Source organism: Bacillus rossius, chromosome 1 (genome assembly GCF_032445375.1).
Source record: "Bacillus rossius redtenbacheri isolate Brsri chromosome 1, Brsri_v3, whole genome shotgun sequence".
Classification (NCBI taxonomy): Eukaryota; Metazoa; Arthropoda; class Insecta; order Phasmatodea; family Bacillidae; genus Bacillus; species Bacillus rossius.
The window spans coordinates 121,836,054-121,980,232 of record NC_086330.1 but is presented as its reverse complement, the minus strand read 5'-3'; the positions used below and the strand labels follow the sequence as shown (position 1 = coordinate 121,980,232).

General features: G+C 41.4%; 3 protein-coding genes and 1 long non-coding RNA gene across 7 annotated transcripts; 1 reads left to right on the top strand and 3 right to left on the bottom strand.

Annotated features, from left to right (window-relative positions):
* Window positions 1-4,574: 4,574 nt before the first annotated feature.
* On the bottom strand, window positions 4,575-43,828 carry LOC134544090 (rho guanine nucleotide exchange factor 39-like). 2 transcript variants are annotated; one of them, XM_063388449.1, is made up of 10 exons: window positions 43,667-43,828; window positions 42,240-42,376; window positions 30,981-31,111; window positions 30,446-30,667; window positions 28,406-28,592; window positions 26,609-26,772; window positions 17,186-17,455; window positions 15,122-15,250; window positions 9,809-9,955; window positions 4,575-5,330 (listed from the first exon to the last, which is right to left on the bottom strand). In XM_063388449.1, the coding sequence occupies exons 2-10, from the start codon at window positions 42,346-42,348 to the stop codon at window positions 5,037-5,039; spliced, it is 1,653 nt and encodes a 550-aa protein (XP_063244519.1). In that variant the 5' UTR covers window positions 42,349-42,376; window positions 43,667-43,828; the 3' UTR covers window positions 4,575-5,036. The 2 variants fall into 2 exon arrangements, with proteins under 2 accessions (XP_063244519.1, XP_063244520.1); XM_063388450.1 differs by lacking the exon at window positions 43,667-43,828 and adding an exon at window positions 43,310-43,627.
* Window positions 43,829-88,433: 44,605 nt separating this feature from the next.
* On the top strand, window positions 88,434-125,639 carry LOC134544043 (aurora kinase B-like). Of its 3 annotated transcripts, none has more exons than XM_063388448.1 (8): window positions 88,434-88,644; window positions 99,183-99,309; window positions 106,409-107,050; window positions 107,137-107,322; window positions 107,918-108,052; window positions 120,373-120,531; window positions 122,050-122,281; window positions 122,693-125,639. In XM_063388448.1, the coding sequence occupies exons 2-8, from the start codon at window positions 99,188-99,190 to the stop codon at window positions 122,792-122,794; spliced, it is 1,578 nt and encodes a 525-aa protein (XP_063244518.1). In that variant the 5' UTR covers window positions 88,434-88,644; window positions 99,183-99,187; the 3' UTR covers window positions 122,795-125,639. The 3 variants fall into 3 exon arrangements, with proteins under 3 accessions (XP_063244518.1, XP_063244517.1, XP_063244516.1); XM_063388447.1 differs by having other exon boundaries at window positions 88,434-88,648; XM_063388446.1 differs by having other exon boundaries at window positions 88,535-88,890.
* LOC134529442 (uncharacterized) lies at window positions 103,325-105,217 on the bottom strand. The gene is made up of 2 exons (XM_063363545.1): window positions 105,158-105,217; window positions 103,325-105,039 (listed from the first exon to the last, which is right to left on the bottom strand). Exon 2 carries the CDS (start codon window positions 104,807-104,809, stop codon window positions 103,580-103,582), a length of 1,230 nt encoding a protein of 409 aa, XP_063219615.1. The 5' UTR covers window positions 104,810-105,039; window positions 105,158-105,217; the 3' UTR covers window positions 103,325-103,579.
* Window positions 125,640-126,681: 1,042 nt separating the features above from the next.
* LOC134544079 (uncharacterized) lies at window positions 126,682-134,726 on the bottom strand. Its single transcript, XR_010077514.1, has 3 exons — window positions 134,297-134,726; window positions 128,050-128,144; window positions 126,682-127,270 (listed from the first exon to the last, which is right to left on the bottom strand). It is a non-coding gene; the product is annotated as an uncharacterized LOC134544079 (long non-coding RNA).
* Between the last annotated feature and the right edge of the window lie 9,453 nt (window positions 134,727-144,179).

Genomic DNA, 144,179 nt, shown 5'->3' with positions numbered 1-144,179 from the left:
ACATTGAAAAACCTTTTAACAGGGATTCACTGTACTTAGTGTATCTTTTTGAGCAAAGAAGTATTTCGATGACTTTAGCGACTGAGGTGTGGGGATGCCTAGAGAGCCTACGTGTAATCAACCATCTCTCTCTTTATTAGAAATTAATGTGCCTCATACTCAGAATAAAACTGGGGGTAAACAAGTCTTGCAACCACATGGGCTAAGTCACAGCCCTGTAACCAAGGGTCTCTACCAGGTCTGTGTGCCCTACCGTGTGGTGGAGCCCTTCGTCAACCATCGACGCCATTAATCCAGATGACCCTTGAAGATATTAATATACAATAAAGAATTTCTCCTGAACGTAACTTGGTAGCATTTACAAGGTGCCTCAATCATAAAATCATCACCCTTTTCACGACTCTAAAGCCAGTACCAGCGGTATCGAGGACAGGGTCCTTGACTTCTAACAACTGTGGTCACTGGTTCAAATATCTTCAACAGTCATGCACACATTTTAAAAATTAAAGTAAACTCTTGATTATCCAGTTTTTGGGTTATCTGCACTTAAATTTAGTTTCATAAGAAGTTTGTTATATTCTGAATCTATAAAAAAAACTATGCCTTGGAGAATTGGTGTATTAAATTGGTGTATTTGTGCCAGCCGGGTACAAATTTCTTTGCGTGTTAGTTTTATTAAAGGACAAGGAACTGAGAAGAAATAATGAACTCGCCACTGAGGGGTGGAAAAATTAAAGAAAAAGAAGGGGGGAGGGGAGGGGAGTGGAGTGGGTGACTGCCGCATCTCCAGCAGACGGAGAAGGACCCGCATGGCAACACAGTGCCATATTGTTTACGGCCCAATAAATGGATGTAGAGTACATAAAGATTTCACTTGTGCTCAGAATTATACTGAAAACAAATATATGGTACGACCAAAATTCGAGGGTGGCCCTTACTGTGAAATGGATTATCCAGGGTTTTACAGGATTTCAATTAGTTGAACATCGGTTAGTCCCAATTAACACAGATGATTAGGAGTTTACTGCAGTTTGTAAACAGTTTACCACTAAATCTTCTATTGTGTAGCAGAAATTAATTTTTTCTAAAATAACAAAAAATATTGATTTTGCTTTGATAAACATTTTTAGTAGGCATCTGCAAAAAGTGTCAGGTACAGTTCTACACGCTTGTCAATCATTGATGCAGGGAGGCTTGTCAACAGTACATCTGTTTCAGCTCACTTTCACCGTGTATTTAAAGCTGTGTTCGACCTAACTACCCTGAAGGTCAGCCGGTCAGTCGTCCTGAGTGGTTGGAACCTGGAGGAAGAGGAAGGGAAAAGAGAGAGAGAATACACTCTGAAGAAGACAGCAGCCTGAGTTACCTCTAATTCTGTTTCTGCCTGTCCGCGGAGGGAGAACAGCAGTCCAAAGTGATACAAGTGACACCGTCTGCAGGCAGTTAGTGTATTTTTTAAATTATGCTGTTTTCATTTCGCATGACAAACAGATAATTTCTGGTGGCTTTCAAAAATTTAGACAATTTCTCATTTATTTCCCAATTGGGGGTTGGGGGGGGGGGGGTTGGGGGGGTTGGGGGGGGGGGGGAAATTCACGGCTCATTGAAAGTTTCTCAGAACTGCTGGTTGGGTGGCCACTTTGTAGTAAGAGGAAAATGGATAATTATCAAATGATCACAGCATAAGCATTATGAAGTAGAATGAACTAACACAAATTGATACCTAGCATGTTAGCCAGGTTTTCCCCCAGAGATTTATTGGGCTAAACAAATAAGGGCAAGTCTTACAACCAATGGCATCCCACATTAACACAATTGGTTCAATTTTAAGACACTGAGTTTTAAAGATGTGAAAAAGTGGTACCACTTACAATACTGAAGACTGCCTACATTGACTGACAAACTAATTAACATTTGTAATAAGTATAGATATGCTAAGGGGGAAGAATTAACATGGTTTTTGCAAGTTTTGAGAGCACAGGGAAAACCACCACATCATTTTGCCTGTGCTGAGAGACACTGTGCCAGTAGTATTCAATTTCCTGTTTTGGTAAGGTTGGTACAGGTTCCCATAATGAATAAGAGATACACTCATCATTCAGTCTGTCCATGTCATCTGGCCCGATGACATTCGGAAACCTGTTGGCAAGCTTCTCTACTTTGTGCCATTCTTTTGATGGCTTATTGCAGGGATCAAAAAACGTAATATTTTTTTATCACATCATCCTCAAGAGGCAGGAGGTGATACAGCTCTTTAGTTTCTGTCTGATAAAATTTTCTAACATTACCAAAAAAATCTTTTTTCTGTTTGGTGGCTAAATTACAGGTTTCCAGAAAATCTCTAGTTTTGTGACCAATAAAAATTCCTTCATTTGGCTGTTGGTTTTCACGCTTGTCGTCTACTTTAGTGATACCACATTCCTGAATTATCGGAAATTTCACGTAGCTTGCAACAAATTGCCTGAGCAGCACACACATTTCAGGATAGAGTTTATGGATGTATGGTCTTTCTTGCTGGAACAAAGTGTTGAATTTGGAAAATCTTGGCAGTACAGCTCTAAGGAAGAAAAAGTAAAGTTTATCCAAATCTGAGTGTAAAGTACTGACAATGCAATAAATAAATCTGATTTGCTTTCTTTCCCATCCAAATTATCAAAATACTTGATCAGTGCAGGCCATTGTTCTAACAAGCGCTCCACACACTGTAGGAGAGCCAAACATTTTGTGAAACAAGGTCGAAGAATGTCGTGGGTCTCCATTTTCAACATTTCCTGAATATCCTTGAATTCATCTTTCCGCTTTCCTGAGGTTTTGAAGTGCACATAGACATCGTTAGATAACTGGTAACACACGTCTGGCAGCTCACTGCAGGCATGAGATGCTGCTAGGTGAGCCACGTGGCATGTGCAATGTAAGAACCATACATTGCATTGTTGTTTCACCCTGGATAGCATTGAATTGAATTCTCCAACTATCGCCTTTGCTCCATCAGCTGACATACTTAAACAATTTTTCCAGGGAATAACATCCTCATGAGGAGCTCACCAAAGCAAAGAGATTTTGTCCAGTTGCAGCACCACTCAAAGCAATTACTTTGTAAAGATGAGTTTCAACAATCTCTGATGGAAAGAACCTTGCTAACACTACAACCTGCCTAGTGACTGTAATATCAGTTGCTTCATCAATCATCAGTGTGAATAATTGTGTTTTCATAGCATAGGAAACATAATCTGCAGCTGACATACCCAAAGATTGAATAATTATCTGGCTAGTTTTAGTGTGAGAACAATGAAAGTTTCTTGCGATTTTGCTATCTGGAAACATTTGCGGGACAAATTTCGTACAATTATCACAGTTTCACAAATAAATTGTTTTCACAAACGAACTTCGCCCTTAACAGTTCCGCATCAATTATTTTGTTTGGTTTGGTTACAAAACTCGTCAAAGAACAACTCTGATCAGCAGCTTGTTGGTTTTTCGCATGAACTTGCGTATTTTTGTGCCGCCGAAGATCCTTCAAGCCGCCCTTTGTCACGTTCAGTTCCGAGTTGCAAGTCGTTTTGCAACGCCTAAGCCATTTCAATTCTTGCTCCCATTCTTTACGATAACGCTGTTTATAAAGTGACCTGTCCAGCGAAGCCTCTTATTTTTTCTCCATCACAATCAGCTTAGCCCAAAACTACTACTTAAATCATGTAAGAAGTTTGTAAACAAATGCAGTACCTAAAACATTGAAATGGCAAAGAATTCAAATGTTTACTGACGCCATGACACTTCTTAGCGTTTAACTCAACAAACAAAAAACATTTCCCCCAAAACCATAGATATTGTACTTTATGAAACGATATGTGGGAGTACATAAATGTTTTTGGTTTGTGGTTAAACGCTTGGAAGTTCCATGGTGCTACACCTAATGTGAGTGTTCCTTTACTGTTGGACGCTTGTATGGTTTGACAACTTCAAATATGTAGCTAGTTGAATGTAAATATTTACACGAATTAAATTTAAATTTGAGAATATCGGCAAAGCGTCGTAAATACCAGTGAAAGTCTATGTTTATCCGTTAGTCCATTTTAAGCTTCAAATATCCGTGAAAACGGATAAAATCCATAAAAACAGCAGGCCTGTAGTAGGTTATTTAGTAATTCAGGATCTCGCTTCCAATTGTCACTTCAGAGAAGAAAATGTGCTGATAATTACAGGTGTACCAGTGTGTATGTATGGCTTCTGTTTATTCCAAAAGGACTATGAGCACTTTACATTCCAAAGTAAAACCTCTAATTTAAGATTGAAGGAGCCAAATAAATGCAAAATAAAAGTTGGCCAGCTTGTTAGTCAACTACTTAAAATAACTAGTAATACACCACTAACGACAACCATCCTTTACAAATAAATATACTTAAACTGAAGTGCAACATATACTTGCAGGTAAACATTTTCTTTTTTAAGACACTAGGGATCAAAAGAGGAACGTGTCTTAGAACCGATGGTGTCTTATATTCTAATACATATGGTACTATGGTAAATATTATTACCAGACAGTATTAATATCACAGAATAAATACCTACTGGTATAGAGATTACTAGTTTTATTTTAAAAAATAGCAATAAATACATCGAAAATACTCAAATAATTTGCACAACACTCAAAAATGTAAAAACTAGAGTATTTGAAATAAAAATACAATAATACAAAAATGTATTAAAAACTCTGTAAATAAATTTCTCAAAATACCACAGTTTAAAATAAATCATAGTTAATTCATACAAAATGCTTGCTTACATACACCAATCAGTATCACTTTCAAATGCTCAAACTATTACAACTACAATAAAAATTTGAATTTCAGATATACTACACATTAATTCTTTAAACCACATCACAAGAAATAAAATAATAAAGATCTCTTGCATAATCATTCTAAACATAATCTGTTAAGAAAATGAAAGTTCCACAACACGCCAAGAATCACGAATGATACGGAAATAAGCAGGGACTTTGTGCGAGTATTCGACAAGGAGTTACCATTGTGCGGTCACTCGAAGTGTGGGGCGGATGGCGGACGCCTGAGAATGTGCTTACGGATGGAGCGGCTGACGCTGGAGACGGCGTACTGGAACAGCTGGTAGCCTCGTATGTGCCACGTGGCTTGTTCAGGCGTGGCGGCGGCGGTTCTAGCACTCTCCGGGGTGCCGGGGGAGCTCTCTGCCGCGACAGAGTGGCCCGACACAGCAGCGTGTCTCCTGATGCAGCGAGGTCCACTGTCCCTCACCGACCTCCTCAGAGGGTACAAGCTGTCCTGGACACTCTCCGGGGACCGACTCACATCCTGCACGAGTCAACAGACAAACCAATGTTGTGTGCATTTTGTGCACTTGTAGTGCAGCTGTGAAAATATCCAGAAAAATAAACCAATCAAAGGTGCAGTTTTAGCACATAAGTTCAGAATATTCAGAAGAAGCAAATCATTATGTAGTTAAAACTAGTCACTAAACAATCAATCAGAATTGCAACGAAAGACCAAAATCTATATATGAAAATTAATTCATGTGATAATACAAAAAAACAGTTGCTAATAAAACAAGAGATTACTTAAATGTTACAACCTATTATATAAAACCTTGTTATACCATAGTTATGAATCAATACCGACTGGCTTTGCAATACAGGAGATGTAATGCTCTACACCTTGGAGTAGTTTAATGAACTGAAGAAATTGTAATCCCCTAAAAAGGCCCTGAAAATACTTGTGTTCTGAAATAAATGCTAACAGCAGATTTAATATTTCACTGGCCAATGGTTTCAGCAACACCAACTAAATGTTCAGATACAGTAGTACCCTGTGTAAGGCTATGCAGGGCTGTGTGGCATCATTAAAATCAAATTTTGGTAGACAATTACTTTTCTGTATCCTCTAAAATAATATAGCTTACAAATTCCACACATACTTTAAGGTCGTAGAGTGGGACTGCATTAAGTAAAGAGTATCTCACACTGCATCCCAACATAATTCCAAACACAAATACCTACCTAAAAAAAATTATTCTCATGAATGTAATATTTTTGAGGTAATATACAAACAAAAACACATGTAAACTATACAAAATGTTTTAAATAGGTAAATGACGAAAAAATTGAGATTAGGATTCACAATCAAAAGGTTTTTGATCCTAGTAAAATAAATTAATTGCTGAGCATTACAAAATGATTGATAAAGCTGACACATTCACTTAATTACAGACGATAACCGATGATACAATAGTGACATCAGTGTCATCAGTAATAACAGAACCTGCTGTAAGTATGTATCATTAAGAATAGTAATATTAACTAGTGAATCCAAATTTGATTCTAAAAAAATAATAATACATAAAATTAAATAAAAATATCACAGAAACAAAGGACAAGGACTTGATTGATTGACAACACTCTAGTCTGACTCATGCTTAGATTGCAGTACAGTGTAAAAGGCGACCACTGTTGCCAGATGATACTACCTGGCTTATTAATATTAAAAAATTTAGTTCGTATACCATGTTTAATTAAAGTAAGTTTTAATACATTATTTTTTTAATTTTACTGTTTGTAATTTTTTTAAGACTACAAATTACTGTCTATTGACAGTTTTATCACAGTTGTAGTCATTCTGACAAAAAAAAATCAATACTAAACACGAATGATAATTTTATAGGAGAAACTACCGTATTTACTCATGTATAGCGCGCCCTCGTGTATAGCGCGCCCTCGTGTATAGCGCGCACCACGATTTTTGCAACAAATTCCAAAGAAAAAAAAAAGAAAATTTTTTTTCCCATAAATAAATTTTACTAACATTTTGTGGTACCATTTAAGTAATTACTTATGAAACAAATGATAATTTAAATTGATGTGTGGTGATGCGTCAGGAAAATACTTAAACTCTGCTGTGTAGACGGAAGATAATGAAGCGCTGTATCGTCACAACTGGTACGTGGACGGGTGGGAGGGAGGGAGGCAGGCAGGAACGGGACTATGACCATCAAGTAACCTTGACAGTTGACAGGACTAAACACCACCACTCCCGTCACGTAGCTTCTACATAGATATTTCAACTGATAGTTAACACATTTTTAGGGACTCGCAAAATGAAGCGTGCCACGCTACGTTGCTAAGCTGGCGCGGAGGACTGGATGACTCACTGATAGCTGCTGGGAAGAGGAAGCGAAGGAAGTGGGAGGGGGACTGGTGACAACATTTTCTCTCTCTCTCTCTCTCTTTTATTTTACTAGCTGCGCTGGCTTTCTGTAGGGGGGGGAGGTCTAAAAATAAACAAGATATGTGCGAGCTTGCGCGCGCACGTGTGTGTGTGTGTACGAGAGACCAGGTTGTGTGCGTGCGTGTGCGTGTGTGTGTGAAAGAGAGGCCTTGTTGCTTGTACGTATGTGTGGGGGCTGGCCAGAAACGTCACCCGTCACCTGGCAGTTAACGACTTCCACTCCTCTTCCCCGTACCCCCCCCCCCCCCCCACTTTTTTTTCCCGTGTATAGCGCGCATCCTTATTTTTTTCCTTTACTTGAGGGGAAAAAAGGGCGCGCTATACACGAGTATATACTTTGTAGCAGTCTGTCACTATTAATAACAAGGTATTTCATTAACATTAAAGTATATCCTATGATTGAAAGAGAAAAAAATAATAATAATAGTTTTTAATAATATAAAACATTTGTGGAAAGTACCATTTGAAAACAAGATGGGATCTTTCAATTACCACTCCTAAGAAATACAAATAATGAAGATTATAAGATAATGCTCTTGATGAAATGCAACAGGAAAATCTAAAATTCTTATTCCAAATTTTACTTTTAACAAAATAATATTTTTCAAAACATTTTAAAAGTTTATCATTATATCACAAAGTTGTGTCAAACATTTTTGCTTAATGGTGCAGATGTGCAATAAAGCACAACGAAACAAGGACAGCACTAATGGCAGAAATTGAGCATTGGAAAGAGAGAGTAAATTTTAATGCACACTGCAATCTAAGGATATAAAAAATATAGATAATGTGTTGATGTGTGTTACATAATTGAAACACGGGAGCTCAGGCACACTTCTTTAATTCACCATTACCGATCTTCCACTGTCTCGTCTCGTACACCCCCAGGTGTACCAACCATCATGTTCTACATTACTACAGATAACACAACATATTTATTTATGAGATCCTGTAATTATTTTTAATTTAAATAAGTGTAATATTTCGCCCCACTCTTGTGTGCCATTTCTGTAAAATAGCCCCACTTTTGTTCTGTTTACTACTTTAAATTACCTCTTCCTTCTGTCATTTTTACTTTTACAGTTTTTAATTTATATTTATTTTATACTTACCTGTATCTTTTAATTTATTACATAAAATTAAAAGATAATAATAAACACAATTAAGAATGTTATGGATTTGGGCGCCTTGTATTACGGTTAAACTAACATAGTGATCATTAATGAAAACACAAAATGGTCGTTTGTCATAACAATAAAAATCAATATTTATTTTACAATAAATAATTAACATGTCTAACATACATGACCTGAGTAGCAAAGTTCTCGAGAAAACCAAAACAAAATAATTATTTCAAACCTCGGTTTTGTTACGGTGGCACACACACACAAAATTTCATCAATTTTCAAATGTCAATTTCCGTAATTATGTTTATTATTTGGCTCCAGCTAGTCAGGCAGGAAACCCTGACTCCCAAGACCACTAGACCTGTGTGTGACAGTCCGTTGATATTGACGTTTAAATTCAATAAAATTACTGAAGACACGTTACTCTCTAATTACGCAAAACTTTAAGAATGTTCGCTGGGACGTAATTACCGACGTATGACGTTAACGTCACTAAATATTAATGCAGCCGGCCATACCTGAATCCTGGTATAAGGCATAAAACTTCTAAGCCTTATATTTCTCGGTAAAGAGATTCCTGTGCGCTGCATTCATTTAGAGACGTAAACGGTAATTAATTCTTGCATTTAGCTACAGCTTCGTAGCTACAATCGACGCTGATCTGCTGAAAATAGCAGAATTCCACACGGGAATTAAAGCAGAATTACTCCATCTTCCCGGTGTCAGATTACTCTCTTTTTTCCATATATTTAAATTTTGCATTGTCGACACTCGTCAATCAATCCAAACATTGAGATAGGCATCTTTTTCCCAATCGGCCAATCAGAATGTAATTGTACACAGAATTTTCAAACACAACGGAGCGTTGTTTATTTGATGCGTCGTCATGACAACGTCCGAAGCTGCTGGCGCTCGTGACCTTGCCAAAAAAAACACTGCAGAAAGTCCGGGAAACGAAACGGAACAAAAAAAATGATCATAACAGTTCAGTGAACCTGTAAATACTGTATATTACATAAGGGATCATAATGTGCTATTTACTTATTTAACTATCAAATAAAGGAAAATAATTTTCATACTAGTTAAAGTTTGAGATGGTTATGTCATTAGTCTTGGTTAACGTACATAGTAAAGGTTGCGGCTAAACACTGAAGAAAGGAACTTTAAATCCAGTGGTATCCAGTAGATAACTACAGTTCAGGCTATTTTTATAGCAATTATGAACAAATATTGCATCTAGCATTTCTCTTCTTGATGACAAAGAGCCTAGAAGGGAGTGTAAATCTAAATATGTATTTATTAAATTCTTATTTAGACATAATTTTCATTAATTTGTTTTGGACTGTATCAAAAGTTTGACAATGATTTTTAATTTTATAAATTAATGGCTAACTTTACCGACAATATATTACAGCAGAAGCTTACCATTGGTTGTTCATCACTCTCCCCCTGGATGCAGTTCAAAGTCCTCATCTTTTTCTGAATTCCACTTTGGCGCTTAGGTGTGGATAAGCACACGTTATTTTCAGAAACAGCATTCTCCTTGTCTCGGAATACTTCTTCCACAGTTACCTGAAAACATTTCAAAAGAATTACCAACTGTCCAACACTTGCTGACTGCCATCTTTCACAATTTTTTTGATCTCAATCCTCGCCAGAAGAATAGACAATGAATAAAGCCAAGATTTTATGGTGTCTAAGACTAAGAACAAATAATCTATACAGTAGAACCTCATTTTTACATACCCGCGATATACAAATTCCCGCGATTAACGTATTTTTTTACATGCACTGTCAATTTCCCTATACTAATAATTCATTATTTTTCCGCCTTGTGAAAAAGCATTTCCCACTGTTTACGTAGAATTAGTGCTGTATTTCGTGGCAAACCATCGGAAAATTTAGAGAAAACAATAAATTCTCAAAAAAAAATAGCGTGAAGTTTAATTATTAAGCGTTACTGCATGAGTGTATGGTCACCACAGCTTCGTTCGCCATTGTAAACAACTTACTTTTTTTTGTGCCACGTGCTATTGTACACCATACGGCCATGAACCAAATGTATGGTGACATAAACATGAAAATTAATAAGTACAGTAAACTCTCGATTATCCGTGTTAATTGGACCTTCCGATGCCCGGATAATTGAATGCCCATAAAAAAAACGGATAATCCGTTTCACCACTTAAAAATGGTGTATTTACTGGCAAAAGAGGGTCTCTTCAGTAGAATTTTATGAGTACAAGCAAAGGCTTTGTATACCGTGTCCCAGCTTATTGGACCGTAAACAATACTGGCACTGTGGTGTCGCCATCCTTCTCCTGTCCCCTTTATTGCTACGGTAGGGAGAGCGGGAGGGAGAGCGGCCCTGTCTGATCTACTAGCAAACTGCAAAAGTTTTTCTTCACTTTTATTAATGTCTCGCACGGTTTGGATTCCAATTTCATATTCCTGTGCTAATTTCGCGGCAGTTTCTCCTTTTTTTAACCTGTCCACAACTTCTAACTTCTCTGCTATTGTCAGATTATTTTTAATGTATTTAGGCCTAAATATGATAAACTACATAAGACTGAATATATGGCCAGAAGATTTTCTTTGTGCCGCTAAAGTATGGGTGTGTGGTCGTGACGTCAGTGAGGGAGGAGGTGTGACGTGAGACATTCCAGCACTGGATGTACATAGTTCCGCGCAGGCAACGAGACGGTGCACGTTGGCAAACTGCCGCCCTAAATTTACAACGCCATGGAATTTTATGTTTAAGCAAATATGGTTTTACAGGTGTTGAAAGTAACACTAAGTGTGTCTAATATACACGAGTGTGTGACAATGGAAAATGGGGAAGCTGCCACCCTCGTATCTACCTGTCATATGCGGTTCGATGGCACGCTGTTGCGCGTGTGTATTAGGGTGTGATGTTATAAGACAAGACACCTTGGCATTATATGACTAAGCTAGTCATAGTCAGGTTTGGATGCCATGCAGAAAACAAGTAAGTGGCCACTTACAACTATATTTGGGTGATGGAGATTCTTGTACGGTTCCGAAGATGTGTGAAACGACTATGTTAGTCACGAAAGATTTTGCTTCAATTAATATTTAAAATACTTTTGTAGAGTATAACTTTTATTTCACGCAAGCTTAGTGCAGAGAATATGGAACAAAACCTAACTACTCATAATTACACCATTTAAGACCCAGTGTACAGTTGCTGACGTCACCCCCGCGTTTGACTATCAACTTGGGTATGCAGCGAAGACTGCCCGGGCTAAGAACTTATCTTAACGGCCAATTTAATATTAATAATTTATTGTAATATTTATTTATACTGCAGTATTTAAGATTGTATATCAGATTTGGTTTAGTATAAAGCAAGCACAAATAAATGTTTTGTGAAAGTTTTTAAAAAAATTTTAAGCAAGTGTATTTTTGGGCTACTATTTGGTAAAGAACAGAAACGAGAAATACGTACAGTATTCTCTCGTGCATAAAATCATGCAAGCAGCTTTTTGTAATAAATTCATGGCCACATGAAAGTCAGTATGGTTATAATTTGCAGTTTTGCAATTATTATGCTTTTTGGAAATGTGTAAATAAATGGATGATAGATATATTTTATTTTTATTTTGGTATTTTTAATTATTTCAGGCTACTTCAGGACACTATGCTGCTTGGGATTTACAGTGCTGTTTAGTTTAATATTATCTATTATGCATTTACCTGTCCCCTTTAACATGGGTTGCATTTTACATGATGTTAGGGCTTTTGATGCAAAGTTCCCGTTATGGTGTGCATTTTGAAAGTGGCCCGAGCCCGGGGGCGGGAGTTGTTGCCCTTAGTAGGCCCAGTAGTCAGGCTAAAAGTGACAAGAGTGCATTCTTTCCTGGAAGTACGATGTGGGCAGAATCAACCCCCCCCCCCCCTTAAAAAAAAGCAATTTCAAAATGAAATGTTTATGTTCTAGTAAGTATCGGCCCCAATAGCTTGCAGGGAAGGTTTCAGAAGTAAAAAATACTAATGTCGTTACCTTCACATTTGTAAACAAACAATTAATATTTGGAACCAAAAAATTTAAAAAACTTTAAAATGAATGAAGACATTTTGTTTGAACACCACCTCAGGCCACTTAAAATAACATCACCTGTCGCACAGAAACAGTCTGTCCAAAACAAACCTTACTTTACCGGAATTAAATCACTAATAAAAATTACGAAGGTCTATCATGAATATGCACAAACAGCCGGTTCCATCATTACATGAAATACCTTCAAGATTAGTTAATACACATAACTTTCAAGTAGGTCAAATTCTTTTTTAATTACAAATAGATTATGTAAGAGATATTCCTATGGGTTAATAAATATTAGGGTATGCATGTATTCAATTTATGTTTAGGTTAATACAATACATATGCATTCATTTTTACTTCTTAGTAATATGTGGCTGTGAACATATACATATACACACACATATAAGTTTTGTACCTGTTGTCAAGTATTAATCTCTTACTGTAACCTGTGAATGTAAATGCTTTGTACAATTTAACAAATTCCATTTGTTTTGCACAATAAATTTGTTATATTCTCTTTCTTTGTATCGTTTAAACTTCCTAATTATTGTAGAGGTAACTATTCTTTCCTACGCAAGGTAAATTATCCTTTCCCTTTTATTTAATTGTCAATTGCCTTAACACACAATTAATATAACAGCATAAATCATTTCAAGATAACCTCTCAATAGCAACCACCATACTGTCAAGGCAACAGGCTCACCCGTGATGTCCGAACTAGTGAGTACCTTGAACACGGTCGCGGTGCCGGGACTCGAACAGGAAGCCACTGCTGGCCACCGTTCTGTATTTGCCATTTTACGTACTGTATTTATTGCAGTATTTAGGCATGGAAAAGCTTACAGTTTTGATGTATCACGATGGGGTATAGTAACCGCAGTAAGTTGGATTGACCGCCTAATATAATCCAGCACCTCGAACTATAATCGCAAAGGTGATCTTAGCCGTGGACAGCCGACACCAGGACACTTCCCTCTGCCACAATCCGCCGCCCTCCCTCCTTGAACGACGAAGCGAAGGACTGGGGAAAAAGCTGATAATTCTTTCTCTCCTCCATCCTCGGTAGAACCGTATCGGCTATGCGTGGGAGCGAGACAAAGATAGGACCTTCGAGCTTCTGCTAGTTTCTAGGGATGGGCGAATCCTTCATTTTCAGTCCGGTTCGAATCTGATTCGAATCCCTGACAATATTTGAGATATGAATCCGATTCAGAATATTAATAACAGAATAATTAAAAATAACTGATTAATTTTAAAATAATGTGTGTTCTCTTTTTTCTAACAGTAACAACTGGCAATTATTTATTACACTGAGATTGAAATGTTTATAATTATGTAAACTTATTTAATAATAAACACTTTAAAATATGAAAACCAAAACATATTCGATTCTCAAATTTAATCGTAATAAACTGCACACCACAGGGAAATCTCAGTTTTATAAACGTTTCAGCAAACGAAAGCATTTTTTTCTCCAATAAATAGCCAAGACATTTTTTCTTGTAGGTGTGTAATTGTTTTTAGTTTATAGTTTGCTATACGACGAAATTCGTAATTATAGTTTAAGCTCTCGAAACCTCGAAATTATTTTAATGTCACTGTGTTAATTACGTATTTAATTTACATATCTTTCTTTGATACATCATATTATAAATACTTATGTAATAGTAGCCTAATTTTATTTTTCACTGCTAGTATTTTTGAGCCGTATTAAATTAATTTATAACTTTTGTGAATATTCGTAATACTGTTCGAATCCATTACATACAACCATTCCGGGTTCTGGTAATTGTGGATTCGAACCGTACCCGAAAATATTGGGTACTCGCACATCCCTAATAGTTTCTAACAGATGGCAGGCCGCAGAGCGAGCACCATCTACACCCATTCCATGCGAAAATCATCTAGCCACTGACGCGCTGGAACTAAGCTTATGACCTCCCGACACAGTAACAGTGACCAACAGAGGCAGTCAGACAATTTAGTGATCAACTGATCCCAATTTTATTGTTTTTGGAGCTGTGACCTTTTCTACTATGTACCAATCGCCTTAAAGTGCTATCTTTTAGAATGGATTGACAAACTTGAGTCTGTTTTTAACCTTTAAATAAATACTTGCAAACTCCAAGTTTTGAGATTTTGTCTCTCTGTGACGCTTGGCTTAATGACTATCTTGTTTCCTATGCTGCATAATTTTAAAGCATATTAGTTAAAACTTATCCCTTCCATTTTGTTTGTAAATTAATTTCACACACCATTCCCTCTGCTATGGTGGGGTGGGAAAAAAAAAAAAAAAAAAGACGCTCTCTATTGTAGCTGTTAAGTCCTATATTATCATCTGAAAGTGAACAATATGAAAATTTTTCTAAGCTTCTCTTTACTCACATTATTTTCTCAATAAATGTTACCCAAATTCTTTATACACTTTTGGACAAAAGTGGAAATTCATTTTTTTTTTTAAATTTTCATTATTGAAAATCTGATGTCTTATATGCTGGAAATTACAGTACTATTCATTAGAACAATTAATACTTTCACGTGCATCTGGACACTGCAATGTTTTTAACACTTCCTACAACCTTCACCACAAAAAATGCATGCACTAAAAACGGAGCTAGAACCTGTTTATTTCTGTATTTTTATACACAATAATTAAGAAAATGCCTCCTTACATGTGACTGCATCTTCCTCCGCTTTGTCTGAGAGTTGATGAAATCCTGACCCATGTCAAACACATCTTGGCCCCTGAGAGGTCGCTTGGAGCTGCTGTCTCTTCTAAGAGTTTGGCGACACTCGTGATACTTGAAGCAGGAGCAAAATAAGAATGTATAAAAAAAAAAACTGTGAGGATACTGTTTTCATTACCCTCTTTCAAGCGATTTTACTGTAACTACTCCTTTAAAAGATATCACATTAAATTTTACTTGCCTTACCAGGCATCAGGCATGTAACAGTAACATTTTGGTAATATTTTGGAGGGAACTTGATGTTCAATAGAAGAGACAGGATATAATAATTTTAATTTTTACACATATTCATTGTGTAAAAAAACACAAAATTACTATGTTAGTGGTTTTATTTATATGAATGCTGTTCATTTATGAAGATGGAGCATCATTAAACCATCAATACAATGAAAATTACATTACTCTATTTTCACCAAAACAGTGTCTTTTGTTTGTGATATAAGCAGAATTTTTAAAATTAAAGGCAAAATTACCGTATATACTCGTGTATAGCGCGCCCTTATTTCCCCTCAAGTAAAGGGAAAAAAATAAGGATGCGCGCTATATACACTGAAAAAAAAAAAAGTGAGGCGGGGAGGAGGAGTGGAAGTCGTTAACTGCCCGGTGACGGGTGACGTTTCTGGCCAGCCCCCACACATACGCACAAGCAACAAGGCCTCTCTTTCACACACTCACACACACACACAAACTGGTCTCTCGCACACACACGCTCACAGCACACACACACACACACACGTGCGTGCGCAAGCTTGCACATCATGGTCTCTTGTTTATTTTTAGACCTCCCCTCTCTACAGAAAGCCAGCGCAGAAGCTAGTAAAAAGAGAGAGAGAGAGAGAGAGAATGTTGTCACCAGTCCCCCGCCCACTTCCTCCGGTGAGTCATCTAGTCCTCCGCGCCAGCTTAGCAACGTAGTGTGGCACGCTTCATTTTGCGTGTCCCTAAAAATGTGTTATCAGTTGAAATATCTGTGTAGAAGCTTCGAGACGGGAGTGGTGGTGTTTAGTCCTGTCAACTGTCAAGGTTACTTGATGGTCATAGTCCCGTTCCTGCCTGCCTCCCCCTCCCTTTCTCGTACCAGTTGTGACGATACCGCGCTTCATTATCTATTATCTTCCATCTACACAGCAGAGTTTAAGTATTTTCCTGACGCATCACCACACATCAATTTAAATTATCATTTGTTTCATAAGTAATTACTTAACAGGTACCACAAAATGTTAGTAAAATTTATTTATGGGAAAAAAAAATTTATTTTTTTTCTTTGGAATTTGTTGCAAAAATCGTGGTGCGCGCTATACACGAGTAAATACGGTACTTGGCAAGCATTTGTGTCTTGCAAGCACACAAAATAACTTGAAATGTCTAAATAAGGTATCAAAATTTGGGTTATCAATAGAAGAACCTAATTCTCAGAACCCACTTGGCCCATGAATTGGATTAAAATACATACCAAAACAATGGCATTTATTAATATTTTGATGTTAAATAAAAACATGTTGTTGCTTTGAGTAGGTTTAATTTATTCTGTTTTATTTCATGGTTAACCTGCATTTCAGTGTTAATATGGTGTATACTGACTCACATTTCAGTGTTATTTCAGTCCCCATTCAACAGAACATAAACATTGGATTCAGGGGCGCAACAACGGGGGGGGGGGGGGGGGGGGGGGGTATTTCTCCCCCCCCTGAAACCTTGAAGTGGGGGCAAACGGGGGCAAAGAAAGTGCTGTGTAATCAATTTTAGATAATAAAACTGCTTAAATAGCACCATTTTACACCTTGAAATACAAAATTTCCCGGGGGAGGACCCCCGGACCCCTCGCTTCAATAGGGGTGATCGATGATTCTTTATAAAAAGGTATATTGCCTCCCCTTTGGAAATTTAGTTGTTGCGCCCCTGATTGGATTACATCTGTGACTCTAAATGAAAAGAGAAAAGCGCTGTTTGGAGAGAAGAGGAAGGTGCGAGAGAGGAGCGGGGCCTCACCTGCTTGACGGCGTCCTTCAAGGCCGCGATCCAGGCAGCCCCCTCCTGCGAGGACGCACTGTACAGCAGCAAGGCCTCGTGGTGGCAGGTCAGCTTGAACATGCCCTGGCTGAGGATCTCCACCACCCGGCACTGCTTCAGGGGCAGGACGCACGAGCATCGCAGCGAGCCGGGCTCCGCGGGGGACGAGCGTAGCAGCTTGCAGTACATCAGCATGTCGTTGAAGAGAACGAAGTAGCGCGGGTGTGCCTTCTTGCCGTGGGGTGACACCTGTCAGCAAACCAACAACATATCACAAACAATGTACTGTAGTGAATGGCAATAAAACCGAAATAATATTGAAAAACATGCCAACACACCGTACAACACCGAAATTCAATTTAATACATCACAAAGCACCAAAATGCAATTAAAATCATGAAACTTATCAGCATTTTCAATCAAAACTTAACTCCAAGGACCTATACATACGTAACCCTTTAAATATTACATTCAATGAAAAGTAATATATTAACATATTAAGCATGACATTTGTACCACTATTTAATAATAAAATTAAAATTAAAATAAAAAAGGTTACTTTCTTAATTTTGTAACTGTTATTAGTTACTAATTTTTACATTACAACCTTAGAACATTTTTTCAAACCCAGAAATACGTAGCAGATTTATTTTATTTGTTCCGAAAAGTTAGATGTGCTTGTTACAAATCATTATATTTAAAAAGTATATCACGTATCAGTCAGAATGACACTGTTTTGGAGAAATTAGTAACATATTTGTTCAGTAATAAACCAATTTCATAAAAAAACAAACACTGAAACCTCCTGTTTTAAAAATGAAATGGATCTGAAAATTAAAAAAAACTCTGGTCTCTAACTATAGGCAGATATTTAAATTTACTAATATTGTATGTGCAAAACTACAATAACACTTTTTTTTTCTATTTTAAAGAACACCATCCTGTTTATAGAACTATATAGTATATTTTAAAGTTAGTTTTATTGATAGCATGGTGAGACACTTCTGGTGTCTCATGTTATTATGTTTAATGTTTAATTATGTTTATGTTTAATGTTACTGTAATTTTTTTTAGCTAATGCTCTCATATTTATTTTTATTTAAGTTTTCAAAAGACTTTGGTTTTCCGTGCGACCATTTACCTCTGTTCAATGGACTTGTCAACGTATGAAGGAGGGGAATTAGCAGAGGGAGGTGGCTTACGTCACGGGTGTGTGACGTATGCAGGGAACAGACTGTTTGGATTTGAACTCTGGGGGAGACAGTGGCTTGCGGGCGTTGACCGACGACGGAACAGCTGGTAGTTCCTGAACTGGAGCGGGGAACCTTGAATATGGGGTGTCTGTGTAGCGCCGTGCACGGGAGTAGGGACGCGACCCACACGGTCGTTGTTAATTGTTAACCCCGGAGAGTGCTGCGCGGCCTGCATCGGCTGGTTTATTTATTTGGAAGGAACGGCAACGTATTTAAACTTCTCGTGAGTCGCAAGTGTTAATGGAACTCGTCCCGAAGTGCGAAGACCGCTGCCATTTGACTGTGCTACATGTGTCACCTATGCCTAGAGACCTGAAAAAATAGCATTTGCTATAAAGCGAAAAATAACGCGAATTTCGGCCTTTTATTTTGAATAATGCGAATTTCAGTCTTTTGTGCTAAAAACGTGAATTTTAGCATTTTGTTTGGTGTTCTATTTTTTTTATTTCAATTTGAGGGCCAGGGCGTGACGTAGGAAGGGCCGAGGGTTCCAAGAATCACGGGCGCTTCCAGGAATTCCAGCCGGCCTACGTGACTTGGACGGACCTCGGCTTGTGGTTGAGGAGAAGGCGGGAGGAGGCGGCTGGGCAGGCGGAGGTGGGTGAGGAGGGGGAGGCTGCGCGCGCACCCGCTCGGCCTGGCGAGAGAGGGGAAGGCGAGGGGTGGCGGCCAGTAGGTGGTGCTGGGTGAGGAGGGGGAAGCTGCGCGCGCACTCGGCTGGCCTGGCGATAGATGGGTAGGCGAGGGGTGGCGGCCGGTAGGAGTGTGCGCGCGCACTCGGCTGGCCTGGCGATAGATGGGTAGGCGAGGGGTGGCGGCCGGTAGGAGTGTGCGCGCGCACTTGCCTGGTTACCATGGCAACCCAGACGCGGCGCGGTCGCCTTGGCAACGGGTGACGCGGTGGTGGCCGGACGGTGACAGCTGTCGCGGCCGTCAGTGGCGGCGGCGCGCACACGTGTTTAGGAAGGAAGGGGCTGACGGCTTCGTGATTATAGACGTGCGCGGCACGTCGCACGTCACATCTGTACTTGCCAACCAACATAGTGCAAAAAGGAGGAAATTGGCAGTTGACAATCTTGCAGTTAAAACTACTGAGGCTTTCTCAAAAGCCAACATTCCTTTGGAAAAGCTGGATGATCCTAATTTAAGAGAATGGATGAATGAGTTTATTGAAGGTAAGTTTAATTTCAAATCTGTGACAACTAGTCATGTAGTTCTGTAAAGGATTGAGAAAATAGGGAATTTTAATTGCATTTTCTTCACATGTTTGTTTTAGGGGCTGGAGACTTGCCTTGCGTTAGATCTCTTAGGGAAACATATGTTCCTGTGATAGCACAAGCACACTTCGATGAAATAAAACAATTAGCACAGCATAAATGTGTTGATATTCTGTGTGATGAGACTACGGATTCCAAAGGGAGATGTTTGTTTGTGGTGCTTTTTAAGATTCAGTCAAACAGTTTAACAGATCCAGTGGTAAAGGTAGCTGCAGTAAACATTCTGGAGAAAGCAGATGCTACAACATGTTCCCAGGCCATTCTTGAGTGTATTAATAAATACAGTGTCAATTTCATGGACATTCAAGCAATTGTCACAGACTCAGCACGTTACATGACGAAATGTGTCACATCGTTGCAGGTCCTTTTTGGAGAGCACGTTGCCCATGTTCAATGCTGGGCCCACAAACTAGCTTTGGTAGGCAATTGCTTTTCCATTGGACTGAAAGAAGTAAATGAGGCTGTAGTAAAGGTGAAAACTGTGTTTCTTAATACACGGAAAAGGAAACATCATTATTTGCAGTATCTATCAGAACATACAACTAAAGCTGCAAATTTGTTTCCAATGCCAGTAACAACACGCTGGAACTCGTGGTTCAGAGAGCAGTGTTTTATTTGGCAGAATATTTGGTTGACATTGTTAATTTCTTCAAGCTAGATGAAATGAAGGCTATCAACAATAGTGGTATTCACTATGTAGCTGGTGTTTCAGAAAAAGATGTGGCAATTGTTCTTGCTCAGTGCATATTTGTGAAAACTCACGCAGCTGATATTGTAAGCCTTCTCACAAAGCTTGAAGGTTCGCAGTACCCGACAGCACATTCCCTTTACGGGTATTTGAGTGATTTACTGAAAGGCTTCGAGGGCACATCAAAAGGTGTATTTGACTCCCCTTTTGAAACTTTCATGTCAGAATCATCTCTTACGACAAGCGACAAAGCACAAGTGAAACATAAATGTCAAAACTCATCAGCTCTTGCAATGACCAAACTTCAAAGTCTGATGAACAGTGATCCAAGTGCACACATCTTCAAAGCCATTAGCAAGCTGTTTAGTCCCAAAAACATTTTGCTAAATGAAACAAAAAGTGTTTTGTCTGTTTTTGACAACATCCCTGCATTTAATGGTGTGGACAATTCAGTTAGGTAAAAAGGCTACGAATTCCTTAAAGAAGCTGTTCAGGATGCTGTCAAACATGAAAATGAACCGGATGTAGCAAAATTGCTGATGGCTTTGGGAGTGGAACATGAAGTATTCACAAAGGCAGCACTTAAGGCCATTTGGCTGCCCACCAACAATGTTGACAGCGAACGCCTTCTTAGTCACTACAATTTGGTGGTTACTGACAGGAGACAAAATTTAAAAGAAGAGAATATAGAAACATTTACCATGCTTTCATTTGATAGCTAATTTTGAGTGTTTGCAAGTAGATAAAACAATGACAATATTTACTTAGCTGGTGAAATGGTTGCATCTGTACTCTGTGTGTGTTGTTTTATACTCATTGTTTTTAGTTTTGTGAATTCAACAGTTTTTCGAATGTAGTAATGATTTTTTATTGTATCAACTCTTCATCCTTAACGAAAAAAAAAAGTAAATACCATACAAAAATAACACCTATTTTCAATGAAAATAACACATATTTCCAAGAAAAATAACACATATTTCTTAAAAAAATAAAACCTACATTTTCAGGTCTCTACCTATGCCGAATCTACACCCCGGGTACCCGGAGGCGCTGCGTGCGCTACAGTTTTGGTAAATTTCTACTACACAGCGAGAATTATTTTAAGTAAAACTTTAATTTGTTATTGGTGGAAGAAGAAGTTGGTTTGGAACGGTGTGCAAGCTTTGGTGTGGACTCCCACCCCCCCTCTGTCCTTCAAGTGAAGGCGAGGCCTTAGTGTTGTAGGTAACGTGATCGCTACGGCCGGGCATCACGTAAGGATTGTAATTTTTATGTCTGTTGTCAGTATAACGTGTATTATTATTTATTTATTTTTTTATGAGTCAGAAGAAATTTAAATGATTGCTTACGAAGTAATTAGTATGAACCCTGCAATAATCTACTCAACACCTAATCAAGTGTTTAATTTTAGTTTTGCGTCTCTACCGTGTCTACGCGACTAGCCATGGTGAAGTCAAAGTCAGCTGGGTTTAAACAGAATAATTGTAACTGGCTGTCCTGGTAGGGACGGATGTGGGCTGCTCGCCCCAACACAGGGTAGCAGGCTACAATGGTTATTATATGACACTGAGTTGGAGTGAGATCTTAATTCATGTCTTACAGAATGAGAGTATAGTGTATTACCTACCATTGCCTCACCTCAATCTACATATAACTCTTATAAACAACAGTGAAACAAATTTTAATTTGACAGGCACAGTTTGAAATGTGCACCAAGTCTCCAACATACCAATAAACGATTCCACGCTCACAATGTCTGAATAAATGATAAATAAACACGTATGGTTACCAGATCTCAGTCACACTGTTGCCAAGAGGAAAATATTAATGGCAATGATGTGTACCAGAGTTTAATTTTTTAAATATAACTTACACATTACTAGCTGCAACTACACTTCCATTACCAAGGATAATGATGAGTACAAGGAACTGCGACTGTACAGCTCTCTGATGGTGAAGCATAATTGTTTCTTTACTGTAGTCTTTCCCAAATTAAAAATGATACAGAATTTTTTACACCTATACTATCTCTTGAGGATTGAGTGAAAATGTCATTACAACTATTATAGTATTAGTAAGATAAACACAAGGAGCTTTGAAAAGTTAACTCATTATTATGTGAGGTAGGTGTCTCAGAATTCATTACCACAAATCAGGAAGTGTTACTGTACCACTAATGCATGCTACTTCAGTAGCAGACCATACAATATTATCGTATTTTCCTGCATAGGGATCACTCATTTTATGTTGATTTGTAGTTTTAAAAAAACGTAGTGCTATCCTTATGTGAGTTTTTCACTTTGGGTTAAATTTAAATATTAATAATAATAGTAATAATAATAATGATGATGATGCACTGTGAGGTTGAACATGTGCGCAAATAACTAACCTATGTTGGTTTGTAATAAATACAACTTCACGAGTAGGTATATATCTTAGCTGTAGAGTGAAGCTCCGTGAGCAGAGCAAGTCTGCTGTGTCTGCAAGCCACCCAGTCGGCGCTGGCCAGTGACTGTCTGCTGCTCTGTGCTGGCTAGGCGAGGAGAGGAAAATCTAAAAATAAACCAGCCAGAAAGAAAGCAAGTGTGTGTGTATTTACATGTGTGTGTATGTGAAGCCATGTGACAGTGTTGATGGTTCTCCCTCCCTCTCTTCACTGTAATGTCTGTGAACTGGCAACTACACAATAATTAACGTATCTACCTTGACAGGTGTTTATGATGAAACTGTGCCGAAACATTGTTTTTGCATGAGATATCACACACTTTCAAATAAAATTTCATGATAAAACTGCAGTCATCATTGGCATTTATAAGTGTACAGTTTATATTCCTCCAACCCCACACAAGTTTGCCAGTAATCATGAGTTTGAGTATTTATAGAAGGAACTGACGAAGAGTAGCTTGCCGCCTCTTCTCCCTCTGCGGCAAAGGGATGAATAAAAAAAATAAAATACAACAGACAAAAAGGAAACAAGGGTTTAAAAAATAGAGGTCTTCTTTGTCTTCTTGTTAGGTACTACAGAGAATTAGGGGGTCGTAATCACGGGGGAAAGAAGTGGGCTGCCTCTCACCCTCCCATACAAAACAGAAAGAGAATACCGTATATACTCGTGTATAGCGCGCCCTTTTTCCCCCTCAAGTAAAGGGAAAAAAATAAGGATGCGCGCTATACACGGAAAAAAAAAGTTTGGGGGAAGGGGGGGAGGCGGGGAGGAGTGGAAGTCGTTAACTGCCGGGTGCCGGGTGACGTTTCTAGCCAGCCCCCACACATACGCACAAGCAACAAGGCCTCTCTTTCACACACACACACACACACACACACACTCACACACACAGACTCACAACCTGGTCTCTCGCACACACACACACACTCACACACACAGACTCACAACCTGGTCTCTTGCCATGGTGGCCACTCACAGTCACCAAAAATATTCCCTGATTTTTCCCTGATTTCCCTGATTAAAAATTCAAAATTTCCCTGATATTTACAATTACAAAAAAACATACTTTTGATGAAAAAATATAATATTATAGAAAGAGATTACTCATATTTTAGCACCCTGCTGTATTTTCTTCATTATATACATACGGAAGTTCGTTAAATAACATAATACATTTTAAATATGTCACTTTACATTATAGCGTCCCTTTCAATGACCTGCAGTCTGTGTTTTGTTTTATGTCTAGATACCGGAAAAATTCGCGAATTCATTTCGCAATAGGCTAAAATACAAATAGTTATACCTCAGTGCTGCCCCTGTTATTGGCTCACTACTCACCTGGATGACTCTGGGCCAATGAGAAACACCCGACCAAAGCTTTATCAAATCTCAGGCTGCTACGTTGGAACGTCTCACAAGACAGCAGCCAATGAGTGGGTGGCATTTGACCGAGAGTACGCATAACTATGGAGTTCATCCTACAGGTCATTGAACCCGCAAATTTTTCCTGTCCCTAGTAATGGGGTATTTCAGTGACGAGCACTCAAACATTTTTTCACACAACGTTTGATAACTGTTCTTACATTCATTTTTGAAGTGTAACATTTATAGTTGTGAAATATTCTTAGTCATAGTACTCTCAACAAGGGATAACAGTACAGTGCAAATTTTACCTTGTGTTTGATTTAAAAATGAAACAACTAATAGATATATCTTCACTGCATTACAATCAGTACTCCCATCTGTAGCTAAAGCAAAAGGTCCACTTACTAAAGATTCAACAGTTTTAATTTAGTTTCACCAGCCATATACTCCACTAAGGCAGATGTTTTTTGCTCTCGCACAGCTGTATTTCTGTGCAATTTATGAGTCCGGAAACATAGCTCTATACAAATTACCCGAATGATCGGCTACTGCTATCGGTAAATTGTGTTCTACCAAAAAACTTGGGAAAACAATAACTCTGCGTTTGTTACTTTCGTTTCTTCAGATGTAGCGAAAAACGACGATATAGATTTATTGCTCGTCACGGCTTTAAAATGTTCTGCATGTTTCTTTGATTCAATATGCCGTCTACAGTCATCCCTTCCACCATGTGCAATCGAAAAGTTACACGTGCATACATTACAAAACGCGTGGCGTTCCAAAACATTTGAAGATGACAAGCATGGCCATTCTTTTGAATAGTTTGGTCGAAAGTTCTGAAGAATAACGTTCTTTTTTTGCCCCATATACACATTGTTCTGTCACACGCTTCATTTCTACAACCGGCACTGAAGAACACAACACTATCGAACAACATAAAATGGTTTCACGTCTGTAGACACGACAAAAACACTATGATGAAAAAAATGGCTTTCAAGAAAGTAATTAACACAATACAGGTTAGCCAAAGTACCGTACAAAAATTATCGTGATATAAGTAGCTAACAAACGAAAAGTCCGAGAATATGTACTAGTTGTATCGTACAACGGACGTAATACCGTACCATTTCTATTATAAAACACAAGAATTAATCTACTTATTTCGACAGTACATGCGCACATTTATTAGTTCCGTTATCTGCGCAACCACGTGATGTATTCGAACTGCGTTCACGAAACACGCACACCAGAAACGGAATTTTTTTCCGTTACCATGCAGCACAAAGCCTCGTTTCCGTAATAAACCAGCGATGTTCCGTAATTCTGTGTTAAATCCGTAATAATTACGGAAAATCCGTAATGGTTGACCGGGAAATATACATGACACAAAAAATTCCCGGTTATTAAAAAAATTCCCTGACATTTCCCTGATAATTCCCGATCAACGTGATTTCCCTGATAAATCCCGGTTTTCCCGGTTTTCCCGGTGAGTGGCCACCCTGCTTGCACACACACACACATGCTCACAGCACACACACGTGCGCGCGCGCAAGCTCGCACATCATGGTCTCTTGTTTATTTTTAGACCTCCCCCCTTTACAGAAAACCAGCTCAGAAGCTAGTAAAAAAAGAGAGAGAGAGAATGTTATCACCAGTTCCCCCCCCCCTTGACAGATTTCTTCGCTACCTCCATTCCTCGTCCCAGCGACCGGTGAGTCATCTAGTTCTCCGCGCCAGCTTAGCAACGTAGCGCGGCACGTCACCCTCCCTCCCACCCTCCCATGTACCAGTTGTGACGATACAGCGCTTCATTATCTTCCATATACACAGCAGAGTTTAAGTATTTTCCTGACGCATCACCACACATCAAATTAAATAATCAGGTACCACAAAATGTTAGTAAAATTTATTTATGGGAAAAAAAATTTTCAATTTTTTTTTTCTTTGGAATTTGTTGCAAAAATCGTGGTGCGCGCTATACACGAGGGCGCGCTATACACGAGTAAATACGGTAACTGAGGGTCAACACCAGCGCTGTATTTCCTACGCACCACTAAGCTGAGACACGGAACACAAATACTCCACCTGTATCCATGGAACTCTATTGAAGACAGATATGTATATAGTGAGATCCTTACTGTGAAAATGTTATATTTTTTGCCCAAAATTAAAGGTGCAAACCTTCTGCGGTAAATACGGTAACACCGAGAAAGTTAACATGGATGGCTGAAGAGGCAACCAACACGTATGTGCATGGGTGGTCAGAGCAGGGATAGAGGTTACCCATTCAGGAGAGAATTCCAGGAGGGGGAAAGCAAAGCTGAGCCACCCTCTCGGAACATCTCTGTATCTGATTAGCAGGTTAGTGGTCACCTTCATGAGCATTCCTTCCTTGATGAACTTCCTCCCGGGGCTCACGATGCAAGGCTGGTTGCCGCACAAGCTACGCTGCAGCTCCAAGATCTTCTGCATGTTCTCGTAGTCATGCACGAGACTATTGATGTGCCTTGCAGCTTGCTCCACCTCGTGGAGTGAACCTGCACAACACTCTTATTTAGTGACCGGTTCACATTTAGTTCTCATCTGAAAATGTTGTCTTATTAACAGTTTTGAGTTTATTCATGCTTTAATTGTAAACAAATTTTGAATAGACTAGGCTTTGGATTTCGACCATATCAAAGTTCAAGAACTAATTTGAAACACTGCAGTCAACAAAAACATACAGAGATCTTTTCTTTTACCTTTGTTGTGGCTGAAACCCACAATGGCCACAAACTCAATGGCCACAAAGCATGCAAACCTATTTATGTAAAACAATCTCACCACATTGAGAAGTCAAATAATACTTGCTAACTTGTTCCACAAAACAGTACATATTTAATACAACTAATGGTATTTATGGCATTTTTAAAAATTCAGGAAGCACAGGCTCACTGTTTCTTTGTATTTATTACCTGGACCTAGATCCCTAGAAAGTTATACTTGGGATGACATAAATAAAATAATAAAATAAAATATAGTAAAATTAACCTGTAATATCATAATACTATATCAGCAAATACAAAGATTGATAGTAAAAAGAACAATAATGTTCAAGATTAAGCTCAGCGTAATTCAGAGGAGTTACGAAGAAAAAAAAATTGCTGGAAGATCTTTAATACAGTAGAACCCTGTTATAACATTTTTTAAGGGGATATATGGGAAAATCAATTAGTGCAGGAAAATGTTATATAATGTTTGAACTTTTTATCAATGGACTCATCAAGCTATGTAAATAATTATAATGTTAAACCCACTGATGGGTACACTTGCTTAATCAAGCCAAAACGTTTTCAACTTCATCGTGCTTCCAGCTTATATTTTGTGTGTCTTAAAAGACACTGCCACATTTCCGTAAAATTGTCTCATGATTCGTGAAAATGACGTTTAGAATGGGAATGCCTATTTCCAATACCTTCGCCACTTGAAAATGTGAAATTTTTGATGCCTTGCTTCAAATGAATTAAATTAAACTTTTTATCAGCAATAGAAAATACTTTTTATTACATCACAGGATAGTTGGCAAACTAAAATACTGTGGGACTACTTACGTAACTGAAAATGCAAATAGAACGGCAAGGATAGGAACAATTGTTTTTCCAACAAGGGTGCCAACAAACGCATAACTGCAAATGTTATGTACCTTCAATATATTGAATACACAGCATTAGCCAGCACTCATCACATGTAGCATTAGTGTTCTGGAACACATTTTGTTTTTGCATACAATGCTATCTAAACAATCTAAATCTATGGTAAAACAATACTTATAAACAAAAACATTCGTAAAGTGTAAAGTTAACCTTTTAACATGTTAAACTTCACAGATGGGATGAATGTAGAAATAGTTCGATTTTTAAAATATTTTTTTACAGTTACTGAATTTTATAAAGCAAAAATTATAAGCAGGAAATGCAACATTCATGAAACATGTGCAGGAAAATTTTAACAGGGTTCTACTGTAATTTTAAAGCTGCCCTTGCTTTTGCCATTCACAAACCATGTTCTTATAAAATTACAAATACTTGTAGCTATGTATTCTGCATATTTTAAATGTTAAAAAAAATTAGTTTTAGTTAGCTGCATAAAGTGAAAGAACTTACTAATTTAATATGCACTAAACTGACTTACGCTGAAGCACACCATAGTCTGGATGACTTGCAGGTGTGTGCGCCAGTATTTCTTTTAAGAGTAAACAGTAACGAGGAATCCTTTGAATAGGGGTGATTAGTAAGGCAGTTAGTTTAGTTCCCACTTCAGGTCTGCTTTCTTGATTTGCAAAGAAAGCGCTGAGCTCAGGGTTGCTGTTTTGGACATCCTGCAGCAAAAATACAACTAATCAAACAACAAAGACATGCAAGTCAGGAGATGATTATACTATTGAGGTGAGACATTTAGGAAGATGATGAAGTTCAAAACTTTTAAACATATTACATACGGTATACCAAATGATTGAAAATAGTAATAGGAATTGAACATACTATTCTTCTTTAGATTTCATTATTAGGAGCATAAGTGAACAGTACATATTTGTCTAACAGATCCACAAAAATATTGTTAGGTTATAAATTTGTTGTGCAATTCCTAAATCATTGATTGGCAATGAAGTCAATTAATTAAAATCACGTTTAAAAAAAATATAAAAAGTAGTGTTTACAAAATCAAATAAATATTCAGTAATTATTTCTAAGTAACTTTCATAAACTTTTATAATGGTTGTGTAAAGTAACAAAACTGCCCTGAAAAATTTTTATGCTATTATTTACATCCAGGCTACAACAAGGTCATTAAATTGGTGTCTGTGTTGACCAACCTAGAGGTTGGTAGTAAAAAGTACAGTGATGTGAGCCAGAGCACGTCAATGTATGTAGAGAGAGATGATGGTGGAAATAAAGGAAAGTTTGCATTAAACCACAACATTGAGAACAAAGATATAAAACACCATTAAAATAAATTTGCCATTAATATTCCAGAACTGCCTAGTACTTCAGTCCATAATTGCCTCACTGCTCACAGAACACAAAAATTAATAATAAAAATAATAATAAATGGTTCAAATATTAATTTTCTCAAATCCACCCCTAGAATACAAATATAGGTTTCAAGGGTTGGGTCAAAAATAAAGTAAAAGAAATAAAAGAATATTAACTATGTTGTTTAAACATTCAACCCTTTAAACATTTGTTTCATGAACTAAGGGCGCGGTTACACGGGACCCTGAACTACTTCAGGTGAACATGTTTAAGTAAACACATTTACAAACGCGAAAGTGTACGGTTACACGGTAGTTGCTGAAAAGTGTGTTCAGCTCTAAAACCGATTGTCTACTGTTAACGAATGACTGTGTTGTTGATCGTCTCTATTTTGTATCCAGAAAACGTGGGATTTTCTCACTTGTTTATAAAGTATTATCAGCAGAAATGGAATGTGTTTTCATATTGCTCAATATTTTTTTACAAGTCGGGAATTCATACATTATGCACAGTAAAATTTTATAAACTTATGTCTTTATTATTTTTTGAGCGAGAGTACCTATCTCAGTTTTAAGAAAATTAAGGTCAGGATCAATTAAAAAAAAATTATATAATTACCTGTTGATTTTTTTTGTTGCATTTGATAAAATATTACTCGAACTTGTGCCAGGAACACTTTCCATCTTGAATTTCTGCAAAGGACTGTTTATATTCTAAACAGCCAATCAGAGGCTAATGTAGAAGATATGTCGATCTGAACTACTTTGCCAACCTGTTTAAGTTAAATGGAAAATGGCCTCGAACGAAACATGTTCAGACTATGTGTAACCGCACTCAACAGCTGAACATGTTCACCTGAAGTAGTTCAGACTCCCGTGTAACCGCGCTCTAAGTTTACAGAATCAATACATATAATAATTTTATTGTCATAACTACATACTAGAAGTAGGAAATAAAATTGATGGAATGATAATAGAACTTCAGAGTTGTCACTGATGAATTTTTTAAATTTACAATATTTTCGCCAATATTTTTCTTCTAATCTTTTTCTTTGAAAATCAAATCTTATCTTATCGATACTAAATATGTTGTCCATCCCTTATAATAATGATAAATCAGGATGTATGGACAGAATTCTATTAAATTTTAGTCCTGGAGAAAACAGACTTCTGAATGTATAAAAATATGAAAATAGTACCTGTAACACCGTAATTGCCTGCCTGTAATCAAAGGCATAAACTGAGTACAGTTTGAAAAACGGCGCCAACTTTAAAAACGCGGAGGCAACATTGTCTGGATTCTTCTTGAGTTCGTTGAGCAGTTCCCCATTGACTTTGTACAATGTCTCCATATTGCCAAACAGTGCAGTGTAAACAGCATGAGAGATGTATGGCTTTTCTGTCAGTGGAATCATGAAGAACTGTAAGCATATAAAGAAAAAATATATATACAAATATGCAAACAAAAAAGTTAAAAAGCAAAACATTGGAACAAACATTTTTTCAAGTTTCTCAAAAAAAAAATATATTTTAAATACCCCATTAAAAAAAACTAAAGAAAAGTTTTGATGGCAATAGAAACTCCATTTTCATGGTTAATTTACTTTTGTTTGCAACAATTGTTACTCTGGAAAAAAAATTACTATACTAATCAAACAATCCGTCACTTACTTCAACTGTTGACAGTAACGAAGCCAACTGAAATTTGCAACCAAGCATTTGCTAAGTAATTACCTGCATGATGAGCTCCAAGTGATGTAGGTAGCTTGCCTCAGAGGTAAGGAGTTCCTGGACAACACGGTTCCTCAACTGTTTACGTTTCTCCTCTAAAGGCACTCTTGTGATGTTTTCTAATGCCGAAAGTACTATAAAAAATTGACAAAAATGTTCATATAAGGCTTTGAATTGGACACACATGCGCAGAAAAGCTTAAGACAGTGTTTCCCAAACTGAGCTCCCTGGGGCTCCATGATTGATTCTTAGCGGCTCCAACCGCGGCAGTTACGAAGATGAAAACAGTGAAGGGGATCACTAATTAAAAACAAAATAAATGTAAATTTATTTTTGTCTAATTTTTGTTTTGGATCCACTTCTGAATTGAACAGTGCAACCCCATATTTTTCAAAGCACTGGCAATAATTAAATTTTTTATGAAATTTTAATATGGTACGCAGTCCACAGTTGCTATACATGTCATGAGACTTCATGAGAAAATTTTGCTTCAAAAAGGGCTCAGTGGCTAAAGAAGTTTGGGAACCGCAGATAACAGAGATACATGTGGTTGTATAGAAGCTATAGAAGTACGTAAATTCTTAAGCCAAGGCCAAACAGAAAGCTAGAATATGTTCATGATCTTCGCTATGTATGCTATGTTCGCTGAGCGAGGTGGTCAGACAGATCAGTCTAGTTAGCGATGTCGGAGAAACACATGCCGTGGGTTTCAAGTGATGATTCCAATGATTGTGATTTTCTTCAAGCTCTCACAGTATGTAAACGTAAAAAAAATTGGGTTCATGAAGTTAAACTAAAAAGAAAAAAATTCAAAGAATTTCATTGTTTGATGTAGCACTTGTGTGTGAGGATGAAGCCCAAATTATGAATTATTTCAGAATAAATACAAGTAAGTTTAATAGGATTTCCTTTAAAATCAAATCCCAGGCATTGTCCTGCAATCCTGCCTTCTATATTCTTTCATAGATTTATTCCATATACATGGATATTTTCGTACTTCTTCAATGAACTTTTCCATCAACATGACTATTAAATTTAATTCAAGAGGCTAAAATGTTTCTTAAATACTGCAGTTTTAAAATTCTGTCTATGCTATAAGTTATTTAAACTTCAAGATTCTGAAATTCAAATTCATTTTTTTTTTTATTTATTAATTAACGTTTTAATATTGTAACTGTAGTTGAACAATTGCGAGAAACTACTTAACTTTGGGTAGGGAAAAAATAATTAATGATGCTCCAAAATATACTTAAGAACATTTTTGTAAAATTTCACTATCATATGCAATGCCAATTAAAAGAAAAAAATTATTTATTATTCAAATATTTTTAATCGTAAAACTTTTTAAGCAACTTTTGACACCTCAGAATGACTAAATAGTATTCTTTATTTACATTATTACATTATGTTACAGCAAAAATATTTCAATTTACAATGATACATGAGGCTTAGCTATGCAGTCAACAGTATAACAATTGTGATCAAAAACCTTTCGTCTTGTGTTACTGCAGCGTGAGGCTCAAGCCGTGTCGCTATTCACAGCCGTACGCAGGCATTCATAGCATGATCTGTGGCAACTACTTGCAATGGACAGCTACACTCCGTTGATAGACGAAGCAAATTTTTGCGCGCGTTTGAGTGTCGTCAAAGCAGTTGTTTTGTGAGCGTTTGTGAAAATGTATTAATGTTTTGGCTATTACTGTTGGTAGCAGTGTTAGGTTAGAAATATATAATTAAAAATGATGAATATACACCAAGTGTTTTGTTTTACTAATTTTCTTGTATTTATTTCATATTGAATTATTTAATGTAATTAACCTCAAAATTATTGTTTTATTGTTGGTTGTGTAAGTTGATTGTTTATTTCAATCCATCTTTAGAGCTGACTAAAATATCACATTACCATTCATTCCCAGAAAGAAACGGAAAACCACTTGTTAGCTCACTTCCCTAGTGTGTGCACCGGTGGTTCTCAGAGGAAGAATGTATAGTTGCCCGGTGCATCTGACTTTATTTCAGGCATAACGATAATTTCATCAAAATTTGTACACCAATCATTTGTATTTGAATGCTTATTGTTTCACTCAAAAGAATTATAATTGCAACATGTGTTTAATGCTATAGTATAATTGCTTTCCTAAATTTATAATACTTTTTGGCTGTCAAAGTATAGCTATAAAATGTGGTGTAAAAGAGAATCTCATCAAGAATGGAGTGGAGTTTGAATTTTTTGTGTAGAAAATACTAACAAATGAAAAACATATGAAATTCAACAAAGTATATATAAGTATTATACTCGCATAATTATGTTACTTTAACAAAGTTGTTCTCTAAATAAAAGGTAATATCCACTGGCGTATTTTAAAAAAGCAGTATTGATATGAACCTTCTCCCAAAAATTTGTAACACAAACAATGAGCAAACCATATTCACAGACACTTACACAAATAATTACATATTTTTAAATAAATGAATTATGAAGGTTAAGTTAAAAAGTAGATTCAGCTTTGACAAGTGTTTTGGATCCGCATTTTCAGGTTGATAACTGTACAGTAGCAGTGTGTTACAATAGAAGACTGCAGTAGCCGACACCAGTGGTGTCACATGCCTTTCCACCATCCCAGGGGTAGTGGGTTTAAGTCTTACCTCACAAATGAATGTTTTGAGTTGTCAAGAGATATTTGTTTCAGTTTAATTGTGCACCATCCTCTGAAAATCTGTACTGCATGCCACGAGCATAATTAAAAGCCATATTTATAAAAATAAAATAAAAATAATAGTCATTAACAGTGGCGAAATTTAATAACGATTTCTGTTTGGTTTTAGAACATGAGATAAAATATTTTTTTTTTTTAATTTATAATTATTTATAAAAAAGTGCTGGATTAATTCATAGTTATTTATGTTCACATATTTCATGATTTGAGTGTTGTGATGTGCAAATCATCTTCTCTAGAAAAACGAGGACATATTATTAACAAAGGAGTTTAATGTGGACATATGAAAATAGTAATCTGTTTAAGTTTTTCAGCCAATATTCTTCAGCTGCAATGAAAGGGTTTCGTCAATCAAGCCTAACAACAGGTCTCGTCTAACAATTGCAGAGATATATGTTTCAGCACTCCGTATGCAATATACAAGTGTATAAATCTATTTTAAATTTGCAGACAAAATAATGTATTTAAGTTTTTTTAACACTTGTATATCACACAGTGCTCAGGAAGTATACATGTAGATAAAGCATCAGAGAATCTAGGAAGAGTGTTAAATACAGCCAGATAATTCGCTGTGGAAGTAAAACATTATCTGCGGGTCATGCAGCACATGTAAATGTCCCTGCTGACATCACACGTCGGACGGGCAGCAGCCACCAGGCGAGATGACTACGAGTACCACGAGGAATGGGTTCTGAGCTTTGGGATACTTGTCTCCGTTTGTCACTTCCTCCCTCTCCCCCAGACATCCTAGGGTGTGACACAACCCAGCCCGACTACCTGCTTTCAGCCTACAAGCAGTTAGCAATTCATACATTAGGAGACACGATCAACTTTCTTCTGCACGTTGCCCTCCTGCTGTTCAGGAGCAGAGTGACATAACCTCCCCCTTCGAAGGCACTCTCACGACTGAGCGCCCAGTGGCGCAACCCCAAGTCTTATACAGTTCTCTTGGGGCGTTCAGCAATCAGTTTTTATGCTATAGTGGGTAATGTTTCAGTTTGAAGTCATTTTGAAGTGGGGATGATTTTTTGACCTCTTGAACAGCCTTAAAGCACAATACTGAGAAAAAACCTTCATAAAAAGCAAACGCATAAGTACTGCCCAATTCCGCGCAAAAACAGATGTAGTTTTATTATCCGTGTATGTGCAGAAGTCAGCAAAGTTTGTAAATATAACTGAGAATCAAACAACCGGTGATGTCACCAGAATCGCCAACATAGCAAACATAGCGAACACAGCTTGGTGTGGTCAGTGACACCTGAGATGCAGCTGGCTGAATTTTACTCACGTAGTGAACATCGCAAACACAGCGAGCATAGCGGTCTGTTTGGCAGAATCTTTAATGAAATCTCCCTTATGTTGCATTAAAACTAAATAAAAGTTAAGTAGGTTTATTTGGTTTTGAAAGGTTTTGTAACTAACTGTGGCAGGTTTTTGATAGAAATGCAGTTCTCATCAAATGGTCTAGTGGTTTAGGAAGACCTATTATGTGTGGCATGGAAAAGTCAAAAATTTGTTTGCAGTATGTGTTATGCCTTGACAGTACATTCTTCAACAGTCAGTTTATTTAACTTAAAGCTATGCTTTGATTATGTGTCAAATAAAATTTTGATTATGAAATAGCATATTTATGGTCTGTGTGGCATTAACTAGGATTGTCTTAGTCTTATTTAACCAAAAGAAGCAAAACTGTTAATGTGAAATGTAATTTAATTAGTGTTAAATATGTAAATGGTGGTGTACAATAGGCTTTGTTCTGTGTTCTTTGCTGTTTACTGCACATCAAAAGTAATGATTTTTCCGATAATGTTATATGTAAAAAATACTTGGTACCTAGTTCAATAACACAAGTTGATTCATGATGAAGTGAGTAAATGAAGTAGCTGAAAAATGATATTTTAATGGTTAACAGCACTTAAATTATGTTCACAAACACCACCTTTGGTAGATATGCATTCCACCATGGAGACTACCACAAGGAAATGTTGCGAGCATTTTGTATGCTTCAAAGTGGTGTGTTTTTGTGTTTTTGCACATCAATATAACTCAGTATGTTTTTAGTTTAACTCGCATGTTAATACATTTTTATTACAAATAATAACAGTCATCAGCTGCTTCATTTATTTAACTCTGTCACAAATCATCTTGTATATAAAAAGGATACCACTTAGCTATATTCATATTGTAATTTTAAGGAGCTAGTAAACCATACAAGTTAGTCGTTGACTGAAGCCAAGGAATGGTTGAACGAAAAAAGTAATCTTTAAAATGAAAAAACCTCAAATATAGCTCATTTAAAAAATAAATGTTACTTATAATTTTAAAGGGAAGAGATGGATTATTTCTGCTGATTATTGTAATTAATTTTATAGAATAAATCATAGGACATGTACAAAAAACTACTTATTTTTTAAGTTAAACCTGTAATTTCAATTTTTATTAAAATTTAATTGATTCTGCATATTTTTGGAATGATTTTACAGAGAAAACTATTAGTTCTTTATTTATAAAAACTACCTAAAAAGTATGAATGAGCCTTAAACTAAGCCAACACATACCATTCTTTTTGTAGAAAAAATTAGTAACAATTTTTTTTTTATATATTAATTTATATAGATGCTTCAAATGGCATATTTTGGTTGTTCATGACCAGATTTTTTGGGTAAGTATTTTTACATGTTACTTTCAGTTTGGATAGTTTTAAATAACAAAGCATTACGTAGGTACTCAATTTTTCTAGATTATAAAACTTCTAAGTAAGTAGTCATATGTGAAACAGATAACCAGATACGTATAAGCATTGGGGATAAACACTACATCATCGTGTTTTTGCCATAAATACAGGCCGGGACATTTGATTCTTTCCCAACTTAAGGGATGCATTGTCTGCTATTAAGGCCAAGATTCCTATCTTTCCAAAGAAGCAAAAAATGGAATAGAACAACAACAAATGGAGTTTCCAATATTTTCAACAGATAGTGCAATCTGTCCAGTTGTACAATCAAATTTAGTTTGCACTTTTTTTAATTGGAGAAGGTAGTAAGCAATAATAAAAAAAATTCAATACAATACCAATAATCTTGTTGCTACCTATCTCTTCATGTAGGTACGTGTGGATTTATAAATAAATACACCCATAGTAAATAATTATACAAGCCCTAAGTGTTATTTAAATAAACATTATGTTGACATGGGCATAGGTTTGTCAAACTCAGCCCATAACTGTCCATGTAACGTCAGCTTCAAAATTTATTTTTGTGACTTTCAAGATTTATTAACAAAGATATGAGTGTTACCCATCAATTTAATAATAAATAATAACAGTAAAGTGTATTGCTGTATTGTGTGTCTAGTTGAAGTATTAGTGATAATAAGAATTCATGTCGTAATATAGCTGGCAGCCATAATGGCTCATGTACGATTGTTACAATGTTAATAAATGGTAATGAAACTCTTGAATAAATATTTTAGAATTAGTTTCATGCAACATTTTACATTCATAATATTTTGTTTATTTTTGGTAGCTGTAATAGACTTTAAATATATTTTTACATTTTATTTGACTTACAAAAGTCAGGCCCATTCCATTTTCACATCTTTGAGAAAGGTTTTATAAAATTTATATGTTGTATATAGTATGGATGAGGATATTTGGTGACTCAGGTTGGCAACATAGACCGATGCGCCACTCAACCAGTCGAGCATCAGCAGCCGCCATGTCCGTGTGGTCGATACATAACAGTTGGCGACGAGGTTAAAACGGATAACAATTTCGGTACAATATGGCCTTAATCGGAGCCATCGGAGAGTTCGCGCCCGAGAAAGAATCGTGGAATTCTTATCGCGAACGGTCACAGTTTTATTTTATCGCGAACACTATCACGGAGGATGAGGCCAAGCGGGCAGTGTTTTATACCGTGTGCGGCGCCGATTTGTACGGGCTGGTGACGTCGCTAGTATCATCAAAATCGACCGCGTCAGTTTCCTTGACGGACGTCTTCACCATATTAAATAATCACTTTCACCCGAAGCCTAGTGAAATTGTGGAAACTTTTAAGTTTTTGAAGCGCGATCAGAAAGATGGGGAGACGATCGCCGTGTACATAGCAGAGCTTCGAAGGCTAAGTACACACTGCAATTTCTCGGACCTCGACCGAATGCTTCGCGACCGGCTCGTTTGCGGCGTAAGGGATAAATCAGTGCAACAGGCTCTCCTCGTTAAAGAGAAACTAATCCTGAAAGAAGCAGTGGATATTGCGATGGCAACAGAGGCGACTGGACAGAACATGGCGGACTTGAGAGACAGTACCATAGTGGAAGAGAGTGTACACAAAGTGAACAATGGCGTGTCAAGATATTGAAAACCGGCGGGTTCGGTTAAGTCGAACACTATATCACTGGGAAGACAAAGGGAAGTGATAAGGAAGGGAAGAGACAACGAGAACCAGCTATGTTGGCGCTGTAATGGGCAGCACGCAGCAGACACGTGCCGACATTGGAACACTGTATGCCGGTTCTGTAAAAAGAGGGGACACATTGAGCGGGCTTGTATCACAAAAAAAAAGCATGAGGGAGTTTCGAAAACAAACGACCTAGCGCAACGAGAAGTGGCACAGGAAGTACAGCATTTTGAAGAGGATTGTTCGGAAGGTGCTGCCACGCAATATACGCTGTACAATATGCGGGAACAACAGCCCAGGAAACCGTGGTGTGTGGAAGTGTTGCTGGATGGGAAATCAGCGATGATGGAAGTTGACACGGGGGCAGGTCGATCGATTATCAGCGGGAGAACTTACAAGGCCCTGTGGCCTCAGGAACCTCCACTGACAAGGAAGGACATGTTATTACGCACCTGGTCCAGCGAATATCTACAGGTGATGGGGGTTATGGAAGTTGCTGTACAACTGAAGGGGCGTGAGTCAGCGGTACTCCTAGAGTTGGTAGTGGTGGAAGGACAAGGGCCGAATTTGCTGGGACGAGATTGGTTTGCACCTCTGGGAATTAAGTTAGTGGGGGTGAACAAGGTTAGGGAAGACTTGGCAGCAGGGATTGTTAGGGAGTTTCCGGATGTGTTTAAGGCAGATAAGCTGGGAAAATATGTAGGACCACAAGTGACAATAACAGTTCCACCAGAATGTGACCCTGTGTTTAAAAAGAGCCGGCCAATACCATTTGCTTTGAGAGACAAGGTGAGCCAGGAAATAGATAGGTTAGTGCAGCGTGGAGTGTATGAACCAGTGGACTTTTCGGGTTGGGCGACTCCAGTCATACCCATTTTGAAGAAAGACGGGTCCATTCGGCTTTGCGGGAACTATAAGGGCACTGTAAACAGCGTGTGTGACACTAGTGTGTACCCATTGCCCACTGTCAGTGAAGCACTAGCAGTACTAGAGGGAGGACAGCTGTTCTCAAAACTGGATCTGGAGGAAGCATATTTGCAGGTAACTGTAGATGAGGGCACAGCAAAATTGCTTACGGTAAATACCATGAAGGGGTTGTTCAAAGTTAAGAGATTACCATTTGGCATAAGTAGTGGTCCAGCGATATTCCAGCGGTTGATGGACACCTTGCTTGCTGGCATACCTGGTACAGTAGTATTACTTGATGATATATTAATATCTGGAGGAGGTGACAATGAGCACTGGAGTCGTGTCCGTGAAGTCCTGGGACGGTTGCAAAGTGCAGGGCTTAGGTTAAAGAGTGAAAAATGTGTTTGGGGGGTGGATTCAGTTGTTTTCCTGGGACACAGAATTGACAAGATGGGCATCCATCCACTTTCAAGTAAGGTTGAAGCAGTTCAAGATGCGCCAGAACCTAGTAACAAAAAAGAGCTCCAGGCATTTTTGGGTCTCTTGAATTTTTATGAGAGATTTCTTTGTCACAAAGCAGATGTATTAGAGCCTCTTCACAGACTGCTGGATGCCAACACTCCATGGTGCTGGACAGATGCACACGCAAGGGCGTTTAAAGAGGCCAAGCAGCTTTTACGATCGGAGCAAGTCTTGATACACTATGACCTAAACAAACCCTTAGTTTTAACATGTGATGCATCTGAGTATGGGGTAGGGGCGGTACTGGCCCATGATCTGGGTAATGGGACGGAAGCTCCAATCGCATTTGGGTCTAGGACACTACAAAAGAGCGAACGAAACTACGCGCAGGTGGACAAAGAGGCCTTGGCTGTCATTTTTGGGGTGTCCAAATTTAAACAATATTTAATCGGAAGACAGTTCAAGATTGTGACTGACCATAAGCCACTTTTGCGCCTTCTCCATCCCAAGCAGCCCGTTCCAGATACCATTTCACCGCGATTGTTGAGATGGAGTTTGATGTTAGGAATGTATGATTTTGAACTAGAATTCAGACCAGGGACCCAAATACAGCATGCTGATGCCCTTAGCAGATTGTCTCTGCAGTCACCTGCATTCCCAGTTCCAGGTCCCAGTGAAATTCTCATGCTGGAAGAAGCGGGGGAGGTGTTTGCCGATCCACAGACAATAGCAAGAGAGACTGGGAAGGATCATGTACTGTGCAAGGTGTTGACATATACACAAAATGGATGGCCAGATCAAGTGACAGAGGAGATGCAGCCCTATGTTCGACGGAAGCTGGAACTGTCTGTTCACAAGGAGTGTTTGTTGTGGGGACCCAGGGTAGTAATCCCACCACAGTTACGGACAGAGGTGATGAGCATGCTTCATGCAAACCATGATGGGGTGGTGCATATGAAAGCGTTGGCAAGGAGTTACTTTTGGTGGCCAAAACTAGATGCTGCAATTGAACAGGTTGTGAAGGAATGCAAAAGTTGTCAGCAGTGTCAAAATAATCCACCTAAGGTTAAAGCAGTAGCCTGGCCCACAGCTGACAAACCATGGTCTCGATTGCACACAGATTTTGCGGGACCATTTCAAGGAGCTAATTTTCTCATTGTAGTCGATGCGTATTCCAAGTGGCCAGAGGTCAGGCAAGTGGGAAGTATGACTGCAACAGCCGTAATTCAAGAATTACGAGACATATTCAGTTATCATGGACTGCCAGACACTGTGGTGGCAGATAATGGGACAGCCTTCCGATCCCAAGAGATGGCACAGTTTTTAAAAAATAATGGCATTGACATGGTTTTCGCACCACCCTATCATCCTTCGAGTAATGGGTTGGCGGAGAGGACGGTGCAAACTTTCAAGGTGAAACTCCGTAAACTGGTATTGGGTGACTGGCGAACTCGAATAGCGCGGACGCTGTTGGCATGGCGCACTACGCCAAGACAAGGGGAAAATAACACTTGGAAAACTCCCGCGGAGTTGTTGATGGGGCGATCATTACAGACAGCTTTGACAAAACTCCATCCAGCAACAGGTACAGTTCAGAGAAGTCAGGCGGACAATACGGTAGCAACGCGGATTCGACACTTCAGAGAAGGTGAGGCAGTGTGGCTGCGGAATTATAGAAGAGTCCCAAAGTGGATACCAGGCTGGATCTCTGGGGTAGAAGGGTTGCTGATATATGGGGTCAAAAATGAGCAAGGAGGCTTACACAGGAGGCACGTCGATCAGTTACGTCGAAGAAGTAGCCAGCCAGACAGGGGACAGTGTCCTGGCGAGGCAGTGTCCTGTAGGGAGCAGACGTTTTTGCAGCGGCCACACCAGTTTGCATCCGGAGTTCGCGCCAGCAGTGAAGGTACGCAGCAGCCAGCAGCGGCGGCCATAACAGCAGCAGAACCAACTGGCGAACGGGGTCGGACGACTGCAGATGAGTCCACAGCGGCAGCAGGGACACCCGTAAAATCAGCTTCCGAGATGCCTGGATATGGAAACAGCCCGGGGATCTCCCAAGGATCTCCTCCAATCAGGGGTTTTCCTTCCAGTTCTGTACTAGGCCGTACTCAGGACAGGTCCTCGAGGAGACATCGAGTGCCACCAAGAAAGTTAGATGATTACGTGACAAATTAAATGGGGGGAAGTGTTGTATATAGTATGGATGAGGATATTTGGTGACTCAGGTTGGCAACATAGACCGATGCGCCACTCAACCAGTCGAGCATCAGCAGCCGCCATGTCCGTGTGGTCGATACATAACAGCTTCAAAATTTATTTTTGTGACTTTCAAGATTTATTAACAAAGATATGAGTGTTACCCATCAATTTAATAATAAATAATAACAGTAAAGTGTATTGCTGTATTGTGTGTCTAGTTGAAGTATTAGTGATAATAAGAATTCATGTCGTAATATAGCTGGCAGCCATAATGGCTCATGTACGATTGTTACAATGTTAATAAATGGTAATGAAACTCTTGAATAAATATTTTAGAATTAGTTTCATGCAACATTTTACATTCATAATATTTTGTTATTTTTGGTAGCTGTAATAGACTTTAAATATATTTTTACATTTTATTTGACTTACAAAAGTCAGGCCCATTCCATTTTCACATCTTTGAGAAAGGTTTTATAAAATTTATACATCCTTAGGATAAGTTTCTCACAACATACTGCTCTACATATTGATGTAGGGACGCAATACATACTGCTATAGTTGATAATTACCTTTCATTCTGCTCCTTGTTGTTAAAATGTTTCTCTCGTGGATTACCGAACGAAGTTCTGCACTTAAAGTCAAATTTTTTTGAGGTGTGTGGCACACAGAATCCATCATGGTGATAAGCTACGTGATGTTTGAATACCTGCAACCCAAATAACATTTGTATGGCAGGGTTGTCATTTCTTATTTCCTGACTTCCAGACAAAAAATATTTATTTCCTGGCACACGCCTGATACAGTGACAATATATTTGCAGTCAAAGATTGCTAGATGTAGAACTTGAATAAAATCTTAAGTCTTAAGACTATGAATGCTACCACAACTGTGATTGGTTATTATATAGTGTTATGAATCTTTTTTAATGCAATGCAAATATCACTGCAACATTCACAACTGTTGCAACCCACAAACTCACTGAAGACCAGGCTTCATTAACTACTGGTGGGAACAGAAAGGGGCAACTGAATGAATAAATATAATACAAGGAGCTACTAAGAAGAGAGGATAACAAGTCAAAAGTTACAGATAGGAACTAAAAAGAAATAAGGTATTATCATACCTACATAAAAAACCATGAAAGGGATGAAATTACATGACTATAGTAACAACAGATAAAAAGAAGTTGGGCAATTTTTTAAAAGGTACAGAACAGAGCAAGATTTGATGGTAAAAAAGCTACCTGATAAGAAATAATATTATTAATTCAAGCCTCGTACAATGAGTTAAAATGTACCAATTTGTGGGCTTCTCATGCTGCAATGAAACTGCTGATGAGACTATTTCCTTTACCTTACCATATTTACCATTTCTCTGCCTACACCTTAATTACTTGTAAAGAAGCAGCTCTTAGATATTCCTGTGTGTAATTCATGGGAATTTATTTGTGTTCATTTGCATACCTAAATTCATTACTTCAATTTAAAAGCATTTGATTGGTATGCATCACTTGTAGCGGCTAATAGCATCCACAGTGGTAATCAGCAACAGATCAGCATGCATATAAAACCAAAACATCTGCAAATGCTCTGCCCTGCCAATATGCTGCACATCTGCATTCACACAACACACATCTTACCCCAACAGATGCCAAATCACCATCAGTGGATGGTGAACACTGCAACAGCCTTTATGTAGAAAGTAGGAAGGGAGAAAAAATAATAATAGTAGAGCAACTAATGAATAAATACATGTTTGCATGATTTTGTTTAACTATAGTGTTTTGTTGTAATTATATTTTAGTCAAATGTTTTATCCTATGTGTCTACGGATGCAATATCAAACCAAATGTTGAATAAAATGTTTATTCTTCTTTATTATCAAATTCTTAACATACTGAAGTGATGCACACACAATCCCAACCAAATATTCAACTTTTCTGCACGGAAATTCATTGACCTGCTACAATAGCGTAAAATAAACAAACATAACGTACCAATGAATAAGTTGGCTTCATATGCTAACTTAATTTAAATATTCCTCAACTTAAGTAATGTAATATAACCTTTCAGTATTATAATTTATGCAATTTCAGTTGTACAATTTTAGAATTCAAAACTACCACGTACCACGTGACTACACGAGCATGAACGTAAACAACTAAACAGAAATTTCCCTTCCCGGTTAAACAAATTACCTAATATTTTCCTAAAAAAAAGGAAATTAACTGTAAGTCGGTTTACGAACGATAATTTTACGTGATTACGTCATAAGAAAACATTGATGTAAAATTGTATACTTTTTAAATTTTCAAATATTATTTACCGTTTTTGCAAATTTAATTTAAATATTTTTTTTTAATATAATCGCGATCAATTAGTTATAAAAATAAACTGAAAAAACCAATGTAAATAAATTGTTAATTTTAAATGACGAAATTAGACAAATAAATAAAAAAAAATTTAATTGCTGCTTTTAAAAAGCCCAGCTTAACCTGTTTGATATTATAGAAGATTTTCTCGCACGGTGGTTGGCCGGTTCTTGCACAGTCGGCTTTGGCTGAACGTGACAATAAATCATGCTTTTTCGTGCGTGCAGCCGGCGTTCATCGATTTATAAGACGTTATTACGTCAAAATGGCTTTAAATGTTTCCAATTTCACCAACAGACTGCCGTCGCCCGGGTTCTCGTGTTCGAGACTCGGCGGTGTTCCTAGCGGGAAGGCTGTTCTGTTGTGGGGAAACGTGTCCGGGAGGGCATTAGGCTAACATGGTGGTAAGCCACGAGGTGGGTCATGAAGTCCGAAAGCCCCTGCGTGGCCCACTAGGAACGGCGGCGGTGGTGATAATGTTAGGGATCCCTAATGCCTGTTGCCCCACTGGCCCTACACAGCATAGGACGCTGATCCCTAACTGGATTGGTGAGTTTCAGAAATAACGTACACGGCTTTGCACTGTCGTTCACACTTCGCGCACGGAGTGTGCGGAGTGAACTTTTAATTACGTTGGCAAATTACACTTGCAATTACATTCATACGATTTCCCTACATAAAGTACAGTGTCAATTATACACTAGGCGCACTGACGCACCGTCACTAACGTTACGTCCTAACGCCAGTCGCGGTTGAGGTAGAGTGTTTGATTAGAGTCCACTAATCCCATAATTGGTGAACGGCGACGCGCGGGCCCACCTGTGTGGACCACGGCTCGCTATTAAATTAAGAAACGTCTACGATTGGATGTAGCCAGTGCCTGTGCACTTGGCGATTAATTAAAAGTCTGTGGTGGCGGGAGTCGGCCCGTACCATATATTGCACGGCCCCACATAATGTGTTGTGTGGGGCGTGTTAAGTTGACGCGGCTGGGTTAGGCCCTACACCGGAAAAGGACCGGGCGCACACAGGGAGTAGTTAAAAAAGGTTTCGGGGTCTGACTATAATTACCAGATTGAAGTTCGATGAAGACAAAGAGATGATGGCTCCCCGTGGGACGTGCGTCCGTCCCGGTCCGCGAGTCGCACTGTACTCCCGTTTGGCCCTGGCGCGTGGGGAGGGGTGAGCTCCCTGTCGCGCCAGAGTTTCTAAAGTTCCGTTATTCGTAAAAATTTTTATTAATAACAAAAAGCAAGTGGCTCTAAATTCACACCATAAAAATAATGATTAACTTAATATATATATTTTAGAAATGACATTTAATAAATTTGTATAAAATAAGTTTGAATTATTAGAGTCACACTGGAGAATGTTTGTTGCTTGATAACTACTCCAGTGGCGAATGATAAATGCTAATTTAGGGCGGTTTGAGTTACATCACATATTACACTATTGAATTCAGGCTGAAGGCCACAAGGGGTGCACTCACAGCTGTTTTAGTAAAAAACTACACGTGAGTGGCCCAGGCACTCCTACGTCGCACTTGTGTTGCATGGTGTTGTTAATTCAAAGTGGCGGGTTCATTAAAGTTTAGTGAATTTACTGTGTACATGACTCGGTTTGTCTTGCCGATTATGTTAAGGGCGTTGATAATACCTAAGTCCCGCGGCGCTCGTCTGACTCGGGTGGGCCATGGCTAGGGGCGCATTTCGTTAGCGGGGTCGGATACTGGCGGTTGCAGGTCGAGCTTTAGGGTGGCCTTCGGCCGGACGACGTCAAGACTAAAGCTACAATAACCGTACAACGAAATTTTGTTCCAAACGCTAACTAAAAAATTTAATTCCTCGAGATCAAAATATTGTGCCAGTAATCCAAGACACAAACACAAGGATTTAATTAATGCATATGCTACATCTGTAACATAACCATATTCCTAGTGCATGATGTGACACGGCGAGCCCCCTATTTTTAGGCAATGTATTTTGGTGCCAAATGTGTTGCCGTTCTGTTGTCCAAATTTCGTTCATGCACAGGACTCAATAATGAATTTTTCCAGATGGCCAAATCGCATCTGTGGCATTAACTCGTATATTCCTTTCCTGCCTGGTGGCCTGAAGGCCCATAGAAATAGTGTGTGCATGTTTGAAACCACATGCTGCCTGTCAGGACCTTTGGGTCCCTGTATATCTCCGCTCTGCCAGTTGTCGAAGGAGTTCGATTGACAACCGAGAGGTTGCAACACTAAGGGCCGTATTCCAAGACACAAAAATAAGGGTTTAGGTGTTGAATATGTGATACCTGTACCCTAACCATATTTCAAGTGCACAATAGGACACTGCCAGTACCTTATTTTTAGGGCACTGATTTTTGGTGTCCTATCTGTTGCCGTTTCGTTGCCAAAATCACGCGCATGCGCAGAGCACACTTTTTCGTTGATTTCTCCCAGATGGCTGAATCGCATCTGGCGCCATTAACTCATATATAGTCATTTTAATTATAATCGGGGGATGTATAATGTGTTTTAGTGTGTCAAATAAAACTTTATAATAGAAAAACTATTCTGAAATATATTTGAATACTTTAATGGTCATATAAACAAATAATCAACAACTTTAAAATTACCTAGTAAGTCAAATAAAACTTTATAATAGCAAAAACTATTCTGGAATATATTTGAATAGTTTAATGGTCATAAAAACAAATAATCAACAACTTTAAAATTACCTGAGAAAATTAAAATTACGCCAATTAATTCGCACGATAGTGCTGCTATCTGTAGGATTTTGGCGTAGCAAATCCATCGATGGTTGCCAAACATCCGCTAGAATGCATTGAAATCGGTTTGTAGCCTCGTACAGGGCACAGTTTATTAAAACAGTTGCTTTTTCGTTTCCTAACAGGAATTGGATTGGGACACGTTCTGGAATACAGTCTGCGAGATAGGTTACAGTTGTATCCCAACAAGGTAGTGCTTATTCGCTACCTTACCTGAATGTTTTGGAATACCGCCCTAATAAGGCAGTGCTGCACCAGTCTGGAGTGCCCTTTTTTTCTTCGTTGTTAATTTGCAGTATCTTGTCTTTTGAGCGTATTTTCGGGTTGTAAGTACATTTCTATTTGGTATTTATGTTTTCTAAGCAGTTTTATTAAGGTTTATAAGTATTATTTGTCTTTCGTGAAAAACTGTGTACAAAAATACAACCGGGACTTTGAAGTCCCTTCAGGCCTCTAACAAATTGAAGCCGACTGCCAATGCTCCTCTATGTCGCATAGACCGCTATGCCTCATCAATGCCTCACAAAATCGTGTGCACCGAACGCGCTCGGGCGCGCACCGCAGTGTATAGGAAGTGCAACGGGGCGAACACCACACAATTAGGGCCACGTCGGTGGAGGAGATGGGCCGGGTGTGGCATAACCCTCCGCCGAACTACAAAAGTGTCTATGTATTTTTCCCACAGAAACATATTAGACTTTATTTTCATTGTTTAACACTTTATTTCTTTCAAAATTGTTTCACCGTGTGCCTTGTCCCGAACCCGGCCGGTTCAGTTTCCCGCGAAAATCACACTTTTCCATGGAAGGGCTGGCGGGGAGTGGGGTCGCGTGCGGTGAGAGCGGAGTATCCTTCCGGAGCTCACAGAGGCCGGCAGCCTCCGCGCGACACGGGACCCGCATTTCTTATGTTCACTGATATGTAGTTTTCAATAGTTGTATAATTCCGTAAACCTTTTCTTTCAGTTCCGTGGTCGGCCTCGACTTACCGAGTGGTATGTAACCTAATTATTCAGTGTTCCAAGACGAGCGTTCGATGTGATACGTAAGTACTATGTGCGAACTGCGAGATGGTATGTCGGCGCTTCACGCGGTATCCTAGCCAATCGGCTAATTAGTTTCAGCCCGCATGGGGCAGCCAGTAGGCAACACGTAACAAACAATCTTAATAACATGTCAATTTCCGGGCCAGTCCTAAGATTCATGTAGCGTCGCCTGAGTTACAGGCTTACGTGTTCTTAGCTCAGTGTACTACACAATTTGTAATTGGGAAGTGTAATTTTGATCAGGATTCTAGTGTGTCATATTAGGGTTTGTTTTTGTAATCATCGCATCATGTCCCATGTGAATGACCTTACCGGGTAGTAAAATCGTGAGCCGCCACTGAGTGAGTAGTCGCGCGTGTGACGATTCGATTCGGGACAACCGTTACGGCCAGGACGGGCAGCACTATGTATAGGGCTGTGCTGGAATATATTAATAAGAAATCAGCCGGTATTTTCTTGTTTTTTTCAAGCGTCCCGAGTGGCCTAAACAGCTCGGGGGGCCCTACTTTGTCGAACCACTGCCTCTAGCCACAAGGCCGAACCTACCCTGAGATACCGAACAATACTTCAGTCACTTAAATTCACATAGAGGTAGTGGGGTTCGCCTCAAAATGTTGTGAAAAACAGGTGTTTTTCGTTCCTCAAGTAAAATGTTTCACGTCCAGACCGTTTTGTGGTAAACTATAGTAATATGTCAAGAAAGTACGTGAATCCGTTAACTCAAGTTCAAATGTACGAACTTTTATTTGAAGATGTGACTCATGATTTATCAAGCATACATGAAAGTGATGATGATACATCTACCAACATGCCTAAAACATCAACCTTCGACAGAATATTTGGACCTGTTTGTTGGAAGATGAGATGGACGAAGTAAATGAACCAGTCACCGTCAGTTCAGACCACTGACTTATTTGATCGCCCCAGTTCATCTGTTCAGTCAAATTCAAAGGTCCTATCTGTGAAAAGCCTACAAATAAGAAGAATGTACAGTTAGATGTAAATATAAAATGACAAAAAAAAATAATGCAACTGTTATTCCACCATACAATGAACCAGTTGGAATGTTGTTTTTGTTTCAAAAATAATTATTGGTGTTATTATGACAATAAATAAAAATACTTATTTATTTTTATATATGCATTTTTCCAGGTGTTGCTGAAGAAAAATTTGGAAACTGTAATACACCTACAGATGTCTTCAAGGAGCTGATACAAGAAATCATTCAACCCATAGTTGTATGCTACACAACAAGGTAAGCCACTCAATGTAAAAGAAGAAAATAGGCTTGTGTTTTTTGGGATAAATTTTCTTATGTGTTACCATAAACAGCCATCCTGGAAGGACTACTGGAACTCTGCCAATGATCTGAATGTAAGTATTATGTCAGAAGCTATGAGCAGAGACAGGTTTGAAGCTATTCTGTCGAAACTTCATGTCAATGACAATACATCGCTGCAACAAAACAACAAAGGTAAACTTTAAGAGCTTAGGCCAATGATTGATACACTAAACAAAGTGTTTACTGAAGTGTATCATGGAACACGTGAGCTGAGTGTGGACGAGTGAATGTGTCATATGCTGAAGTTGCTTCGGTATTGCCAGCTACTCAGAAGTTTGGTAGAGGGGGGTTAGGGCCGCGTGGCCGAGGGATCTAGTCTCCAGAATTAATAAAACCAAATAAAGTACCCAGGTCCTTTATGAACATTAAGGCAGGCACTTTACATATGGCTGCCGTGGTTCCGCCCGTGACAATCCCAATAAGGCGTAGCCTGGTTACGCGCAATTTTGCTATCCTGAAATACGGGACGTCCCGCCCGTGCCGATACAGATCCTGTCTTACTATTGTGGCGTTAAAGCATGGCTGACTATGTCTGGTGGAAAATGATGTGGTGACGTCACAAGATCCGATTGTCCCGAATTCGGCAAATCTTCCTCTGACCTTGTCTCTATAAAATCAAGCAGTAGTGACTTAAATACACAATGTCTCGCCTTAACACGATAACTGTCCAAATGTAAAACACATTGACTGGGGATACACGTAAGAAAACTATGCTTGCTACGACGAACAACCAGTTTACAAATAAAATGCACTACTTGCAAAACTAATGTTGAAACACGCGTGAGTAATGTCTATGTCTAAGATGCAACTGGAAAACTATGCGACCGAAAAACTGTGGTTAGCTCCCGCACAGCACAACTCAAGGCTATTCAAGTCACAGTGCCCAGTCGTGTCCTCTCTTACCATACCGGAGCGACGTCTCTCGCACTTCCTTTGCCTCTGCTGCCGGGATGACGACTGCTCTCCCACTCCCCTTGGTGCGCCCGAGTGCCTGCGTCTCTCCCCTCTCCAACAAGCCCGCGGAACACGGGGATTGGGCACAGGCGGAAACCACAGTTTTGGCACCCGGTGAAAAAATACAACTCAGAGAATACATAAAACTTCAAATCAAAAACAAAAACAAAATATTTACAATTTAATTTAAAACAAAAAATATATATAATAAAATAAATGTCAAATCCTTTAAAGAAAATTGTACACCGCACAGCACCACACTTCCGTTGCACTAATAATGCAAGAGAGGGCACTGACGAGGCATAATGGCCTGAAGGAACCGGGGAGACACTTGGGTCGACGTCAAAAGCCCTGCCTCTGACAAGGTTGCTATGTCCATCAGCGCCTCTCATTTACCCACGCGTCTTCGTAGTCGCGCACTGCATAGCACTTGGTGGGGTAGTGGGAACGACGTCTGGTTTCGTGAGACGGGAATTGTATTACCCCTTAGTGACAAAATAAGGCAGTAGGCACCTCACACTAGCTCCGGGCCCCGTTGGCAAGACAGGGCTGACTGTGCCTATCTGCGAGTATACAAAGTTTCGCAGATACCCCGACGCCCATCGTGTCCTAGTGGGACGTGCCAGGTTGGTGGGTGACGTATTGAGAAGTGTGTCGGGTGAGGGTGGGGCAGTAACATCCCCCACGAACGGTTCTGGCTGGTAATCGTCAGTCGTTAAGAGTGTCCCCTGGACCTGACCAGATCCAACTTTTACGCAGCAACTGCATCGCAGCGCCCACCGCCTGTGTTGAGGGTAATACTCCCCTCCTTCAGCTTTCTCCTCACCCGACGACGTCTCCGACTACGTCGTGTCCGCAGACCCGTCTGTCCGTCCATTGTCCGTCAGCAGGGCCGGTGAACTTCTCCGTCATTTCCCTTCTCATCATCGTCCATCTCGGGCTCTGTGATCCAGACCGTAAAATTAGAGTCAGTGAGACTAATGTCTAGTGGCCACAGGGTGTCCCCAAGCATCTGGGGTTCCTCGTGCCTCCCGACCAGACTCTCAAACCATACTACCCTCCTGGTTGTTACTCGTGGGCTGTCGTCCGTCGGCACTTTTCTGTACATCGGGGGCTTCTGCGTCTGCCCCTCGTCCAGCTCCTCAATCCTCACAGGAAGAGTCGCGTCTGCCTGGCTGCCCTCCGTTGACCACCCGGACACCTCGATGGCCGGGTCCTCCTGCCCCTTCCGCTCGCCATGTCCTGCCTGTGCCACTGCCTGCGGCTGTTCGTGCCTCCCCTCGCCTTCCTGTCTCATGTCCCGTCCTTCCGCCGGGTCATTTACCAGCACTTCTCGTCTGGCGTCAGCGTCCCGCTTATCCTGCGGCCCATGAGGAACGCCCCTCGCACGGCCGGTGTCATATGTCGCGTCCCCTCGCGTTGTCTGACAGGGGCTCGTTCTGTCTTCCTAGTCCTCGTCGTTGACCCGCCTCAAGTCATCATGGTGTATTTTAGATGGGCGTCCACTAGGTATCTGTAAGTAGTAAGATGTCGTGCCTGCCCGACGCAACACCACTCGGGGCCTGTTCCACTTCGGGGTTAGCCACGCGCTGAACTTGTTGGTGCCCGATGACAAATAGTGCCACTGGACATACACTATGACGCCTCGCTCAAGAGGTTTGGGAGGACAGTTTGTCAGTGGAGTGTTGCGCTGCAGGTACTGTTCCTGCCACTGACGTGCCTGCTCTCGCATTTCTGAGAGTTCCATTAAGGGGTTCTCCACCCATCCTCCTTCTGTTGCCGCCGCAGCCACGTGGCACTCTCCCGGGAGGGCCAATTTTTGTCCCTGCACAAGCTCCACAGGAGAGTAGCCGGTGACGGTGCTCGTCCGACATCGTAGACAATATAACAGATTGGGAATATGGACGTCCCATTTGGAATGGTCCTGTCCCAACTGGAGGCGAAGCTGTGCCTTGATCTCCTGGTTCCACCTCTCGGTTGGGTTGGCTCATGGGTGGTAAGTGGGGGTCGGTTGATGTTCGACCCCCACTTTCGGCAAGCTTTCTTCCACCTGGCTCCCTTGAAATGCACGCCGTTATCACTCAGTAGCACTACTGGGTAACCAAAGCATGGGAACACCTCCCCTTGCAGCAGTGCCACCACAGTTCCTGAACGTACGTTGGACACTGGGTATTCCTCAACCCACCTCGTGAAAAGATCTGTTACCACAACAACGAACCGCTTCCCTCTTTTGCTATGTGGATATGGCCCCATTATGTCTAACGCCATGGTGTGGAAAGGTTTCTGGGGTGACGGGGCAGTTGTTGCTCTTCCCCGTATGACTTCTGCACCTTCGTATGCTGACAGATTGGAAAACGGCGGACATACTCCCGGACATCCCTCATGATGCCCGGCCAACAGAATGTCTCCCTCGCAGCTCTCAGTGTCTGTTCCGCTCCCGGGTGTACTGTAACATTTAATGTTTTCGCCAGATTAAGTTAATATTTATGTTTATTTAATTTGTATATTCTATGTCAGATATTTAATTTATTTAAAAACTGGAATTATTTTAAATGCATATCTATGTGAATGTTGTTCTATACACTGAATAGACATTTGAAATTGAACAATTACCAAGACCCCTCTTAGGAGGTAATGACTTTGAAATGGTAAATGCTAAAATTGATGCTGTTATTACTTAATGTAAATTATTACTTCAATATTTGTATATTTAAAATTTATGAGAAGTTTTCTGTTCTGTGCTATTGTTGCGCGTGGATTTTAGAAGTTTAATAGTAATTAATGTAACAGTTTTTGGTAATCGGCCAATCACGGGCCACTATTTGAAAATAAGTCACGCATTGTTAACTGACTTAATTTGAGAAGGTTGGAAAAATAATCTAATGGCCGGCTTAAGCTAGAACAGCTTCGTGACGTCGATGCATATAAATCCTACGAAATAGCTAGAAAGTTGTAGGGATCCTGGGCTAAGGATGGTAATTATGCATTGTTAGGTTGTAAACGTGCATAAGTAGCCTTTATTAAAAAAAGATAAAGACATTAGGAGTGATAAATACGCGAGTAAAAGAATTGTAAGAGTTTGTCACTCCAATTTATTACTAAACACCACGTACCTCCCATACAATCGTCACATCGCAGCCTAAATGAAATATAAACATTGAGAATTGAATTTAAATAATATTCTCTACGAGAAACTATTTCTTTTTTGATATAATTTATTTTATTTTTACACACATTTAACATAACTCAGAGGTCTAATGAGCGAGAGACTCTATGTCTACCGACCTAATTAAACCTATCTAGCCGAGGTAATAATAACTAAGAACCCAAATTATTGAACAAAAACTGTGTAAATATCGTCCAACCCGAACCAAAGACATTTTCTTGGTAATGAAATGTGCGCATCGTCACTCCTGACAGTTGGTAATTTTATGTGCAATGCGATGCCAATAAACTGTTAGGAAATTTGAGACTAATAACTAAGTATTAATAGTAAGAGTAAATTTGAAACATTTTTGTTTAAATATATAAGTAAAATTTTAAATTTGTGTGTTGGTTTTTGTTATTTATTTGTCGTCCTCCGACCGAAGGCCACCCTAAAGCCTGACCTGCAACCGCCAGTATTAAACCCCGCTAACGGAACGCACCTCAAGCCATGGCCCACCCGAGTCAGGCGAGCCACCAGAAATCAAGGTAGAACCCGGCCCCCCTAAAAAACAGACCGACATGACAGCTGACCACGGTGTAAAAACAAACACAGAATATTAAACAATATTAAGTATACATTCAAAGTTGATTAACGAAAGTGCGACGTAGGAGTGCCCGGGCACACACGTGTGTAAATACGTCGATACGTGTGTGAGTGTCCCCCTGGCGGCCTTCTGCCTAAATTAGACAATTAACCCATGTGACATAATTATTAACCCCTTGTGTTGCGTTATTACCCCCACCAGAGCAGTCCGGAAAGAGACGAACAGTCGCTGGTGTGACGTAAAATTTAAATGAAATAATTCTTAAACATACTAATATCAATTTGTAGAAGGGACGAGTGACCTTAATCCAGCCTTAATAATTAATGTAAGAATTTAACGCCCTTAAATTCTCTTATTAACACGTCACATTAGAAACTAACGTAATGAGGTCAAACCTGGTGCGAGGGACACCGAGCCTCGGCCGGCCGCCATGACGTGACGACAGTACAGCGTGACTCGTGGACCGGGGCGGACGCACGTCCCATGGAGAGACATCACCCATTGTCTGCATTGAACTCACTTCTCGTAATTATAGTCACTTCTACGAAACCCCTTTTTAATTATCTCTCCGTGCGTTCCCGGTCCAATTTTCGGTCCAGGACTTAATCCGGCCGCATAACTTTTAAAAACCCCTGCACCACAATTGGTCTGCGGGGTAGTTTCAGCATACAGCACGGGCCGCCTCCCGAAGAACAGAACTTTAATTAAAACCAGCCGCTCCGGCGCTGACCCCAACCCGTAAGGGAACTTTGAGCGAATTTAGCTGCGGTCCGCGCTCCACAACAGTGGACGCGAACACCGCCTCGAGACGTTGTTATACGGGATTGGCCGCCTCCAATCGCCCTCACCCCTCTTTTGAGCAACCAGGCTCAGAAACGCCTAGTGCCACGCTAATACGTAATAATTAGTAACTTTGTGCGACGCCTTGAATCTAAAATGTTTTCTTTTGTGAACTTGTGCGACGCGTCTCCGCGTAACATTTTTTATGAACTTGTGCCACGTCTTATTACGTAACTTTCAAACTATCCTTGTGTAATTGTGTATTTCTGTATTGTGTGACGTCACCTGTTGTACGATGTGGCGTGTAACCAACGGCGTTACACCTAAACCACAGTCGCATGAATAAATGACGCACGTCATTTGTTCCATCACTTCAGCGTATGATTACTTAACCCTACGACTCCCAACCACCGCCAAGTAGGGAATTCCTCAGACCCACGCAACATCGCCGACGGTCCTAGTGGGCCACGCAGGGCAATCGACCCCACGACCCACCTATCGACTAGAATCAGAGCTAGTCTGGCGCCCACCCGGACACATTACATTCACAACAGCCACTCCCGCTAGGAGCCGCACTGGGACTCGAGCGCGAGACCCCGGACGATGGCATTTGGCGCCCGCTGCGTGGGGCGAAAATAGAAAAATCAAGATTTTCTCCACACAAAATTACAAGAACTCTCACGAAAACACGAAAAATTTGAGCCATTATTAAGTCATAATTTTTTTTCCGGCCACGCCAAGCCACAGCACGTACACGGGACGGCCATTTTGCACAGTTAAAAGTAATTAGGGCCAGACAGGCCGGCGCGACGAAGCAAGCGGACAAAGGGGCTTCAACACCCCCTCCACCCCGCTCTCACTCCAGCGCCACCCGCGATGCAGAAGCCTACGTCACAGCCCGACCCCCCTCTCCACAGCGGCCATCATCGGCCTCCTCTTTGTGCGAGTGTCCGGGCGCCCTTGCCCGTTGCCTCGCACGCTCATCCGTACCCCCTCCCCAACGCGGACAGTTTTCGACCTCCGCTTTGTGCGGCTGTCCGGGCGCTCTCGGCTGTCGCTGCGCACAACGATCTGCGCATCATCTCCGCCGCGGCCATTCACGGCCTCCGTTTTGTGCGGCTGTCCTGGCACCTGCCCAGCCGGCGAGCGTGACCCCGCGCGTAGACCTGCCCCGCGCACACAGAGCCACGAGCGAGAAGCACAGACCAACACCGCTAAACACGCACCATAACTGGAGCAACATGCAAACCCGGAACTCCGACGTTGTGTGCGCCCAGTGCTTATTGCCTAGGGGAACGAATCTACTGATGGGGTCGAGACCATGGTACATGACCTGTCAATGACCCCCCACAGTAACGACCCACACGACCACTCATGGGTACAGCAGTGGGACGGACAGTACCCTAGGAAGAACCACGCACAACCCGTAAAGACGGAAACAGAAACTAGCACCACCGTGATGAGCACTCGCCCGACCACCTGCACGACGTGCGCACACGCCACACAAGGAGAACGCCATGCGCAACAGCCAACACCACTCGCCGACCCAAACCTCGTTATGTACAACCGCCCCCTAGGTTATCAGGGCAAGTTCACACTACCTGAATTCGGTGGCCTCACACACGAGGACCCACGAAGTTTCGTGGAAAACTGTGAAGTGCGATTGACCCGGGCAGGTATACCCGTAGACGAGTGGTCGGGACAGGCCAGCGGACAGCTGCGAGGAACAGCACACGAATGGTGGGACATATGGGGACGGTTCGGCATGCCGTGGACTGAGTTCGCCGGCGCACTAACCCGCCGCTTCGACACCGTACAGGCATTGGTCGACTGCACCTCGCAGTTCTAAGGCGAGCGACAGAAAGACGGCGAAACGGCCGAACAATTCGTAGCACGAAAACTACGTCTTTTTTGCGCGCGTCAACCCGCACGCTCGACCCACGACAGCGCTACCCACCGTGACGGCGTTACTCCACACCGGTCTCCAGCCATTCATGCGTTGTTGTCGCCCAGAGTCGGTAGAGGAATACGTGCAACAGGCAGCGGCCATCGAGCAGAATCTGCGCGATCTCTGGCAACGGGGTACACCGGGCACGAGTCGGAGACGCCTCAGTCTGACATCACAACAGGGGGGAGCTGATACCCAGCCACCGACCCGACGACAAGCTATCGAGAACGCACCCCAAAAAAATGCAACACCCACCTGGTCGGCATCACAGGACGTCCCGGGGCTACCACTGTGCCAGCGAGGTTGCCCAGATGGTACATGCCACTGGCACAAAGACTGCCCATTACCACCTCCTCGCGCGAGTAAACCGCCGGGAAATGCCAGCCCGGGGGCGGAACATTAGAACCACCGCTCCCAGTTACCACGGGAGGGGAAAGACACCCCCAACTGTACCAGCTGACCCGCCCACGGAACAGCCTCCTGCGCATCCCCGTGGAGGTCGACGGGCGAGCCGCGGCTGCTCTAGTCGACACGGGGGCGAGTCACGTATTCGTAGCCCCCCACCTGGTACCGCCCGGGAAACTTCAACCGCAACAGACGGAATTACAACTAGCCACAAACACCCGGCCAGGCCTGACCGTAGGGCGAGCAACACTACAGGTTAGCATAAGGGGCTATATCACCACCGTGACCGCCCCCATAGTCAAGGACCTCCGCGAGGAGATAGTCCTGGGGCAGCCATGGCTAGCGGAGCAGGATGCCGTAATCGAGACCAAGGCCACTCGGGTACACATCGGCACACAAGAGCAACTAGTAGTCTATGCCGTCGGGTCACTACCCGCAAGGGCTAATGAAGCCGTAACACTCCACCAGATACGTCACGACGTCCCACTCGAGTACCGCGCTGCCGTAGACCGGATACTAGCAGAGCGACAGGAGATATTCACGGTGTCTGACGCACTCAGACGAACTACGGTCACCGAGCACCACATACCGACCACCCACAACAAACCGGTGTACGAGCCCCCCAGAGGATACAGTTTCCGGGAGCAACGTGCCATCAGGGAACAGGTCGCAGAGATGCTCCGGGATGGTGTTATTGAACCGTCGAATAGTCGCTACAACGCCTGCATTGTACTCGCGCCGAAGAAGGACGGGTCACTGCGGTTCTGCGTGGACTTCCGGCCACTGAACACAATCACGGTTAGCGCCCCGCCACCCCAGATTTGCATAGAGAACGTGGTAGCAGGACTAGGACGAGCAACGGTGTTCAGTACCCTCGACCTTAAATCAGGGTACTGGCACGTTCCCATACGGACCGAGGACCACGAGAAGAATGTGTTCACCATCCCCGACGGCCGCAAATTCCAATTTAGAGCTATGCCATTCGGACTGAAGTGAGCCCCCGCGACATTCCAGGGGATGATGACGCACGTACTAGAGGGCTATGTCGATCGCTTCGCACTGGCTTACCTCGACGACGTAATCGTATTCTCGGAGACCTGGGAGGAACACATCCAGCACCTTACATTAGTCCTAGAACGCCTCGCTACCCACCACTTGACTGTCACGCACCACAAGTGCCACATCAAGACACAGGAGGTCGAGTTCCTGGGGCATGTCGTGAGCGCCGTGGGTAACCGGCCGCAAGCGGGCCACCTCACGAAGATCGCCGAAGCCGAGGTACCACGAACGCGGATACAGCTACAACGCTTCATCGGCCTGATCAACTGGCTCAGGTGCTACGTCCCTAACTTCTCGAGGACAATAGCCCCCCTGACGGACCTCCTGTCACCCCAGTCACGGTACAGATGGAACGACCACGCCCAGCGTGCATTCGAAGAGGTTAAACTCGCCTTCACACAGTGTCACATGCTCACGCGGGTAAACCCAGAACGTCGCCTGAACCTACAGACGGACGCGAGTACCCTCGGAGTGGGCGCGGTACTATACCACGTAGGCCCAGACGGCGAGCGTGAGGTCACAGACTACGCTAGTGCAAAGCTCGGCTTGGCAGAGCGCCGATATCATAGTAACGAGCAGGAGTGCCTAGCCGTAGTCTGGGCCATGAAAAAGTACCGGCCACACCTCGAAGGAAAAAAACTTCACACTTAGGACGGACAACCAATGCCTGACGTGGCTGCACACAATGCAGGGCAGGAAGGGCAAGCTGTTTCGGTGGGCCTTGTTTCTCCAATCATTGGATTTTGAGGTAGAGCATGTCCCCGGCACCGAAAATCAGCTGCCCGACCTGTTATCACGAGAACCCGACCAGAACACCGAACTGCGGGATGACGACGACTGGGACGCCATGTTACCACAAGTGTCGCCGAACCCACTCGAACACGGCGACACGACGTGTAGCTGCCTCACGGCCGAAGCCAATGACGAGGAGGGACCGCCCAACACTGCTGCCGACTTGTATCGACGCGTATGCCAAGCCCAGGAGACGTCACCCGAAGCCGACCGCCGGCGTCGACAGATCCCCGCGGCCGAGCACGGTACCTGGCGCGTGCAGGACGGCGTAGTAATGACACGGACCCCAGGCAACCACGGCGACTGGCGGACCTACGTCCCCACGGAGGCGCGAGAGGCCACGTTACGATTCTATCACGACCACGACCTCGCCGGGCACCCCGGGACGGACCAGACCCGCCGCGAAGTGGGCCGACACTACCACTGGCCAGGCCTGACCCACGACGTCCGTGAATACGTACGCGAGTGCGAGGTCTGTCAGAGACGAAAGGCACGTCGACAGGACAGGGAGGAGCAACAATGGCCTAGGGAGCCCACCACCGCCTTCCAGACCATCGCGCTGGACGTCATGGGCCCCTACCCCCGCACGCCCCACGGGAAATGCTTCTTGCTTATCGTGACAGACTTGTTCAAGCGGTGGACCGAAGCGTACCCGTGCAGCAACATCAGGGCCGCCACTCTGCTTCACATCCTGACCAACGAGTTTCTGTCACGTTGGGGCTGCCCCCAGTCCATCTTAACAGACAACGCCAGTCAGTTCCTGGGCCGTCAGTGGAAGACCTGGTGCGCCGACCACGAGGTCGAACACCACACGACGCCGGCCTACCACCCGAGGGCAAACCCCACCGAACGACGGAACCAGGAACTGAAGGCGCAACTGCGCATACGACTGGGGGCGGACCACTTTCAGTGGGATATCCACATACCAGATGTCCTATTCTGCGTCCGGAAACGCACCAACGCCGCCACAGGCCGCACACCGGCAGAGATGGTGCAGGGGCACAACCTGCCACTGCCGGGGGAATGGACCACACACGGACCACCCCACCCGGCTGAAGATGCAGCTGACCGCGATCAGCAATGCACCGTCGAACACGGCGAGGCTCGGTAACGTCAGAGACAATACGCCCAGGAGATAACACCCACGACTGAACCCCCCCCCCTGCCCACGGTGCGTGTAGGTGACCAGGTGTTTATCCGCGTGCACCCCCTCTCCAACACGCCCCGCAACTATTGCGCTGGACTCGCCCCAAGGTGGAGCGGTCCCCACCCCGTACGCCAACGGCTCGGGAGGACCACTTTCCTAATACGGGACACAAGGTGCACCGCGATGATCTGCGGCTGGCCCACCTACCCGGGGAGAACCCCCCCAACGAGGAAGCAGCACTTACACCTGACACCGAGGGAGCACCTGAGGGGGACACGCCCCCCGAGACCACCCCGGCACGAAGGCAAACGGGTCAGAGCCGACCACAGACGCTCGTGTGCGAAGACACGACAGCCACACCGGCATCAGAGGTAGCCGACGAGCCCAGCGGGACACCTACCCTCGAAGACAAGCCCAGCGGGACACCTACCCTCGAAGACGAGCCCCAAGGACCCCTCATCAAGTGGCCCCCCGACAAGGACGAACCCACGATTACCCCGAGACTGCCGGAGGACGGTGTCGGGGCACTTTCGATCACCGAGCTCTCGGACCCTCTCGGCACCCCGACAGATGGCGGCGATGCTGATACCATCCCCGTGGTGATGGAACCAGATGACGAGGCCACCGACCTGGGGCCGCCTGGCATCCCAGAGTGGGAGAGACGCCCGTACCACTCAACGCCGCGCCCAGCCCCGGACGATCTACAGCCAGACGCCCTCGCGTCTCCCCACGGGCCCCTGGGCCCAGGAGACGCCCCAGAGAACCTCCTCCAGAGGACCCGCCGACCACCCAGGTACCTGGACGACTACGTACGGGAGAAGGCAACACGGGCCCCCACCAACGTCCCACCACCCGGACATTCGACGCGGGACCACCCAGGTCCAGAGCGCAGGCCCTACCAGCTGCCGAACCACCCCGGACATTCGACGCGGGACGACCCAGGTCCAGAGTGCAGGCCCTACCAGCTGCCAAACCACCCTGGACATTCGACGAGGGACAACCTAATTCCAGAACGAAGGCCCTATCAGCTGCGGCCACCGCGAGCACCACCTGGCTGGAGCTGCTACCGAAGCTAGGGGCGCCCCCACGGCGCGGGGTCACTAGCGGCGCAAGGTCGGGCTTCTCGAGGGGGGTGGGGGCGTTTGACGTCGTCCGACCGAAGGCCACCCTAAAGCCCGACCTGCAACCGCCAGTATTAAACCCCGCTAAGGGAACGCGCCCCTAGCCATGGCCCACCCGAGTCAGGCGAGCCACCAGAAATCAAGGTAGAACCCGGCCCCCCTAAAAAACAGACCGACATGACAGCCGACCACGGTGTAAAAACAAACACAGAATATTAAACAATATTAAGTATACATTCAAAGTAGATCAACGAAAGTGCGACGTAGGAGTGCCCGGGCACTCACGTGTGTAAATACGTCGATACGTGTGTGAGTGTCCCCCTGGCGGCCTTCTGCCTAAATTAGTCAATTAACCCATGTGACATAATTATTAACCCCTTGTGTTGCGTTATTACCCCCACCAGTGCATTCCGGCAAGAGACGAACATTCGCTGGTGTGACGTAAAATTTAAATGAAATAATTCTTAAACATACTAACTTCAATTTGTAGAAGGGAGAGTGACCTTAATCCAGCCTTAATAATTAATGTAAGAATTTAACGCCCTTAAATTATCTTATTAACACGTCACATTAGAAACTAACGTAATGAGGTCAAACCTGGCGCGAGGGACACCGAGCCTCGGCCGGCCGCCATGACGTGACGACAGTACAGCGTGACTCGTAGACCGGGGCGGACGCACGTCCCACAGAGAGACATCACCCATATTCTGCATTGAACTCACTTCTGGTAATTATAGTCCGTTCTTCGAAACCCCTTTTTAATTATCTCTCCGTGCGTACCCGGTCCAATTTTCGGTCCAGGACTTAATCTGGCCGCATAACTTTTAAAAACCCCTGCACGACAATTGGTCTGCGGGGTAGTTTCAGCATACGTCACGGGCCGCCTCCCGAAGAACAGAACTTTAATTAAAACCAGCCGCTCCGGCGCTGACCCCAACCCGTAAGGGAACTTTGAGCGAATTTAGCTGCGGTCCGCGCTCCACAACAGTGGACGCGAACACCGCCTCGAGACGTTGTTATACGGGATTGGCCGCCTCCAATCGCCCTCACCCCTCTTTTGAGCAACCAGGCTCAGAAATGCCTAGTGCCACGCTAATACGCAATAATTAGTAACTTTGTGCGACGCCTTGAATCTAAAATGTTTTCTTTTGTGAACTAGTGCGACGCGTCTCCGCGTAACATTTTTTATGAACTTGTGCCACGTCTTATTACGTAACTTTCAAACTATCCTTGTGTAATTGTGTATTTCTGTATTGTGTGATGTCACCTGTTGTACGACGTGGCGTGTAACCAACGGCGTTACACCTAAACCACAGTCGCATGAATAAATGACGCACGTCATTTGTTCCATCACTTCAGCGTATGATTACTTAACCCTACGACTCCCAACCACCGCCAAGTAGGGAATTCCTCAGACCCACGCAACATCACCGACGGTCCTAGTGGGCCACGCAGGGCAATCGACCCCACGACCCACCTATCGACTAGAATCAGAGCTAGTCTGGCGCCCACCCGGACACATTACATTCACAACAGCCACTCCCGCTAGGAGCCGCACTGGGACTCGAGCGCGAGACCCCGGACGACAGCATATAATTTCATCAATCCAAGTTTATATGTATGTCTATGTTTTCAAGCCAATCTCTTAAGGCTGTTCAAGGGACTCGGACAAGTTGTTAAAGGCATTTGGTGCATGTATAGTAACATTTCGGAACCAAAACTGCTGTAATTATCATTTTTATTACATATTTTATATCGTAAATGATTTCATACAATTAGAGGTAATTTTTTTTTTTTTTTTTAGTAATGACTATGGATAAATTGTTTTGAAATGTTTTCAATATCATCCTCAGAAATTTTCAATTGGTTAGAGTAAGGAGATTTATTTCTACAATATTAAGCATTATTAACATTTGAACAGAAAAGAAGTAGGGTTGTAGTCTACAAACAAAATAAAATTAGTTTAGGGATATTATGGATTCATACTTTCAGAGGCTATAGCCTAGACTGTTTACTTTATGCTGATATTTGGTTTATTTATTTACGATGAAAAATACATTAATGGGGTATGAATAACTTTAGACGCGCGTCGCTCCCGCGGGAGATACCTACTTCGTCTTTCTTTCCAGCGCGACCCTCGTCTCCGCGTGACCGTTCGCTGGAGCTCAAGGTGTCATTTTTTGTATCTACGTCGAGGAGCTCTAACCAGCCTCGCCGCGTACGGCAAAGAAACATTTTCGAGCGCATTTTGTGTTTCTGATTACTTTCGTAAGTGAATTTGTTAATCGTGTAACTTTCGTGCTTCATGCCGAAGTCTGAACCACCACCGAGCCGCTCTCGTAAATAAATAATAGTTTAAAAAACTAAAAAACACTCTTTATATAGAAAACCAAACTAAAAAATAGAAAATAAATTTTAATAAATTTGAATTAAGAATTGTGTAAAAAATGATAATTAATATAAATTAATAATGGTGTATGTAAGAAAAAAATATATTTTATTTAAAAAAATGCGTGGGGTGCTTTTTGAGATATTATCGAAATGATAATCCGACTCATAAATGTCAATAAAATATTTATAACTATTGACACCATGCACCCCACGCTTTTTTTTAAATAAAATACATTTTTTTCTTACATACACTATTATAAATTTATATTTATTAAACATTTTTACACTATTCTTAATTCAAATTTATTAAAATTCATTTTCTATTTTTCGTTTGGTTTTCTATATAAAGCGTGTTTTTTTTGTTTTTTAAACTATTATTTATTTACGAGAGCGCCTCGGTGGTAAGGCGACTCCAGAGACAGCTGATAGCGCTGCAGTGTTGCCAACGTACTTGCTTCTCAATCCTCTTGCTCCGCAGGCAGAAGTGCGACGTGTGCGCCAAGGCTAGGTTCACCGTTGCCCCTATCAAAGGGGTCGCAATGTCACAGCTACATCTCTCGCAGGGCCGGTAGCAGCGGGGCACAACAAACTAGCTCATTGAGAAACCGCAGCACTTGTAGAACTAGTGAATTATAGTTGTTTTCAGTTTAAAACTATGAGTATTGTAAGCTTGTTCGTAGTTTAAGTATGAGTTAATTTTTTTAATTTAATGTTCGTGGATTTCGTTCTACGATTTAGAATGGTATTTAAAGAAGAAAAAAATCGTTATACGGTAATGCAAACGGTTGTATGAGACATGAAACTTCCTAGTTCGTAGTTCCACTGTGACTGCATTTATGTACCTACGTCTAACGATGTTTACATGTACATATATGACTCAGAAAAATTTTCGGTAGGTTACTCTTTGCTCAATAATTACACAAATCATAAAACGACGGGGAAAAAACGTTGTAATGAACATCTGCGAGCTAGTTTTTGGAATGTTGGCTTACTGAATTTATTCGCTGCGCCAACTTGATATTTTCTGTCACGAGGTTAAAAAATATATTTTTTTTATGTTTATGGTGCTAGAAGCTTGCCCCAGCAATTATAGTTATAGGTTACGCACGTGACTTGCATTACAAGCACAGCGCGTCTCCAGAAAGTCATGGCCTGAACTTTATCTCGTATTTACAGATGCTTGTTGTTAAAAAAGCAACGAATATCACAAAAGAGGAGCAATTGTCGGTATTTCTTTCGTTGGAAGTTGAACCTAGAATTGTAGTATTAGCTAGCCTGTTAACATTTGAAGCACATGCATGTACGTAACTTCAGTACCTATGAACGTACATTACTTATCTATGCTATTTCAAATACACAATGTAATACATATGAAAATTATAGTAACACGTAACGAACAAGAAAATTGAATACTAGTATTTTAAATAACATTTTTCCTTCGGTGCTTATTCTTCTTCCTAAATTATTTACAAAATTACTCTCGTTCACGGCACCTACTCTCTTCTCCACATGTGTCTCTTTGAAATATTTTCGTGTATTTTTCAGTTGAACCAGGATATCATAAAACTTGCCTTTCTTACCAAACAATATTGTCTTGTCTCTGATTGAATCTGTGTCCAAAGAGTAGGTACTTCCGAATAGTGCTCGCAGAGATCCTTTAGCCCTCGAGATCTCTGAAAAGGAGGTTGCTGCCATCTCTGATACGTTCCCAAATTCTCTGAAGATGCAGATGCATCCTTTTCGTATGCGTAAATGAATGGTGAGAAGCTCGCTTCCTCTACTGCGCCTATGTGTTCTACAGAAACTAGTGTTCATCGCCATTTTTGTTTTGATCCATACATAAAATTCATTATAGAAATATATACGTTCATGACTTATCAACTCTGACGATATTTTGCGAGATTAGTTGTCTTATTCAAATAATACAGTTTTATTATTCAAATAAATACGGACCACCTAATTTGTACCATAAACGACAAACTAAAATTGGCATGACACAATGAAAACGTTACAGTACACAACTTCAACGTATTTAATACACATTTCTGAATTTAAAATTATTTGTGTTTTTTTTAACCTAACTCAGGATTTTCTGTGGAATTTGTCACATCACATCACACTACAAGAGATTGTTTGCTATGGGCAATAACCATAATTTTTTGTATGTCCATGAGTCCGGGCATGGTGGGAAATTTGCCCGAAGTCGATTGCCCCCCTCAATTGGAAGGGGGTTCAAAACCCCAAAAAATTTTAAATTTCAAAAATTGATTTTAACCTACTTCTAATTTTTGTTACACAGTGATGTGGGCATTATATGACTGTTGGACAAAAAACATAATAGAATTTTTTTTTAATTCTTAGTTTATTCAATTATAAAATCTTTTTTTAGTTTTTTTAATTATAAGTTTATTTTTAAATACCAGAATACTTAAATCCTGATTGTCTGTATGGGGAACTAGTCTTTTGGTGCCATAATTGCATGTTTAAGTCACAGTTGAACATTCGCCAACACCAAATCCCAATTCAAACTAAGCAATTTACTGAATAGATACAGTGCCCAACAAAATGTGCCTCGACAAAAATATATTGCAAATAAATTTACTTCAACATGCAAAGTTTTACAACTAAAGAAATGTACAGAAAATTCACAAATAAAGATACGTTGTCATTTCATGCAGTCCATGTCGCATACGTCTTGCTGTTTATGTCAATTTTTGTTTTGTAGTTCCCCACAATTGTCAAATTAATAATTTGTAATTCTATCGCACAACTATCGGATCCTTAACAACAAATGACATGAATAAATCATAATCACAGACGAGCTGTTAATGTGAAGTGTAGTTTCTCCAAGCAAATGTATGGAAGCTGTTTCCTACATCAATCACTGCTTACGTGAATGACTACGAGCTAGTACTGCGTGAAGCTGGCTGCTGTACCCAAAAGTCATCCGTGTTATTCCAGCTGTCCAGAACAATGGGAAAGATGAATTAGATAGGTTTGGAGGAATGAATGCAAGGGTAAAATCGGAGTTCCTGAGAAAACCCACCAACAAGGTCCGCAATGTTTGAAATGCGAATACATCTTATTTGACTTCGCCGGTAGTCAAAATCACTTTCCAGCGTACGGAGACTGGCGCTTTGCGCAAATAACAATGTGGACCTCTTATATTTTCACACTTATTGACAAGTAATGTATTAATGTCGTTTAGTGCTATCCAGATAATTTATTAGTTACCGTTTCTTTTCATACAGTTCGAATGGAGTACAAGACACAGATGAAAATTACACATTACAGACAGAAGATGTCCTATTATTGTCGGATGTGTCTTTGTTGCCGAATGATGTCACTTTACTGCCGGCAAATATTACATCCCTGCGTGAAGATACATTGCTACCGGAGGATCAACTATCATTAACTCAAAGTAATACTGCTACGAAAGAAAATTTAACCTCTCCTGATGACAACAGCAATGGCAACATTCATTTCTGTTCCGAGGAATCAGAGAGCGACCTCCCCGATCTTATCATCGAGAAGGATGATGATTATGTCCCTTGGAACATTCCAGGAAATAGATGCGTAAACATTGCGCATTTTATGAAACAAATAGCTTTAATAGAAAGACACCGAAATAAGTGCACCAAGGGGAAATTTGTTGTAAAATCAGAAAGAAGATGTTGACTTTATTCAACCTGGACCTTTGCATGTGATACATGCAATGAAACCAAAACTGTCACTTCACATGACGAGATTCAGGCTGAAGAAATAAATGATACCGTAGTGTGGGGTGCCTTGTCGATTGGTATAGGTCACAGTCAAGTGGAAGAATTACTATCAGTTATGGATATTCCATGCATGTCCTGTGAAAAATTTGTAATGCAGGAAGAGAAAATCGGGCAGGTATAACTTTTGCAGGACTACTTATATTTATTTTAAGTAATCCGATACTAGAGTAAATTAAGTCTGTTTCTGTTACCAATCTCCACTATGTTTCAGGCGTGGGAAAAACATGCGACTTCTAAATTAAAAAAGCAGGAGAAGAAGAAAAGAAAATAGCAGAACCGAAAGGACATTTTCCGAATGGTATTCCCTACATAGCAGTAGAAGGTGTCGGTGTATGGGGGAAAATAACCTATGGGCATGGCTATAATTCATCAACAGGTGTTGTGAGTAAAGTAACATTAATTAAAACTGTAAACAACAATTTTATATAGTTAATCAAATGTCCAGATTGGTATAAAATCTCAATGTTACCTATAAAAACAGTAAAACAGTAATCAAATTGTAAGAATTCAACAGGCAGACAACTAGTGAAACGTGGTTTATGTACGTCATTCGTGGTGGTTTCTGATTCCATGAATATCATTGTGACCGGCTTAACTGTGACTATAATGTAATTGATTATGATCATAATTGCAGTTCTGAAAGTGTACACGAAATTGTACCAATGAAATCCGAGATGCGACTATTTAGGCATAGTAGCAGCCGCTATAGATCTGGGATAGAAAAATATCGGATGTGATTGCTCCCAAGGAGTTTGGGAGTTGCGGGAATCCCAATTCTCTTAATTAAGATTTTGTTATGGCTCCTATGAACACAGACATCTTAATGACAATGCAATCATGATAACACACCTGGTATGACAGTACATAATAAAATGGTTTATATTGCCATGTACTGACAGTTAAGTGAACTCACAGTGCACTAAAGAATGAGGTAAAAGAAATTATAAACATTGGGATACTGAAAAAAAGTGAGGGAAAAGTTTTCAGGCGCTGTACAGGATGAGACGTTATTTATATGCTAACTATGCAGAATGCAGAGAGAAATCCTAAAGTCATAAGAATAGGGAAACATTAACACATGGCCTATCGTGACTTATGAGGGAGTTATACACCCTAAAAGGAGGAGATGGAAAATGTGTGATTGGATGATAAATTTCTCCCTTGGCCTGTTAACTTCGTTGAAAGTACCTATTAATTTTTTGATTATGAGCGCCAATAATACCATTGAGATGCATACGAAACCGGTGTAAGAATTCGCTTGTAAGTTCTGTGAAATGTTGCACCTGTCTTTCATGTGTGACGACGAACCTAAATCAGTATCTTGTTAGTGTTCCGAGCATGTAAATTGTCGCTACAATTGGCGCCAAATTTAAACCTTGTTCCCTATATGCGCCTGCCAGTGGCGGTATAATACTACACTAGAAAGGACCGATACGATAGTCCCGTAGGTTACGTCAAAATTGCTTAGTTACAGACAACCAAATTGGGAGTAGCAAAATTCAGCCAACTAAATTATTTTGGCCGGCGCACAGTGGCTGTATTGACTCTACACGATGCCAAAATTTCTCCCTGGGTTACCCGATCACAACACTTATTTGATATTCAATAACATTAAGTTTGGCGTAAGGAAATACAGATTTTTATAAAAAATCAGAGAAAATTGCAATAGGCCAGAATGTATAAAAGAGAAGTGGGCGCGGCGGTGAATTTAATTCGGCTATTTTCCACCATCTTTGAAGGACTCCAGAAGAAAATTTTATAGTCAAAAGTAATTCTCATAAACAAATACAGAATCTTTACTAAAACCTTGGAGCTTAGATTGCAAAGGTGTCAGTGCCGTGCACTACGTAGGCCATGCCACTCCAGAAATGACCCCAGTGTATGTAGACACGTTCACGGGATGCAGAGCTGTTTACAAACGTGTACTAATCAATCCACGGTAGTTCTTATTGTCGCTTAGAGTCTGGTGCCTTCCGAGTTTACCTACACCAATTGGCTTTGTACGCCAAAGCCGTCATTTGACGCGAATACAAAAAAAAAGTTTCATCCCTTGATTCTTTGATGTCTCGCCTACGTCATGAGATGAGAAGCTCCGTTAGCCTCGGTTATACTCAAATTGTAAGACTAGTTTTACATTGAAATTAAAAGGAAAAATAATGCTTTTTAATTTTTATTATTATTAACAAATAAGTAACTTTTATAAAAATGTATCATTAGATTTGATTTATTTTTTAAATTTTAACACCAAAGACATCACAATTTACTAAGAATGACATATTATCAAGTGAAATACACTGATATTGTTGATAGTTTCTACCATGACCTGCTTCTTAATAGTTTCTACCATGACCTGCTTCTTAAAACAATAACCTCCTTTGAAAAACATGTGGTTTTTAGTTATCCAAAGGAAACACAAATCATCTCACATTGTAATAGTTCTTTGAATGTAATTTTTTTATAACACTAATTAGACCATTTCAGTACATTTGTATTACTTTGCAGGCTATTCTTATCGGACTGGAAACGCAGAAGATACTTTACCTGGGCATCCGAAATCAATACTGTAGTATATGTTCGATGGCCAAATCAAGGCAGAAAACTATCCCAGATCATGTAAACTATAAAAACCATACCAGTCCTTCCACAGCCATGGAGAAAGATTTGATATGCGAAGGGTTTATTCTGGGGGACTTTCACTGTGCAATTACAAGGAAACAATCGCTAGCGCAGACATTACTTATCGCTGTCTAATGTGCAATATAATAATTAGGTACGAAGTTTTAGTGAGGTCTTCTTTACCTCATACATACTGTGCGTGTATCAATCCTCTAACTTGGAAGAATTTCTTTCATTTTAAATGTTAAAAGTTAATGTGATCATTTTAAATAAAATTCTTCAACTTGATTTCTAACGTTATAAGACTATATCATACGGGCAATGCCCTAAGTGTGCTCTTTGCCGTCGTCCGGGGTCTCGGGCTCGAGTCCCGGTGTGGCTCCTAGTGGGAAAAGGCGGTTCTTGATCTGTGTTGTCCGGGTGGGCGCCAGACTAGCTCGTTTCTAGTTGTGAATTTGGGGTCGTGGATGTATGTGCCCCTGCGTGGCCCACTAGGGCCGGCGGCGGTGTTGCGTGAGATGATTTTAAATAAGAGACGTGGAGTTGAGGTGGCGGTGTCGTACCTTTTATTCAGAGGAGCGAGTCGTACACAATACAACACTCTACAGAGGTCCCCGGGGGGTTTTACTTGTTATTCCGTGGCGCCGTATTGTTTGTGTTCCGCGTTACGTGGCCTCGGACGCTGTTATGTCTCAGACGTCTCACTGGGTACGCAGGTAACGTAATTTCGTAACACAAAGGCGGGACAAAAAATACACTGAATTAAGGGGGTGCGCACAAGTTACGTGGCACTCGTTACTCGGGTAACGTAAGTTAGCAATACAAAACACGGGATACAAAAATACACTGGATTAAGGGGGCGCGCACAAGTTACGTGGCACTCGTTACTCGGGTAACGTAAGTTAGCAGTACAAAATACGGGATACAAAAATACACTGAATTAAGGGGCGGGCGATTGGAGACGGCCAATCCCGTATGCAAATGTCTCGGCGCGGGTGTTGTGCCCACTGTGGTGAAACACGCACCGCAATTAAGTTTGTCCAAGTTCCCTTGCGGGTTTGTGGTCAGCGCCGTGCGCGTGACCTTAAACAAAGTTCTGTACGTTGCGGGAGACGGCCCGTGCCGTATGCTGAAGAGCAGCCCCGCTGACCAAGTGTGGTGCGGGGTGTCCTTAAGTTGATGCGGCCGGATTAGGTCCGGGACCGAAAAAAGGGACCGGGTACTCACGGAGAGGTTAAGTAATAAAAGGGGTTTGGTTAATTAGTGACTATATTTACCGGACGTTACTTTCAATGTAGACAAAGGATGTTGCCTCTCCGTGGGACGTAGGTCCGCCCCGGCCCGTGAGCTGCGTTGAACTGCCGAACTGGCATGGCGTCCGAGGGAGGCTCGGCCTCTCTCGCGCCAGGGGTGACCTCATTACGCTAGACTCCAAACGGGTGTGTCTGGAAGAGATTTTATTGTCGCTAAAATCCTCATTTAATGTTTCAGGAGGAATGGGTACGGTTCTTCTCTTGTCTACTCAGGTTTCCGCGGCTTTGTCTTTAATTGCTGTTTGGGTCGCCTGACTCGGGTGGGCCATGGCCAGGGGTGTGTTCCGTTAGCGGGAGCGTATACTGGCGGGTGCAGGTCGGGCTCTGGGGTGGTCTTCGGCCAGACGACGTCAAACGCCCCCCCCCCCTGTGAAGCCCGACCTTGCGCCGCTTATGGTCCCGCTAACATGGGGCCACCCCTAGCTCCGGCCGCTCCATCCCGGCGTTGTTCGCGGCTCAGCAGCTGGTTGGCTCCGCGTACTGGACCTGGTGATCAAGGCCGACTGGGCCAACGTGCGCGCCGCCCCGGTTGCCGTCGTGGCAGGCGTGCCGGGGGCGGCATCGTGGCGCCTGTGCGGGGTCAGCGGCTGATAGGTTCAGCGCACTGGACCTGGTGATCGTGGCCGACTGGGCCAACGTGCGCGCCGCCCCGGTTGCCGTCGTGGCAGGCGTGCCGGGGGCGGCATCGCAGCGCCTGTGCGGGGTCTGCGGCTGATAGGGTCAGCGCACTGGACCTGGTGATCGTGGCCGACTGGGCCAACGTGCGCGCCGCCCCGGTTGCCGTCGTGGCAGACGTGCCGGGGGCGGCATCGTGGCGCCTGGGCGGGGTCAGCGGCTGATAGGGTCAGCGCACTGGACCTGGTGATCGTGGCCGACTGGGCCAGCGTGCGCGCCGCCCCGGTTGCCGTCGTGGCAGACGTGCCGGGGGTGGCGTCGTGGCGCCTGGGCGGGTTCAGCGGCTGATAGGGTCAGCGCACTGGACCTGGTGATCGTGGCCGACTGGGCCAGCGTGCGCGCCGCCCCGGTTGCCGTCGTGGCAGGCGTGCCGGGGGCGGCGTCGTGGTGCCGGTGTGTGGTCAGCGGCTGGTAGGGCCAGCGCACTGGACCTTGTGATCGTGGCCGACTGGGCCAACGTGCGCGCCGCCCCGGTTGCCGTCGTGGAAGGCGTGCCGGGGGCGGCGTCGTGGTGCCGGTGTGTGGTCAGCGGCTGGTAGGGCCAGCGCACTGGACCTGGTGATCGTGGCCGACTGGGCCAGCGTGCGCGCCGCCCCGGTTGCCGTCGTGGCAGACGTGCCGGGGGCGGCGTCGTGGCGCCTGGGCGGGTTCAGCGGCTGATAGGGTCAGCGCACTGGACCTGGTGATCGTGGCCGACTGGGCAAGCGTGCGCGCCGCCCCGGTTGCCGTCGTGGCAGGCGTGCCGGGGGCGGCGTCGTGGTGCCGGTGTGTGGTCAGCGGCTGGTAGGGCCAGCGCACTGGACCTGGTGATCGTGGCCGACTGGGCCAACGTGCGCGCCGCCCCGGTTGCCGTCGTGGCAGGCGTGCCGGGGGCGGCGTCGTGGCGCCTCCTAGCTCCGGCAACAGCTCCACCCGGGTGGTGCTCGCGGTGGCCGCAGTTGGTAGGGCCCGAGCACCTGTCCCGGGTCGTCCCACGCCGAACATCCGGGGGTCGACTCGTCGAGGTGGCCTTGCGGCTGACAGGCTCCGCGCCCTGTTCCCAGGTCGTAGTCGGCCAGGCGAACTGGAGGTCTGTGGGCCCGTCGGGGTCGTTCCGCGGGCTCGCTGGCGGGTTCGCTTGTCCCCAGTCGATGTCCCGGTCCGCGGAGGTCCTCCTTCGGCGGCGGGTGACAGTTCGTGGACTGGTACGGGGTCCGTTCCCGTTCGGGTATGGCGGCTGATGCTGAGGCGGCGATCTCCGAGTCGGTCTCTCCGGGTTTTGTGACGATCGGCGTTGGCCCGTCGTCGTTGCATGCATCGGATTGACCTATGCTGTGCGACAGCTCGGCGATCTCCACGGCCTCTTCGTCCTTGCCCCGTGGGTAGTATTGCGGTGGGGGGCTCTCGTACACCACGCTCCCCTCCCAAGGTACCACTGCCGTCTCCGGTGCGTCCTCGTGGACCTCTTCCGGCTCGTCTGGCACGTCGTGGGCGGGGTCGCCCCCGGTGTCCCCCGTGGCCGTGCTAAGTGCGTAATCGTCGAGGTACGTGGGCGGGCGCCGCCACCGCCGTGGTTGTGGCCTCGCCTCGTCTGACGCGGCCTCTGCGGGTGATGTCACGGGCGTGTCCGCGGGTTCGTCGCGGGGCCTGTTGGGCGTGGTGTTCGTGAACACCAGGGTGCGGTATGGGCGCGGTTCGGGTCGGCTCCTAGCGGGGGTCGCTTCTGGCGAGTCGTCCTCTTCCTGGACTACGTCGCTCTCCGGCGTACGGCGTCCGTTTTCGTCCGGAGTGGGGGGTCCTGCGTCTCCGTCTGGGTTCCTCTCCCCAGGTAGGGCGGTGAGCCGGATGTCGTCCCTGTGCACCTTCTTCAGGCGCCGTCCCTCCGTGCGGACTAAGTACGTCGTCCTGCCTAGTCGTCGCCGTACCGTGTATGGCCCGCCCCAGCGCGGGGCCAGTCCCGCGCAATAGTTGCGGGGTGCGGCTGAAAGTGGGTGTAGTCGCGCGAACACCTGATCGCTGACCTGCACGGCGGGTGGAGGATGATCTGTGGTTGGGGTGATCCGGTTGGCGTACCTCTCCTGTCTACGTCTTGCCTCGTCGTGCAGAGTCACCCGTCGTTGGTCACGTTCCTCCGTCGTCTCGTCGGGGTGTGGAGTGCCGTGTGTGGCCCATTCTCCCGGTAAGGGCAGGTTGTGGCCCTGTATCATTTCGGCCGGTGTGCGGCCGGTTGCGGCGTTGGTGCGGCGTCGTACACAGAAGAGGGCGTCAGCCACGTGAAGGTCCCACTGCGTGTGGTCCGCCCCCAGCCGGATCCGGAGCTGTGCCTTCAGTTCCTGGTTCCGGCGCTCTGTCGGGTTCGCTCTCGGGTGGTAGGCGGGCGTCGTGTGGTGCTCGATCTGGTGTTCGTCGCACCAGCCCTTCCAATGTCGCCCCAGGAACTGACTGGCGTTGTCCGTCAACACCGACTGGGGGTATCCCCAACGTGACAGGAATTCCCTGGTCAGCAGGCTGATGATGGTAGGTGTGCGCACGTTCCCGCATGGATACGCCTCCGTCCACCGCGTGAAGAGGTCTGTCACGACGAGGAGGAAGCGTTTGCCGCGCGGCGTGCGGGGGTAGGGGCCCATTACGTCTAAGGCTATCGTTTGGAAGGCGGTGGTGGGTTCCCTGGGTCGTTGTTGCTCCTCGCCGTCACGCCGCCTCGCTTTCCTCGCCTGACAGACCTCGCATTCGCGCACGTACGTACGTACGTCGTACGTGACGCGGGGCCAGTGGTAGTGCCGGGTGACTTCTCGTCGTGTCTGATTGGTCCCCGGGTGTCCAGCGAGGTCGTGGTCGTGGAAGAACCGAAAGACCGCTTCTCGGGCTTCCGTCGGGACGTAGGTCCTCCAGTCTTCCTGGTGTCCGGGTGTGTGAGTCTGAATCAGGCTGTCTTGCACGCGCCACGCCTCATGTCCGGCGGTCGCTTGCTGGCGGCGTCTTGCCGCGTCTATTGACGTTTCCTGTGCTTGACGTACCCGGTCTTGGACGTCGGCCACGGTGTTGGGTGGGTCTTCGTCCCCGTCCGCGTCGGCCGTGATGCGCGCGCATGCCGAGTCGTGCGATGCGTGTCCGTGTGGTGTGTCCGGGGGTAGAATCTCCTCCCAGTCATCCTCGTCCGTCAGCTCTGTTCGGTCGTCGGGTTCCCGCGACAGTAAGTCGGGGAGCTGGTTCTCCGTGCCGGGAACGTGCTCGACGTCGAAGTCGAACGACTGGAGGAATAGCGCCTATCGTATGAGTTTGCCTTTCCGCCCCTGCATCGTACGCAGCCAGGTGAGGCAGCTGTTGTCCGTCCTCAGTGTGAAGCACTTCCCCTCCAGGTGGGGCCGGTACTTCTTCATGGACCAGACTACGGCTAGGCACTCTTGCTCGTTGCTGTGGTACCGGCGTTCGGCCGGTCCGAGCTTTGCGCTAGCGTAGTCGATGACCTCGCGGACCCCGTTCGGGTCCGTGTGGAAGAGCACCGCGCCCACACCGAGTGCGCTGGCGTCGGTCTGGAGGTAGAGGCGGCGTCCGGGGTCTACTCGTGTGAGGTTGTGACAGCGAGTGAAGGCGGCTTTTATTTCTTCAAAGGCGCGTTGCGCGGGTTCGCCCCAATGGTACCGTGCCCGTGGTGACAGGAGGTCGGTCAGCGCTGCGATGGTACGGGAGAAGTCGGGAATGTACCCCCTGAGCCAGTTCACTAGGCCGATAAACCGCTGGAGTTGCTTCCTCGTCCGCGGTGGTGCCGCCTCAGCGATCTTGCGCAAGTGAACGGGTTGGGGTCGGTTGCCAGCCGCGCTTACTAGGTGGCCCAGGAATTCGACCTCCTGGGTCCCTATATGACACTTGTGGTGTGCGGCCGTGAGATGGTGTGTGGCTAAGCGTTCTAGGACCAGCGCCAGGTGTCTGGCGTGCTCCTCCCACGTCTCGGAGAAGACGATCACGTCGTCGAGGTACGCGATCGCAAACCGGCCCAGGTACCCCTCCAACACTCGGGTCATCATTCCCTGGAACGTGGCCGGTGCGCACTTTAGCCCAAAAGGCATGGCGCAAAATTGAAACTTCCGCCCGTCTGGTATCGTGAACGCGGTTATTCCCCTGTCTTCCGCCCGTATGGGCACTTGCCAATACCCAGCCTTCAGGTCGAGCGTACTGAAGACTTTCGCGCGGCCGAGTCCGGCTACGGCGGCGTCGACGCTGATTTGAGGTGGGGGTGAGCTAATCGTGATCGCGTTTAGCGGCCGAAAGTCGACGCAGAAGCGTAGCGAACCGTCTTTCTTTGGGGCTAATACGACGCAAGCATTGTAATGACTGTTGGACGGTTCGACTACCCCGTCGCGAAGCATGTCGGCCACTTGCTCCCGGCCCTCTGCTCCCGGAACCCGTAGCCTCTCGGGGCCTCGTGTACTGGGTTGTCGTGGGTGGTCGGGATGTGGTGTTCGGTGATGGTGGTGCGCTTCAGTGGGTCGGCTACCGCGAAGACGTCCTGCCTTTCTGCCAACACGCGTTCCACTGCTGCTCGGTACTCGTGGGGGACGTTGTGGTGGAACTGGTCTAAGGTTACTTTCTCCCCCTGACTCTTGGGGGTAGTGCCTATGGCGTACACCGTGAGCCGCTCGCGGGTGCCAATGTAAACTCGTCTGGGTTTCATTTCGATCACCGCATCTTGTCTCGCTAACCATGGTTGGCCTAGTACTATCCCTTCGTGTAAGTCCTTTACCACTAGGGCGGTTACCGTGGTGACGTCGTCCCGAATGCGTACCTCGAGTTCGGCTTGCCCCACTGTCCTTCCCGGTTGCGTGCTGGTTGCTAACCGTAACTCGGCTTGGTGGGGCTGCAGCGCGCCGGGGGGTACCAGGTGGGGGGCCACAAACACGTGGCTCGCGCCCGTGTCTACCAGGGCCGCCGTGGGTTGTCCGTTGACTTCCACGGGGATGCGGAGTAGGCCGTCGCGGGGACGGACTAGCTGGTTTAGTTGCGGTGTGGCTATTTCCGCGGCGGGTGTGGGTTGGCTCGGTTTGCTCGGAGGCACGGGTTTTACCGCCGTGCCCCCGGGTGGGCATTTCCCGACGTGTTGGTGACGTGTGGTGTTTGCCGGCGTGGGCAGTCGACATGCCAGTGGCGGGTACCTGCGGGGCAGCCCAACTGGCATCGCGGTAGTGGGGGTTCCTGCTGTGTCGATGACCCATCGGGCCTACCAGGTGGTGGTGCGTCCTCGATGGCTCGTCGCGGGCGGTTGGGTGGGTAGCCCCCTGCTTCCCCGTTCTGGACGCTGGCTATTCTCTGACCCATTGGGCATCTGGCCAGGTCCTGGTCGGTGTTCGGGGGGTCGTAGTGTCGCAGTCCCCGGATGTTCCATTCCGTGTCAATGGCTTGTCGGACGTAGTCCTCAACTTCCTCTGCGCGGTAACACCGCACGAACGGTTGCAGTTCATTGTGTAGGAGGGTGGTAATGGTTGCGAGCGCGGTGGCTGGCGCGGCGCCGGGTGCTACTCGATTGAACAGTTGCATTTTCTTGGCCAGAAACTGCTCGACAGGTTCGCCGTCGCGTTGGCGTTCGCCATAGAACTGTGTCGTGCATTGGACCAGTGCGTGTTCCGTGTCAAATCGGCGGTTGAACGACATGGCAAACTTCTCCAAGGGCATGCCGAAGCGTCCCCAGGTGTTCCACTATTGGCGGGCGGTCCCCTTCAGCTGTTCGCTCGCTCGCCCCGACCACTCATCGGTCGGTATTCCGGACCGTGCCAGTCTGACCTCGCAGTGTGTTAGTAAGTCTCTGGGTACTTCGTGCCCTATTCCGCTGAACTCGGGTAGTGCTAACTTCCCTGTGTAGCACGGGTTGCGTGTATGCATCCCCGTGTTTGGTCCGGTGATTGCGCTTGGTGGTGGGATGTATTTGGGTGCCGGATTGGTCCGCGCACTCGTGAGGCCCATAGTCGGTAGTATTTCTCCCAGTGTGACGTTAGCTTGTGCCTCCGTCTTAAGCGGTGCCCATGACCACGGTAATTGGGTGTGCGGCTCGCCGAGTAACGTCTCGCTCCAGGGCTTGCCCCAGGTATGCTCAGTGACGTTGTCCCGGGTGTTCGCGCATTGGCATGTCCTGTACCACGGCAGTGATCCCGTAAATAGGTCTATTTCCCTTGGTAATAGGCAACGCGTGCACACGAGGTCTGTAGGTGGTGCCTGCATGTTGAGTTGTATGTTGTACGTTCAAGTTCGCCGTCTGTGACGGGCTGTTTGTAGTCTGGGCGCGTGTTGTAGCGCGCGGGTTTGAGATCGGCGGCGGGCAGGTGCCCGGACAGCCGCACAAAGAGGAGGCGAAAACGGTCCGCGCGGAGTGGGGGTATCAGGATGGTTGCCCGAAGAGGAGAGCGTGAAGCGGGGTGACGAGGTGGGGGTAGGTGCCCGGACAGCCGCACAAAGAGGAGGCGAAAACGGTCCGTGCGGAGTGGGGGTGGTGACGTCGCTCCGTTGCTCGCCTCGCCGTGATGACGTGCGGGGGTGGGGGTGGTTGGAGTGTCCTTTGTCCGCTCGCCTCGTCGCGCCGGTCTGTCTGGCCTTCGACCCTTCCTGTGTCCAAAATGGCCGTTTCGTGTCTCCGCTGTCGCCTGTTGGTGAATTTATTTCGAAAATGTCCAGAAGTGAGAAAAAAAAATTTTTCACGTTATTTTCTGCCCCACGCAGCGGGCGCCAAATGCCGTCGTCCGGGGTCTCGGGCTCGAGTCCCGGTGTGGCTCCTAGTGGGAAAAGGCGGTTCTTGATCTGTGTTGTCCGGGTGGGCGCCAGACTAGCTCGTTTCTAGTCGTGAATTTGGGGTCGTGGATGTATGTGCCCCTGCGTGGCCCACTAGGGCCGGCGGCGGTGTTGCGTGAGATGATTTTAAATAAGAGACGTGGAGTGGAGGTGGCGGTGTCGTACCTTTTATTCAGAGGAGCGAGTCGTACACAATACAACACTCTACAGAGGTCCCCGGGGGGTTTTACTTGTTATTCCGTGGCGCCGTATTGTTTGTGTTCCGCGTTACGTGGCCTCGGACGCTGTTATGTCTCAGACGTCTCACTGGGTACGCAGGTAACGTAATTTCGTAACACAAAGGCGGGACAAAAAATACACTGAATTAAGGGGGTGCGCACAAGTTACGTGGCACTCGTTACTCGGGTAACGTAAGTTAGCAGTACAAAATACGGGATACAAAAATACACTGAATTAAGGGGCGGGCGATTGGAGACGGCCAATCCCGTATGCAAATGTCTCGGCGCGGGTGTTGTGCCCACTGTGGTGAAACACGCACCGCAATTAAGTTTGTCCAAGTTCCCTTGCGGGTTTGTGGTCAGCGCCGTGCGCGTGACCTTAAACAAAGTTCTGTACGTTGCGGGAGACGGCCCGTGCCGTATGCTGAAGAGCAGCTCCGCTGACTAAGTGTGGTGCGGGGTGTCCTTAAGTTGATGCGGCCGGATTAGGTCCGGGACCGAAAAAAGGGACCGGGTACTCACGGAGAGGTTAAGTAATAAAAGGGGTTTGGTTAATTAGTGACTATATTTACCGGACGTTACTTTCAATGTAGACAAAGGATGTTGCCTCTCCGTGGGACGTAGGTCCGCCCCGGCCCGTGAGCTGCGTTGAACTGCCGAACTGGCATGGCGTCCGAGGGAGGCTCGGCCTCTCTCGCGCCAGGCGTGACCTCCAAACGGGTGTGTCTGGAAGAGATTTTATTGTCGCTAAAATCCTCATTTAATGTTTCAGGAGGAATGGGTACGGTTCTTCTCTTGTCTACTCAGGTTTCCGCGGCTTTGTCTTTAATTGCTGTTCGGGTCGCCTGACTCAGGTGGGCCATGGCCAGGGGTGTGTTCCGTTAGCGGGAGCGTATACTGGCGGGTGCAGGTCGGGCTCTGGGGTGGTCGTCGGCCAGACGACATCATCTTAAATATCCAGCAGTACAAAATTTTACCCACTATTAATTTCTTCATAAGAGCAGTCACTTGTAGAAGATAAAAAAAGGCTATATTAAGTGTGTTAGCATATTTTAGAATGTTTAAATCATATTGCAATGTATTATCTTGCAAACAGTTGTCAATTACAAGGAAACAATCGCTATCGCTGTCTGTGCAATTTAATAATTATGTATGAAGTTTTAGTGAGGTCTTCTTTACCTCATACATTTACCATATAATTCACACACTTGTCGTTCCAAATAGTTTGATTTTCTTTTCATACATTAACGGAATATCTTTTAGACCAACAGAAACTGTGATATTATAAATATGTAGATAATTCTCACATATTGCGCATCCACATGTGAAATATATAAATTTATATCTATTGATGTTAAGATAAAAAAAGATAACAGCAATTTTAATAATTTGGATCATGTTTAGCAGCAAGGCTACAACATATCGAAATATTTTCAGACATAATTTTTAGATAATATGACGCCGTCCCCGCTACCTCCGATTATATAGACGTGATTTTGTTAGGTTCGTGTTCTCAGGGAAGGTTCGGCCTTGTGGCTAGAGGTAGGGGTCAACGCAGTAGGGCCCCCCGAGCTGTTGAGGCCACTCGGGACGCCTGAATAATAACACAAAACCTCTTCAGATAGTTGGTGAATTTAATACAGCACAGCCCAATACATGGTGCTGCCCGTTCTGGCCGTAACGGTTTGCCCGACGCGACTAGTCACACGCGCAGCTCACTTCCTCAGTGGCGGCTCACGATTCTTATGCGCGTGAGGGGCAGACTCGTATACGTGACGCGAAAGTTACAAAAGACACTGACATGGCACACGATATTTTGAAGCACAATACACTACACTAATACCTAGCTCTGGTTAAACTGGGCTAGCAACACGTAGGCCCGTGTCTCCGGCGACTCTACGTGGTGACTAGGTGTGTCCCAGGGACTGAATCGTTATTAAGTTTGGTGGCGCACTGCCGTACGACGGTGATACATAAGCCCTGACATGACGAATTACACTTAGGCGAACAACTATTCCACTAACACATTACACTTGATAAACTGGGCTAGCAACACGTAGGCCCGTGTCTCCGGCGACTCTACGTGGTGTCTAGGTGTGTCCCAGGGACTGAATCGTTATTAAGTTGGATGGCACGTGTCGCCTGCTGGCTGCCCCGTGCGGGCCAAAACTAAGTAGCCTGTAGGCTAGGTTGGGCGTGAAGCGCCGACGTAAAAACACATACTCTCCCCACAGTACTTACGTATGACGTAAAACACTCATCTCGGAGCACTGATTGAATTAAGTTAAGTACCTCATGGTAAATTTAGGCCGACCGCGGAACTGTACAAAAGGTTGAAAAGAAATTACACTATGGAAAACTACATGTCGGTGAATGCAACGGTTGAAGGTTCCGCGTTGCGCGCAGGCTGCCGGCCTGGTTGAGCTCTCGAAGGACACTCGCGGTGTCGCCGCGCGCGACCCCCCTCCCCCGCCAGCCCTCCCGCGGAAACGTGTGAATTTCGCGGGAAACTGAACCGGCCAGGTTCGGGACAAATCGCACAGTGAAACATGATTTAGCAAAGACTTAATTATTAATTACTGAAAAATAATGTTTAATAAAAACCTGTGGAAAACATAATCAAAATAATTTGTTGTGTGCGGCGGAAGGATATGCCACACCCGGCCGGATCCTTCCGCCGGCGCAGCACTCGTTGCACGGCGATCGCCTCGACGCACGCACTACACTTAGCTGCGCGCACGGGCGCGTTCGGTGCACATGCTTCTAGGAGACGTTGATGAGGCATAGCGGTCTATGCGACATAGAGGAGCATTGGCGGTCGGCGTCAAATATTTAGGTTTAAAAATCTTTTAAATGATTTTGTTATAGTAATTAATATTTTTGATTTTCAAACCATATTTGTTCCAACCTCTTGCGCTGACGGTGGTTGTTATAAAAAAAAACCTTGCAGGCAAAAGTACTACTCTTAGGATGTACGATCAATTCTAACCCCTTGGTACGATTCTCCTATTAACGAATTTGATCGAGATTTTTCTTCACTAGATTCTATGTATCAGACTGGAAGTAATTAGTATAATATTACATACGAAAAAAAAAATTATGTTTACACTTTTGAGTTGACAAAGCTTAAGAGATGTCAGGGTCATGAAACAAAAAATAACATAACAATTTTCCGGAATTCCCAAAATGGTAACCACTACAAAATGTAAAACTTTCTCAGTAATATAACTAATAAAGATATTCATTGCTTCAAAAATCTGGCGAAGAGACAAAAATTTAGCCAAATAATGTATTCAAGTTATTTTTATACATGTAGATGAAGCATCAGAGAATCTACAGATAATTTGCTGTGAAAGTAAGGCATTATCTGAGAGCAGTGGCATAGCCGTGGGGGGGGGGGGGGGGGGGGTGGTTAGGGGTTCAAAACCCTCCTTAGCTCCAAAAAATTTAATTGAATTTCTTATTCATCACTCAAACAAATTTCATATTAAAAATTAATAAAAATTTACCATTACAATATTTAAATTTAAGTACCGAAAACAGCTAAAATACCACTATTTTACACCTTAAAATCCTAATTTTCCCGGGGGAGGACCCCCGGACCCCCCGCTTTAATACGGGGGGGGGGGGGGGGGGCAGGCTTCTTAACACCCCCCATACACAAATCCTGGTTACGCCACTGTCTGCGAGCCTTGCAACTGGCAAATATAAATCTGCGGTCCTTGCTGACGTCACGCGCCGAACCCGACAGCGGACACCCTGCACCTGGCGAGGAGTGAGATCTGAGCTGTCTGCCACTTCCTCCCCCCACCCCTACCAACGCGCCCGGCGAGGAATGAGATCTGAGCTGTCTGCCACTTCCTCCCCCAGCCCCCTGGGATGGCCCACAAGCCGGAGCGACTACCTGCTGCAAACAGTTAGCCATTCCTCCGCTAGGAGAGCCAGGGGCGATTTTCTTTCGCGCGTCGCCCTACCCGCTGTACGGAGCCGAGCGACACAACCTTCCCCTTTGAAGCCTTCCTTTCGACTGAATACCCAGCGGCGCGACCCTGAGTCTTATACAGCGCTCTTAGGGGGTTCAGTGATCAGTTTTTATGCTATTGTGAGTGATGTATCAGTTTAAAGTCATTCCGAAGTGGGGACGATTTTTGACCACTTGAACAGCCTTAAGCTACGGCCACACAGAGCGCTATGCTCGCTATGTTCGCGATGTTCGCTACGCGATCACAATATAGCCAGCTGCATCTCAGGTGCCACTGGCCACACAAAACTGTGTTCGCTATGTTCGCTATGTGCACTATGTTGGCGATGTCGCCAAGTGTTTGGTTCTTAGCTATTTTTCTAAAACGTCGCTGACTTCGCGCATGCGCAGATAAACAAAAACATCTGTTTTCGCGCGGAATTGTGCTGTAGGTACACACTTCAGTGTTTACATTATTAGTATAATGTCAACGGAAAATTTTATTGAAGAAGTAAGAAAATATCCATGTTTATGGAACAAATCAATATAAGATTATAGAAAGCAGGACATGCGTGATAATGCCTGGGATTTGATTTCCAAACAGGTTAATAAACCAGGTTAGGCGTAATTGCAATTTATTAATTATTCAGTTAATGATCAAATTAAATGTCTGCTCTAATGCTTTTCCTGTAATTTAAATTCTTCTTCTCAATTTTATTCTTGATTAGCAATAATATGCTATCAAACTGAGTTGTATTTATTCTAAAGTATTCAATAAATTTGGCCTCGTCCGCACGCAAATGCTTCATTAAATGATGAAATTCACCAAATTCATTTCTTTTGAGATTCACTTCATGAATCCATTTCTTTTTTCGTTTTCATACTGTGAGAGCCAACAGAATATCATCCTCGTCGTAATCCTCACTCGAATCCCACGGCATGCGCTTCGCCGACATCGCAAACTACACTATTCTGTGTGGCCACCTCGCGCAGCAAATATAGCTGACATAGCGAACATCGCGAACATAGCGAACATGGCGTAGCTTTCTGTGTGGCCGAAGCTTTACTGTGGCCTAATATTCCTAACACATGCCAACTGAATGTTACATAAGTAGTATTGTTTCACACAGAGAAAGAAAGCTCTACCAAATTGAATTGTCTAACACAAAGTGGGGCCTAGACATACATCAAAACAATAAAGTGTTCAAGGGTTAGCATACGGGTGACCTGCAGGAGAGTGGTCATGGAAGAAGGACATGACAGCCGTCCACACCCCTTCCGACATGTAGATAATCCAGGACCCCATGTTCCCCGGGACTTGGACCTGCAGTACTCCGCCTCTGCAACGCCTGAAAGGTAGGTCCCCAGCACGGCACTCTTCGATCAGCGTCAAGGTCGCAGCGTCTTCCATTCCAGCTGCGCTTGCTGCACTGCCTGTACCAAGTCTGAGAGCGTATTCACATGGCCCGGGTCAGTGTCAGGGCCGGCCTCCATTGTCAGGTACAGGGCTGCGGGTGATGGCCCCTCTACCGTGGACGAGACTCCCGCTTGGGTTGGCACCAAGTCATCCCAGCTGCCTTCGTCCTCGAACACCATGGCTGGATCAGGATGTCTGGACAACTCGTCTGCCAATTGATTTGCCTTCCCTGGCACATGTTCGACTACAAAATCGAAGTTTTGAAGCATCATGGCCCAGCGGGTGAATTTTGACTTCCACCCTGGCATTGAATTCAACTATTTCAGACACTGGCTGTCCGTACGGAGAATAAACGACCTTCCCTTTAAGCGGTGACGGTACCTGCCTACCACCCACATCACTGCCAGACACTCCTGTTCGTTGACATTGTACTTGCGAGCAGCAGGCCTGAACTTAGCGCTTGCATATTCCCGGACCCGCCGCTCACCCTTGGGCCCAAGCTGGTAGAGCACTGCCCCCATGCCCACCTGGCTGGCATCAGTCTGGAGGTACAGGGGCTCCTCCGGCTTCAACCTGGCCAGCGTATGACACTCACGAAACAGGGCCTTGACAGCAGTCCAGATGAGTGGCAACAAAGGTGTGGCTGGCCGCCGTGTCCACCAGATCTCGAACAGGGCACCCGTTCAGGTGGACTGGCACCCGGAGGAGCTCGGCTGCGTCCTCCCCCAGCTGTCCGAGATGTGGAGAAGCGGCCCTGTGTCTGCCAGGAACAGCCGGGGCGTAAGGTTGACCAGGCAGCTCGCCGGTGGTTCGGCGTTGACGACTGGCACCCTCTGTGTGCTGGTAGCTCTGGGTGTGATGACTGGCATCGCCTCCTCGGAGAATCTCGTGGTGGTGTCCACGTCCTCCCTCGGCGACTCCCCTTGCTGATTGGTCCGTGTCAATGTAGACATCTCCCGCTGCTTCCACCCGTCCGGTTCCGCCGAGTTGTCCAGGCACTCTGATGTCGATGTGACAGCTTTCAGGGGCCTAAAAGTAAGCGCACCTCTTCCCCGCACTCCGGTATAGTCCTTTTGCCGGTCGCATTCCTCGTGCCGCTGTGCCGGTGTTTTCAGCAGCATCCCACGTAATTTAGTCAAGCTGAAGCTCCGGGAACAGTGTTCAGTAGCGGATCCAGAGGGGGGGCTAAGGGGCTCAAGCCCCCTCCAAAAGCATCTGGGTCCACTATTGTTTTAGTGTTTGCCTTGATAAAGCCTAGCCTCAGCTGAGTCAAGCCCCTCCCAAACCAAAATCCTGGATCCGCCACTGACAGTGGTTGACTGTATCACTGTTCCCTACTGGTAGTTTCCTGGCTGGCGTCCCTCGCCTGCCATTTTCTTCAACACATGGTTTCTTGTCGGGCATTCCGCATGCGAATGGTATTCTTCCGCGGCACAGTACCGGCACCTAGATGGTCGACTTACAGTCGCGCGACTGTCGACGCGGTGTTCTTCCTGACGGGTCGCCGGGTCTTGTATAGCCACCGATATCGCCCGTGAGTGACGCGGAGGGGGTGGGACCACATAAGGGACAACTGCCCAGGTCTCTTCCCGATTTTCCTGTTCCGCGACACCAGTTCTCTGCGCATTGTCTTTCGACGCATCCCCGCACCTGATCACATGTAAGTCCCCTTCCACACAGCGCGCGAGCTCCACAAACTCCCACAAGTCTAGTCCGATAGCACTGCGCAAAAACGGCCTCAAGGTCGGATGCAATTGTTCGCATATCGTTGGCAACACCGCACTCAACGGTCCATTTGCGCCTAAACATCGTTACAGGCTCACTTTTCTTTGAATAAATGTCTCTGCACTTTCTCCTTCCGCCTGCAGCGTACAATAAAGTTGTCGTTCGCAACTTGAACGTGCCATTGGTCCGTCGTAACGTCTAAGCAATGTTCGTTCGAACTCGTCCCACTCTGCGAGAAAACTCCCGACCTCGTCCCACCATATCTGTGCGTGTCCCCTTAACTGCCCACTCACTTTTGACACCCATTTGTCCCGCGATATATCCTTCAATCTGTCCTTGCAAGTTTGGAGAAATGTACACGAGTCCTCATATGCCTCCCCAGAGAAACACAGTACAAGTTCCGGCAACTCCACTACACGCATGACTACCGGTAATTGTCTGTGTTCTCATTCAGTCATGTGTCCGTATGCTCCGTGCCGCAATTCCCCTTGGCTACCTGCGTCTAACAGTGCCCTTTGCTGCCCGTGACCATTCTCCTTACTGTCCGTGTTAGTTTTTTCGTGTTGCAATGTCATTTTGTCCAACTTCATCGTGCTGCCCCAAGGACATGTGCACGTTACCGCGCCGATCTGGCCCATCTGCAGTAATCCGCACCACTCACACTGCTCGTAGTTATCTCCCATTATTCGTTTCTCATCTTGCCCGACATATTTGACCTCCGCCTTATCTCCTATTTTCCCGCGATGTTATTGCACGCTGGTCGGCGATCTCTTACCGTCGCGTTTTACGTGATCCCGCGCGGCCAGCGATAAGCGGTGCGAAAAACGATGCCTGCGTGAGTCGCTCCGAGTTATCTCTCTCCCACGCCGCTGTGTCGCGCCCATTTCTGGTACCGCTGCTCCCACGTCTCTCGACTTTCTCCCCGTCGTGTTTAGCCCCGCACACAATGTCTGCAAATACTATGTCTGTTGTCCTGCGCACTATGACTTTTGCCACTATTCGATGTTCCGCATGAGTAGTTTTTCAATATGAAAAAAGTTTGAAATCGTACTTTGGCTAGGCCACACTAGTTTGGGCACCACTTGTCGTATGCTGGTGGTTTAGTTCTAAATTTGCTTCGGTATTGCCGGCTACTCAGAGGTTCGGGCTGCGAGGCCGAGAGATCTTATCTCCAGAATTAATAAAACCAAATAAAGTTCCCAGGTCCTTTATGCACATTAAGGCAGGCACTTTACATTGGGCTGCCGTGGTTCCGTCCGTGACAATCCCAATAAAGCGTAGCCCGGTTGCGCGCAATTTTGCTATCCTGAAATACGGGATGTCCCGTCCGTGCCGACACAGATCCTTTCTTACTATAGTGGCGTTAAAGCATGGCTGACTAAGTCTGGTGGAAAATGATGTGGTGACGTCACAATATCCGATTGTCCCGTATTCGGCAAATCCTCCTCTGACCTTGTATCTATAAAATCAAGCAGTAGTGACTTAAATACACAATGTCTCGCCTTAACATGATAACTGTCCAACTGCACAACACATTGGCTGGCTGAAGTACTATTGGGTCGTCTTTCCAGAACTGACAAGAGTGGCATTGACGAGTCACATAAACCAGGGCCGACCCGACGCCCGAAACATCGAGAAATGCGATATTTAATCTCGCCACTCCCCGCGGTGGCCACGGAATTCGCAAGGTCGATCAGCGATAGATAACAGAGCCAAGGCATGATGCTTCGCGTGGTGCGGAGGGTTGAGAGGGGTAGCGACGATCCTTGCAATCCAGCCATGCGCGCGTGGCATGCCTTACATCAGTGGACTACACGTGACCCGACGGTTGACATTAGTGGCCATGCAGGGCCACCAGCCAGCTCCGAACCTCGCATTGTGGTCTTGTATCTCGCATTCATAACATTATTGTGCATGTGTTTTGTAGTGGCACTTTTAGTGTCCTGTGTTATATTAAATTGCCCCTGACCTGCAAGTTTTTGTTTACAACTTATCCACCTGCTCTCCTATTGCTTTTTCATACACACATGTGTGTGCGTCAAGTATGCTTAGGTGCGGGTCCACGAGCCCCCAACACATGGATGAACTAGAAGTACACTAAGTTTTCGCTGGAGAGTTCTTCGTGTTGGTGAGGTCCTCAGTCAATCCCACTAGGCCGGACGATTCTTTCCAACCTCAGAATTTGAGGCTGCTCTTTACACAGAACTGGCATGACAAGCAACCATCCAATCATCAGTAAAGCGACCAAGCGACGTCCACCACTTCTCCACCCCTCTTTTGGAGACGGGACTGCGACAAATGTTTGCACAAGTTGAATAGTAATTAGTTTTGTATTATTGTTTTTATTTTTTCTTTAAAAATAAGTTTTACTGATAATTTTTCCTTACATGTGTTACATGATAAATATTGTACATGGTCATTGAGATTGATTGTATAGTTTTTGGGTCTTGGTCTATACAATTTCATTGTCTATGAAATTCGGGGTTTGGGAAATTATTCATTTTCTAGAAAACAATAAAAGGTTGACGTTAAATACAGAACAACCAATGAACGTGCTTTAAAAATCAAGAAACCGCTGGCGCTTCGTAATTAATTTTAAATATTTAATTTTACAGATTTGCATGACGAACGTGTATGTAAGTTTCTGTGATAAAGTAATTAGTTGTTCTTTAAAATATGAATATTTTTTTTATTTTCATTTGTATAAAGTATTCTTATAACTGAAGGAAACAATTTTTTTATTTGGACTGTCATTCTTGTAACGGACGGATCAGCTGTAGTGAACTGTAGACAATCCACCTGTAAACGTTTTTAAATAATGTATAAGTTGATTGTTCCTACAGAAATTGAGTGCCTATTATAGAAAAAAAAAAAACAGGTAACCGTTGCATATGCGTGTTTATACGTATTTTTGTTTACTGTAACATTCGTATTGCAATTGAAAAGGTTAATATTACATTTTTTTTTCGCGTGTTTATTTCACATTAACATATTCATATAAATTTAAATAAACATACACTTCATTTCTAATTTATTAGCGTTAAATCCTGTAGAAAAATACTGTTGGGCATGTTAATTTCCTAAGATATTGTGATACTTTGGAGGTATGGGTGGTGGAATAGTCAGTTCATCGGCCTACATTAGAAGATGGAGGGTGAGTATGGAAGAGGAAAGGTCTGAAGAGTGTTAGTGATGTCAGGAGATCTGTAGGGGTATGTGTTGGGGCACAGTTTTTTCATGATACACGAACTAGAGGTGGGTTGTTACAGCAATTTTCGGTGTCTGTTCCAACCTGTTACTGATACAGTAATGTACTAGTTACAAGTAGCTGATATTTCTGTATCAGCTAGAGCAGTAGCTGTCCCAGGAAGCAACAAGGTATCAGCATTCTCTTTACAGGTTACACTTCCTCCGTGCCTTCATCACCAGCGTAAAAAGGTATTAGTTTTCTCTTTCCACGTTCTTCATAAAAAGGTATCAGTTTTCTCATTCTGCATTCTTCATAGTCGTAAAAAGGTATCAGTTTTCTCATTCTAAATTCTTCGTAGTCAAAAAAAGGTATCGGTGTTCTCTTTCCATGCCTTTCGTAATCGGAGTCTTCAATCTTTGCAAGGAGCATGCACTGCGCACTGAGGGTACTTTAATGAGAAGCCTAAGATGTACATCAAGTTCTGTCCCTGCCCGAACACGCCCGAATATTCACCTTCGGCCAACCTCGAAATTTGTTTTATTTTTGCACAGGAAAAATGAATTCAAGGTAAATATGTAGTTGGGTGGTATTTGCGAAAAAAAAATGTTAAAAATCCGAAAATACTTTAATTCTATGCTCTTTAACTTCCTCTTTTCAATAAAAGCGGCGGAGGTAATAAATTCCAAATACTTTAGGAGCTATTGAATTTTTTAATTTCATCATATGTAGTTGAGCGGTATTTGCGAAAAAAAAATGTTCAAAATCCGAAAATACCTTTATTAGATGCTCTTCAACTTCCTCTTTTCATTAAAAGCGGCGGAGATAAGAAATTCCAAATACTTTAGGAGATATCAAATTTTTAAATTTCATCACAATTATAGCAGTGCGTTCATGTGGCTTTCACCATTGTTTCTTGTTACGAGCATCTATTTTTTTATTGGATAATGATGTCACGTGATTGTTCGTGATAGGCCAGAATTCAAATTAACCAATACATGATTATTTACTTCATTTATTGTTTAAAACGGTGTTTAATTACCGCCTCCAACTTAAGCAAGTTTTTAACGTTTATAATTTTAAAGTCTTATTTTTTATTGTTGCGCAAGTAATAAGTAACTAAAAAATTTTACGTGAGTTGTTTCTGTTCATCCTTTGTCCCGGTTTGTTAGGTCAGGTCAGTTACATTATGAATACTTTAAAACTAAAGAACCATTGAAATAATTTCATATTATTTCTAATGTACGCTTAGTTTCAAAGTATTTATATTGTAACTGACCTGACCTAATCGACCATTTTCATTAATTAGGCATTCACAAACACACGGCAAAATAAAAAAAGCGACGGTCGAATGATAAACACAGGTGTTGTATGCAAAATAAGAACGGCGATATCTCCTAAAGTATTTGGAATTTCTTATCTCCGCCACTTTTAATGAAAAGAGGAAGTTGAAGAGCATCTAATAAAGGTATTTTCTGACTTTTAACATTTTTTTTCGCAAATACCGCTCAACTACATATTTACCGAATTCAAATATTAAAAGTGGTCGGTTAGGTTAGCTACATTAAAACAATATGGACGGTTAGTTAGGTTAGTATGGCTACATTAAAATAAACAGAGAAATATAAATATATATAAATAAACCCGAGGTTGGCCGAAGGTGAATATTCGGGCGTGTTCGGGCAGGGACAGAACTTGATGTACATCTTAGGCTTCCCCCTCCCCTACATTCTTTCCCTTCTTTGTCCCTTATTCATCGTGCTGCTCCCTCCCCTTTCGCAAGCTCCGCCCAAGTGACCGTCATCTGCAATCGGGTTCTGCGCACATTGGCCGTGGTGTTGTTCCAGGTGAATTCTAAACTGATACTAAAGTACTTGATTATTGAATAGTGTACTCGTTTGCAGTAATTGATACAGGTGTGTATCAGTTACAAAGTAGCAGATTGATACTGCAACCCACCTCTAACACGAACGATATAAAAGATGGAATGAAGGCCAGACAGAATGCTTGCAGACGATTGCGTGGTGTATGAGGTATTGGGGTAAAAGTTCTGTATCATGTATCAAAGTTCATCGCTTGATCCTGATGGCATTGTCCTGTACACATTGATCCTGTGATTCATAATGCTTGCTGTTTTAATTTTGTACATCAAATAATCCTAGACATAACAAAAACTTTCAATATAACAATGATGTTTGATATTAGAGTTTTTTTATGTCAAGGATCTTTCAACATACTACTGAATTAAAACAGCAAACATCATGTACCACTAAACCAATATCTTAAGCATCATGCCATTAGGAACAAGGGTTAAACTTGAATATGTGATATGGAATAATTACCGATAGTGGGGAAGGGATACAGGTAAAAAATCTGTATCGCATATCCAAGTTCATCATTTGATCCTATTGGCATGTTCCTGTGGTACATGATGCCTGCTGTTTTAATTTAGTACGTTAAAAGATCCTGGACCGAACAAAAACTTGATATATAACAATAAATTATGATCGTAAGTTGAACAAAAATGATGAAATTTCTTTATTGTGATATTAGAGATTTTATTTGGATCATGGATCATATATGAACAGGATCAAGGGATAAGCTTGGCGTGATAAGAAAGAATAACCGGGATAAACAAGCAAGGAGATCTGATCAGGCTAGAAAGATGGACAGAGAATACCTGGATGTGGTTATATTCACGAGGAAGAGAAAGGTAACTAGGGAAGTGTATAGCTGGGCAGGAGGTAGAGGAGGCAGAAGAGTATAAGCACCAGGGGGGAACTTGCTGAATAACCTGGGATGGGCAAACCAAGTTCAGAGGATGGTGACTAAGGGGAGGAGGGTATGGGAAACGGCACACTCCATGTTGGTCAAGTCAATGATCAAGTATGCGGCTGTGATCGGGGATCTCTACCTAGTGACTGAGTTAATGGAGCTGGAGAAGGTGCAGCATAGAGCAGTGTGTCGGTAGAGGAGAAGGGAATGGCAAGAGGGGGAAATACAAAGTTCATCTAAAATGATTAAGGAGTTGGAGGGGGAAGCATCACAGGGGTTGATTAGGCTGTTTAAGGTGATAAAGGGATAAGCAGGGGGCAGCTGGGTACTAGGCTGCACAGAGGTGGGTGTAGAGGGTGGAGAGATCACGTGAAGCTCCGGAGGGAATGGAGGCGAACAGAAAGAGGGAGGCATGCCTTCCTAGTGAGGACAGGGAGGGAGTGGAGGAAGGTATGCGGAGAGTGAAAGATGTAAGGGACGTGAATAGATGTTTATTGGGGAGAAGGGGGGGGGGGGGTAAGAAGAGGAGGAATCCTTGCCACTGTGATAGCCCTATTGCAAACGTAACAAATGAAATAAAGGAAGGTGATCTGGGTTTGACTTTGTGCATGGTCAAACCCAGTGGTGGCCCTAAACTTTGCAGGGCCCTGGACTATTTACTTTTGTGGGGATCTTATATTTTGTAGAGTGGATATACTAGGGGATCAAGTGGTATGAAATATTCTCCTGAAAAATTAAAAAAAAAAAAAAACTTTAAAACAAGGTTTTTAAGCCAATCTGTAACTTTAATCTCAAAAATGGTTTTTCTAAATTATTTGAAGTAACTTTGATACACGTGTTATCAGTAATAAAAGTGTTGGTGTGGGGCTCATATAGTTGTGGAGCCTTGGGCAGTAGCCCAGCTTGCCCAACCCAAGAGCCACGCCTGGTCAAACCCAAATTCTTGTAAGTGGAAAACGTGGCAGACATTGTCATGGACTGGTGGGTTTCTCTGGATCCTTTTTTTGCCTTCACGTTTGTTCCTTCAGTGTTTTATTCTTATCTCGTCACACCTTATTGTCTTGATGACTTACTTTTCAGCGGGTTGTTATTAACTTGTTTATACTGGACACTTGTACAAGTGTCAGATGCAGAAACAAAGCTACGAGATAAAATAGCGAATTAATAAAATGTAAGAAAATAGGGTAAAATACAAAATAAGTAAATAATACTAAAACAACCTTTGAGTGTATTACGTATATTATTCAGTTAGGATAAATTAAAAATTATGATCATAAATTTGAGTGTAAAAAAAGTTGGTATTTATTTTTATAAGTACTGTATATTCAATCTTGTATTTATTTTCATTACATTCAGGTTACATGAATAATTTTACTGGGTAAAGTTTATAGATAATGAAGAAAAAAAAGTTTTCAAGTATACAATTGTGCCTTTTGGAAATACAATTATTTCTATTTTCTTGTCCTGACTTTTATTTTTGTTTTTGAACTAATTTGACAGATTGTGAGTTGTCTTGAATAATTTTTTTTTTTTGCAGTGGTGTCATATTTCTCTGCTTATTTCTTTCAAAGCATCATGCTTCTTGCAACTGTCCCTTTATTCGGTATCATGAACATCCATAAAATTGGCCTCGCTTCATAATCCTTTACATCACTCCTTGGCCATCTGTTACTTCTCATTGCACTCACAAAAAATTCTCACAAATTACCTGACACCTAAAATGTTGATAGCCCTTGAACTGAAGCAAGTATTGACTTCAATATGTGTTTACACTTGACACCAAATTGCATGCAATAAGTATCTGATATAGTGGAATAAATGTCAGACACTTATTGCAGGAGTTCAAGTTTTTCCTTGGACAATAGGTCTCAGGTTGGTCAGCATTTACACTTGAGACAAGAAAGTAGTGCAATATGTATTGCGATACTCACATATGTATACAATATTTAATGTCAGTCATGTTTTCTGTTGTGTTATACACCTAACCATGCTCAAGATTGTCTTCATTTCCATTTATCGTGGTGACCATTACACCGCATTGTTGAGGGGCAGAATATTTTTCAGGGAAAAAATGTCGGAACTTGGAGTCTTGCTGGTTTGCAGCGATCGTAGACTCGTTCACAATGTTCTTCAGGGTAATCAAGTCCCCGGAATGTTGAAGAGTCTCTGGAACTTGGAGTCCTTGCTGCCCTTGCTTGCTGGTTTGCCGCTATCGTAGACGCGTCCCTCACTGCCTCTGCATCCCTCTGTGATGGCACACCAGAAGTTAATTGGGCTCTGGGGTGGTCATGTCCTAACATAGATGTCACCGTCTTCTGTGACAGTGGTTGGCACCCTGAGTCACACTGTCTCATCTCTTGTGAACTCAATTTCACGGTTCCCCTTGTTTTCTGACCCAGACGATGCTGTAGTTGGTCGTTACGCCAATGTTCATGACCTTGCTCGTCCTGCACTCTGTATATCAAATTCCCTTCACTTGCAATCACGCAGCCTGCTACCCACTTTGGCTCATGCAAATAGTTACGAAGCCAGACTGCGTCACCAGAAACAAACTGGCGAGCTTGGTAGCTGTTGGTTGCTGGAGCTCGTGCAATGTCCTGATTGTCTTCTTGTGCACTCGGATGCATTTGAATCAAAATGGTCTCCAGGTGCCGATTCATCAGCATTTCTGCAGGAGTCTTAAGGTTTTCCAAACAAGAGGTTGTGCGTAAGTACAACAACAACATATGTGCCAAGCGTACTCTCCAATCACTTTGGGCTAGCTTCCTCAGTTTCTGCTTCACCGTTTGTACTGTACGTTCAGCCTTTCCGTTGCTTGAAGGATGATATGGTGGTAAAAATACCATCCAGATACCATTTCTCTTTATAAATGTTGGTACTTCTTGTGATCTGAAGGATGTCCCATTGTGTGCTACTACCACATCGGGCAAGCCATGGCAACTAAACATGTCCCGTAATTCGTGTACAATTGTCGCAGCCGACATACTATTTACCCACCTAACTTCTGACCTCTTTGACAATGCATCTACAACAACTAAAAAGATAATTTTCTGGAATGGTCCAGGAAAGTCAATATGCAGTCGTGACCATAGCTTCTCTGGGGCTGGCCATGATACCATCTTCAACTTGGGGGGGATTGTTGTGACAACTTTGACAACACATTCCCTTACTACTTCCTCAATTCTTGCATTTAGCTTGGGCCACCAAAAATAGCTTTTGGCAACTGCTTTCATGTGGACCATGCCATTATAGTTTGCATGGAGCATCTTTATCATCACTGATCATAAGGGGGTTGGAATAATTACCCTAGGTCTCCATATCAAACACAGACAGCTCATCTTGCCTAGCATAATAAGGTTGCAAGTCTCCATCTTAATGCCGGTTGGCCATCCATTCTGTACATATTTCATCACCTGAGCTAACACAGAATCTTGTTTTGTTTCTGCAGCCACTCTGAAGGGGTCAAAAAGTGGCTCCGGCAAATCTTCAAGCATTAGTACATCACATGGTGCTGGGACTGTAAATTCCTGACTGAGCAGGGGCAACCTGCTAAGAGCATGAGCATGACTAATTTCTGATCCGGCCCTATATTCTAGTTCATAATCATGCATGGCCAGCATCAGACTCCAACGTAGTAATCGAGGAGAAAGTGTATCTGGAATAAGTTTCGCAGGATGCATTAGTCTTAGGAGGGGCTTGTGGTCTGTTACAATTTTAAAATGTCTACCCAAAAGATAATAAAGATCACTGCGAGAGCTTCCTTATCCAATTGAGAGTAGTTGCGCTCACACTGTTGCAATGTTCTGGAACCAAATGCCACAGGAGCCTCTACCCCATTCCCTAGCTCATGAGCTAGAACTGCTCCAACCCCGTACTCTTGACGCATCACAAGTAAGGATCAAAGGCTTGCCAAGATCATAGTGAGTAAGGACCTGATCTGACTGCAACAGTTGCTTTGCTCTCTCAAAGGCATAGCTGTGTCTTTTCGTCCACTGCCATGGAGTCCCTTTATCAAGTAGTCGATACAATGGTTCCAATACTTCAGATCTGTTCTTTAAGTATCTTTCATAGAAATTTAAAAGCCCAAGGAATGCCTGTATATCTTTCTTATTTCTTGGCTCTGTTGCACTTCAACTTTACTCTTCAATGGGTGAATGCCCCTCCCATCAACTTTATGTCCCAGAAATTGCACAGAGACAACTGCAAAAACACACTTAGACTTTTTTAGTTTGAGCCCTGTCTTTTATAATCGCACCAGGACCTCGTGGATATGGTCCCAATGTTCCTGTGCATCACTACCCGTTATTAAAATGTCATCCAACAAAACTACATTCCTGGCACTCCTGCGAGCAGTGTGACCATCAGGCGTTGGAAAATAGCTGGCCCGCTACTAACTCCGAAAGGTAGTCTTCTTACCTTGAAGAGTCCCTTCATTGTGTTGACTGTGAGCAGCTCTGCTGTAGCATCATCAACTGTGACCTGCAGGTAGGCTTCCTCCAAGTGAAGTTTTGTATAAACTTGACCGCCTTGAAGCATAGCAAAAGCCTCTGTGAGTGTGGGCAATGGATGTTGCTGACACACTGTTTAGTGTGCTCTTGTAATCGCCACACAACCTGACCGAACCATCACTTTTGATGATTGGCACCACTGGTGTAGCCCACCTTGAGAAATACACTGGTTAAAATACACTTTGCTGCACTAGACGGTTTATTTATGCACTTACCCTTTCCCTCAGTGCAAAAGATACAGGTCTACACTTCCGAAAAATTGGACTGCTTCCTGGATGAATGGTGATGGACACCTCTGGTCCCATATATCTCCCCAACTTCTCTGTCTGAAATATATAAGGGTGCTGGGTCATTAACCTATTGAAATGTACATCTTGAAGTTGGTGCAGCCGTACAAGTTCAATTCCTAGCTGCTCTAACCAATCACGACCCATCAAGCTGGGCATATTTCCTTACACCACTAATAGCTCAAACGATACCATCTTCCCATCTTTTGTTTCCACTTCTACCTCCTTCACGTCCTATACTTCTAAGTGCTCTTGAGACCAAGTACGTAACATAATCCTTACCTTTTTTAAGGGAGGCTCATGAGGCCACAGAGATTTAAACGTCTGCCAACTGATGATGGAGTTACCTGCCCCAGTATCGATTTCCATGGTAAGAGGTCTTCCGTCTAGGTACTCTTCCATACACAAAAGCTTCAACCGATTTGTTTCCTGTATATTATTTAAAGGATATGCAACATTGTCTGCTGGTGTGTCCGTTTGCAAATGCTGCACTTCACGGAATTTTCTGCGGGGCTGATCTTTCCCTGTTGCGTCCGTAGCAGGTTGACATTTCTTTTTCGTGATGCACCCATGCACAATATGCTCCCGGTTCTTACAAAATTGGCAAACTGTCCTGACATGGTAGTACTTATCTGCCAAGTGGTTTCCGTTGCATTGCCAACAATGCTGGGTAATAACAGCCTCTGTGTCCGTTTTAGTGGCTAATTTCTCAATTTGCTTTCTTCTAGTTCCTGTGGGTTATTCCTTAGAGTCATGGCTTTGTCCTGTGTAAATTCTATTTATCTCTTCACCCCGATGCTCAGTCGTAGCACTTCTCAAGTTTGCCATGTTTTTCCCAGTCGCTTCTGCTGCCATTGCAATTTACACTGCATCTTTAAATGTGAGCTTGTCTTTAGCTAGTAGAACATGTTGAACCACTCAGTCCCTCACTCCACACACGAGCCAATCCTGCAAAATTTGTTCCAAGTTGGGAAAATTACAGCGTGTGCTCAACCGCCTCAGCTCTGCCACATAAACGGTGATAATCTCTCCTTGTTGATCTCTGCGGAGAAACTTGAAAGTTTCCACTATTTCGCTGGGCTTCGTAAGCACATCTCCCAGCGACACAGCATCCGTGGATTATGGAGACAAAACAGATGTAACCAGATTGTACAATTCCGCATCGCACACTGTAAAAAACGCTGCCAGTTATGTCTCATTATCTGTAATTTTATTCGCGACAAATAAATTTCAAGCCTTTCACGGTATGATTTCCACGACTCTCGTTCGTGCACAAACTCACCCACCGAACCAATAAAACCCGCCATGTTTGCGTTTCTGTTTGTTCCAAATTATTTATCCTCCATGCCAATGTTGTGTTCTACCTTAACCATGCTCAAGATTGTCTTCATTTCCATTTATCGTGGTGACTCACACTGCATCCATTTTCTGTGCAGCCCGGATGTACACAACACACAAGTCATTCACCATGTTGCCACATATACACACCCTAGCTACCAACTTAATCTACTTAAATACTTTACTCAAACCCATCAGTCTCAATACATAACATTTACGCTGGTAATAATAGTGTCAGATAGATATTGTGTAATATAGGTGTCTAGTGTAATGAGCCTTTACTGAAATATTACTCTGGTGTTTCTGTCATTATCCTGATATTTAGAACAGAATTTTTCCACATTCTAATGCTAATTTTAAAGCAGGTTTTGCAATGATGGGGAAAGAATTAGTTTCTTAATGCATTGGACTTCGATTTGTGGAAAACAGTAGATTTCACAAGAACTTAATTTTTCCTACCCTTTAAACAATCTTTGTGAACAAAGAAAATTACTACTGTTGTCAGATTATTCATGAATAATTTTTTACTGCCATTGTTTGCAAAAACCTCAGTAGCCTCATCACTGTACAGTTAATGCTGGAATATGCAGTATTACCTCTCTTTTGCACAGGTTTTCAAAACAAATTTTTTTTGGCCCTAAATTAATTATCAAAAAATTAACTTAAATGTCATATGCCGTTCTGTTAAACCAAGACCCAGCAAAGCACTTCTTGTAATTGTGTGTCGATGATTACATGAAGGGCAAACCTGAAGGATTGTCACTTTTGTTCTAAACATATACTTTGGCACTAATTTTTGCTTTGAGGTACTCTGTACTATAAGGTCTTGGAGATGTAGCTTTCAAGATTATTTATGAAAGAGATTTGTTTCATTTTCTGTACATTTAAAGAAATTCACTAGTTTGTTGATATGGTGCAGTGTGTTATAATATAGAGTTTTCTGTGAGAAAAGAAAGGAAATTTGCTTGGTAAATATGCTTGTTTGATTTTTTAAGTAACCCTAGACAATTATATATTGGTAATAGATTTTCAGTTGAAAAAATGTATTTGCGGATGACCTTTTGTGTTTTTGTAGAAACTATGGACGGAAAAGAGAATAAAGTGCGAACACAGGCTGTTAAAATGGGTGTTAGTTCTGCTCTGATGGGAAGAGGCCACCCCATTAAGAAACCACAGTCAGCAACTCAAGAATGCAGCAAAATGTATGTATATATACATGGACATAAAAAAGTGCTATTTTTTAACAGCTTATTAGGAATTTCATCTTGTTTCTAGTTGTTACAAAATTTTTTAAATTTGTAAAGACATTTAAATTTTGTGGGTTCAGTGACCTGTGCTGCCGTGGTGTCTTAAGCCTTAGTCATTTGTTCAGTGGCTGTTCTGCTTGAGAGAAGACATTTTTTAATCTGAATGGCCTGAACGTGATTCGGCAGAGCAGTTACTTCTGGTTTGTAACTGGATTAGGCTATCTTGAGGCATGTTGGATCAACTTTCCATTTGAAGACGTCGCAGTAACACACAAGTACTTGAGTTTTATCTTGTATCGGCAAAATTTCCAGGTCTCTACACATTTGATTACCTATCATTGTGTCTGGTCTGGGTATTTTAATCATATTTTATGTAGCCTAATTTGGCATATTTACTACCCAAACTTACCTTCTTTGTTTACAGGCTTTGCAGGCTGTAATTTTTTTATAATACATTTCTTTTTTTTAGGGCTCAATACTTCTGTATTACCTACTTTCCTTGCTGCAAAAATTACTTTTGAATATAATATTGGAGTGAGTTGAGTAAACTATCAAAGAGGCAATTTTGCAGTTGGCAAACTTTACTTTCTAATTATGTGCCTACAAGGGTGACCCAATGGGTGCTGCCATCTTGATGTTAAATTAGTGTACTATTAACCCTGGTAATGATAGAACTTGAGCCAAAGATTCTTTGGGAGAAAAGCTGTTTAAAAAGAAGATTGGATGGACTTATCTTCCCACCTCCAAAGCCAGACCTTTCATCTTGAAATGAAAGGAGTTTCCTTTTCTTGTCTGCCTTCTAAATGACCAGTAATCTATAAAGAAATCAAAACATTATATATTGCAATTTTGCTGAGTGTAATACAGTAATGGACAGTGCAGAGCTGAAATATTATGGTAACCCTGGAACATTATGAGATTTTCCATCTGTAATCATACAGCAGCTCTCAACACTTCCAGCACGATAAACTGTCCGTTGTTGGGGCCAGACATATATTTCAAAATAATGCTTGTCATTTTCTTCCCAGGATTTTGATCATTTGTTTAGTTTTGAGATTTATGGTTTCCATAAATACGACAATATTTATTGGTTTGATCATATACACTGACGACACCTGGTTCTCTGACCCCTGTTGCGAGTGATTCCCTGTCGTGACAAGAGCGCCGGCCAGCCTAAAACTCAGAGAGTGAACGGGTTCTCACCTTGTGGCTTACAACAGGGGGCCAGGACAACAGCGACCCCTCGAGCTGTCGGCTGCTCGAGACGCCATTTAGTTTGGTCTATGTATGTCCGTAGTTCTGTCTATGTCGTTAAGGCACTGGCTGCTAAATGGCGAACCACTCACGAGTCGCTAGTGGTTAAGCGCGGAGCAGCACTCAGACGCGTCCGTCGCGGATGAGAGGCGAGCTACGATTGACTCCCACGCACCGGCGCACGGCGAGCGGGAAGCAGGGGAGGGCGACGCACGATATGCGTGGGAGACAGTACGCGGTCCGGGTCAGATTGCACTGTCATTTATCACACCAGCCGCCGCGCTCGGGTGTGCTCACCACTCGAAGCACCACTCAACACTTTTTTACACTCATGCCCGGACCAGAAGGCTATGGGCAACAGCGGGCCTAGGGACCAGGATAGACACGACAGCTGTCGTCAACACCTATATCTCTCTTTTGCTTACGTTGAAAAATGTTAACTGTAGCCAACAGACAATTTTTAGCTTGAATTATTATTGAGGGTAAATTTATGTGATTTCATTATATCCTTTTTCTTTGTCTACTGTATGAGTCTGTGCCTACATTTCCCAAGCATGGATTGATTTTCTTAAAATTTGAAATTAAAAGTTTTGTGTAATAAATTTTAAAATATCATGGATTCTGTTTAGATAGGTTAGCGACCATTAGCTTTAGAGCAGTTGTGTGTGACAAACTCATGGCCCACAGGCCATTTATGGCTTGCCAGGACCAATGTAGTGATCTGCTACACTCACTTCTTGACTGCTAATTAAGTGAAATCAAACAGGATACTACATTTGTGCAAATTTTTGAGTTGTAAAATATACTTTTCAGTTACTATCATGAGAGGTGTTATTTCACTTTTGTATTGCTCACTTGATTCCAATTATGTTCTAATACACACTAAAATTGCTTAAAATCAGGAAGTTTGGTAACAGTTCAGATCTTGAGCTAGCTCTACATGGTCTGACTACATGCATAAACACTTGAAGAATAATTAATTTACTTTTCAAATTTAGTTAAATTGTTGCTCTAATTTTATGATGAAAATAAAGTCTCATGGAAACCTAATTGATTTTAACTGCTTCTTATTTCTCCTTAAAGAAAATCCACAATGGCTGCCATTTTCCGACCATGAAAAACATGCATGATGAAAATGCAAAACTCATTGCACAAAACAACTTCACTGGCTCAATACACAAATTTATTGTTTGTTTGGTAATGAAAGTTGAAAAATTTCAAGCTATTCGTAAGGAAATCCAGTTGTTGCTTACTACTTGCTATACACACTGAAGGACTCAGTCCTTGGTAAGATGACTGTGTTAAGCTATCATCGTTGTAGATTGCTACCTACGACTATGGAAAAAATTTCTAGTAAAAAGTTCCAAAAAAGTAAGAAGGCAGATTATTTACTCAATGCAGTCCAGACCTTAGCCATTAAATTCTCTGCCTTTACTTCATATAATTTTATTTGAGAGACCTCTCAGTACCTCTTTTGAGCCTCTGCCCGACAGTGACCTTTTGGAGTAACTTGAACAGACGCTGACTAACATTGCTGCCCTTCCTTGAGAAAGATAACCGCTAACCAATCACAAAAATACATATAAAAATACCAGCCAATCCTGTCACATGGCAACACTACCTTTTTCTCACACCCAACGAACTTGTCTCTCTCCAACACATACATAACTGATACAACATTTACATCAGTCCAAATACAATAAAATCATTAGTAATAAGCATGTCTAGAACAGAACTACTTAGAAAATATGAATAAATCAGCATATTTTTGTGCATTTTGGTACAAAAATAAAGCTAAATAAATTATATTCAATGCATTTAAAATAATAATAGATAACATTTTTGTAATATGAGTTTTATCAAATTTCATATTGATTTCATGTTTTTATTTTTATTTCGGTGCTTTTCAATGTTATATGTTGTATTGACATGTTTTGTGGTGTTATTTCAGTTTTATCTCAATTCACCATATAATATTATCCCTACTCATAGAGGGAAAAAAAATATTCTGTTTATTTTAGAACTTATTCCTAATTTTTTAAAGGTAAAATAATTTACTAGACTGCTGTTACTTCGGTAATTACTTTGATAACACAGGGAAACAAAATTTTTGTTGATTGGTAGAAACCATTGTTTTTTACTAATTTGGGAGTGCTGATTTCATATCTGAAGTTAGTTTTTCTCTGTAAGCTACAGTTTTTTTACAAACAGGTTTTAAAAAAATTTTCACATAATGTAAAATGTTCAAAATATTTCACTTCTATTTAAACCTGCAAATGTTTGCTATTATCTTGGAACACCATCATAGTGATTTATTTTGTACATTTGCACATAAAAAACACGCAGTTGTACACTGTTTTTTACAAACAGTTTTTTAATTTTTTTTACATAATGTAAAATGTTCAAAATTTTTATCTTTCATTAAAACCTACAAATGTTTGTTATTATCTTGGAACACCATCATAGTGATTAATTTGGTACATTTACACAAAAACATGCAATTGCATATGGTTTTTTTACAAACAGCTTTTAAATTTTTTTTACATAATGTAAAATGTTATTTTAAACCTATAATTGTTTCTTATTATCTTGTAACACCATCATAGTGATTTATTTTTACATTTACAAACAAAAACATGCAATTGCATAAACACATGCATACAGTTTTGGAATGAAAAAACTTAAATGCTCTTATTTTAAGCATAAATATCGCATAAAGGACTGTCAGGTTCTAATCGGGCAATAATTTGCGCTTGTAGCTTTTGCGTTTGTGAATTTGCTTGGGACAATCTCGTTTGATACTCCAGCAGTAGTCAGCCATCATATTCCTGTCCCATCGCCCTTGGTAACGCTGTTCCATCGTCTTCAGGTCTTTATGGAAACGTTCTCCCTGCTCATTGCTAACAGACCCAAGGTTTTCAGGGAATTGATTCAGGAAGTGCATCTTAATGCTCATGTTGCAACCAAGATCTCAAAATGCAATTAACATCCTTTGAACCAAAACTTCATAGTTTTCTGCTTTTTTGTTACCAAGGAAGTTTTTCATAACTTCTACAAAAGACACCCATGCTGCTCTCTCCTTTTCATCCATCTTCATGACAAATTCCTCGTCACGCTCAAGGGCCCTAATTTGAGGTCCATCAAACACACCTGCTTTTATTTTCTCGTATGACAGACAAGGGAAAGCAGAAACAATGTGTTTGAAACAATCACTTTCAGTATGCAATGCCTTTATGAATTGCTTCATCAACCCAAGCTTGATGTGAAGCGGGGGGAAGACGTTTCTGTCTTGGCTAACAATAGGTTCATTTACAATATTTGGCATACCTACTTCCAGAGTTTTACGTAGGGGCCACTCCTTTTGTTTCCATTGTTTCTCTTGAGCACGGCTATCCCACATGCAAAGGTAGCAAGGATATTTTGTGAACCCTTTCTGTTGTCCAAGGAGGAAGTTCACCATTTTAAGATCCACACAAATGATCCAGTTATGGTCATGGTAATTAAGTAAGCTGATCATTGATTTAACATCATTGTATTCTTCTCGCACATGAACTGAATGACCAATTGAAACTGCTCCATAAATATTCCCATTGTGCAATATAACACATTTCAGACTGCGCTTAGAGCTATCAAGAAAGAGGTGCCTTTCTGTTGAACTATAAGAGGTAAAACCTAACAGACTAAGAAGACCTTTGATATCATGGCAGTACACAAAGTGCCTGTCTTCAGAAAAGAATTTGACAAAAATTTGTTCCTGCTTTCTGAAATAAGAAACTTTAGCTGAGCGTTGAAGTAGATCCTTCTCTTGTAGCCTGGAAGCTAATAACTCAGCTGCTTTCTTAGAGAGGTCCAGATCACGCACTAAGTTGTTCAATTCAGATTGACTAAACTGATCGGGGGTTAATGACTGTCTGGAGTCAGAAGAAGATCCATCAGATTCTGCAACCATTTTGTCATACATCTGATCAAAAGCCTCTTGATCACTTTCGCTTTCTTCGTCCTCAAAAGAAACAAAACCATTGAAAACCGGAACCGGGAGTGTGTGAGAGTGTGGGACAGGTCGTATTGCTGACGGAATACTGGGATATAAAATACCATGCCTGTTTTTCTTGCAGACACCCTTAGTATTGGTCAGGCAAAAATAGCAATCGCTAATGTGGTCATTTGGTTCTCGCCAAACCATGGGAACACCAAAAGACATGCCTTTCGTCCAGTCACGAAGCGTTTATTCACAGTTATGACACACAATATGCGGAGCCCATTTTTTGTCTTGATCGCCTAGTGGAACCTTAAAATATTTTGCGTACACACGTCTGACAAATGATGAAATATTGTGTCTTTGACGTTTAAGTGTGTAACAGCCACATATGTAACAGAAGGCATTAGGACTATTTAAACATTTATGCCGACTTGAGGAGGCCATTATCCAGTCTGAAAAGAACATCATAGTGATATATGTTAATATTTAAGATAATAAAATTATTAATTTTTCATTACTTTAAATTTTATACAAATATAATTATAATAATATTTGTAAACCATTAATTACCTTGTATTTATGTTAAATATACGAGTAGTAGTCCTCTAACTTAAAGGTAAGATTATAAATCTGTAAAAAAAAAAAAAAAAAAAAAAAAATTGTATTGCATGAAATCTATAGCATGCACAAGAAAACCGATTTCATATTTGGATTCAGCAGTACCTAAATACATAGAATCATTTGAAAAATCTCATGCAACAGACAACAAAAAAAAAATTTCTCTGTGTAATAGGAGTAGATTTTCATGAACCATCTATTTGCTCTAAATAAGTAGTTTAATATCATTAGTTCTGTGATCTATCTTGTTGGTAGGATTTATGTTTCTGTGTTTTTTTTTAATGTGAAGCACAACACACATGAAAGATATTTGTCATTTATAAAACACAAACATTGATAAAAATTACTTAATAATAAACAAAACCCTCTTATACAACTAAATAGACTGTCTGTATATAATGTAGTTGGACAAGATGTCTCTTGCATAGGGGTCTCTGTTTACATGTGATTAATACAAAAGTGGGCTTTCAAGGAATCCCATACGCATCTCGCATGTTGTACCAACTCTTCCGCTTAGTAAGGTGAAAATGCGTAAAGTAAGTCACCATTGTACTTTTATTTCAAGGCGCACTACACTAATACAAATACTCTATAACCATTAAAATGTCCTGAAGGTGTGTATCTGGTTTAGTTGGGAGAGACTGTATCATGCTACGCTCAACTTGTAGCGATGCAGAAAGTGCAGCAGACACACCGGCATTTGGTAGCAGGATGTGCGGCGGTGTTAGTTTTTGTAGGTATGCTATTCATTAAATTACACGACAATATTGAACACATTAATAATTATAAGTATAAAACACTAGTAATGGCAAAATTACTTTAAAATAAACACAACCCTGATTATTAAACATGTACAACTAAATAGTGAAAATAAAAAATTACAAATTATGTAAATATAGGTTTGACGGTACCATCTAAAAGTTATTAATCAAGCAGAAACATTATTTAATTAAAATATCATTATAACATAAATACTAACGCAAATACATAAAAACGCAGTTTGAACAGCCACTTGCTCACAAGCTGTGGTCAACACAATGGTCTAGTGACATGACACATCAAGCTTGAGGAATGGCATAAACAATGTCATTTCCTTGCAGAAAAGATCACATGTCAGTTTGAAATATTTGTGAATTGTTACATTTATAAGTCTGCCTAAGCCATCCTGTGTGTGCTAACTATTTTTAATGTACTGATTACCAGGTTGATCTCTGGTACTAGATGCGTCTCCCAAGCATCGCAACTGCATCTGATGCACAAGAAACAACAGCACATTCTCACGTCTGTTGGCCACGTGAAGAACGTGGAGCCGGCAGATGGGGTCAGACCTGTGTTGCAGTCTGTGGAACCCATTGTAAATAACTGCAAGACTGCAGTTAATGTGCCCACTAGCAGTGCTGTGAGGACTTTGCCCCCTGGCACCAGGGCTGTGCCGTCGAGGGTGGCACCAACCAGCAACTGTGGAGGTCCTAAAGTCTCTCAGGCTAGCAGTGCTCAGAGGAAGAGCGTGCCGATGAGGAGCCGACCGACCACCAGTGGTTCTGACAAGCATGCTTCAAGCGTGGTTCTGGTGAGTGGCGATGCTGTTTCCAGAGTCTTGGATCATGTTTCCTCGACCACAGGCGTATCTGTTCAGCCATGTTCTGGTAGCGAGACTGCACACATCAAACCACCAACAGACCCAGTTTCTGCAGCGACTGTTGCGACTAAAACATGTACTGAAACTGCCAAAAGCATAGAGATGCAAAGCTCAGATGTTCTGAAGCCTCTTACGTCCGAATGCATAGTGCCTCGCAAAAACTTCAGTGGTGATACAAATGGATCTGCTACAGCTGCCAAATCTATGTAAGCTAATCAACTAGTATGTAGTTGTATGCTTTTGGTTATTACAATATACAGTGCTTGAAATAACTCTTGTTTGTTGTTTTTAGGTGGAGCTTGATGGACTTTGAGATAGGTAGACCACTCGGCAAGGGTAAATTCGGTAATGTGTATCTAGCGAGAGAGAAAAGTTCCAAGTTTGTTGTTGCTTTGAAAGTGATATTCAAATCACACATACAGAAAGCAAATGTGGAACATCAACTCCAGAGAGAAATAGAAATTCAGTCCCATCTGAGGTAAGTTTTTCGCAACTTTAACTAAATTTGAATTTAATTTTTTTTTACTGCCAAACATGAGTTAAAAGTACAATATAACAAGACAAAAAAAAATAACCTTAGTCCCTGCTCGTAGGAGTGGAAAATGAATTGATAGAATAATTGTTTCTTAAAACATATATGTCACTCTATAAATATATTAGAGTCCTGCTAATCAAACTAGTTGGAGCCGAGACCTGTTCGGATTATTGTATTTTCAAATTAGCCCAATAATTGCTGTAATGCAACAGTGTACAGTAAAATACATCCCTCTCATCATAATTAGTTATCATGTAACACAGCCTATAACATTATTACAAGCACTGAATTACTAAACATGTTGATAATACAGCAAGAATAGTTTTTCAAATACAAATAATTCAAGTTTTCAGATAATGAGGTTCGGATTAGCGGGACTCAGCGTTAACACATTCATTAGGTTTGTAGACATTAAAATTTAATGTGTCTGCCACAATTTCCAAATCAGTACTTGATGTGTTAGTTTGGTCTTTCGTAAATTAAAGATTTTTAAGGATACGGTTAATTTGTCAGATTGTGATAATTTTTTTTTGTGCAGGCATGAAAACATTTTGAGATTATTTGGCTACTTTCATGATGACACGCGTGTCTACATTATTTTAGAATATGCACCAAAAGGTGAAGTATTCAAAGAGCTACGTGCCCAGCCAAATGGAAGATTTGATGAAAAAAGGTAAAATAATAGAACATATAATTTAATTGAATCATTAATATCCTAACATGTGAAAGCTAATTTATAAAATATTTCTCTTAGGAAGTATAATAATAAGGATACAATATTGTTTTATGTTAAGAGAGTTTTAGTGATTTTTTAGTTTTTACAAAATCATTGGTTCTTAGACCCCAAAACCATTGTAAACTCTTACATAGCTGCCAACTCTCACGATTTTGGCGTGAGGCTCACTATTTCCAGGTATATGTCACGCCCTCATGATTGAACATCTCTTCCTCACGATTTTTCATATTTTTAATATACCTTGTATGTTTTCGTGTCAATAGGTTGTAACTGTATCGATACAATCGTATCGCACTAGATTGGTCGGAGATAGATCGCTTGCGACCTCGGTTCGAGATCAAATAACTTTGACCTGTTGCTTTTGATCGTTAATGTCGGCCGTGGTTGTTTGTAGTTGTTTTGTTGGTTATGTAGTGGATTGGCGTATATATTCTTTGTTTATGTGGTTATGATGTCGCAGCAGTGCGGCGTGAAGAAGCACTACAAAACAACTTTCAACAAGTTATATGCAGAAGAGTTTCCGCACATCATATTGTCTCGTAAAGGTGAAAACTATGCGTATTGTGTTGCATGCCGTTGTGATTTTTCACTCGCACATGCTGGCAGAAACGACTTGTTTAAACACTGCCAAACAAAAAAACGTTAAGTGCATTGATTCAAATAAGAAGTTGAATTATGTTTCTGATACGTCTGAGAACCCAAAATTCGTGCAGAATGTTTATTGATGTCTTTTATTGTGGAACACAATTTGCCTATAACTTGTGCTGATCACACGGGCTTGTTGTTCAGGAAAATGCTCCCGGACAGCGAAATTGCAAAAAAAAATGCAGCTGCGCAAGAACGAAGACATCAGCTATAATTGCAGAAATGGAAGAGGAAACTCATGCAACTAATGTTGAGATCTTGAAAAGTGAAGTTTTTTCAGTGGCGACAGATAGAAGCAATCAGGGTGTTGCAAAGCTGTATCCTATCGTGGTTACTTTCTACAACAAAGAAACATATGCAATGGTGAGTAATCTGTTGTCTGTCCCAGTTTTAGAGGGTTATTCGACTGGTTTAAATATTGGCAACCTTCTCCTTAGAGATTTGAAAGAAAATGGTATCCCTCTTTCTAACTGTCTAGCTCTAAGTGCAGATAACGCACCAGTGATGATTGGTAACAAAAGTGGTGTGGCTAGTGTCCTGCAAGTGCAGATAACACACCAGTGATTATTGGTAACAAAAGTGGCGTGGCTAGTGTCCTGCAAGTGCAGATAACACCAGTGATGATTGGTAACAAAAGTGGCGTGGCTAGTGTCCAGCAAGTGCAGATAACACACAAGTGATTATTGGTAACAAAAGTGGCGTGGCTAGTGTCCTGCAAGTGCAGATAACACCAGTGACTATTGGTAACAAAAGTGGTGTGACTAGTGTCCTGAAGCAAGAAATGCCAAATTTGTTATTGGATGCCCTTGTCACCTAATAGATTTAGCTGCTGAAAAAGCTGCAGCTTGTATCCCTAATAAAATTGATGAGATGTTAGTAGATAATTTTTATTATTTACAAAAGAGTGAAAAACGCAAAGAACAACTAAAACAGTTCCAGAAATTACATGACACAGATGTAGCTTAAGATATTGAAACATGTGTGCACATGTTGGTTGTCGCTGGGAAGGTGTTTGGGACGGTTAGTGGAACAGTGGCAGCCACTTACAAGTTTCTTCTTGGAAGAAACAAAGTCTAATTGTAGAAATGAGGGAACTGCCAGTTTGCAGAGCTATAAAATTCCTAAACTTGAACTTTTTCAAGGAGGTAGGCCTAAGTCTGATTCACAGTCCACATAATATATATGGGTCATTATGTTCTGCCTGAAACTGACAAACCATCATCAAAGAAGAAAAGACAGGTGGACTCTTCTGCAACTGTCGTGAAGAAACCCAGGCGTGATTGCACTATGATAGGTAATTTAAAGAAGCAGAATATTACGCCTACTACCTCTACAAAAAAATTACAATTTGAACATTTCTCCAGGGAAGAAAGAATTTTCATGTTCATGTCATCAGACCTCTCCAAAACATTTATTTATTTGTCCTGAATGTTATACCAGTTTTTGAAAACTCAAATACTTTATTGCAATCAGCTGAACCCCTTATTCATGTTCTGAAGTGTTTTGACAGATTTGTTTCAAAATTTGATTGCCAGATTTGTTATTGCATCTGTATGCACATATTATATTCTTGATGTGGATTATCATAATAAAACTAATCAGAAAGATGATTCAGATTTGGTGATAGGTAGTGCAGCCCACAAATTGTTAGAGAAACTGGATCAGAAACAAAAAGAAATATTTTTTCCTTCAGTTAGAAAATACTAAATGTCTACTTGTGATTACATGTTGCTCAATTTCCACTGAAAAGTGACATATTGACACACGCAGAAGTGGCAGATATGAACTCTATTTGTACTGCGTCTTCTGCTTCTTTCTGCAGTCTAAGGTTCTTTGTTGAAAAGTTTCCCAGCATTGTGGTGAAGAATGATGACCAATATGTGGATTCAGAAGTAGAATCATTGGAAACAGAGTTTTGCTCTTTTCAGGTGCAAGAGATTCCAGAAGAGGTGGCAAAACAGAGCAGAATGGATACGAAGTGATCATTGGTTGGGCTAAATAAAAAATCCAGACAATACTTTAAAATATGACAGACTTTCCAGGGCAATGCTTGCCATTCTCTGTATCCCACACAGCAATGCAGAGTGTGAAAGGATGTTTTCACAAATTTAAAAAAAAAAAAAAAAAAAAAAAAAACCAATTCAGAGCATCAATGTGTGATGCAACTCTAGAAAAACTGGTCAAACTGAAATAATCAAAGGGAGGACTTTGTTATGAACATAATTTTAATGCAAATTTTTTAAAGAAGGTTAAATCTTCAAACTTGCATGTCATTCAAGAAGTGAAAATTATCTGCATTTAATTTGTAGGCCCATACATGTGCTGAAATACTAACCCAACCTAAATTTCCAATTTCATAATCAAATTTAGTTTAAAGTTACATTATTATTTGTACATAAGGAGGTTTTTTCTAACAAATTACAAATGTAACCGAGTTAAAATAACATTAATTTGTGTGCAGACCTACGTGTGAACTGTGAATGTTTCCATTTATGATCTTCTAATGTTGGTAAGCTGTTTGCATTTGTTTCTATTGATTGTTGGAAAGATTGAACAATTATCAGAACGCCTTACGTAGTTAACTATAAATATGTCCACTGCAATTTCTCCGGCTTGGTCGCGGACTAGGACACCACGTGACCTAAAAGACACGTCGTTTTGTTTTAAATGTCCTAAATAGAACTTAAGTTATTGTGTTAAAAAGTCGGCTACTCGTAGTAGGCCTCTAGGAAACAGAAAAAAAGTTTAAGTATTAACTGAGTCTATGGATGTCATAGGATCAGTTAGTACCATCTGATGAACACTTCGAGGTGTGATGGCTGTTTCCTACCCGGGTGGTGTTTTGAGAGAGGCCAGCATTGGTGAGGTTATCATGGCGACCGGGAGCCTCGGAATTACCGTTAGGCATCAAACAATTATGTGAAGGAACAAGTAACGTAACTAAAGCCTTCATACTCTTAATAATAATTTTTCAGTATTTATGCTGAATTAATAAATATTACATGGCTACATATTTATTAGTTAAGTCCAAATGTGAATAGCCCACGTGAGGGTTCTTTCCGAAGGTTTGCGCTTGGCACTGCATGCTACTTTGAAAACACATACACTTGAAGGATTGGAATAAAGATATAACGAAAAATGGCCATTATTAACTATGTAATTAATAATAGGGGTACCTGGCATAGATTCTAAGCATGTCTCTTGCGGGGCGGACTTTGCACACACGCACGTACACACGTTGGCAGGTGGTTTGAAATGCCCCCGAGGCCATAGAGGGTGTTGGCATTGAATATATTTAATGTATAGAAGTCGCGAGCCCAAGTTAAATTTTCTGGCCGGTTTCGCAGAAGAATTGTTGTAGGAAGCTCCGTCGCAGTGATCGCTCCAATCGCTGGGTATCGACAGCGTATGCCCCTAGCGGTCTTAGGACGTACTACGTTAACCAGCCAAGCCATGCCACCACCCTTCACCCTCCCATATACAGGAAGCTGGTATCAGCACCGTTGGGCGACCTTGAAGAGAAGTATTCCTTACCACTGCCTTTGAGAGCCACGAAACCCCGGGAGAAGACAGTTACTGGGTTCACTGTATGGAGGGATTGTGTACCCTAGTAATGTGAAAATTAGCTCCTAAGAACTTTGTACCAAGCCTACAGTCTGTGTTGAGTTTAAAATATGATTTAATTAAAAAGTTAAATACCTACTTATTTTAACTTTATTTCGTATTGATAATTTTATAATGTCAAACATTCTGAAGGGTAAGAAATGTGCGTATACAGGGGTTGTCAGAATACGAGGATCAGTTCACGCACATCAATGTTCCGTTTTCCAGTTAGAGACAAGGACAGCTCAGTTGTGAATTATAACTTGCCAATTTTGTTTTGCATTATTTATCAGATGCTGTGTAAAAAATGTTGACGCGAGTATGCGAGGAAAGTCCTAATTATTTAATATGAATTTGTAAAGTAATTCTTTTCGATTATATTTAAAATATTCATGTTTTAATTACTTAAAAAACTAATTCAATTACAGCAATCACATATTTTCAATTTCATCATTTTCATTAAAAACCGAGTGAACGCTAGTTAATTTTCGATGTAAATTTTAATAACTGCAAATTTTTAGCCAAGTATTATTACCCATATTATGTTTCACATAAAATGCATTTTTTTGGCAAGCATTTCAACAAAAATTTTAAGATCGAATGCAAAATTTGCTAAAGAAATATCTTAACAATTAATTATTTGTGAGTAGATAGACTGCAGCTGCATTAATTTTTTTTGTTTATTACTTTACAATATTAAGATGTTGCTTAATGATCGCTGTCGAAAAACATCATATGAAAAATTTTGCGTTTATTTACCAATCTGAGAACATACTTTGTAAGTGGATTAGTGTAAGAAAAACATAAGTTCGAACTTTTGTTTTTTACAAAACTAAAAACAAAAACATGGTAAAAATAGGTCCACACAACCACCTCAGTACTTTTTTTTAAAGTAGATAAAATGTTTAAAATGCATTGAATTCTACCTTTATTATCTAAGATATGAACAATTTTTCTTTAAATTACAAAATATATTATTATGTATCCAGAAAAAAAAAATTAAAATGGAAGGCACTTATATTGAGATTCTAAAAAGTAGGTACTCATTTAAACACGAGGTGTTATAGCCCAGTCAAAGTATATTATGTACTCAAATTCAATCCAATGTTTATGATTTTGTGTTACAATTGTTCAGTGGTCTGCATGAAATGTCACATCAGCAGTCCTGATAAATAGGAAATGATAATGTAATTGACATATTTTGGGCAAATGAATGAATCAGTTCCACTTGTCGTCTATATGACTGTGTAGTAAGAATCCACCATTAAGAACAAAGTCAGCGTTCTCCAAGTCCAAATTCTCCCTTGTCACCTCAAACATGTACAGGGTTACTTTCTTGGTTTTGCGTATCCCAGCTTCGTCAAAGAGAGCTAAAGGAAATGGAGCCAACTAATACTGCATATACAACATGACCAAGTCATCCTATTTTTCTTTACTTATCGTTATCCTCTGGAAAACTAACAAATGATCAATAAATTATCTTTTAAAAAATTTGTGCAGTGGGAGTGCATGACTTGATGTAAGCTTTTGGACATATGCCATTGCTAAGCACCTGTGTTTTCATACCATGTGCGTCTCTGCCTGAGGACGGGAGCAGATAGCAGTTCCCGAAACGTCGCTTGTTTCTGTTTTGGAAAACTATTGTGTTTGTTTCGTCTTTTCGTTTTGTTGTGTTTTTGTCTCGTTTCAACGGTTGTGCTGAATTTTTTTGAGGTTCAATTCATCATTTGTGGTTTTTTTTTCATTCTCTTAGTCCATTTTTCATTGTTTTTCTTTGTTGGCCATATTCCTGTTATGGAATATTATGTGATGTATATATCCTATTGACAACAGCAATTTTTTTCTTAATTTGATTTTTGTCTTCTGATTTTTTGTAGTTTTCTTCTACAGACATACATGTGCTTAGCAATGGCGTATGTCCAAAAGCTTACATAAAGTCAAATGAGCTATTTCAATTGAAAGAAATAGTGTAGCTAATATTCGACAGACGGAGAGCTTGATCTTTTCGTGACAATGCTTGATTAGAATTTTTCCAACATTACTATGTATTGATTGCTTGCCAAACACTATAGCATTGTAATAGGTAACTGTGGCATCCCCTACTGGTCCAGTTGCTATATACATGATTTGCTGTAATCCAGGTAATGGTGGGTGATTTTCAAACTAAGCAGAGATCTTATAATAATCTGTGGCATCCGTACTTCTTCGAGATTGTCAGAAATCAAGTTGTTCAAAGATATAAAATGAATACTGCAAAACTCTTCAATGATGAGCAGATGTAGTTGCAGTCATCTCCAATGTCCACTCGCTCAAGAAATTATCAGTGAATCCTTGTCCTCTTGTAAGGCTCCCAACAATTTTCATGTTACGCATTTAAGTCTGTTCTGTGGTCTGTCTGACCAAATGCTATCAGTTCTTTTCTTTGAGAAGTAACCCTGATATGCAAAAATTTTGAATTCTGGGGCCATCATGAACTCTAGCTTAAACATGTCTTGTAAAGTCAAGTAACAGGATTTGGCATAAGAGAGGCACGGTTCACAAATATATAGGTCAGTTGCTACGGGAAAAAGGTTTAAGATAAAAAAAAATTAAGTGAGACTATCTCAAACAATATTGGAAATATGAAAAAAGTGAAAAGAAACTTTTTATAGGACTACCTCAGTTTGGATTTCTAAACCGGCGGAATAAATCGTATCCCCTCGCGACTTCTATACATTTTATTAAAAACATTTTCTTTTAGGGTTCATCATTTACGAGATATTTCTTAAAAAATAAAAAACAAAAAACAGATGCCTTTTTTTATAATTCTTTCTAGTTTCTGACTCTAGCTCACTTCCTATTCATCAGGACTTTTGATTTTAATTTCCCTGGACATTACTAAATACATATACAGTGTAACAAAAACATCTGATTTAATTCAAGTATGAGAGAAATTTAGCATATTTTGACTGGGCTATTCCTTCATTAGAACTAATGCTAGTTTGAAAGCTTTCAAGAAATGTTTCTGACAAATAATCTGTCCTGACATTTGACAGTTGATTATTCCTCTGCGTTTTACACTATCATAATTTTAGATATTTCACAGATGCTGAAACAAACACGTACATTTTCGAATGAGTCATTGATTTATAAACTTCTCTCTATACGTGTCAGTAATTGCACATGTATAAGTTGTTTGCTAAAGCTCAACAATTAAATATTTTACATTAGTTAATGTTATAAAAAAGAGTACTTAATAATGAGATTATTTCAATTAACTTAAAAAATAGCGCGGTATGAAGAATTATTTATGCATTGCAGCATTCTAAAATTGTTGTTAATGAAGTTTAAAATTAAATTTTATTGGCAAAACATAATGCAACAACACTGTCATTTGTGTTTAAATATTAAAATTAAAATTTGTGTATAGCATCAACATAATACATTTAAGAAATATTTTTTTCTCTTCTTAGATGTCTGGAATGGATTTTGAGGAGTGGACATGACAAGCTTTTGGAACTTCCAGATAGTTCATTAACACATTACATAATATGCGCCGATCATTTTGGTACCAACCATTTCAAAAATGAACCGAAGAACTCTATGAATTATTTTTCAATTCCTAATATGCACAATGCCAGTACAGAAGAAATTTTTGAAAATGAAGGAACAGTCAAGACTGCTGAATGTGAAGAGGCAATACACAAAGGTCATAAATCAGAAAATATTGTCTGCATGATGCCTAAATACGTCCTACTTCTTTCATCGACACGGAAATAGCAGCATCGCTTGGTAGTAATGATAAGAATAATCAGCCTACCACACTGCCAACCACTGATGATACGCCTAGGAAAATACGACTTAAGGCCAAGCTTCGAAAGAAAGCATTGCTGCTTAGAAGCAAACTTTAAGGAAATGAAAGGCAAACTTGCCGAATTTACTAGTCTAGGAAGAGAAACTTGAAATGATGGCGTGCCAGACGTTGCGGTATGTCTGAGGCAGCAATCTTTGAGGGTGATTAGCAACTGAAGGCCTGGTGTTCTGTCGAGGTATTCATATAAAACTTAGCGTCTGCTAAGGAGAATCATCCTGATTGGCCACCCAAAGGAACAAATCACAGTTTGGCTTTGAACGTTGTTTTATTTCTACATTTTTAGTTACAAATATTGCTGTATCAGGCGGAAACATAAAAAAAAAAAACCTTTCAAATGTCTCTCTGGAAAAATGTAGTTTAAAAACAGCGAAAGATTTTTATTTTGTAACCGGTCCAGTAGATTTTGAATTAACTTTTTAAAATAAACTCATACTCTATAATATAATACTTTCAATTAAATACACTATAAATGCTTTTGTTTGGTGAATTTATAACAAATATCCATTGTTTATAATTATATAATTCAAGTTATAATTTGATTACCTTTATTTCATGTTTTTCTGTACTGTTCTGTATACATTAACAGTTTTGTAAGTACAAAAAGTGTCATTGTGCATGTTTCGTATAGTTAATAATGTACGTAAGTAAAAGTTACAAAATTTTTATGCGCCATGGAAATTAATTTTGTACTTTGTTTTCTTTTTTTTTTGTTTTTTAAGTTGTTAAGTGATATTGAAATTTGTTGTGCATATACATATAATATAATGTAAATACAGCTTTGGCACCTGGGAAACCAAACTTGCACGATTACAATTTCGCTCGAAATTACTGGGACTCATTTAGCCCCAGTCTGTTTCACTTAAGATGGCTTTAATTACCTTTGTTGCGACTGCTTAATTCTTCAGCCGCTGAATATTTTACTGTAAAATAAACAAAAATTATTAATACATGATTACCTAGTCTGGCACTACATGTTTATTGCTTCACAAATTCTTAATGCTTCACCAGTGGCGAGGTGTGAGGTTTACATGAGGGGAAGCAACAACTCCGTTCATCCCAAAACATGGCTTGGGGGGGGGGGGGGGGGGGGGGTTCCGGGGGGGCCTTCCACTGGGAAAATTTTGATTTCAAGGTATAAAAGGGTGCAATTTAAGTAATTTTCTTAACTGAACATTGACTATTCCACAGGTAGAAAAATTGACTTTTTTTTTAAATTATAAATTATTTTTGAAAAATAATAATGTTTGACTTACATTATTCTGATAATAAAATACCTACTCTACATTATTTATATACTAAGTGGGAGTGTAGTATCATCGATATCTGGTACAAAATATATAAACAGACAACACATGGCAAATTAAGTACTTAAAATAAAGAGAAGAACCTCATAAAAATGTACTAGAATAGTAAAAATTAAATCTTAGTATTTTACGTACCAACACAAAAGAAATTATCTTCATACGTGATCAGAAACTCTGTTAACTGGTACGTGTACCAAGAAACTGGCACGTCAATCATTCCTGAAACGCCACCTCGCCACTTGCCGTGCCGAACTGTAGCTGACATTGCCGAAGCAGTCGGCGGAAGAATTCCACAGTCTGCTTCGGCCATGTTCGCTTCAGTTCGGCAAGAAAGCGTTACCTTCGTAGCTTCTACCACGTATTTTTACAGCCAATCCCCTCCTCAAACTTTTTTTGTACCATGCCACCCCCCTTCCGAAAGGAAACTACTGCGGCGGCCTTCCTGCTGAAAGCAGTCCTATCAGCGCTTCTAAACCTAGCAACGCTTCTAAAACAGCATGTTTTGTGTGTCAACAAGTTCTTTTATTATAGTGCACAGCGCACAGTATTGGGTCCCAAGAAGATAATGTAAAAAATACACACACCTAACTGCACGAGCCAAAGTAAAATACTATTCTGAATAAAATATTTATTTAAAAAATACAATGTCTGGAAACTGCCTGGGCAAGCACTGCTTGCCTTGCTTGCCCTGACGAGACGTCACTGTGCTTCACATAATTCAAATGTCAAAGACTCAAATTTCATTGTCAAAATTGTCACCTACTATGATAGGATGATTATGGGGCTTTTTTACATTGAAATTTTTTGTGCATGTAAATAAACTCTTCAAACAGCTCTAGAATACAGAGAAATTTTTTTGCAAGAGTTTTATACACTAACTTAACTCAAAGTTACTGGGCCCTCATTATTTGAAAATTATAAAGATGATAAAATAGTACGTATAATCATTTGTCTTTGGTATTTTTATTTTACTTCCACCCCTTTTTTTTAAAAAAAAAATTATGTAACTTGTAATGCAATTAAATGCACTGTGTTGTATAATGCTCCTGAAGAAGAATTTACAAACCTTACAACAAGTATAGGTAGTAAATATTTTAAAAATTTTCTATAAACTTTTTTTAGATCTAGCCATGTTAATAAAATATTAATTTATCACTGCAACATAATATTCACTGCACGTATGCAATCATAAATAATATGTATATACATGGTTTCTGTTTAGTTATTTCTTTAACATACAATTTTTTTCCTGTTAAAAATGAGTTTCTTGTGTTATAGTTTACTAAAGTTTTTATGAATGTATGACTAAGTTCAACCATTTATATAACAGTGGCTGTTATTTTATAATTTCCGCTTTGCATGCATTTGGTTGAATTATTTGGTGAGTAAAATATTTATTTTATTTTCAAATGGGCCAATTTTTATTAAAATGCAATATTTATTACACCATCTGGAATCAAACACCAATGAATTACTTATTTATGTAGCTGTTTTTAAATAATTGTGTAATATTTAAAGGAATAATTTTTTTCTTTCGGTTCTTTATACAAAATACATTTATGTTAAAAATATTTGCGGATCTTTTTGACAAACATAACCTCCCGCCTTGTCAATGTGCTGGCCCTCCACACAGCAACGAAAACAAAATACAAAAGAATGAGAGAGAGAGAGAGAGAGAATTTGTGCGTGACCTTGAGACAAGCAATGCTATAGTGCTCTAGCGTGAAAAACTGTAACCACAAGTGCCTTCTTTTCGAAAGCAGAGCTGTATGGCGGGGGAGCTTCCAACTACCTCAGTTTAGATTTCAAAACTAGCTGAATAAATCGTATCCCCTTGCGACTTCTATACATTATATATAAATTCAATGGTGTTGGTGAGAGTAGAAGGGGCCTTGAAGCAGGGTGCGGCACATTGGGCTTAGGGTGGGCATAGCCCTGGTTGAGCTCAAAATATAGTTCGAAAAATTTTGTTTGAGTTTGTTTATTTTTTGTCTGAAAAAATTTCTGATATGACCAGCCCTTACTGCGAAGTGTGACCAAAATGAGGCTGAAACGGAAAGATTCACAACCCCTTTAGTGGTCATGCTATAGATCAGGTTCAAAATTTCTGTAAATCCGGTAAATATTACCGAAATATTTTGTTGAACTTAGAGCAAGAGGTGAATATATTTGTTTAACAGTTAGTTTATGGGAGTGAATAGTTATTTTATTTTCATGAAAGTTTTCACTAGCAGAACCTACCTATCTGTGCCAGGCCCATATCAAGCTTGTGGTCACATGTAATTCTTATCATAATTATATATCATAATTATATATAGGAATATTCTATAAATTCTACAAAGAGTCTGGATGCTTTAAAATGGAAATGTTTTGGCTGCATGAAATATGTGCAAATGTTTCCTTTATCCTTTTGGGATTCAAGAAAATACTTGTAGCGTAATTCAGTTTATTCAGTTTCCTGAAATTTATTGAATTGTCTAGAAGTTTCTAGAATGTTATTAAGATTATTGTTATTATTTACAATTTTCAAAATTAAAACTTAACTGCTTTAAGAAAATGCATTACTACATTTTTAATTTTACTGTATTTAGCATATTTCGCCTTCAATTTTTCTTGGATGCCTGCAAAATTTAAAGAAAAAATGTTTCACTGTATGTTTGAATTTGATTAAAAAAAAATAGGTATTCAACATTTCATACAAATGAGAAAAAAAAAACAGGATTTGCATAAGTCTAGCTTTAAGGGATTATTTTTGACTATCGGTACTCTCCTAAATTAATAAAATGTTAAAAGTTTAATGTTGTCTGTCCATTGAAATATAGTGTGTTGTAGCTGTGTTTTCATCATTGCAGGACTGCCGAATACATATACCAGCTAGCCCATGCCCTGGACTACTGCCACACAAGGGGTGTGATTCACAGGGACATTAAACCAGAGAATCTTCTGCTGAGTGCAAGGGGAGTTCTGAAGATTGCTGACTTTGGATGGTCAGTCCATGCTCCGTCTTCCAGGTAATTTGAAGCATTCTCGAGCGTCTAACATCTGTAAGTGGTGGGGCTAGGATATTATACTGTTTCAGGCTAGCTCACTTTTCAAAAATTGTATTAGGCAGAGTTCAGATATTACACTATTCAGGATGTAACAAAGTTTGTTTAAGAGGTAATGGAGGGTGGTAAGAAAATATCCATTATCATGTCACACAGTTTGGAGAGTTAACTGCCCAAACTTTTGTAGGATACAAAAAGATCCACAGGCCAGAATTGGCTACTTCTGCTTTAGGAAGAGATGCAATATAATACAAAGGGCATGCAGTGTACCCAGCTGATCCCATTTTCAGACTGGTAATATCGCTCATATGATTGTATGGATACAACTGATATGATTGTATGGATACAACTGCAGCTAATTGCAGCTCACAGAAGTTTCAGAAGTTAACATTAGAAATGAGTTAGTATACATACAGCACCAAAATTCAAATTTATGCAAATTATGACTACAAAATGTAATTTTATATCCCTATATAACACACAATGTGAGTTAACACATTGTATAACACCAAAATACAAGTATAGTGAAGGGTACTTAATTTGGCAAACTATGGTTCAATACATTTTGTAATATGGCACCAATCAAACGCTCACGTTAATATTTTTTTCCCCGTTGGATTCCGGCAATAAACTTTGGCCGCCAGGTCGCATTACTGCGCTGTCAGCATTTTTAATTCATTTCAGTACAGTGTTTTCTGTTTTATAGTGGGTTACATTTTACATTTAACGGTTACATTACTGTAATGATTTATTGAAGAGATCTGAATCATGTACACAAAGTATCGTATAATTTTTGAACAGTAATGCTTACCTGTATTTTTTCTATAAAGCAGCAGGTTATTACAACTTGTTTTAAACACAATGGTGTTCCCACTAAAGTTGTATAGATGTTAGTTACTCTGCATAGTAGTGGTCCCAGAGTAAAGACATTTAACATTAATTATATCATAAACTGCCTAAAGTGAAATTTAAAAAAAAGTATCATTCATAAAATTTTTTAAAAACATTTTGTAAATCCCATAAATTTTACTCCTGATCATCCAATATTTTGTAAATGTTCTTATTTCAGTACTTGTCACTAATAAATAATAAGGCAATAATAAATGGTTCAAGTAGATTGGAAAACTGTGTGGTTACATGGTTGTAATTACTTCATGTCTTCATAAATATTGATTAGATATATTGAAAATTATTGAATTTAAAAAGTACAGCTCTTTTATGGTAAAACTATATTGTTTTCCGCAAAAAAAAAAAGAATTTTAAACCAATTACACTTAAGTTTAAAAATCTTACTTAGTTAAAGATAAAGCAATAAAATCTTGTATATATGTATAGAATGTGTGTTAATGTCAATCGATTTTTTTTCCAGTTTGATGATAAATGTTCAGTTCCTTGTATATTAGAATCGTATTGCTGTGCTTGATACTTCTGAAGTGAACGTAGGGTGAATATTACCTACTAATGCTCAGGTGTGAATTGCAGGAGAACAACTCTTTGTGGCACCCTGGATTACTTGCCTCCAGAAATGGTGGAAGGCAAGACACATGACGAGAAGGTTGACCTCTGGAGTCTGGGTGTTCTCTGCTATGAGTTCCTGGTCGGCCACCCGCCTTTCGAGACGCCTTCCTATCAGGACACGTACAACAGGATCCGCCGAGGCTACTACTTGTGCCCTCCACACGTCACTGTAGGGGCCAGGGACTTGATTTCAAAGGTAAAACAGTGTTCTTCCGACATTTCATTCTATCTCTGCCACACACACTGACACACATGAAATTAGAAATATAAATTACAGCAACACATTGAAATATTCCTTGAAACTCCTTCTAGAAAGTAAGGTGAAGCCTGCCACATACTAGGTCTTGTGAGTGCACTGAAATGAAAAAGTATCCTTCCAGCCTGGGGTTTACATGGAAAAATGTTATTGTTTATTTTGTAAACTAGTTAGTTGCCAAACTATTTTTTGAATTAAAAGTATAATTTAGTACATTTATTTTGTAAAAAACAAATTGATTATGTACATTAATTTTTTCAGTAGTTGACTTAAGAGTACTAATTTCTGAGTATACTTGTTCTAATTAGTCAGTGTTTGTTAATTAATGTTTGTGTTTGTTTCTTTTTTCAGCTTTTAGTGGTTAATCCTTCTGAAAGACTCTCGTTGGAAGAAATTATGAACCACAAATGGATTGTGGAAAATGCCTCCAGGGTGATTTCAAAAATTAAATAACAGACTGAAAACAACATTGATGTCTGTTTAATGATAGCATCATGGTTATATGTTTTAGAACAGGATATTTATTTGCCATTTATATGTGATACAAAATAATCTTGTTTTTATTGTCAGCAGATATGATATGCTGAAGTTTTTTTTGGGTTGCAAATAGCATGTTTGTTGTGTTTTCACATTTTTACTGTCCTAAAATTAAAGATTGGTTTCTTGCACATTTTATTTTTTAATAATTGTGAAATCTAGTCTGAGAAAATAGTATGCTCTTTGTGCTCATCATTGTGATAGGCAAATGTAAGTTTTCTTAGACAGTATTGATGTTTATGTACTTTATTTTGATTGTTAAGAAACAGTGTAATGCTATTTACAGGTCTTCTAACGATTTTTAAAATAATGTCATTAGTATTTTTAATATCAATGTACTTTTCTTTGTATGGTCGTATTTATTGGTTGTTTTTGTTGCTGAGGGACTTAAAACTTGTTCAGTATTTTGAAACCATTTTGTAATACTGCTCATTAAAATGATTAAACTTATCGTTCTGAAACTTTTTGCTTTAAATATTGTAGTTCATATCTTTCATTTTGATGGGGACGAAGCACTTCCCTAAATACATATTTGTGTGTGGTAACAGTATGCTTCTTGTGTTTACAGTAAAATAGATCAAATCTGACACACAATTTCACAAACTAAATTAAAGTTACAGGAATAAGTGATTTGGAACACACATTATGGATTTGCATAGTAAGTGGAGACTTCCAATAGGCCTATTGCCCATTAAATTTTTACCTGTGATTGTGTGTTTATTACAGGAGAGAAGCAGTGAACTGATTTTTATTCCATCTGTCAGTTACTAATGGCTAATGAGTGTGGCGGAAGGCCTTTGGACTCCGTCAAGATCTGCAAAATGTCACTCAAAATAAAAATAATATATCTTAAGATTTCAAAAACTTTGGAGGGGGGGGGGGGGGTAGCAGTAGAGCTGGTGCAGGGACGTCTAACCTCTTTGGAACCGGGGGTGTAGGGTGTTGACTGAAAAAAAAAAGTATTATTCATCCCACATCGTTTCAGGTTTATTTCCAGTAAACTATGACCAACACATAAATAGATAAATAAATAATGTCAAACTACTCTTTTCACAATAAATAAATAAATAAATACTTCTTTGAAATAAATAAACATTAATTTATCCTCTTCTTAGCATGAGTATTAACTTTTAAAATGAAATGATAAAAGTTTACAAACACCTCGACCCATCCTTAGGCTAAATTAACGAAAGAAATTTAACATTACTGGATTCCAAACTGTCTGCCCTCCTGGAAAGAAACAAAAAGTTAAGCCATCCTAACACAATTAAAATTACACTCGCATTATTTATTTTACTCTTGCTAAAAAGTTAATTACGAGTTCGCCATTACTTACAACACCTTCTCTGAACGGCAGCACCCAGGGTGGCCCATTTATTAATTCCCCCTCACATTGTCATCACGTCGAGAACCCCGGCTGCGATTTCACAACACAACCGACATACAGCCAACTGACGCTATCCCCTCTCCACCGGCCGTGCCAGACTCGCATTGCTTCCGCCAGATTGCGACACAGACACCAGCGCGTCAGGTGCGCGCGCCTGCGTAGAAACAGCAACGCAGCGGAAACAAAACAGGGTGGCCGACGCTCACGATGTCGAAACTGCCCGCAGCTGGCCAGGCCGCGGACGGCAAATCACGCCACTGTCCCAGAAAAACAGAGTGTTAGCAATCTACCGCGCCGCGATGAAAAAAAAAAAACACTGAGTGTCGCAAGCAAGCATCAGGCACTTAAGCGGGCTCACAAAGCACCACTGCGCAAAACCAAGTTCAATAAACACTTCACGTAAAATTTTACAGCGTGACATGAGTATAGAGACCATCTGTGGCCCCATTATGTCTGTGGAGTTATGCTAAATAATGGACTCTCTCAAATTTTAAATTTATTTTCACCAAATCACTAACTTCTTATAATGTTCTTTATGTAAGGGGTTTTAAAGCACTTTTATTTGTCCCTCCCCCCCCCCCCCCCCCCCCCTTGCACATTGTCAGGAGTTGCTTGACTTCTGGGTTGTAGTGTCTAAGGCGAATCTTTACTTTCGACGCGGCTGCAACCCAACAGCCAAGCAACTTCAAGCCCTCAAATATCATCAATTTTTTGTTATTTGAAAGGTTTGATAATAAAGTAAATGATAAAAAATTTGTTTCCAAATATTACATAAACTGAAAAAAAAAAAAAGTATTTGCTACCAGCCTAAATGTTCTCAGAATGTTTGTAGACCTGCAGAAAACACCAGTGACATGTATACGTAATGCCCACTGTATCTGGTTGGATTGAATGATTCTTCAAATCTTAATTTTCTGTTTTTTTGCTCATACATTTGTTATTACCGGCTCTTGAGTTCTATATTTGGATTCAAAACATTCTTTTCATAATAAAATTCAAAATATGGATATAAGCAAAAAAGTGGATACAAATTACTGGTTTTTTACATATAATGTTTGTATAAGATTATCAAAAATATAGTATTATAGATCAAATTACAATTTGTACTTCCGGTGACTTGCTGTAATGAAACTGTTTTTCCATGGTTACAGAAACCAGTACAAGTAATTGGTGGCACAAGTTTGTTAGTTTTGGAAATGTGCATGCATCTTAGGTGACTTTTTGCAATAAAAAGAAAAGTTACTACCTATTATTTGTGTTTTGAAACTAGTAGGAATATATCTTTACAACAAAATCATAATTGTCGAAGGACATTCATACCTCATCTTACTGCTAAAATTGTAAAAGTGCTTCCATTGACATTTATTTCTTCCTGTAAATGTTAAAAAAATATATATTTTAGCTACAACAATTAAAGTATGTATTTTGTAGAATGAAACACCATTGCAAGGCATCTAAAACGTATTGCCAAATAATGACAGACACCAACATGTTCACAAGATAGCCATTTTAGAGACATCTTATGGGAAAATCTGATGTTCAGATCCATATTGATGGACATATACTAATTTAGTTTAATAGGCATGCATTCTCAGAAATATAGCTCATAGTGTCTTTCTGATTTATGTCAAAATTCTACACACACTAAACGTCAATTCACTATTTTTTTCCATATATATTTTCAATGGTTTCTTGATGGAAAAATAATTTATGTATTACTGAAGTATTCATTTATTTGAATAGGCAGATGTCCTTTGAATGAAGTGATAGGTATATCAAAGTGGTTTTTAGGACCTTCCATTGTCTGAAAAATGTGTAAAAACTTAGAGTAAACATTATGTGCTGCCTAGCTTTCAGTGGAGTGAATTTTCATTTAATTTTTTTTATAAAGATCAGATTATTAACTATTAAAATATCAATTGAATAAAAAGTGTAGACATCATCGTAATAAAAATGTACCATAACAAGACATAATCATTCACCCAACTATCAGCATAAAATTCAAGTGGCATGTAACTTGAACCAACGTAGTGTGTTCTTGCAGGAAAATCAGAGGTTTATTTTTGCAATATTAATTTGTTTCATTGTTTATACTTTTTACAAGTAAAACTGTCACCAGGAAAAGAATAAACACTGAATTGTTACTGACCAACCTAGTTCAAAAGACCAAGGAATATTGTATCTTGAAGTTGACGCCTTCTGCCTTCTGCCAAGGTGATGTTGAGGGTGTGGAGTTGCTTCTGGGCGCCAACTAGCAATAATAGCTACGTGCTAGTGCGTAGCAGAGACTCTTGACTCAGGGCGTGACGTCGCCACGTGGCCGGCAGGCAGTAAGGGTCGTTCCGTCAGAGTTACCCCCGGCTGTTTTAGCCACCAGGGACGCTATACTACGGGCGTTGTAACAAATACGCGGGGCTCGATTCAAAGTGGTTTATTGTCAGGCACGCTATACATGCGCTGCGTCGTGCATGACCCGCTTACTGGGAGCCGCGCTCTACAGGACACGTTTCTGATGTGCTGAAAACTCACGCAATTCCGGTAGAGATGGCAAGGGCGGAGGTCGAGAGGCTCCGCGGGCGACTCACGTCTCGTCTCCTTGGAGGGCGGTGATTAACTGGCGATGGCTGTGACGTCCGCACGACTCCCCAGCCTCGCTCCCGCGAAAACGTGTCGTGTGCAAAAGTAATCCCGGGCCATGCACGCCGCCTGATCGCGCTAAAGTACAGAATTACAATTAATATTTAAGCACAGTCATTACTTAATTAATATTGTTTTTTAGAGTGCTGAATGTTAATTTCAAAGTCCAGGTAATCAGGTCACCTAACAGTACCCCCTTGGTCGACTTTTGCGCGGGCGACAGTCGATTAGGCAGGGCAGCTTACGTTCGAGGCGTTGCACCACCCTGCACCCAGGTGCGTTCACGTCGCACACGCTCGGGGCGAGGCGGCGATGCGCCATAGCGGTCTGTGCGGATTCGAGGAGCACTAATGTTTGGCGTCAAAGTCCTATAAAACATGTAAAAGTATACCAATTTTGAAATTCAAAATTTGTATCTATTGTGTAAATTTTACTTAATCCCAAATGTGTGAAAAGTCTGCATTATTATGGTAATAGTGATAAACAGCATTTTTGTCTAAGTAGCTGCAGTAGTCCAGAGTTATTAGATATTTATTGTTTCCTTCAAAAATACAACATTCCTTGCTATTGTTAACACATCTGAATAATTCTCAAGAAGTGTTAAAACAACAAGTAAAATATTGATGCAACATTAGTATAGTTACAACTGTGTTAAAAGTGTTGTACTGGTATAAATTAGGTACTAACCTGTGTATATTAGTGTTTTCATTCAAGTGATATATGTACTTACTGGAATTTTTAAGACATTTGCAGTCAAGGTCAATTGTGAATTGCATTAAATTAAAAGATAAAATATCTAGATGACAAGCTTTGAAGGTTTCAATTAAAATATATTTTTCCTTCAGTGGGGACCTAGGTAGAATGATTTCTCGACCCTGAAAACTGCTATTATATAAATTTGATTGAAATTGTTTAACTTTAGCAGTTTTCAAGAATGCTAGTGTATGTGCATGTGTGAATGTGGGGGCGTACCTATGTATGTACATTCACACTATACTCACAATAGCTGCTTGTTTAATAGTATAGGATTAATGGTTGATGTAACATTACTGTGGTATTAGTTAGCATAAAAAAAGGTTTTGAATTGTAGGCCCTACATAATTTACAATGCATGTATGTTTAGTGTATTGCTAGCCTAGCCTCTTACCTGTTGTGTTCTGAAGAAGTTTTCTGCTTGAATCACTTCCTGTCCGATAAGCATTTATCAGCATTGGGCAAGGTTCCCAGAAAGTTAGCTACAAACTAGAAGTCACAGATAGGCGTTAGCTACAGCAGATGTGGCATAACTCTTAGAATAAAGTAACACAAGAAACTGGATTGATGATGGTGAATAAAGAGGCTCATTTTGAAATATTTTTTTTAATGTGTTATTTTTTATTTTTTATCACTAATGTAATGCTTACAAAACATGCCATAGTTTTCACAAACGTTGAGCACACACAGGGCCAAGTGGCTGCTCGTCTAGCTAGGGGTACATTCCTTAAGTGAGCCCGAGCGAAAATAGCTACCTTCTAGCATGTCAAATACACACAGGCCTTGTGATTCAACAATGAGGAAGTCCAGGAAATTGGTTTTTAATAGAAATTCTATGACAAACATACCATTTTGATGGCATAAATTAATCATTGCGATTGCAGCTGGTTTTATGTTCAATGTCTACTCCCTGGCAGTGGATGTATACAACTGAAAAACATGTCTTGGCATTTTCATCAGTCATTTAATTTACTTTATTTCATATAATTTTTGATTTTGCATCAAGATAGAATCACCCTTAAATTCTATTATAAAAAAGAGTTAAGCACAAATAATAAACGTATCTCAAGGAAATAATGGATACAGCCACATGCATTTGCATTGCCTTGTGTTTGGAGCAGAATGACAGAACATGTTCCAAGACTATATTCTGGTGGGAGCGTGCTTTGCTGTCTTATCACGGGAGAAGATCTGCATTTAAATATTTTTTTTTTGTATTAGTCACTTGTGCAGTTCTGCTTTCACTGTACTCCGGGTACTTATTTACTGTCTATTTTTCTTTGTAACAGCTTTCATAAAGTTACAAAACCTCCTTCAGTGAGTGTCAAATTTTTCTGTTCATTAAAGTACTGTAAAATCCTACTGTAAAGTACTTCAATAAAAATGCATTCTTTTGTATTTAAATTTGAAATTATGTACTGTAGGTATTTTTGTACTTAAATATATTACACACCTTCAATAAGACATTGTATTTTGAGGAGAAGTTAACAGGATGTCAGGGCAGCTTAGTTAATACAAACTGTCAACAAAAAAATAAATACTAAATACCTTATTATATCATGTCGTCGGTCTAATTAGCAAACCTCGTAACTCCACTTTTTGTCAAAAATTAGTTTTTGGTACTACTATATACTCAGTTATGTGTTCTATTACCATTCCAAAGATCATAACAATAAACAATACCTATGGGCTACAATCCTATTTTCAGAAAACCTCTTATCTCCAGCTGTCGATTTCCTGCATATTAGCATACCTCGTAACTCCATTTTGTTAGTAAACAAACACAGTGTTATTGTGGACTGTCTATTAATTGTTTTTAAAATATTATTCTAATTTTTTCGATATTGTTTATACGTATTGAGCAGGTACATTTTATTATTATCTCACACTTTAACTATTGTCCATCGGTTATTTATGCATACAAAACACTTATTGCAATAAATTATACTTTTCAAACTTTTGTAATACAGGCCATAATATCAAATGTTTTTGGAGGTAATGTCTAAACTATTTTATACGATTTAGCTATCCATTCTTCATTTCAGAATGTCAAGAGCCAAGAATGATTTCGGCATGGATCTCATGAGTACTCCTTGTAGAACATCATACATTCTTTACGATATTGGCACTTTCATTGTTTTCTTTTACTGTTTTCGATTTGAAAGCCAAAGATGGCTTCTGTTATCTGTGGAACGAGACTGAGAGGGGCCTTGGTTCAAATGAGTTTGCTACAATAATTTGCAACTTCATCTTGTCGCAACTACCTTTGAGGAACGATGCAGACAAATTGATACTGGATAGTGATGGTTGCTGCTATCAGAACAGAAATGTGACCCTCGCCAATGCACTCTTACAGATATCGGTGACAAAGTGTGTAACGATAAAGAAAAAGTTTCTGGAGGTCGGACACACACAAATGGAGGCAGACTCCATGCACTCGAAGATAGAAAATAAGCTGAAATACAAGAAGATTAATGTTCCAGCTGACTACATTGCAACTTGCAGGGAAGCACACAGAAATCCACGTCCATATGAAGTTCATTATTTGACTCACAGTTTTTTTTTTTTTTTTTTTTAAATTTGATCATGCTAGCTCTATCAGACCAGGCAGAATAACTGGGGATCCATGTGTTACCGACATCAGAGCCTTGAAGTACACTCCAGATGGGGTTATTTCCTACAAGTTGGGTTTCACAGAAGAGTGGAAGAACTTGCCTATTCGCAAAAAGAACATTACTTCTAAGCCATTTAATCGTTTGCCAGCACTGTACACTGAGAGGCTGAAGATAAAGAAAACTAAATACGACCATTTGCAGTCCCTGAAAACAACTATGGAGTCAGACTATCACTTATTTTATGATAGCCTTCCTTTTCAAAACTGAAGCATTAATTTTCTGAGGGGTATTTGTTTTTTTTGTTTTTTTTTTCCAATTTGTTGGAGTAATATTTATTGCCTCATTTATCAGTATTTAAAAGCTAGCTTTATCTTGATGTTCTTTCAAACGAATTCATAGTCAATGTTGCTTTTATGTACTATACAATATTACTGTTGTGTATTGTATACTGTCCTTACTGTTCAATATCGGAAATAACCCTTGTATTGTTAGAGATACTTTTTTATAATACACGAATAAATATGTTGCTATAAATATTCATCTCAAAATTGTTCTAATATCAATATTAAGTTTACGCCAATAAGAATATTTATATCTTATCAAACCTCGTATCTCCATATTTAGTTTGAATTTAAGATTGTAAAACCTCGTAACTCCATTAAAAAAAGGTTTAGTAATTAAAAACTGACACAGAGTTTGTTGACAAACGTCAGGGGGTGTTTTAACTTTTATGTGATGAATTAAACACATATTTAGTACAAACAAAAAAGTTATTCAGTTTTTTGCTTCTCTTGTAAAATTTGTCTTCAGGGAGTTACGAGGTTTGCTAATTAGACCGACGATGTGTACAAAATGGTAGCAAATTGATCTTCCTTGTTTGTGTGCCTGGATCTACTTACGTTTTAGGGTGCAAGTTTTTCAATAGTTAGCTTTATACAATTCTTACTAAAGGAAAGGAGGCATAAGTAAAGTAAACACGTACTGGTATAGGTTATGGCGTGACTAAAACTGAATGAAGCAAGTCCCAAATGTGATATTAAAACTTAGCGTGTAACATCGTCCCGGGCTGCGCCCTTCTGAGCCCGATGTGCCACCACCTCCTCCCTTACACGCTGCGAGCCCACTCCTTCCACCACCACCCTCTATGACCGCCCGCCGAAGTGTGTGTGTGTGTGCGCGTGTGTCGGCCCGCGCCCACCTATGTGACGTCAGCAAATATTGTAATAGGACAATATGGGAAACTCGCAAAAAAAACGTGAGACAAGTGATGTCAGCGACCCTGGTGGCGTGGAGTGATGGTGCGGTTTGCTAATGACGGTAAATGGCTTTGAAGTGTGTTTGACACGAGATGTTGACGGTTCTACTGGCGAATAAATGAGAGTAGTGTTTGTGAATTGTAATTAAAAATGGCTGGAAACGTTTGTGCTGTTTTTGGTTGCAAATATTACAGTGTTTCTAACTGCGCCAAGTCTTTTTTCAGATTTCCAACGGACCCAGCACAGTACGTGTTATGCTCACTCAATCTTAACCCCTTTGTTATGATAATTATTGTATTTCATTATTTTGTAATTTTTATAATAATACCTTATCATTTTTGTAACAAGTTTTGGTTTTAGCTATTTCCTAGGAACCATAATTTTTTTTAAGAAAATGTTTTGTTTGTAGGTGCAAGCAATGGATTTGGAAATGCTGAAGAGCTGACTTGGATATTGTTGTTAAGGGCGCGGTTCAGTGACTAAAAATCACTACTCTAACAAATATTTATGTTTTGGCAAAAATGTGAATAAAACCATCGAAATCAACTACCCGACAACTCCGCCCGGTCAGTATAAGTGTCTGCGTAGCTGGGAACAGCGGTCATTCGAGTCAGGCTCTTCAGAGGAGGAGGGTGTGTTTCTCCTCTCTCCTGGGGCCCTATTCTTGACGCTGCTGGAAGAATTCCGCTAGCGGAATTACTTGATTCCACCAGAGATTTGCTAAACCCTATTCTTGAACACTCGCTAGCGGAATTATGTATCGGAATTACGTCACAAACTACCGGAATTATTCCGCCACCTCGTGAGCTGGCGGAATCACAATTCCGGTAGAGATTTAAACGTTGTTTGTTATTTGAAACCATGATTTGTCCAAAATGGAGTCTCTGGTATGGTTCTGAATTTTTTTTAAATCGTTTGTATGTTTGGTTAGTTTAGGTTAGCTACATTTAAATCTCGTTTAATAATGCGTGTGTTTATATACTTATATTATATTACTTCATTTAAAACCAGAAATAACTTATTCGTCTCATTATGTTATGTGATTATTCAGATACGCCATGTGATGCTTTCAACCTTCAAAATTCGTGTGTGCGTGGCGAGAAAACTTTTGTAACAATTTAACTAATATTTAATGTTTTAAGTATTACATTTTTGTTTGTGTGATTTGCAATGGCAGGTATTTAAATATTACTTTACGAAAGTTATATTTACCATCTTCCATTAAGTACTTAATATTGTACCTACTTAGCATAAAAAACTTTGAAATTTTTGCTGTGTATAAATTTGTGGCTTATTTGACGTGTATTGTGATAAATACAATACCGGTAACGTAGTTTCCATATTACGTAATTCGTTTTTGACACCAAATATTGCAATCGTGTGTCATGTTTTGATGGAACAAAACTATAGTGGTAGTTAGATTATGCACATGTATTCGTTAAAAGTACATCCATCCCGGAATTGAAAAGTACTCGAAATGAGTCCATTTATAGGTATATGAATTTCCCACAGTGATAAGTGATTGTGAAAATAAAGGTTATCCTATTTACCCTTCCCTATCTTGCAAACAGAGCCAACATTCCTACCACGCAAATAATATGATTGAAAACAACACACACCGATGAAAACCCACACAAGTATTATTAAATAAATGATGAAAGAAGATATAGTTGAAAGATTATGTTAATAAATTCATAACATTGTTTTCAAGAAGCCCCTACACCAAACAATTACAAACTTTGGTAAAAGTTCCGTTTTGCTTATACAGGTGTATCCAGATATACCTTTGATTCTAATGGCATAATCCTGTACACCTGATCCTGTGTTATATGATGCTTATCTTTTTTATCAGTTGGAATAACTTCAGATTTCGCGCTGTCGAGCGAAATGCGTCGGCGCTACGCGCCTGCCCACTGCTAAAAAAATAAGCATTATGTACCACAGGATCAGGTGTACAGGATCATGCCAACAGGATCACAGGTTAACTTGGATACACAATACGGAACTTTTACCCATTTCCCCCCGCACCATGAGATAATTGCCAGATGTTCATAAAATGTTATCATTTTGTATTGACTTGCAGTTATAAAAATCTTAATGTACACATTCACAATTGTTTGCTGAATCAAGAAACACCGCATAAAATTTATTTTCACCTCAAATTTTACACTAACATAAAAAGTTGCGGCAAAGTCAGCAGAAACAAACTAAGAAACGATTACTTTTAAGTGATAAGAATTTTAGGTAAATCTGTATTGTACGGATTAGCGCCAACAAAAATAGTACAAATATGAAATAACTTTCATTATATGCTCTTTTACGTCCTCTTTTCAAAACCGCCTGCGGAGATTAAAAATTCCAATTACTTTTGGAGATATCGCCGTTCTTATTTTGCAATACAAGCCCTATGTAATCATTCAACAGACGCCATTTTATATTTTGCCGTGTGTGCGTGAATGCCTAAATAACAGAAATTTTCCATTAGGTAAGGTTAGTTACATGATAAATACATCAAAATAAACGGAAATTAAAAATAATATTAATTAATTTTACTTGTATAGTTTTAAGTATTTATAATGTAACTGACCTGACCTAACAAAACGGGACAAAGGTAGATTAGGTCAGGTCAGCTACAGTATAAATACTTTGAAACTGAACGGACATTAAAAATAATAAAATTAATTTTAATGGTTGTTTACATTTAAAGTATTTATAATGTAGCTGACCTGACCTAACAAACCGGGAAAAAGGATGAACAGTAGGAACTCACGTAATTTTCTTTTTACGTGATGTAGTCGTTCAACTACGTCGCGAAAAAAAAAAAAAAAAATCATACTCGTAAACAAGCAACACTGGTGGAACGCGGGAAGCCTACGATTCACTCATCCTTCTGGACATACCCGAATACTCACGTTGGCAAGCCTTCTTTCAACAGACGAGAGGCAAACGCCCGATCGTGCATCTTCGGGTTTTTTTGTTTATTGTAAATAAATATGCAACTCATGAAAACTAATGGTCAATTAGGTTATGTTAGCTACATTATAAATACTTGAAAACATTGTGGATGGTTGATTTGGTTAGGATAGCTACATTAAAAATACTGTGAAATCATGTTAAGGGTTACCTAGCGCTAGATAGCTACATATTAAAAAGTTATTTGCTAAGCAACCATAAAATGATTTTACAGTTTTTTTAATGTAGCTATACTTACCTAATATAATTAACCATCCACAGTGTTTTAAAGTATTTTTAATTACTTCTTGCTAATTTTAAGAAAAGAAGGCTTGCCAACGTGAGTATTCGGGTATGTCCATAAGGATGTGTGAATCGTAGGCTTCCGGCTGAACTCCGCATCAGTGCACATCACGAAAATTAAAAAATTCCATATCTCCTAAAGTATTTGGAATTTCTGATCTCCGCCGGGTTTAATGAAAAGAGGAAGTTAAAGAGCACAGAATAAAGGTATTTTCGGATTTTTAAAATTTTTTTTAAAAAAAATCGCCAAAAAATTAATATTAAAAAATTCGATATCTCCAAAAGTAATTGGAATTTTTAATCTCCGCAGGCGGTTCTGAAAAGAGGACGTAAGATAGCATATAATGAAAGTTATTTCATATTTTTACGATTTTTTTTGGCGCTAATCCGTACAATACAGATTTACCGAATTTTAAATTCTATCAAGTAAGCAGAAACAATAAACTAAAAAACGAGTACTTTTAAGGGATAAGAATTGTAAATTTTAATAAAATTCTTGCCACAAACTATCAGCACGTTTCTTGGTACAACTGTAATGCTATTACCTGTGAAACTTATTATATTTGTATGAATTGTGTTATAAAAAATTATGTGTCATATTATGCCAAAACAGAGCTATGCTCTCCGGAACATTGTAAAAATAAATAAATAAATAAATAAATTTTCCTCTGGACAAAGAATCATTTTTTTCCATGAATGATAGCAAAATTTCCCGTTGTTCGGCCGTAACTTTACAGCTCATTTCAATTTGATAAGTAGATCTTCAACCTACACCCCTACTCCAACAAGAGGATATTTACAAAGAGTAAACAAAACAAAACATTCAGTATTCACCCACTTTCACGGGAAATTTACCTTTCCTCATTGTGATTGGCCTTCTACCAGTGACGTCAACAGTTAAAGCAACGTTGCCACACTTCCGTAAAGATTTTTCGTTGACCCGACAATGTTGATTCCGGTAGCCACTACAGCAATTTCAAGAATTGGTTTTTTACTCTCTACCGGAATGAAACTCGCGGATTAATCCGGTAGCTGAATTATTCCGGTAGCGTCAAGAATCGGCCCCCTGGCCGGCTTTAGACACGCGAAGGCAGTCTGCCTGCCCCCTCCCCCTGAATGAGCGGGTTCTACCCGTGCATGCGCAGTACAGGGCAGATAACCGCACTGTTGCCAGTTCTGCTCGACCCTTCCCCTTCTACCTTCCTCCTTCCTCCTCTCTCTCACCCGGCCGTGTTGATGACAGTCCGCCGGAACAGAGAAAGCTTGGCTGGCGGCCCGCGGGAAAACACTTCACACACTCCAGAGTTCACACATTTAAAAAAAATACATTACTGTGTTGTACGCAATAATTGGAGTTAAATTTGTTTAGAAATAAAACAATAATACACAGTGTTATTCACTTTTTGACGTGACGTCTAATAAATGGATAACGCCGGCTGCACGCACGAAAAAGTGTCCCGTTACGCACATTGTCCCGTTACGATGTGTCCCGTTACGCTCATTGTACGCTTGCGCTGTATCTATCTCTCTTCCACTCGATTGGAACAACCATAGATTTGACATTTTCAAGGCACATTAAACTTGAAACACTCCCATTCGTTTCCTACTTTTCCTATCATCGTCCTATCCTTAACAGAATAACACAGATTCAGTGGCGAGGCGTGAGGTTTACATGAGGGAAAGCAACAACTCCGTTCACCCCAAAACCCGGGGTGGGAGGGGGGGGGTCCGGGGGCCCTCCCCCGGGAAAATATGGATTTAAAGGTACAAAAGGGTGCTATTTAAGTAGTTTTCTTAACTGAACATTGACTATTCCACAGGTAGAAAAATTGACATTTTTTAAAACTATAAACTATTTTTGAAAAATAATGTTTGGCATACATTATTCTGATAATAAAATACCTACTCTACATTATTTATATACTAAGTGGGAGTGTAGTATCATCGATATCTGGTACAAAATATATAAACAGACAACACATGGCAAAGTAAGTACTTAAAATAAAGAGAAGAAGCTCATAAAAATGTACTAGAATAGTAAAAATTAAATGTTGGTATTTTTTGTACCAACACAAAATAAACTATCTTCATACGTGATCATAAACTCTGTTAACTGGTACGTGGTTATTCACAGTCACTCCAGCGAGATTGTAACTCTCGAGCTGGGATCCCGTATCCGCCACCCGCGGGACGCGGTCGGTAGCAGTTGGCACTGCTAGGCCGCCTCCCGTACGCCCACAAATCCCCCACGCACTGCCAGCCTTTGGTTACCCAATAGGGCGCAGGGAACTCCCAGCCAACAGGATGCGCGCGCCCTGAGAGACGATCGCCGACTGAAACGCGACCTCTCCACCTGCCCTGCCGAACTTTAGCGGACATAGCCGAAGCAGTCGGCGGAAGAATTCCACCGTCTGCTTCGGCCATGTTCGCTTGAGTTCGGCAAGAAAGCGCTACCTTCGTAGCTTCTACCACGTGTTTTTACAGCCAGAAGCGGAGCTGCGAGATTCCAGGAACAGCCTGTTTACTCGCGCACAGGCCAGGTGGTATTCCCAGGTTTTTCTAAGAAGTGTAAGCGTGCAAAACAACCCGGGTTGTACCTAACCCTACAGCCTAGCCACAACCCGGCTTAATACCGGGTGCGTGGTCAGTGGGTGTTAGTACGTTGTAGGGTGTAACTAGCGACATGACTGATCAGTTAAGCGACGAGCAGGTGATGCAGGAGTGCATCGATGTGCCTCTGCCGAGCGACGACGAAACTGAAATGTCTAGCGACGACGGCTTTACAACAGTCGTCTCAAAAAAAACAAAAAACGGGAGGAAAGGACGAAAGACTGCGCCCCCCACTGACGAACCCCGCGATCGCCAGGCAGCAGGCCGAGCGACTTCGCAAGCAGCCCGTCAGAAGGGCAAACAACTCGGCCAGTCAAACGGCCGCCAACACGTCCGCAGGTTCGAGCCCTGCCCCGCCAAACCCTGCCCCTCAGGCAAAGAAAATGCAGGTGAAACCCCTGTATGTATTCGTGGATTCTGGCCACAGTTACCCGGCCATCAAAACAGTGCTGGATGCAGCACTGCAGGAGCGCTGGTCGTGCGTCAGTCGCGGCCATGACCAGCTCATGATTCACACTGCCACCGTGGAGGAGTACCACAGGGCAGTGCGTGCACTGGAGCAGGCCGGAGTGCAACACTCTGTGCTGCTGCAACGGGACGAGATCCCGAACAAGTTTGTGTTTTGTCGAGTGCATAGCAGCACCGACAAACAATTCATTCAGGCCGAGTTCACTGCAATGGGGCTTCCAGTGCAGAACTTCTGGTTTCTGTACAACAGGCAGACCAGGCAGCCTATAAATAAGTTAGTCGTAGAGCTCCCGAAGGCCGTAAATCCAGAAAGGATTTACGACTTGAAGTCATTCGGAGGCCTCAGCATTCGTGTTGAGGACTATCGACACCCCAAAGGCCCCCTCCAATGTGGCAACTGTCAGAGGTTTGGCCACCCCTCAAAAGGCTGCAGAGCCTCCCCTGTGTGTCGATGGTGCAGCCAAGGGCACAAAACCGAGGTTTGCCCCCAGGGAGGTGACAGGACGAAGGCAAAGTGCGCGCGATGTGAAGGCCCGCATTGCGCAAATTACAGAGGCTGCATGGCCTACAAGAGGGAGAACTGGCGTCACCTCCCGCAACAGGAGCGGAAAGACAGAGAGCTGCAGTCCAAACGCGCAGTGCGTGAAAACAAGCGAGCAGCTGCCGCAGCTCAAGTCCGCCCGCCCCCACAACAAGCCGGCCCCTCAGGCTACTGCCCCCAGCCCCCAAGGCAGCCGTGGCGAGCCCCGAGCTACCCCGCCCCCCCCCCCCCGCAATGGCAGAGCCCTAATCAATATTCAGTGTTGAGCGATAGGCATGAACTGGAGTATCCTGTCTTGGCAAACCCACCCAGGCCTAGAGGCCAGCCCCTGCCCCAGAGGCCCCCGAAGAAACACCATTCGGGGCACAAAAACGGTAAAGGCCGGGTGCAAGGTCAGGTGACGGATCAACTAGGTACTAAGGCGCCACCCAACTCCACCACTCCCCCCAGTGATTCCAAGAAAGTCGCGCCTGGGAAACAAGCCAGCCCGATGCAGACTGATTCACCAACAGAATTGCCAACTGCTTCACCGCAGCTAAAACCCTTGGAGAATCCAGCGATGGGCGCGAGTGAGTTTCTGAAGCTCGTAGGCCAATCGGATGCCATTGCACAGGACCCTAACCTTGCACACGTCCTGGAACCAATGTGCATTTTAATGGCTATTTGGTGTAATCCGTCCAAGTCAATAGAGGACAAAATAAAAGCCACCACGGGCTTCGTGACAGCATTAGCGGCCAGCTTTAATGCCGCACACCCTTAATTTAGGTTCTGCCATTAATACTACCCCCGTAGACAGTAGATTAAGTACCATCCTTTACTGGAATGCACGAGGAATTAGAAATAAAATAATCGAATTTACCGATCATTTAATTAAACATAATATTAGAATCGCGGCGATAAACGAAACACACTTAATTCCAACAGATCGTCTAACTATCTTAAATTACACTATTTATAGGCGCGACCGCGATACCAGAAGTGGAGGGGTTGCCCTTCTAATCCACAGAAGTATACAACATAGTGAATTTCATTTACCTGAATTTAATAAATTAGAAGCTGTTGCAATTACTTTTAAAGTCAATAAACAACAAATAGTGCTTATTTCGATGTATGCACCACCGGGCAGGTCACTAACTGAAAACGAGCTGGACATCTTATATGGCTCAGCTCCCACATTCCTAGCAGTCGGCGATATTAATGCCAAGCATAAAGACTGGAACTGTCGGAGCAATACAGCCAATGGCCTACTGCTGCAAAGACACGAGTCTAACAAAAATTATCAAGTACATGCTCCCTCAGAGCCCACTCACGATAGCGGAGTACTAAGGCACAACCCCGATATTTTAGATATTGCATTAAATAAGAGAGTTCAAACGGGATTCGAACTCAGAGTCTTTCACGAAATGTCGTCTGACCACTTTCCAGTACATCTACTATTCGATGACGTGGACACTGACATCAGTCCTCCGAGAAAAATTAAAGACTACAAGAAAGCCGACTGGAGAAGCTTTCAGACGTATTTAGTCGATAATTTGCCTGCAGCCGATGCTGCCAACTTCGAAACGAAAGATAACATCGAATCAGCAGTCACTGAACTTACAGTTAAAATTCAAACTGCAATTAACTCGTGCATCCCAGAAAAGGTGGTTAGATTTAAGCAAGATGAACTGCCGGTGTATATTAGGGATTTAATTTCTCAGAAAAATAGATTAAGGCGCGAATATACTCGACGTAGGCAGCGCGACATTAAAGCGAGAATTAATGAATTACAGAAAATAATTTCCGATGAAATAACTCTTTGGAGGAGCAGCCAATGGGAGACGAAAGTCTCTCAGCTACAGGTGCAAGATGGTAGCACCTGGAGTATGACAAAGCGATTCCTTCATAAGATAGATAAAATACCTCCGCTACAAACTCGCACTGGGTTCGCTTTTACACCGACAGACAAGGCACAAGCCTTCGCGAATACCCTTGAATTAGCCTTTCAACCTAATATCGAACCATGTGACCCGCAATTTAATGCCGGAATATACAGAGACCTTACAATTAAACTTAATCAGCCTTTAACTTCAAAACCTTACTTAACTCAATCACAGGAAGTTAAACAGGCTATCAGGCGTATGAAACCACGTAAGGCACCGGGAAATGATGGCATTCAGGCAGTAGTCCTTAAGAAACTGCCCGACGAAATTTTGGAATACCTAGCTCAATTAATAAATGGAATACTTAAACTACAGTATTTTCCATTGCAGTGGAAAGAAGCGAATGTGATAGTCTTTCATAAATCCGGAAAAGATAAGACACTGCCCCAAAATTATAGGCCCATTAGTCTGCTGAGTACATTGTCAAAAGTAGCCGAATGCATCATTCTGCAGCGACTAAATGCTCACATTAAAGAAAATAACGTACTGCCGGACGAACAATTTGGTTTTCGCAGCGCGCATTCAACAACGCATCAACTGGTCCGTATGACAGAACATATAATAACTGCGTTCAATCAGAATAACTATAATCTCGCAGCGTTTTTGGACATAGAAAAAGCCTTTGATAGAGTACTTCATGAAGGCTTAATTTATAAATTATATAAAACTGGCTTCCCCGATTGTTATATTAAATTACTGGCCTCGTATTTAGAAAATCGATCGTTTAGAGTCACGACAGAAGGAGCACAGTCCGATTTAAAAATAATTAAAGCAGGAGTCCCACAAGGCAGCATTTTGGGGCCGGTTTTATTCAATATTTATATCCATGATATGCCTAAGCCCGCACACCGATCAGTTCAGTTTGGCTGCTACGCGGACGATACGGTATTGTTTAGCAGATCTAGTATTCTAGAACTCGCAGCAGACAGATTGCAAACCGCGTTAAATTCAATAGAACAGTGGTGCACAAAATGGCGAATTAAGGTAAACCCTACTAAATCAGAAGCTATAGTTTTTACGCGTAAACATCTCCCGCCACTCGAAGATAGACCACGACTAACACTTTTCAATGAGCAAATTCCTCACAAAAATGTTGTTAAATATTTAGGCGTGCACATGGATAGGAAACTACTATGGCGCGATCACATAGAGGCGAAAAGAAAAACAGCTTTCACTAGGCTCATGGCCCTCTACCCTGTCATGAGCAGACGTTTAGGTAGCTCTGTTAAAAACGGAATAATAATTTATAACGCACTAATAAAACCAATAATCACGTATGCAGCGCCGGTGTGGGCAACAGCAGCGGAATCTCACTTAATCAAGCTGCAGAGAATTCAGAATAAGAGTATTCGTATTGCGACAGATGCGCCTGTGTATTGCCCCGTAAGGGCTATGCACAGAGAGCTCAAACTCGAACTTTTAAAACATTATTATTTCCGAACTGCGCAAAAATTCTATGATAAATGTGCCATAAGCAGAAACCCATATATTTCATCACTGGGCGAACAAGATCCAGAGTTGCATGGAAAATATAAAATGCCAAATTCAATCTTGGCTCACAGACCTCCGTAGTGTGCTGTGGCTGGCTGAACGATCGGCCAATCAGTCTCCCGCGAGTTGAACTTAAATTATAGACATTAATGAAATAATTTGCTAATTCAAAATGGTCCGAAGCACGCAGGTGTAGGTTTGTCTCCCGGTAGTTCCACTGCCTGTGCTGTTAGGGCTGACTCCCTATGTCCGATGGGCATGGCCCGCCTGGCAGGCTTCACCTCCAGTGCCGGTTGTGTTTCTGAAAGACATGGGATTTTGAATTGCAAGCTTGCAACAAATACCAAAATGTGAATAGGTCTTGACTTAATTCACCTGTAACTTTATACACCGACAGTTCCTCTATATTTAACTAGTAGTATAGTAGTAGATATTAGAGATTTGTAAATCAGTATTAAGTCCTAGATACTAAGTAATAGTCATAAAAATATATATTTCTAAAATAATAATTTAAAAAAAAAAAACTAAAAAAAAAACTAATAAAATAAAAATAATAAAAATAATATTTATAGTTATTATTGTAGTTTTATCTTAAGCACTGCACGTCCATCCATGAGTTGGGTGTTTGCATATTTTCGTAACGAAATGCCTAGTTTGTAAGTCATTTATCTGTTACATGTCTTAGTTTCTTAGTTTTTTAGGTGCTGACTGGCGGCGGAGTGAGTGGTCAGTGCAACCACTCACCACCAGGGGCGCTTGCGTCCCTGGTCACTAAATCCAGTACTGGACAATTAATAAAGCGGACCACAAGTCCAAGTGCCCAACCCCCGCATGGTAGACTCTTTTCTACTCTGTCCAACACTTCATCCAGACCATCCTCTATCTCCTGTAAATTCCTAAACGTAATGCATGCCAATTTGCATCCCGCATGAATGTGCCCAGGGTTTTCCCTGTGTCTATGCAGGTTTTACCTGGGCCCAACCTATCTCTAGTTATAGTCTAGATTTAAGAGTGAGGGGAGTTAGTCATGGCGCCAATCGCTGCCATGGCTGGCCAATCCCCTCCTAGCACATGATGCATGCGACCCTCTCCCTGCATGGCTAATCCCAGCATGACTAGGCGTATAGGCTTCGGCCTGAGACGCACCTAGGTCCCTCCCTAACCCGGACACCTCCAAAATACACTTAGTTTTAGTTAGGTTAGGAAAAAAAAAATAATAATTTACAGCCAATCCCCTCCTCGAACCTTTGTACCATGCCACCCCCCTTCCGAAAGCTTGGTAAAGTTCTATATGCTATATACCAACAGCAAAACCGGAAACAAGATGGCGCATGTACGTGGAGACACTATAATACTAGCAAACACAAAAACATCATACTTTATTGAAGAAAAAAACACAAATAAAAAAATAAAAATACATAAAACAACATGTGTCATAAAAAAATTAACAAACAATAAGTTAATTTACTTATTAAAATTAAAATTCATAAAAATTAATACGTTAATATAAACAATACGAAACCCCAATTAACTGAAAATTAAACAATTCACTGCTCACAAACTAAGTAATGTGCACATATACCAGCTATATCAGTCGATTTCTACAAGCATTCTCTACAAAATGTAGTGTCCACTTTTTCATAATGGGTCGACAGATTTTCTGTATATGCTTTTCGTAACAACTCCGTGCAAGAAAAACTGGAGTTAGGTCCGCGCGGAAAATGCTACGAATTCAACATTTTATAAAATTTTATTGCATTCATTATGACCGATTGTAGAATAAACACACATCACACAATGTCTGTCTTTATTAAAACTTATATTTATTAACTTTTTTAGAGCATATGTGAATAAAATTACTACATTAATAATCACCCTTGCAACTCAAAAATTATTATATTTGAAAAAATTCGCAGCTAACAAACTAAGTAATGTGCACATATAGCAGCTACATCAGTCGATTGCTACAAGCTTTTTCTACAAAATGTACTGTTCACTTTTTCAAAATGGGTCGACAGATTTTCTGTATATGCTTTTCGCAACAACTCCGTGCATGAAAATCTGGAGTTAGGCCGCGCGAAAATGCTATGAATTCAACATTTTATAAAAATTTTGTTGGTTTCTTTTAGACCAATGTAATAATAAACGTAGTTCACACAATGTCTATCCTTATCAAAACTTATATTTATTTACTTTTTTAAAGCATAGGTCTATAAAAATACTACATTAATAATCACCCTTGCTACTCAAAAATTATGATATATTAAAAAATTGGCAGCTGACAAACTAAGTAATGTGCACATATACCAGCTACATCAGTCGATTGCTACAAGCTTTTTCTACAAAATGTACTGTTCACTTTTTCA

Bases quoted from the DNA above. Each gene is read 5' to 3' on its own strand.
- LOC134544090 (XM_063388449.1), bottom strand. From the start codon at position 42,348: ATGATGGATTCTGTGTGCCACACACCTCAAAAAAATTTGACTTTAAGT. The intron at 17,456-26,608 runs GTGACCACTAAC...GTTTGCTGACAG, and splicing joins AGGAAGGAATGCTCATGAAG to GTGTCACCCCACGGCAAGAA. The intron at 5,331-9,808 runs GTAAGCTTCTGC...TGACTCGTGCAG, and splicing joins AGAGTGATGAACAACCAATG to GATGTGAGTCGGTCCCCGGA.
- LOC134544043 (XM_063388448.1), top strand. From the start codon at position 99,188: ATGGACGGAAAAGAGAATAAAGTGCGAACACAGGCTGTTAAAATGGGT. The intron at 108,053-120,372 runs GTAAAATAATAG...TCATCATTGCAG, and splicing joins GGAAGATTTGATGAAAAAAG to GACTGCCGAATACATATACC. The intron at 120,532-122,049 runs GTAATTTGAAGC...TGTGAATTGCAG, and splicing joins GTCCATGCTCCGTCTTCCAG to GAGAACAACTCTTTGTGGCA.
- LOC134529442 (XM_063363545.1), bottom strand. From the start codon at position 104,809: ATGTCTTTTGGTGTTCCCATGGTTTGGCGAGAACCAAATGACCACATT.